At 41.9% G+C, this 144179-nt stretch overlaps 1 protein-coding gene across 1 annotated transcript; it reads right to left on the bottom strand.

The window, feature by feature from the left end:
* Window positions 1–56249: 56249 nt before the first annotated feature.
* Window positions 56250–129229, bottom strand: FER1L6 (fer-1 like family member 6; the record flags this gene model as incomplete). The annotated part of the gene is made up of 41 exons (XM_082755330.1): window positions 56250–56479; window positions 60441–60541; window positions 61690–61853; window positions 62197–62438; window positions 64164–64262; window positions 66260–66348; window positions 66906–67048; window positions 69842–70002; window positions 70994–71164; window positions 73002–73129; window positions 74562–74687; window positions 75848–75979; window positions 77343–77458; window positions 79287–79326; window positions 79473–79595; window positions 81104–81288; window positions 81508–81691; window positions 82854–83015; window positions 83530–83640; window positions 87709–87858; window positions 88324–88458; window positions 89851–89975; window positions 90484–90670; window positions 92018–92170; window positions 93274–93390; window positions 94696–94786; window positions 95464–95564; window positions 96143–96263; window positions 99757–99937; window positions 101712–101820; window positions 104920–105269; window positions 106362–106554; window positions 108139–108325; window positions 109273–109429; window positions 110557–110635; window positions 114153–114215; window positions 114883–115014; window positions 115110–115164; window positions 115882–116008; window positions 119748–119830; window positions 129195–129229. The coding sequence occupies 41 exons, from the start codon at window positions 129227–129229 to the stop codon at window positions 56299–56301; spliced, it is 5589 nt and encodes a 1862-aa protein (XP_082611456.1). The 3' UTR covers window positions 56250–56298.
* Between the last annotated feature and the right edge of the window lie 14950 nt (window positions 129230–144179).

Here is a 144179-nt window from a genome sequence, read left to right as displayed (position 1 = left end):
AATTTTACTTGGGATTTTACATGGGACAAGTGATTTTGTGAAGATGCCCAGCTTACTCCACTAGATTTTCTGGATCAGAAACAACAATCATCGCTTTCTTTACCTGGAGTCTGGTGGGATGAGCTGAGAACACTACTGGAGTATCATCAGTATCATCCCTTGTCTCCAGCATCCCAAGAGACCCCTCACCCTGCCATTCCCACTGCAGACACATCCCAGGAGTACGGGCTGCCCACACAACAGGGAACCAAACATGAAGCACTCCATAGGCCAAAAAAAAAAAAAAAAAAAAAAAAAAAAAAAAAGGATGATATTGGGAGTATTTCACCAGTTTACTCTAGGTGAGCTTTTTGGTCGGACTGTGCCTGCTGCTGTCAATATCAAAGGGAGTGCTGACTCCTGAATTTGGTCCACATTTTTTTCTGAGTGTCCTGAGCCTTGTACTTAGGAGTTTTACTCCATGCCTCACTAAGAAAGGTTAGATTGTGTGGTTATTATTAGCATGCATCCAGGCTCTTAGCAGTGGTAGGACACAAGCAGCAGCACAACATGTAAGGACATCTGGTAATGTGACCTTTTGTTTGTGCCAGGGTATGGGCATGAGTTCACAGATACAGAAAGTACCTTAGACCTTTCTTCCCTCTCTTATTCTATTTACAACCTGAGTGTATTTAGGATATGGGGAAGTAAATCAAAGCTGGCTTTATTTAGTGCTGTAGCCACAGTTCTTATTTTGACCCCATCAAAATTTGTCTTTGTATCTGGATTCCCTTGGTTCATTGATTGATCATTTGATGCTAGAATTATGCAATCATCTTATTGATTTATTGACTTTTTTTTTGCCTCTACAGTTACTTTCATGAAGTGATTCTTCAAATCAGGAGATGAATGGTCAGTATTCAGCATTCAATCTTACAGAGCCATTTTATGGTGTTACCATAAAATTCTGTGAGTGAACCCAGTATGTGTAACATGTGAGCTCAGCTTGCTCATTAAGCGTAGTTTTCATGCTTTTTCTTTTTTAAATACAAAACGATGATATAAAAATGTTCATCCAATAATAGAAAAGTAAGCAAACCAGTAGTAACATTTAGTAAGCCTATACCATCTTTCACCTCAAGGTTTAAAAGTGCTTTATCAACTACTAATTAAGACAAAACCAGCAGGGTGTTACTGTAATGAGTACTGAGACATCCTGCTTCATGCTGAGCTGAAAATAGTCTTGAGCATGCTAATAAGTTTCTATTGTGGATCTCCCTGTGGTCACTATTAACAGGGGCTGAAATGTTATGAACAGGATGCGCAGCCAAACATTAATGTCAAGGTAAAAACTGTGGTTTACAAAGGTAACTACAGTAGCTTATTTTCAAATGCATCTGAGGAAAACAAAATTTTTGATCAATTTCTGTTAATACAGAAGTTTATTTACCCAGCTGGGGAAAGGATCCTCTCTTTAAAATATTTGATGTAGTTCATTTTCCAAACCCCATCATATTAACTTTTACAATGTTCTCTTCTACAATCAGGTGGGAGAAGCTTTTCTTTAAAGCATGTTTACATCACCAAGTGATTTCAGAAGTTCGTGTTTTAGGTAAAACACCAAATATTTAAGATATTTATTATAACATGAAGAAGACTAGCAAAAATTAGGGGAAAATTATTTATTAAACCCTAAAGCAGGTTTTGCTCAATATTTTCTTCATGGATCGATAGGGACATGAATTGCTATAAAATAACTTGAGCAAAGGGGTAATAAAGGTGATACTAAATCCTTATGCAGAGATGAATGAAACCCATAGAGAAGAGCTGGTTTCTGGGTGGGGTGAGACACTATGCTATAAAGAGCAAAGGTGCCACAGATATGTTTTAAAGAAAGTTTGTGTTTCTACTTTCACTGTGAGCGATGTTTTGGAGTTTCTCTTGTTGCTGTAAGTATCCTGTCCCAGTGGCATTAAACTTCAGCACCAACAACTGATAGCACGAATAAGGTCACAGATTTATGCTTTTGTGAGTATTCACTCATAAACTAGGAAGGAGCATGAAACTTTCAGAAAAGAGATTTTAAAAGCCTTTAGTTATCACATGCTGGCAACCTTTTGGAGTTTACCCAGATCCAAGTAAGTATAGCTCAATACTTGCTGTATTCATCACAAATTAAACTAGTCATAGCCCATCAAACATGCCATTTCGGTCTAAATTGCAAATAGCTGCTAATGATTTCTGTTAATGAGCTTGTTCTACAATTATTAGATACTGTTTCCAAATTGTTCTACAATTATTAGATACTGTTTCCAAAATACTTGATAGTTTTTTTTACCCATCTGCTCAGGCAAGGCTATATTTTGATTTGGAGCTTCTTATATGCAAACCACGGCCCTTCCACCCATAAAAGCTCAAGAGGTTGTTTCTTTAGCCCAAGGGTGTTTCTTTAGCTAGGCTTGATATATCGTTCTGGCTTGGTCTAATCATACAACATTTTTGCCATCCCTTTTACATAACAAATACATTAACCAATGACTTTCAAAATGGTGAAAAATCCCTTCTGTCTCCTGATTCAACAGCAAAAGTAGACAGCTTAAGAAACCTGGAGACTGATGCCTGCTATTTTATTTTCTGCTTTCTGTTCAACTGGGAACATTTCTCTTCTTTTGTCACTTGACAAAACAAATATGCTCCCCTCAGTAGTCAGCCTCGCCTGCTTTATGTGTGTGTAGGCAGCTCCCCTTGGAGCGAACACTTCACTGTCCGTTTTTGGTAAACTTTGTCTCATCCTTGCAAATACTGAAAACTCACAAAAATGATTTGTGCTTCCTTTGCACTTGATGACATTCCTGCATATTTTGCTTATGTTCATCCCATCTCTTACTTCTGTAGCATTGCTGGGGCAAAACTTGTGTATGAAATCACTACAAACAGCACATTTAAACCAGGGCAGCCAGGCATGCGGCACTGACCGTAGGGCTGAATGATGAAATGAACTGTTTAAACTTGGAGTAAAACATTCAATATTATTAACATTTTTTTGTGTGTGTGTTTATGCAGGGTGAGACAGGCAATGGACATCTAAGGCACTGCTTTCTGCATCTCCAGATATGTATCAGTGACGAGAAGGTCTCCATTCAACAGTTTCCTCTTCCCTTCCAGATCCTGTGGCATAAGTTCATGGTGCTGGATGACAAATATATGGACAGACACAGTATCCCCATAAAGAGGGGACAGAACCTCTTGGTTCAGCTCTTAAATTCCATGCATTTCATATGGAAAAAATAAAAATAAAAATAAATAAAAAACCAACCAACCAAACAAACAAACAAATAAAAACCAAACAAACAAACGAACAAAAAAAAAAACCAATAAGAACAACCCCAGTGTTCCTGTTTGTAAAGGCTGATTGAACCCATTGCACTTTAAGACAAATCCATTAAGGACAAAGCCATTGATACAGGGGACAGCTGAAGAGGAACCACAGTTAGAAACAACCACAAGAAGTGGCCTTGGTACACTGACCTACAGGTTAGATTCTGGCTGTATAATTACGGAAGAGTCATGTTCACTTCTTAAAATGCTCCTCACAGCACACAGCGTTTGCTGGCTTAGCAATCTGCCATCTGTCAGGGAAAGTCCTGATGCATTTGCCTCTCCTGATACCTTTGGAGAGGCATTTTCCATGGAAGGCACGACGAGCTGGTGAACATGCAGACTGTGAGCATGCTGGCAGTACAGCTCCATCACTTTTGGCTAGAAAGGACAAGAGTCATTTAGAGATAAGGACTCCCTCTGAGATTCAGGGGTAATACAGCCTGGGACATCTAGGAATCATAGCATCATGAAAAGCATCAAAGCATCTAGGAATCATAGCATCATGAAAAATCATTCCTAAAGGCTTGTCCCTGTACATTTGGCTCAGTTTTTCTTTAAATGTACTGCTTCTTAGGAAGACAAACGAGCCTCTTGCTGTTTGCAAGAATATGGTGGCCTTAGGAGATAAAGCAGGGTTGGGAAGGTTTTCCTTCGATGTACAATAAATATCTTAGACTGCATGAGTCTGAGCCAGCAACCTGAATCTCTGCTGCTTACTAATAAGATAATGTTAGTCCACTGTAACTGTTTTTGCAATCAGTTTTCTTTGATCAGTAATAGTAATATTTTCTTATCATCAATGTAGGAATCATGAGATTATTCACATCTATTTATGTTTACATATGTCTATGTTTGTGTGCACATGTGCATGTTTGTAGATACACTTTTGCAAAGCCTACATGTACATTATTTAAACTAATTTTAATATTTAAGTAAATATTAAAATAGAAGGTTTATTTTCTTTTTCTCATACATAAACTCTCTGATTTCTCCCAGTCAGGACACTGAGATATTTAACATCCACCTCTATTCTACCCAGGCAAGATCTCCACTTGCAGCTGCCCACTCTTTACCTAGGGCTCACCTCCTGGCCTGAAGGAGCAGGAATCTGTCTTGAGCATGACTGAGTGCAGTGAGGCTACAGGCAGCCCCACTTTGTGTGAGCTGTGGCTTTAGCATTATTTCCAGAGCAGATGCTGTTTAATCACCTTTCAGTCAATATTCGAAGGTTGCTCTCTGCTTAAGCTAGGCACATACTTCAGAAGAGATATACAGAGCCATTATTTTAAAGCCAGTTGGTCACTTTTCCTTGCACAGACAAAAAGTCAGGAACAAAATGTGCTTAGCTGTTTTTGTAGATATATTTTTGAAGAGTGTAACTCAAATGCTGTGGAAACTTAAGGCACCTGGCTGGAAAACAGAGCAACTCTGTGCTGCCTTCAAAATCCCTGTGCTTTTAACTCTTGTATTAACTTTTCTGCTTCCCCAGCATATATTGATTCTGTCAATTCTCATTTCAACAAGGCTGCACATGGGAGTAAGGTAAGGTCTGAGCAGATGGCTGACATGAAATGAACAGCAAATTATTGCACAACTGTAGGAAATTCAGTGCATTCTGCAAAGCCCTAAGTCAACATTCATTACAGATGCCAGAGCAACCAGACTCGAGCAACCCTTGAACATGTAAGAAAAGACATAAAAGTATACAGCCTGAAGACTGAAATCCTTATTTCTACGAACAGAAATACTTCAGCAAGATTTCTATAGCTTGAACTTCTTGTTTCTCTTGTGAGAAAGAAATATTGTCAGCATATGTAGAGGGACCATGGAGAAATCCAAATTCTGCCTATTCCCTAGCGAAGCTAGGGCAAGATTAGGCACCTGCCTTGATAACAGGAATACCTGCAATCAGCATAGACAGTGTAAAAACATTTGTGCATACATAAAGGGATTTCTAGTCTTATAGTTTTGGCTCACAAGCTAATTAATAGCTGACAGGGGGTGGAAAGAAGCCTTCTTTCTGGGCAAATCATTGCATGACTACCCCGGGGGACAGTTCTTCAACTATCTGTCTCCTCCAGAGACGGCTTTTCTCAGAGATGGAGGACTCGACTGTGAATACAGTCCCCATACTGGACTATATGGGGTGAAACTGACATAGCAGTCCCTTGCTTCCTTTATGACCTGCATAAATAATGGCTCCAATGAAAAAAAAAATCAGTAAAAACTGTGGTCTGCTCATCAGGAGACTCGATTGTGGTTGGCATCTAGCTCAAGTGGCTATATCCCACCTGTGTAACACCCCTTTGCTCTTCTGGGTAGGAAGAGAGAGGGAGAGCATCTTTTCTGGTTGTGTTTTTTACATCTCTATATAACACGCTGCCTGATTTCAGTGGTGACTGAAGTCTTGCCTGAGCCAGAATTTGCCTAGCAGTTGCTGAGTTTGCAACACTTTGAAAGCAAAAGGGTGAAAAGTGATGAATGGGGAGCAAGACACATTTTTTTCATTAACAGGAAAATTAAGAAGTTGTTGAATGGTCTGGTAGTGCAAAATCCAAATGACAGGTGTTCTGACCTGAAGTCTTCCCTGTGCAGAAAAGGATAACTCAATATTGCAGCCATGGGTATTTTACTAAGGTGGACTAATGGACTACACTGAGTCTTTACCTCTTCCCCAACAATACAGTGTCAGATACCATTAGTCAGTAATTATTAGCACTCTTGGCCTACATTCATGCTTAGCTGTCTATGTATATTCTGTAAAACTATATCTTCTCCACTTTCAGCCTGATGAAAGATGCTTTCATTTGCAGGCAGAGCTGGATCACAGGCTGAGTCATCACACTTCAAACAGAGAATGAAAGTGCCTGGGCTCAACACGGAGATCACTGCCTGTTTCCTCTAAACCTTCCTAGCCAAATAGGCACCAGAGCATCCCGTACCCATTGCAGGCTTTTAAGAGACAGGCAGAGTGATCAGGGCATGAAAAGCTGGATGGCAGCTTTAACCCTCCCTATAGGTTTGCAGTCCTAGGGACTGGCATGGTTCTCAGCCTGTTGGCACTGCTATTTACCATAGTAGTTGTCAGAGAAGTCCAGGATGTGGGCATATGTCATACCAGCATTTCAAACAGCTACATGGATTTCTTCCCAGAGGGGAAATGAGATGGAATAGAGGATTTCCTGAGATGGAACCAGGTCTGCAAAATAGCCACACACCTACTAGCGAACTTCCACTTTCATAGCATATGTAACAGCCCATGCTCTGGAGGAAAAAAAAAATGGGCCAAACTGTACATGTGCCATTTAGAAAAAAAAAATAAAGTGAGGAGCCAGCTTACTCAGTGCTGATCTTCACGATAATTCACCTTTTCACACACTGCATCTTCAAAAAGTGGGGAAGGCATGGGATAAATTTCCATGGCTCCTTGACTCTGACGTTTCCTTCCCTTCTGAAGGCCCTACAGGGACCACTAAGTTTTCAGCAGTGGTTGGGGAGAAGATGAAGTGGGGTATCTGGAAAATATTGGAGGTTTTAGCAGGAGGAGAATTTGTTTCTTTGTTGGGTTGCTCATTTTGGAAGAGATTTACACTCACTATTCTTGTACTTTAAAGGAATGAACAAATAAATACAGTCCATGTGATCCCACAGGGTGATCAGGTTTTATGAGGAAGGAGGTGCTCTCCAGCACTCCCACTTCTGTTACCAGGGACGTTGTTCAGATATGTTCGAAAGGTTGAAGTACATCATCCAGGACTGCTCTGGCACACAACGAACTCCAAAGATAATCACTCAAATGCTTGTAAATATGAAGATGATTTACTGTGAGGTCAAAAAGAAAAGTTTAAAATAAGAGCTTAGAGATAGGCCTTCTATGAATACATTGCCATTATTAAAATCCACGGCTGGCTGTTAGAGTTGGGAGCAGTTAAATTTTGACACTTTGGAAGGAGAGCTGGTACACCTTGGAATGGCACTCCCACTGCTCAGCACCAGGAAGAGTTGTGCTCTGCCAGCTCTTGGGAGTGGAGCCTAGACCTCCTGACAAATAATTTTTCATGCAAACTGGACAGACTTTGGGTTATTTGAAATACAGGGGTAAACTCCCATTTTAACTTCTTCTAAGCAGCAGCCGCTTTGGGTTTATCTTTAATTCTTAGATTGCTTTGAAATGATCTTTTGCATAACAGAGTAGTAGAGAGGATTTTTAGGCCTTTATTTCCCCAGAGACAAAATTTATGTGATTGTATTCCCTCTCATTGTCAGTCTTTTCCTCCCGGTACTTCTCAAATTCATCTTTTTGATGAGTCTTGACAAAGACTCAAAGACTTACCAGGGGAACCTGTTAAGTGTCAGTAAGTTTCAGACAAGCAAAGAAGAGAGAGGCCAGTCCATTTCACCACCTTCATCACTTCTCACAGTCCTGGTTTCCTTCAAAACTCGAGGAAACTAAAAAGTGACATTTATATCTTGTGTTCTAGAAAGGAATCAAGTTCAGAGGAGCAGTTCCTTGTGCATTCAAGACACCATAAAAGAAGGATATTTCAGGCTTTTACTGCACCCAGAGAGGTGACTTCTTGTTCCACAAGCAAGAAATGGTGCGTAAGGTTAATTCGTTTTTAGCTGCAATGCTGACTGCTCCCAAGCTTTTATTGCCATCATTCTGCCCACAGAACGATGATTTAACATGACTCAAACAGCAACACGATTGAGCCAGACTCATGGCCACATCTTCAGCAGTGCTGCCTCCTTTGGGTTCATCATCTGGGTGACACTGGACTACACCGAGCACCCCGTCAGCTCCCTACTCACCTTCCCAGGTCCTCCTTCACTAAGTCCAAGGAGACCCTGTACCCCAGGAGCTTGCTATCAACAAAAAACACACCAAAAAGACCATGATGTGGTACTTAAGTATCTCCAAGCTGGTACCAAGAAGTACCAAGAATAAATTTTGTCCATCTCTTGGTCCAAAACGTTTGCAGGCTGAGTTGTCTGCAGCATTGCAAGGTCTCCAGGATATGTCTGTGCAAAGGAGTTTGGGTCCCACAGCCACAGCTGTCACCATGTCATTCAACTGAGTCCAGTTTTGGCAACCTGCTGAGGGTACCAGGAGTCACCTCCCAGCAGGGCTCATTGCAGGGAAGGAGCTCTGCATTCCCTTGTCCCTTTGGTCCTCCTCCAGCCCCAGAAGTTTTTCTCCAAGGAGGCAGGGGAGTCACAAGAAGGTCCTCTCTAAAGCAATGCTCTGCTACAGTGATGGTGTTTTTCCTTGCCAGGGCATCATGCCCAGACAAGGGGTCCCCTCGAGTGGATTCAGGTGCCTTGCACAGCTGAGGCATTTGTGATTCACTTATATATCTCTCCAAGGGTGATTGTAACAATGCTAAATTCACTCCCTGCCCTCCTCTTCTAGCATTGTGTGTTGTGATGTGCACCCTGCAATTAGGACCCACCACAATCGCTCCTGGCCCTATGCATCATGTGTGGAGCAGAGCTGGAAATAATAACGCCAGCGCAGGAAAGCTGAAGTCAGCAGAAACATTTCAGGGAGCAGAAATTTCCCCTTGCCTTTCTGCCCTCAGACTCGGGTCCTGCTTGGGACCGCAGGGCACCCAGGCAGGCAGCCAGCACCGCTGCCAGCTCTGCAGCTTTGCTCCCCACCCCAGGCATAGCAGGAAACCTGCCCTGAGCTCAGGAGCTCACAGCTGACACACAGAGCTGAAAGGAGCTTGGAAAGCAGAGATTAATCCCTGGCACAGGCGTGTTTGACATTCCAGTGCTATTAAATCTGTCAGATATAAAAAGCACTGGGTTGTTTGGTTATTCTGCGGGTGAGCCCAGCGAGCTGGGCTTCTTCGTCGTGGGAACTGGAATGCTGTTGCTTTCTGATGCCATGACTCACTGTTTTATAACTCTGTTTAATCATCATTTCTTTGCTTATATCCTCACTGCATGTGCTTGGGTCAGAGCTGGGCAGCGTGAACGTGATTTTATTCCTCGTCTGGATTCCGTCATCAGGAACAGAGATATTTTTAGCCTGAGCTGCACTGCTGCTATTCTTAGCTGCTCGACTGGAGCCTCTTCTGCACTCTCCTGTCTTCTCCCCCTTGTGACTCCTGAGGCTTTTTACTTTCTCTCTCCCAGAGCTTGCTAATGAGGATATTGGGAATATATCACTGCTAGCAGGGGAGGGAGTGTCTTGGCATTGCAGGCATAAAAAGGCATAAAGAATTTTATTTTTTTTTTTCACACAATGCCCTAGGCCCCAGATTTTATAAAAATGAGTATGCTCAAGATGTTATGTAGGAAACCATCATCAATGAATTACTGTTGGGGAGGGTGTTTACTTTGAAAATAAATCTGTCCCCCTTTTCTGTTGTCGTTCTCTGTAGCCATGTAGGATCTGGTCTGGACTTGCTTTGATTAAGAATAAAAAGGGGAAATACATACAGCTCCTGACCTCTTGCACTTGGATGGCAGAAGATGAAACAAAGCACAGGTGAAACGATGAGAGATCCCTCAAGGCATCAGCACCACCATCAAACCCAGGGCTTCTCAGCTGGGGATGAGGCTGCCTTTGCACTGTGGCTACAGTTCTTGCTGAGAGAAATTCTCCCATTTTCCCTCATTCTGTGCAGCCCTCTGAGAGAGCTGCTGGTCTGAGATTGTGCTGCAGGGGGGAAAAAAAGAAAATGAGCTGATAACGCTCCTTATTTTCCATTCTCTTCCAACAAAAGATATTAAACTAATGCCAGAAGTTGCAATTTGAAGCCTTAATTAATTGTAAGAGGTTGACTTCCCTCATTTAAATCACCTAATGATTCAGCATCAGGGCAATATATAGAATCATAGAACCATAAGATGGCTCAGGTTGGAAGGGGCCCTAAAGATGATCTGGTTCCAACCCCCTCCTATGGGCAGGGACACCTCCCACCAGACCAGGCTGCCCAAAGCCCCATCCAGCCTGGCCGTGAACACCTCCAGAGATGAGGCATCCACAGCTTCTCTGGGCAACCTGTGCCAGTGCCTCACCACTCCCAGAGTGAAGAATTTCCTCCTAATCTCTAATCTGAATCTCCCCTCTTAGTTTAAAACCATTCCCCCTTGTCCTTTCATTGTCTGCGCAAGCAAAATATTGCTCTCCATCTTTTTCCTTTAAAAAGCCACAATGAGGTCACCCCTGAGCCTCCTCTTGAAGTTGTTGATGAGATTTCAGTGTCTCTGTAGGCTTGCTTCCCACTGTGACCCTTGCTAGCCTGTGATCCCCTCCATCAGCTGTATTATTTCAATGTTTGAAGCATCACAAAAATCACTGATTTTCAGCTAGTGTTTGGCTATCCAGCCACTTACATGAGAAAGAGGCAGGAGAAGAGAGATAAGCCCAAGGGCTTTTGGGGCTGAGCTGTGACATGACAGATTTCGGTCACTTACGCACAGGCACAGCATCCTGACGTTAGTCTCAGCTGGATGTGGCACGGGAAACGGGCTTCTCCTGGGGCTGCGGCATGGAAATAAAAGAAGAGATGCTTTCCGTGCTGAGTGAGTGCTGAGCCCATGTCCTGGCACACAGCTGGGGAAAGCAGGCTTAATGAGCTGTCTCAAAAACTCAGTTTCCACTTGGAAAAACAATTAACAGAAAAATTGCAGCCAGCCTTAAAGAGAAAATGCATATTAGTGCTGCTACCCTCTACTCCTACTTTCCTCCCACGGAGCCAGTGAAAGCAGTGGGCGTTTGTAACTACTGAGGGTGGCCTCAAGTGGCCCCATTCTGGAGCTCTGCACTCTCTTATGGTTAAATGACCAAATTAAACATAGCTGGGGACATACCACATCCCAGCTGTGCTCTAGAACATGCACTGGCTGATCTCCAAGCACAGGTTCATCTTTACTGTCCTTGCTTTTATTGTTATCCCGCTCTGACCTTATCAGCCATACCCAGTGTGCTTCATACACAGACCACGCAGCACTGGCAAGAGTTGCAAATGCAGGTGAGAATTTGGAAAGATAGAGATTCATTCGGAGGAGTTTGGAAAGTATTCAGCAAGCAATATGTAGTCCCTCAGGAAGTTCTGATGAATGATAATTATTTTTAGCTGTGAAACGGCACTTCAGCACTAGAGCTGCAATGGCTGTAATTTTAATCTTAATTAAAAGGTACACATAGACTTTTCTTTATACTTAGCCTCATGTAAAAACTTCTGAAGCAGCTTCAGGGTGCTCTTGATAATGCTTGAAAACACGTTTCTCCATTGTAAAGCAAGAAGGGTGAGTTACTTGGGACAGAGCAGGAGAAAGCATGGAAATCCATTTTGGCCATTTCTTATGGCTGAATTATTAACTCCTATTCCATAAAAAACTGGAATTGGAAAGCATGCTCAGGAAACTACTTCTTTCTCTCATTTCTTGAATGCAATGATAAAGTTCCCTATAAAGGGGTAGAATTGTGCACTTTACGAAAATACACCAGTTTGGAAAAATCATTTCTCTGGTCTGTCCACCAGTATAATATTCTTGCTGAGGCAGCATGCTGCTGTAAATCATGTCAGTTTACTTCTTTCCTTCTCCAACAGAGAATTGAGCATTTCAGAACAGAGACTTGCCCTACATGTTATTTTATGTGAATTGAAAGCTTGTTCTCCCCCCCCTTTTTTTTTCTAATCAATAAACAAATTTGGTTGCTTGCAACTTTGGCCTTCAGTTGTCACTCAAATTGGGATGATTCCTCAAAGACTGCAAATTCAACACTTTGCCTTCCAACCCTTTTGTGGCTTTCAGCCTAACTCATTTAATCTATCATCAGATGATACAGACGGTCCTTTTCTGCCTCTACCTCTTTCCCACTTCAAATTTTGAGTCCTTTTCCCTCAGAATTATTTTGAAATCCAACTTCAAAGTGTCATGGTGCTGCCAGAGTTATCAGGGCAGCGAATAAACACTGAGTGAGGTGTTCTCCAAAAGGACTGATGGGTTAAATATACTCACCTGCAATACACCAATATGTGGGATAGTGTATGCAGGTCAGGTCACCCAGTCTCCAAAAGGATACAGTACAACTTGAAACAGAACTGAGGAAGGCAACAAGCATGATTTCACAGCTCTGGTATGAGGAAAGGCTTTAATAGGGACCTCGGTCTGGAATTAAAACAACAGAGAAGGGATGTGACAGAGGTCTGTAAAAACATATATATATAGGAGAAGGTGGAAAGGAAAGAGCATTCGTTATTTCTCATAGTATAAGCAATTCATTATTTTTCATTATACATAGGGAGAATCCAGATAATTTAGTAGGTAATGTGTTTAAAACAAAGGAAGGGATATACTGGTTAACAGCAAGTACAACTTCACAGTTGGGCTTCTTAGAGGAGGTCAAATGTTAAAAACAGGCTCTGAAAGGGAACAGATAAATTCAGGTAGTAGTGGGCTATCCGTAGCCATTAATCACTGTTATCTGGATGAAGTTTTTGTCAAAGAGATGATGAAAATACTAATTAAAACAGATTACAATTATTTCAGGGGGTTACTATGGACTGGCCAGTCTGGCTCTGAGGACTGAACACCCATCAGCACCAGGAGATGCTCCTGGAGCACAACTCGCATTTTGTTTCAGCTGAAGGAAGCCCAAGTCCTGTCCAGCAATGCTCTGAGACACAGACTGAAGCACAGAAAGCCAAGAGGATTGAGGGATTTGTTTCTAAAGTGCACTCCTGATCTGAGCTGCAATGCACGTGAAGAGTTCCTTGACTTCAGTGGATTAATTTTCTTTCGAGGGGGAAGGTGGGAGCTAGATTATCCTGTTCTTATTACTATGCAGATGGGATAGAGGCACAAAATCCATTTGGTGATATAAATATAGGAAACGGCCAAAAAATACAGTGACACCATGAAGCATCCGTAGAGGTGAGCTAAAGGTGACCACGTAGGAAATAAGTTTGGGGTGGAAAGTAAGTTTGGCTCTCAAGGGTAGAAAATGGATTTTCTTCTCATGGCTAACACAATGGTTTGAAATTTTGTTGCTGCAGGGACCTGTTTTCACATTATATGCCCTTTCCTCCTGATCAAACAGCAGAAATCCTAAGGGTTGTATATGAGTGTTCACCAGTTCACAGTGACTGAGGATTAGACTCGAGGTCTGCATTTCCTTGCTTTCAAGCAATGCAGCGCATGAAAGCTGCCTTGCTTTGATATACCAGAAAAAGGGAAATGAGGAATGTGGAAATTATGAGGTTTGATCCTTTTTGATGCAAAAGTATACCGCTGTTTTCACAACTGTCCTACCCTTCATGTCCTAGGAGCATATAAAAAAAAAATGATGATGATGAACATTTATTTCTCTTCAGCTTCTCTTTTTTTTTCTGGAAAAGGTAAAGCTCATGGTTTAAGATGCAGAGAATTTGCTGATTCTTATGGTGGTCATCCTGGTTCCCAGGTGGTGTTGTTTAGGGAATTTTATTTCCAGACGATATTTATAATAATTTCATCCTTTCTGTTTTTAGAAGTCTCTCTCTTCCCTTATTGCATGACAAATTGAAAACACATCAGAACAAGCTGTACAGGCTCAAGCAGCAGAAAGCTGAAAGAAAAATATGTTAAAATATTTATTAAAGCCTTAACAGGATTACATCAGTGACCGAATTTTTTGGCATGAGCAAGGATTTTAACTGCAGTTGCTCATTTCCACCTCACCTGGGAATGCTTTGTGGCATCATGCATTTGTACAAAACACGAATTCTCATTGGCATCTTATTGAATTAGCTGTTAATTAACTGATCACTTAACATGGAAATCATATACTAAAAGCATGATAGTATTATTCAGTTGAGTACTACACATAATTTTGTGTTACGCTGATGATTTTCCTAGAGAAATATTAGGACACAGGTACAATGTACGAGCAACATATTAGAAAGCAACAACAACAAAGCAATCAGAATTATAACTTAAGAAGCTACTTTGGAGTAATAGAAAGGTAAAGAAAAGCAAAGGAAAAACAGACCACAAGGCAGACCTGTTAGACTCATAGCTGCTTCTCAGCAGGCAATCAGTCGGCACTGGGTTTATGTGGGAAGGGTTTGGTAGCAGGGAGCTCAAGGGGTGGCTCGAGCAGAGCCCAGCAGCTGCCCCATGTCAGATCAGAGCCAGCTCCAGCTGCTCCAAAAGGGACCTGCTGCTGGCCAAAGTGTTTTTAGTTTGCTTTTAGTTTCTCACTGTTCTAGTCCACTAGTGATAGGCAATAAATTATATTAATCTCCCTATGATGAGTCTGTTTTGCCTATGATGATAATAGTTGAGCGATATCTCTGCCCTTATCTCAACAAGTGAGCCTGTTTTTTTCCTTTCCAGCATACTTTCTTCACTCCCCTATCCCCTCTTTTTTTGAGAAAGGGGAGAACAGAGCAGTTGTGGTGGTGTTTAGCCACCCAGCAGGGTAAAACCACCACACAGTCAAAAAAGAAAATGTGAGATTGTTTATGAGATACAGTATTCAGGAAAAAAATAAAATAAATAAAATCTCTGTTCCAAAACCAGATTTCAGTCTTATGTCAAAACTAGCCACAAATCTTATTGTGGTATGCAAGGAAGGAAAGCATCAGCATTAATTTCACTGGGGTAGAGATGTTCAGATCCACGGGTCATTCCAAGTTCATGTTAACCTCTAGAAGTCAGCAATGTCAGAATTTTACAGCTCTTTACCAGAGGGAGACTGATACCAAGCTCAGCACACATCCTGACTGAATTCTGTAATAACTCCTTCAAAGCATCACGTATGTTTTGAGGTTCTTATGAACTTGTTTTTACAAGCCCCTACCAGGGAAAAAACTATTATCATTGCCATTTTGCAGGGGGGTGTCTGTGACATAGGCAGATGAAGGACTTAACCACACAAGTGGCTACTGTTTTAGCAGAGCCATGCTCCTTTTTCATACTTGGCACCTGTAGTAAACACGATGCAGTTTTTCCTTTGATCCTGAGATGCTTCACTGGAATAAGTATCGTGCAAAGTTACATTATTACACATAAAGAAACAAAGACAAAATAGTTCAGCAAATAATGCTATTTTTTTCCCGTTAAATTCAGAATTGCCTTAGCCAAAACAACTGGAAAGTATCTGAAGGGGGAACTGTTACTTCCAGTGCACTGAGTTACTGGTGGCTGAGGACCACTCCCAGTATGACAGGCCAGGGGTGACAGCTCAGCCTTACAAGAGTTTCTCTGCAAACTGAATTGGCCCTGGGGGCCTTCTAGACATCAGTGAGAGTTACATGCCTCAGACCCTTGAAAATAGGGGTCCTGACTTTTTCCAGCAGTGAGAGTTAAATAAAAAAAAAGTACATCTAATTGAATTCTGCCTTTTCTCTGTCTTTTCTTCCATTTGCCTTACACGTATTGTCATGCCTTGTTGGGTTGTGAACCAGAGTTCACGTGATGCACAGGGCAAAACTGAATATAAAAGAATCCTTCGCTGCTTTCTGTAAGTTCATTTATGCATTATTTTCAAAAGTTAAGGGAGGGATTCATCTAGCTTCAGTCTCCATAACTTCAGTTGCTTCTCTAAGGCAATCATATAGCTCCTTCTATGCCCAAAGGAGAGAGAAAGGAGATCCAGAGGCTGAGACTTGTCATACCAAGCCTTCTGTCTGAGCCACGCAGAGTGACTTCACCTTTGAAGAGGTGGATGGATGGATCTCAGCTGCCCCTTCTGGCCTCTGTTCTGCCCCTCAGCTGCTCATCCATCCTCCCTTCTCATCATGCAATCACGCCCTGAAGTTCAAATGAGAAAAATGGTTATGAAAAGCAGGAAATATTTCAAAGGCTCATTGAATGTTTGATGGAACTGCTTTGTCTCAACAGTCTATTCAAAGTGGGTTGTTTTCTGAGTCACGATGTCTGCTGAGACATATCAAGAACTTCAAACTATTAATTTCTAAAGAATCAACCAAGTTGATAACTGAAGCCTTTACAAGACAGACAGCTAAAAGAAAATAGTAAGAGGAGCAGTACATCCTCAGATGGCAGATGTGTTTGAAAGAAAGATGTGAATGGCTTTTATTTTAAGACTAGTCAGAAATTTCAGTCACTTGATTTCATGTCAGATCAGTGAAATCTCTCTGGCTTTGACAATATTGCTTTTTTTTTTTTTTTTTTTTTTTTCAATTGTGTGAGTACGTGATGCCCTACAAATACGCAAAGCTCATCCATATAGGAGGAAGCAGGAGGAAGATCCTGTCTTTCTACCATTTTGACTTCATGTAAAAGAAAAGGCCCTTTTCCAGCCTATTGGCATGCTGTTGTAATTCATTGTCTGCATAAATACAGCCTCTGCTGGATGTTCAGTGTTTCTAAGAAAGAACCAAGGAAAATCATTTTTACCAAGGTCAAAGGATTCTGAAATGTTATCTAGCATCCATTCCCATGGTTACTGAAAAAGTGTTTCAGCTTGCTAGGCAGATTGTAAAGCCTTATTAGCTGAGCAGCTCAAGCAAAGGGGTTTGAAGATCCATAGTAAAATTACATGAGAAGGAATTACATTTTTAATGCAAAAAAAGTGACTGTAAAAACCAGCAAAAATTATAAAAAACACCAATCTTCAAAATCTGGACTGAGTGCAATGTAAAAACTTGCTAAGTGTCAGAGATCAATAAAACCTTCCTCTCCCACCCTGCACCTCTGATCTGAAGCACAGACATATTTTTGGGTTCTCATAAAATTTTTTATGAATCTGATTCTGAAATGTAGTTTCTAGAAACACTCCAGGGACTGACTTTGGAGGTTCCTGGGACAGTTTAGTCTCTCTCAGCAAAGATTCCTGCACACCTTAATGCCTACAAGTCTCTCACTCTTACTAGCACAGGACAGCTTGAAACTCAGCATGCCTACAAGAGGACATTAATTTTCATAAGTTACTCCTGAACTGAACCCAATAAATTGTGTTTGAATGAAGTGGTAACATCACTAAAACCACCACTCCATATGCCATTTCATAGCAGTTATAAAACACGGAGCTAAAGTTTACAGATCTGATAATTTAGGACTTGTTAGACTTTCACATTTCTTGGGAAATGCAAATCATCACTTCCCAGTATGATAAAATTCAAATTCTTGCCCTTTTTAGGTTGTGTGCTATTAAACTTTTCATTTTCTGGCAGTCTACCATTGGTTGTTAACAAGATTTAGGCAATATGGTTAAAATGCAGGAATAAGGTAACCTAATATTAACTTATTTTAATTCACCCACTATCTGTTTTCAATCATTTTTATCTATAACAAATGGTGTCTAGAAGCCCAAAGCAATGTTCTCACCCTGTTGTGCTGAGTCCTGAACAGATATTTAGCAAATCTCTGCAGAAACTTAAGACCTAACAAATAAAACAGATAAAAGGAATATTGTTGCCCCATTTACAGATGCACAATGAATGTATCGTAGTAGATTGTTAAAGATATTGGAGTTATCTTTACATGACTGCAAGTGGTTGTGTTAACAAGTACTTTAGACCATAGTGATACTCACCCAGAACCTCCTTGCAATGAGGTCTAACTAATCCCACCTGGTTTAAGGTAACACCAGGAGAAGAGTGCGAGGTGCTGGTTGTTGGGCTGGCCACAACTGCAAAACAGCAATATCCATATCACTCACAGAATATGTTCCCAAAGGAATCTCCAGCTCTACCCAGAAAGCCTGTAGGCAGAGTACCTACTCCAGTGCTTTAACTTCAGAAAGGGTTGTTTTTTTTTCCTTCAGCTCATTCTACAAAGAGGTTGAAGACAATGAAGTCAAAGGAGGAGTGTATCTACTGCACTGCAGAATAGTCCATTTAGTTTCTGTTCTTATTTGGAAAGAAGTCTGAAAAAAAAAAAAAAAAAAAAAGACTATTTATTTCTAACTCATCTTCTGCTGGCTATTTTCACATACTTCTACTATCTGACTTGGATGTTCTTATTTGACACAGTCAGAGCTCATAGCTCCTAGTCCTTGCAGAAAAACTGAAAAATAAATGGACTCAAAAAGCAAACAGAAGGCAAATTAAAAGTTTTTTATTATTATTTTTAGATAGATAGATTGATCAATTGATCAATCAATTGATCTAGTAGCTTTAAAGACGCTGAAATTGAAAAATCACTGATTTTTGTTTTTTGAACTTCTAGGTTTAGCAGTTCAGAAAGATGCTTCAGAAGAGTTAATATGGAAACAGTTCAGCTGGCAACCCTTCACCCAGAGACTGGCATATCTTGTACTTATCAATTCCAAGAAAATTTCATTCCATGGAGAATTCCTCATACTGCCTAGAAAATCGCAGAACTGCAGAGCACAGCTGCACAGCTCTAATGGTAAGGCCCGATCCTGTCCGTGCAGGATTGGTTTCATGCTTTCATTTCCAGTCTTCTGGCAGCTCCGGGGTGCTCCTGCAGGCAGCCCCAAGGATAGGACTGAGTTATCAGTGCTGTGATGCACTGCGCAGTCCTATCTGTGATCCTGTGTTCTGCTGCATCCTGCTGGAGGAGGACGCATAAACGGGAAGATGACAGCAAGGCATCAGGGCCTGGGAAGACACTTGTGCTACTTTTGTAATCAGCTTCTGGCAAAGGAAAAGCTTTGTCTCGGTTTACAGCCTGGCTTCTTTCCACAGTGAAACCGAACCCCCTCCAAAGCAAAGACACGAGCTGTTTATGCAAAGGCCGTATGGGATATTTTTGTGTAAAGGGTAACGTCTTAATGAAGCAAGGCAGGAGCACTGGCAATAACAGTTTGTTTCCACATGCAAAGCCCTACACGGGTGGAGGCAGCAAGGAAGTGACTTGCTCCCAACATTGGCACAACACACGCTCACAGCAGGGCAAAAGTTTCCAGGATTGCTCTCCTTTGGCAGCTTGGAGAAATACAGGCAATGGAGTCATGAGGTCCAGGGGACCGTAGGGTCATGGAATGGTTTGGGTTGGATGGGGACTCTAAGGATCATCTAGCCCCAACCCTCCTGCCACGTGCAGGGACACTTTCCGATAGATCAGGTTACTCAAGGCCCCATCCAATAGGACTTTGGACCAGATGGAAACTCATAAATTTGCCCCCCTGCCAGACACATACAATGCAGAGGAAAAGGCCTCAGCACCAAATGCTGTGATGTACCAAATTGCTTGCTAGCACAGACATTGCCAACATGGGCTGCAATGACTGCAAAGGCCTTTATTTTTAAAACAACATCAAATTCCAACTCTAGAAAAGACAGAATGACCATAGTGATGATGTGTAACCTGATAGTATCTTTTTTTTTTTTTTTTCTTATCTGTAAACCCAAAATAGTAACACCGAGCCTAACTTCAGATCATGTGAGGATAAGTGAGTTTCTAAGGCTTGCCTCTCAGCAAAGATATGGCTTCGAGCTGTGGTCTTTGAGGATGCTACTCTTATCCTCATCACTGGATCTTATTCCAGTTACTGCTTTATCTGATCTCTTTCCACTGTAGTAGTTCTAGGGTTTAGATATAAAAGAAATGAAAAAACATTTCAGGTTGAGGAGTGAAGTCAGCTTAATGTTGCCAAGCATTCCATAACCAGGGAAGTGATAAAAATCCCCAAGACGATAAAATAAGCAACAAAAGCCAGTGGAATTATTTTCATTTGCCACCTGTTTTTTGTAATTTAATAGCATAAATATTAAAGCCAGCAAAGCTGGTGGTTAAAGGCTGTTAAATAATTTGTTGTGACATTCTGAGTGGTGGAAGCTTAGACTTTCACCTTGGGGTACTTGGACTAAGCCTAACAGCGTGTTTTTGAGTAAAACAAGGCTTCCAGAAGTGCATCTGGTTATGTTAAGATTTCAAGAGAGACAGAAGAGTCTCAGCTCCACACTAAGTGTTAGAATAGAAACACTTTGGAGAAAAAAATTGAGATGCCTTCATTGCCAAATATGACCTACCTCAGGGGCTTTCAAAAATACATTATAAAGCCATGAGAGCTGGCGGCTACATGAATTTTAAATGACTGCTAGTCACTTCTAGGTTGCTTGTGACTTGCTAAGCGGATGTCTGCGTCTCTAGTTTTATTCAAGCTCTTCAGTTTTGCTCCTTAACTTTTCACACGTGTGCTCTCGCTAACTGGGAGTGCTCAACCCAGAGACAGACCTCTGAGACAGCACGCTTGGAGCAACACCACGAACTCAACCCTCAGTACTCTCTAGTTCTGTTTACAAACATTGTTTATATCTTTTCCCTCCTTTAATGCAAAAACTTCTATCCTCAACGTGTGGTGTGGATAAAAGTGGGGTGTGGATAAAAGAAGTTTAGGTTGGATATTAGGAAAAACTTCTTTACTGAAAGAGTTGTTAGGCATTGGAATAGGCTGCCTGGGGAAATGATTGAGTCACCATCCCTAGAGGCCTTTAAAAGATGTTTAGATGTAGAACTTAGTGATATGGTTTAGTGGAGGACTTGCTAGTGTTAGGTCAGAGGTTGGTCTAGGTGATCTTGGAGGTTTCTTCCAACCCAGATGATTCTGTGATTCTGTGAAGAGGTGATTAAAATAGGCCTTGGGAACAAAAATTACTGCTATATCCTAACAGACATTAGTGTTCTGTACTAACAGATCAGTGTAGCTGTATATTTTTTGATTTACCAACTTCACTGTTTAATCCAGCTGGCTGAACTTGGCTTTGTGAACAGGACACCACAAGCTACTGCATGGTTGGCTCTCCCCTAGCACTTGAGAGTGGAGAATGAGATGTATCTACACACTTTTCCCCTCCAGACTGGCATGACTGCAGTGTTCAGTCTTGGCCATGGACCGATATGCTGTGTGACAGACAGGTTCCATGCAAAGAGACTGAAAAGACGGCAGTGTGCATCTAATGCATTGTAAATACTGTCAGTGGTGCAGAGTGCAATCAGGTCCGTGTGAGGAACTCACTTCAGCCAGTACTGAAACCACATTTAGTTGTTACCTTGGTATTTAGTGGCCTGGCTTGGACCACACACACATTACAAAGTGCAGTGTGTCACGTGGCTGCTGCTGCTGATTGATCTTTGGTTTACCAATCCCACAGACTCTCTCCCTAACCACCTTCTGCTGATCTATGGCATGGAGGAACAGGCTGAAGGCATGTTCTCATTGGGAAATAAATTCTCTTGTTATTCAAGTAGATTTTCAATCAGTCTTCCACATCTTGCAAGGTCAGGAATGGCATGTTTTTTTAAATATGCATATTTGTCTCTGGCCAAGCCACCCCTTAGGGCTCCACGTAGTAGTGCAATCAATCAAAACCCATGCTAGAAGCAGAATTTTAAATGGGTCTTTTATGTAAAGTTGCATAATTAATAACAGGTTTGCAATGCTGAGGGGGGGGGGAAGGAAAAATGAATGTAAGCCTGTTTAGAAATCTATCTTCATTACAGACTGCCACATTTTCTGAATGTGGAGTAAATCATTCCCGTCCATAGATACAGAAAAAAATGACCTTATGATCAAATGGCTGTTGCAGAAAAAGGCTGGAGTTGTCAGAAGCACCTTCAGCTCCAACAATAACCAAACAGCTGAGACATAACAAGGCAGCTCTGTTCACTATCTGCCTGAGTCAGTACAGTAAGAGGCAATGCCCCAGAGAGGTGGTAGGAGGTCAAAATTCAGTGAAAAGCTGTACAGACCAACTTTAATCATGAGATGTAACAGCTTAAGTCACATAACCTTCCAACAGGGAAGAGCTAATAGCTTGCCCATAGTCGGTTATTAATAGCCAAGTATTATGCATGGTTGTTAAAATCGTTTAACTTTGTGTGCCCACAGAGCATCCTCACATCTCAGTCTCTCTTGGTAGTCAGTGAAGACAGGGGCTTGTAGGGAGTGATTTATCCTGCCTATTTTAAACACCATTGTAAAATGATTTTCCAATGCCACAAAATTTCTCCCTAACCACCTTCTGCTGATCTATAGCATGGAAGAACAGGCTGAAGGCATATTCTCACTGGGAAATGAATTCTCATTTTGTCATCATATGACACAAAAGTCAGGCATATTAAACCTGCCCAGTCCTTTCTGCTGACTCCAAGGGGTCAGTGCTCTAGATGAGCAGTTCAAGTGAAGACATGGATAATGCAGGTGCCTCTATTTACTCAGATGAATTCTGGCCAGGCTACCTTGTTAAAGCTCCTTAACTCCATAAATACCTGAATCCTCAGTTGCTTTGGAGTATCTGCTTCATTTCAGATCAACTCATTTGCAAAACAAAACAAACAAACAAAACAAAACAAAAAAGGGTATTTTTCCAAGACCTGTGCACAGACTGGAGAGCTGAATGCAGATACACACTATAACTCACACACACTCCAAATGCTAGAGTTAAAACCTATAAAACTATTCACACAAATTCATGCTGATTTTCAGCAGTACTCTTTATACTCTTTATTAGGTTGAAAGGTACCTAGAGGATAGAAGTCATTTAGTAGTAATCATGCTCTGAAACAGAATTCAATTACTCAAGGACTTTATGAGCTTTCCTTTAAGCTGGATTCTTCTTCCAGATTATGCACTTTACTTTTATTTTCAGAAATTCACAAACACTGCACGCACAAAACATGTTCTACTTAGCCCTGATTCAACTGCACAGCCAATGCACACACGCAGGACATGTTTTTTGTGCTCCTGATGCCTGATCTTGCAACCACTGAATGTGAATAAAAGGAGCTATTACCTCCAGAGGTTCAAGATCGCATTCAAAGGTGTTTAAGAATGTGGGTTGTGTCATTTCTGATTTTCCCCCTGTCACTGTCACCTTGCAGAATATGGCTACACCATTTTTTCCCATACTAGGAGCTTAAATGAATCAGTCAAGTCTCACCTTATGGTCGATATGTCCTTAGGGTCTGTCCCCTTGCACATTGCTGAAACCAAGGTGTTTGATATCACCCACCACGAAACATGATCAATATTGAGCTGCGCCACCCTTCCAGCTCCTGAATTAACAACTGCTCCCTAATTCAGCCCGAGACTGTCGTCTTCCCTTCAGTTTGTGTTTGAAACTCCAGAACTTTCTGAAGCATGAAAGTTAATATGTTAAAAAAAAGCCTTTTTCAACAAATAGATCAAATACCATTGTTGCCCTGTCTCTTGCTGCAGCTCATTATGTCCTCTGCTTACTCTAAGAGTTAGAGATGTTTCTATTGTGTTATTTTAAATGGCTGCTCCACATGACCTCACCATTCATTAAAGAAAGTAAAGCAGCAAGCAAACAGACTACAAGTTGGGTTTCAGGTTTTGAAGATACGTCAGGAGAATTCAAGCAGGCTGAAAAAAAACTTTGTAAAAAATCGTTACCTTCCACTTACGATCTCTGTACAGAATAGCTAACCATTTAGAGATGTGCGGAAACTATTATAATCAAATAACTCAGTAGGGAGGATTGCTCCATCCTCATTTTCCTCATTTCAGAAGGGCTCCTGGTGTTGGTAGACTTAAGAAGGTTGCACCTGCCATGGGAGGAAAGGACCTGAGCACCCCACGTCGATGCAGGATGAAGTGCCATGGATCCTGACCAACTAATTGGATGTGTGCCCCTCCTGTCACTGCCGCAGGATCTGCCATTTCTCCCCGTGCTGTGTTAGCAGAAAGCACTATATGTCTGGTTGTCCTTGAACTGTCTCCCAACACATTGCACAGCCATCACGTTGCTGCAAGCCAGGAGGTACGTGACCTCTGCACGTCTTGGGGAAACATTTGATACTGCCCGCACACCCTCACTGGCACGGGTAGCGCTGCCGATGCGCAGTCCAAGAGCACTTCCAGCCTTCACAAGGGAGCAGTGCAGTGACGTGGAGTGCCAAGGAGGGGACTGTGCTGCTTTTCAAGCCTTCTGCACCCCTCTGGGTTCAGTCTTGAGGGAATTAGCTGGCATGTGGCAGCCTCCAGGGAAGCCCCTGAAGAGGAGCCAGTTCAGATGCAGAGGCTGGGCAATCCCCCTTGTAGCCCATGGACTTCTCTCAAGCCAAGTAAGACCACGCTGGGCTATGAAAGTCTAAATCAAAGGATTATACAGTAAATGCATGTTTTCTGCTCTGGACTGCCCCAGTTGGAATGGGTCTGATAGAGTCTCTGTGGCTGGGCTTGGCCTGCCATGGGGACAAAGATGCCCAATGCCTTTGTGAAACCAAGACCTCTGTATGCAAATTGATAGCATTATATCTTTTTTTTTTTTCAAGATGTAGTAAGTCTTTGTTTTCTAATATGCAAAACGTATGCCACGTCACAAATGATATGATGGGTTAAACAGCCTGTAAGGAAGCTCATTCTCAAGGACTATTTAAGGAATAGCATTTAAATGGCATAAATGCCTTTGAGTAAAGGCCAACAAAAGCTCATGGCTGGAGCCATAAAAGCTGTTATGAGATTAAAAAGCTTTTTATGAGCCCCTGTTCATCTACTACCTGATTTTGCTACATTTGCTGGCTTTCTGGACCATGCTTCAGGACACCAGCACTGCCCACCTGCTGTACAAAGGGGACTTGGGGCCTCATTTTACTGTTGCAAATTCTGGGTGGTTTGGTGCCGAAACTGCTGGTGCCATGGAGTGGCTGTGGGCCTAACCCAGCATTCAAACGCTGCAGGACCAGTCCTTGAGGATGTCAGTGTTGGATTATGACAGCAAGTACCACTACCAATTAATTTCCTATCTGTAGGCATATATATTCCTTTTAATGGCTTGCAGGGCTTCTGTATCTAAAATATGGAATTGTGCTGGACAGGTTTTATAATAAGGGATTCTTTATTTCCCAATTAATGCCTGCTTAAAAGACTATTCATACGGTGGGAGACATTTTGCTTTTAACAGGGACTGAGCAGTAATGAGGGACTTAAAAAGACTTGAATACTGAGCATTAATTTCTTTCTTCTATTCTTTATTACAGACTATAGGTATGCATGTAATCAGGCATAAGGATAAAGAAACCTCAGAGTTTGGGGGAATGAATGATTAGGGCTTGGTTTGACCTGAACCCACCTGAAAAACTCATTTTCAACATTTATTGCTTGTCTTGGAACACCAAGATTAGACTGTGTGAAGCACTGGGAGAAGGAAATAAACAAAATCACTCCCTGTATGAGTTTACCATCTGGAGATAAGTAAGACAGAGCGCAGGTCACAAGCAGGCACCCTCATGTCTGTGTTCAGAACTGAGATTTTGTTCCTGACCTATCTACATTCAGGTTTTGGTTTGGATTTCAAAAAGGATTTTCTCTCACCCCATTTTGTGGCTTGATTCTGTAAACTGGGTCACAAATGTTCAGCTGTGGAGGATGCATTAGAAAACGTAGAAGTACTACAAAGCCAGGTTTTAAATGCCTCAGAAAAACAAAGGAAGTAGTTTTTCTTGGGAGATATATACACTCGTAACAGGACACTGTACACAATGCGTCCAAAGCTCACGAAGCTCCTTGAGCTGGTTTGAGTGCTGTGTGATGGAGAACATGACACAGGAGATCCACAGCAGAGCATGGTCCTGTGTCCTGGGGCCAGTCCTGGCTGCTTGTTCCCTCAGGCATTGAGAGGAAAACTGTATGCTCACGGAGAGCAATTAGAGGAAAATAAAATGACTAAAAATGTTCTGAGAAGTAAATCAGCTGTTGACATGTGCTAGAAACATTTGTGTGCTTTCATGATTAACATGCAGCACCATGAGACGCTGGGTCACATCTAGTGTCCTGTAAGTGGATGAGTGATAACACTCACGTAACCTTTTCCCAGTGTGTTAGGGAAGCATTGCTAAAGGTATAAATCACTTCAAAAGCTACCAGAATTTGCAAGCTACACACCAAACAGCTGTGCTTTTTCCCCTGTTAAGTTGGGAGCAATTACAAATGCTTTGGATTGTACTTTCCATGATGATCAAATATGAAGATAATATTTAAAATAAGAACAGAGATAAGAAGTGAGGGGGAAAAAAAAATAGCAAGCAGCAAAATACAGTGTGCTCTATAGCCTAGAGACACAAAGGAAGATGAGGACACGTTTCTCCTTTCACTTCCTCATGCCAGTCACTTCCACACAGCCAAGGAACTGGAGGAACACCCCACCAAAAGTCATAAAATAGCACCAAGAGCACAGCATAGGAGGAAACGTAACCCAGAGCAGGGTGGGACCGGAGGGGTGATGGTAGCTGTGGTAGTTCCTGACAGAGCAACTCAGCCAGTTTAAAAATAGAAGTTGTCAGGAAAAACAGAAAATCCTGGAGACAAGCAGGTGGCTGCAGCAGATTTTTGTTTGAAATGCTAAGGTGGAGGGGAATTACCATCTCCTTCCAGCCTTTCTGTTTCTCAAGACTCAGAAGAAGCCAGGAAAGCATATAGAAACCTCATCTTCCCACAGAGCATCCCCTTCCATGGGAAACTAGCTGATGTGCAATATGAGCTACTGCCTCTTCTCTGAGTAGTGCGTTGATGCTCTCCTTGATCCCACAGTTCAAGAGGTTACTTAGAGGACAGATACATATATAAATACCATATGCTGTCTATGTCAAAGCAAACCTTTTCTCTTTAGTTTCTCCAGAGTTATGAAATACTCCACCTGCATCCCTAGTATTGCTTGCAGCCAGATGCCCCTGGCAGGGAAGAAAGGGATATATTCCTAAAGTAACCGGGTTATGTCGGAGATGGGAAGAGGCAGAAGCAGACAAACCACAGCCAGAAAGATCAGTCATTCTCAAGAGGTCCTTAGCAAACAGCCTTGATGCACTCTCATTGCTGAGATTTACTGTCAGTGTTACCAAATAAAGCTCAGGGCATTGCAAGAGGAACAAAACATCTTCATTGATTATATGCTACGTGCAAACCAATAAGCAAGTCATCACAGTACATGCTTTTGCAGATAATTAATTTTAAACAAAGTGGGCATAGACTTTTGTGCCAAAAGTACCTCTGCTGTGGTTTGATAGGGAAAGACAGGAAAAGATTTAGCAAAAGGAGGCTGTAGTGCACATATCTCCACCCCATCTTCTCATCCTAAGCTCCTCTCTCTGACAATGGGAACAAAAAATAAACAATTTAAAATGTGATTTATGTAGTGTATTTTAGATACAGCCCTTAGAGTGAGATATGGACACCCTGATATGCCTCGTTCTCACCACTATTAAGCTCAGCCAGCTGAATGTCTCTGATGTACTCTTTTCTACCTTTGACCACATGAATCCCACCAAAGGAGTCATTCATCCTAAGAGAGCTTGGTCTGTGGAGACTCCTAGTATGCAAAAAAAAAAAAAAAGAAAAAAAAAAAAGAAATTGCATTAAAAAGTAATAATAATAATTCCCTAAACCAAAATCAGCATAACATCATCACTACACCAACAAAGTGGCCAATTTACACACAATCCACCCTTTGTCCCTTTACCACATTAAGACAACACATATTTTTCTCAATTATATAGTAAATTCTTCACAACTGTTACATTGTTAGGCAATGTCCAGTCCATGTTTTTTTCCAGTTACTTCTCTCTCTTATCATTTTTATCTCAAATTCCTTGAGCCCCATGTTGGGCACCAGAAGGGACTGTGGTAGTTTTACCCAGCTGGCCAGCTGAGCTCCACCACAATCCCTCTCTCACTTCCGCTCCTCAAAGGAAGAAGGGGAGAAAATAAGAGGGAAAGGGCTCAAGAGGTGAGATAAAGACAGGGAGATTGCTCACCAGTTATTGTCATGGGCAAAATAGAGACAACGTAGGGAGTTTCATATAATTTATTGCCTGTTAGTAACAGACTAGAGCACTGAGAACTAAAAGCAGACTAAAAACACCTAAACTCTGGCCAGCAGTGGGTCCTTTTTGGAGCTGGCTCTGATCGGACAGGGTGCAGCTGCTGGGCTCTGCTCACAGAGGCCACCTCTGCAGCCCCCCACTACCAAACCCTTGCCACATAAACCCAATAAGATGTTCCCATTCATTTCTGTCCATTGAGCTCCTCATGCAGTCTCCGTTGCTGGGAAAATCTAGCATTTTTGACTTTTTATTCCGAACTGGAAAGAAAAATTGTAAATCTGAAATTTTCTGCCAGTACAGGTGTTTTCATTTGTAGCTGTATGTCAACAAATTAGGAGGGAGCATCTGAATTCTGAAAAACAAATATTTTTCAAAGGAATGCTCCTAGTCTGGATATTTTTAGCCAAAACTTAATTAAAATTGTCTATCTCGTTCAGTTCTGACTTTCTTCACTGAACTTACTTGAGGGGATACTGGGTTAAGAAATATTGTTTTGACAGCAACCTGTTCTGTACCATTTGCTAATTTTACCCAAATAGCTCTCCCCCAGATTGCCCATGGGTAGCTGGTATAAACAGTAGCATATACACTGTGACTATCCTTTCAATTTCAAAGCAAGTTCAAGTTTATTTTCTGTTATGATGTCTGTTTGGCAAATGGTTCCTGGTCATAAGCTATGCAGTAAAAGATGGAATTGCCTTCTGTTTTTGTGCAATTAAAAAGTAATTGTAAGTCTTAAAAAGTCATGTTGTAATGCCAGTAATGACCTTATGTGCATATTCAGGTGATGAGTATTTTCCCCGTGTTTCTTCTTATTCTAATTAAGTGTTTTTGTTCTTGTTACTGCCCTTTCTGTGGCAAACGTAAGGAATGCAAGATGCATCTCTGGTGTAAACAAATTTATGTAAATAAGGGATAAAGTTGAAGAGCTTTTCAACAGCTAATAGAAAATATGGAGATGAAGCAGCACAATGGAGCAGAAAGGGATTTAGTTCTGTGCATACGCTAAGTAATATGAGTGCACTTTTCTGTATGCTCAGGAAACGAGAGGGAGGGGATTTTGTATTGTGGGCAATTGAGCATGAACTTCAGTATTTTCTGACTCCTAGCTACCATGAGCTGAGTGCTGCTTGGGGCTCTGAGTGAGCCAGCCCCATGGGGACGGTACAACCATCACCTCGCTTCACCTCTGTCCTGGCCTTCTAATGTTTCCTGAGTGAGCAACAGCTGCATGTCAGAGCAAACTCTGCCCATGCCAAGGCTCGACTGGCATCCTCTTCCCACAGCACCCTATTGAGGGACCTCACTGACAAAACACCTCCAACCTCTCCTTCTCCTCCCTTCCTTTCTTTCCTAGTCTGCTCTCTGTACCTTCAGTCCTCAGGGGAGAAAGTCGTTATGATGTCCATAAGTGAAATGAATTATAAAACCTTATAGCTCATGTCTTTCAAGTTCCTCAAAACACTTCAAGAATGTTTATAAGTAGGCATCTCATTTATCTGAAGCAGAGGTCTTTGTGGAAGAAGGGGAAAATAAGGACTGTAGGGCAGTATCTGTTCCAGGCTTTCAACACCTAGAAGTTTACATTTAGCCTTAACTGGTTGCATGTTCCTCCTCTGTAGCCAGAGAGAGCAATTCTTATCAAAGACTGGGATAGGAATCATTTCAGCCAAATTCACACATTTCCATTTGAACTAATAACCCTGTGTTTCTATTGAGTCAGCAGAGAGATGTAGGACACAATTCATCATGGCTACTGTAGGATGTGATAAACTGCACCTACTCTTCTCCTGAGATCGTAAAGATAATTTAGTGACAACTGGCTTGGCAATTGATGTCTATATTTTAGAAGCTGATGTTCATTGAGTTGAATTTCATCCATTGTGATGAATGTCACTGTTCCCTGAGATTGGTTTTGGTATACCACCGAGTCTGCTTGCTGCCCTGTGATGTACATCATGTTCTGACTTAGCTCCAAGGTACAAATGAGACTGTCTGATATTGCTTGGTCTTGGGTGTAACTTATAGTTCTTATCTCATGTGTTCAGCTAACTTCGTAACTAAAAAGTTCCACAAAGATGTTGACTACACAGTCCATTTGTCAGCCAGAACTTGTGTAAGAAGATGAGAAAGCAAGATGAAAGGACCATTTTTGTGGTCCTGACATCCTTCACCTTTATTGTATTAGAACCTATTAGCCTTGGCTAAGAAGGAAAAATAATAGGAAAAATGAACAACTGGACAATAAATTGCCTTGTAGACTGCTGTGACTACTGAAAGCCACATCTTCCCACCCACCACATTATGGTGTGCATCTCTGAAGAGACACAGGCTTTTCCAAACTTGGGCCATCACCAATCTCAAATAAGAAATGTCCTGTTCTGCACTGATACAGACTATGACATTTATTCAGTGTTACCTGCATCACCAGAACCTGCCTTCAGTCCTGCTGCCTGTTTTGGAAAATGGCATTTGTAGGAATAGCACTGTGCAGAGCCAAGTTCTCTCATAGTATGACCTTGATGTATTCTTTCTCTATGTATTTTATATTTTAGTGTGATAAAATTGAGTACTTTTTGCTTATTATATTTTTCAGCAAATAAGACCCAAGCTATGTCTCCTGAGTAAGCAGTGCAGAAAGTGGCTTGTGACTCCATGAGACACCTCATTTCAGCAGAGCCAGCTGTCTTGGGCTAGGATGAATTACAGCAATTCCATCCTTGTCCATGCTGACACTGGGATACACATCTTCTTATGGCAGTTAACCTCAAATCCCATTTGAGCCCTTCCTGATAGCCCTAGTGCCACTGAAAACGTCATTTAGTCCTGCCTCAAAGGGCCATTTTGATTTAACTAGAGGGAACAGGGAGATAAAATATTATGATTTCTTCCTGATTAAAGGGGGAAAAAAAGACCCCTCAGACATAATTTTTAATGGAGTGGGTATTTAATGGAGAACGAGTATTATTGAAGAAAATATCCATTTGTCTGAATTAATTATTGAGATAAAAAGACCTTATATAATCAGCCAGGAAAGATGAAATCATATCAAAGGGCAAATACTGTATTCAGAAACCAAGACATTAAATTGTGTACAAGCCATGACAGAAAGACACAGGGCAGACAGCTTTTTGATCATTGTTTCAGTTTTCATCTACATCTTTCAAATTATAAGGACTCAATTTCTTCTGGGTTGTCTTTACATAAATGTCAGCTTTAAAGGCCAGCACAGCAAAACTAAAGCAGCAAACTGAAATGTAAAGTAGGAATATATTTGCTGTTTACAGCATTCTTACGACTGTCATATAATTCTTTTTAAAATCATTGCCTTTTGTCTATCATTTAGGAAGTATTCTTTCCTTACTGGCTTCTCCTTATGGAAAAGTAGGTGAGTTATTGGCTCCAATGAGATCTGTGGGGGTTTACCAGTGATTTCATTAGATTTTCATCCTTTGGTGCCTTTTACACAAGGGCAATATATGTTTCTTATATTTTTTCAATAAGCCAAAATCCAAAACCTCTTCAATCTGTGACAAGACACTCACTGGATTTGATTAACTTGGATGAGGCCTTAGTCTTTTGGTCTTGCAGTGGGAAAACAGTACGGAAAGCTACTGTGCTGCTTCTCCAAAGTTAGAAAACTGCCTCAGGGCTGTTCTCCATCATGTGGCTGTTTCCTGCCGTGAATCTCATACAACACTACAGCCAGGCCTCTAACACGGTATCACTTTAGAGGGTCTCAAAGATCCCTGTGCTTCCTGCCAGCAAAAGAAACATCCCACATTTCAAACATATCACCCTCTTCTACAACATGAGCACACTACAGGGATCAGAACAAATGTGGTTGTTTTATTGTCTACAAAATGAGAAAAACATCCACAGAAGAGTATCCAATACAGAACCAATTCATGTAGGCTTAGAGCAGAGCTCAAGAGGTTGTGTGCTCCATCCCCTCTCCTCTTGTGCAGGGCAGAATCAGCTCTACCTGAGCCATGATGGGCATGAAATCATATCCATTTCCAAGGGACTTTTTATATGAGCATATTTTCTTGTTATTCAATCTCTTATTCTTCTCTTAAGTTAAGCTGATTGAATTCATATTTGAACATATTTGAACTTAAAAACCCTATTTTCTGGACAAACCCTATTTCCTCACAAAAGTGAAAGTAAGAAGCCCTGAAAAAAATCTTAAGTTTTCTGTGCCACCGAGTCTGAAAGTCCTTGTTGAAATCTTTCTGTCAAGTGTCGCAGTGGACTGACATATCCCAACAAGTCACGTAGACCTTGTTTAGTAGGAGTAGCTCAAAACTGACACACTACTAGCTCTCTCATCTCACAGAGCTCATTAACTGACATAGCTGTCTTAGTACTGAATCATGCTCGCTCTACCTACAGGCATGAACAGAACAAGAAATTTCAGATTTCAAACTATACTTGTCCAAATGTCATCTAGCTTGTTGATTTAATTGATTCCTTTGTTATCCAGAAGAAGAGAACTTCTCTAGATCTTGACTGCTGACCACAACTGGAAGGAAAGATGGGCCACGTTGTGTCTGGAAGCAGCTGAAATATCTGTATTGGCTATTTTCAGAAACAGGTTCCTGAAAAGATGGACTTAGAGTCTCTCCAATCCCACTGAGAAGTCCTTGTGGAGACATGTCATCTTCAGTAGTAGCTGGATTGTGCCTCATTTCCCCACAGAATTCTGATGGAGGATTCAAACTGTAATGTAAAATATACTTAGGTATAGTCCTCCAGTGCACTAAACAATTTACTAGTGTAATTTTTGAGGGGAAGTTGTGTTTTCCTCAAGCAGTGTTTGACAGTGCCTTTGAAATATTCTTTGAACTTCATTAGATATGAGGCATTAAGCCATATCTGCTTCCAAAACACCTAGAAACAGCCAGTGCTGAGAGCAAAAAAAAGACAAGACAAGATTTCTTTATGATGCTTGTTTACTTACATATGTGACTTCTTCATTCAGGTCTGTTATCATTCAAAAATTGAGAATATTAAAAAAGACAGGGCTGGTCTGTGCTAGTACACCCAGTCGCTGTGCCTCCGTGGAGAGGGGAGAGCACTGAAACAAAGCAGTGTGTGGGAGCATGTTGGTTGATTCAATGTTGGAGCAAGAGCCTGCAGAGATAGAAGAATCTCCATTCTTGGAGATTTCCAAAATTCAGCTGCACAATGCCTTGAGCCTCCAATCTAATTCTGAAGCTAATCATTCTCTGAGTAGGAGGCTGGCCTGAATGATCTCCAGAGGTCCCTTCCAACCTAAAAGTAGCCAGAGCAGAAGACTAGGTGAAGCTGCTGAGATTTTGGAGATTCCAGGAAGAACAGAAGAAACCTACTTGGTGGTCTGAGAAGAAACAGAGAGAAGAAAGGAAAAACCAAAACCAAAACCAAACAACCACCACCAACAACAAAACAACCCTACAGCTACAAACCTACAGTCTTCTTGCAAACTATTTAATTGCTATGGTATCTAAGTCCATAATACTAACCGAAAAAAAAATCAGTCATCTTTTCTTCTCATATGTTGTCCTACTACTATGATAGAGAAAAAGGTTTTGTTTTGTTTTGTTTTGTTTTGTTTTCATTTTACAGCTTCCTTTTCTTCTCCTGATTTTTGTCCCAACATTGTACATTAGATGTTTTAATTGAACTTCATACATTAATTAAGTACTTCAAGCTAATAAAAAAGATAAAAAGATTTTAAAGTGAAGTGAAAGGTTTGCTGGTGACAAGTCCCCAGGGAAACACAAGTGGTGTCAGGCTTGTCAGACTGCGACCCCCCAATGTGCCAGAAGCATTTGCAAGTCAGTAAGGAAGATTTATACTGGGGACTCTCTTCTTTTCTTGTACTGATGTGAACGTAACTCAATGTGAATCATGATGTGCTTGATAGCCTATGATTTAGAGGAAGCGTGCATTGGGCACTGGGCTTGTTACAACGAGGCACTGCAATCAGGGACGAAAACCAGGTATGAGCAGTTGCTGGTATTCAGCAAGGTGCTGCTGAGAGAGAAATCATCTTTATATGCTCAGAATTGGAATCTAAATAAGGCCTGAAAAAGTTCTGTGCTGGGATGATTTGGGAAGGTCGCAGAGATTTTGTGGCTTTCCTTGACGTGTCATTGCTGTTGAAACTATTTTCTCAGGCTGCCTCCGCAACTTTGCAGGACATTCACAAAGGCTGAAGTCACGTGTGAGAAAATGATGGTGTCTGAGAGACCCTTGGCTACTGTTTCTTTGCATACAATCTCTGTTTCATACATAAAAACAGGGAAGTCCTTTACATCTATTAATATTTCCCATGCAGTGTTCCCTGAGCACATGAGACAACTCCAACAGAGGGATCTGATCCTTCTCCAGCAGTGAACACCAAATAGCAGCTCTAGTCCTTGTGCTAATTGACAAGGGTTTGCTACACTGATCTGTGAAGCCAACAGCCCAGTCTGAGCGAAGTGATGGTCTCTTCACCCTAGGAATGAGCCTTCCAAGTCAGGTGCAGTTGCAGTCAAGTGATGCTGCATCATTAGCTATGTAACGACCTGTGATTGATTAGTGAAGGAGAGCAGCTTCCAAGGCTGGCAGGCTGCTCCCTTTCCTGGACACCACGTTTTCATGCTGTTCTGAATGAAGGACCTGGAAAAAGCCACAGTTGCATCTCCTTACCTCACCTTTTGGAGTAAGTGCGCAAGTGCAAACCTACCCAGCCTTCAGGACCATCTGGCTTGTCTGGTTATTAAAATTGTTCTCAACACTGAAGCTATAGTAATTACATTCAAGTCCACACTGCAATTTTGAGCCATCCTCCGACTGATATAATGCCCTAAATCCAATTAATTATGATTCCTCTCCTAGAGACAGCATTAGCCTATTCTTGGCCAGTTTGACAAAAGCAGCTTAAAGAGATTGACACCACCACAGTCCCTGGCAGACAGACCCAGAGGCAATGGTCTTGGAAGCTGATTTATGGCAGCTAACGATAGCTGAGGTCTGGTACCCAGTACCTGAAATACAAATGTATGGAGATGCACTTCTCTGCTGTCTAAAGAAAATTTCATGGAAATGCTGTAACATAGCCGACAGTCCTTCAGTCTTTAGATCCCAAATTTTACAGCTGTGATGCATTGTCTCTTGTTAGTTGCAGTAACACATCTTTTATTTTGCCTTACCTCACACATATTTGCTTACAATGTTCCAGAAACAGCAATCAGGGGCTGACTGAATTTCCATCAATTTCTATTGTCATGGGGAGGGCTAGAAAAAGAGTGAGACAACATAATACATTGCCTGCTCATTTAAACATAATGGAGTCTGCATATGCAAAATGGCATTTTAAAGCTGCACTCAAGCCTACAGAAGCAGCTTATTCTTATGAGCCAAATGAGAGATTGCTTTATAATTGAGAAGTTGAGCAAAAGCAAAAACTCAGATTTGACGTCTGGCTGCAGAAAGGAAAGAAACAGGATTTATACCTCAGCTTTCCCCAGCTGAAGTGGTGCCATAGCAGGATTATTGCTCCATTTAGTGAGTAATGGGACACCAGAGAAGACAACGAGAAATGACAGTCCAGAATGAAGCATTAATTCCAGGAAAGAATAAGGTGCCTTTAACTTGTCTTCTCCTCCCTGTCCCATGCCCTGCAGTGGGTTAAGGGACTGCACCACTCTAATTTACCACTCTGGCATTTCTGTAATATGATTCATGCATCGCACTAAGAATTGGGGTGTTGAGCTCAGGACTAGGGATTTGGTGATGGGGTAGGCATCTTGATGCATGGTGCTGGGATGCTGCATGCTGCTTGTCCTCTTCATGGACCTCACTCACTCATCTTCAAGACACTTCTATGCTGGGTCACTTTGAAGATCTGCTTGATGCAATATCCCATGGTTTCCTTAAAAATCCTGTTTCTAATCATTTGCTATGCAGCTATATCCTTTTAATATCCACTTTAAATTTCCTTCTAGAATACATTCTATCCATTTTACATGCAGAAAGTTCCTGTCTTCCAGCTAGCAGAAAACAGCTCCTGTTGCACATTTCCTCTCTTCTAGCCCCTGGAATGTTTTGTGCTGCATTGACACAAACAAAGAAACTGCAGTACTCTGTAGAAAACATGGCAAAGGACTAATCTTATTAAACAAAAGAATACATTAAAATGAAAGTTCAAAAAGCTTCATTACGTCAAGGTACAACCCCACAGTGGAATACCAGTATGGTTCTCCTGTCTCTATAGCTGATTTACCTTGGATTGTTGTATTACAAAAATAAAAATAACTGAGTGGAATTTTAAATGTATTCAGCAATCTTCTATCCAGCAATTTTTGAGCTAGAACTGCTCTTAACTAAGTCCTTCATTTCTTCTCATTCGCTGCTCTTTGGATAGCTGAATCACCGCCTTTCATTGCACCAGAAGAGGGATCATAAAATAGTGGATAGGAATAATCAGTCTGCTGCCTATTCTGTGGCAGCTAATCCTCTATTGACAGAAGTGGGAGGCTGAGTTTGCTTCGGGAACTTTGGGGCATACTGTTACATGGGACATTTTGTGTCTTATCTACAATCTTATTTACTTGATTATTGCAGTCTGATCTGAGGTCAGTATACGACACAGAATTTAGATGACATGCAGATAAGTCACACGTCTGCCCTTCACTTAGTTTTTGAAGTGTTCATGTCTCTGAATCCTTGCAGGAGCTTTTCTCTTGCCACCTCTTCTGCTTGGATTCAGCATGTAGTAGTCCCTAAGTCTACTCTGGGTATAATGTAGTGTTGTGTTCAGCTCTGGGGCCACCAGCACAAGGACATTCACCTGTTGGAGCTGGTCCAGAGGAGAGCCATGAAGATGATCAGATGGCTGGACCCCACTTTGAAGACAGGCTGAGGGAGTTGGGGTTGTTCAGCCTGGAGAAGAGAAGGCTCTGGGGAGACCTTACAGAGGCCTTCCAGTACCTAAAAGGTCCTACAGAAAAGCTCTCTGTCAGCGTGTGTAGCAATAGGACAAGGAATAAAGGCTTTAAAGCAAAAAAAAAAAAAAAAAAAAAAAGGTAGATTTTGATTAGATATAAGAAAAAAAGTACTGAGTATTAGGGTGGTGGGGCACTGGCACAGGCTGCCCAGAGAAGCTGTGGGTGCCCCATCCCTGGAGGTGTTCAAGGCCAGGCTGGATGGGGCTTTGGGCAACCTGGACTTGTGGGAGGTGTCCCTGCCCATGGCAGGGGGTTGGAACTGGGTGGACTTTAAGGTTCCTTCCAACCCAAACCTTTTTATATATTATTCTATATAATGGTGTAGTGGAGTTAAAATATTTAGAAGTGCCCTGATTCTATGTGTTATGCACATCTGTTTTATGCTTTTATACTCCCAAGCACCTTTCAGTGGACAGGTTTTAAAAAGAGCTTTATAAATCCACTGAGATTAATGACAGGGAATGTTTTCTTTGACCATTTACTTCTTTCTCCAAGGCTGGCTGCAGAATATGCCTCAGAAACATAGAAAACAGAAGTGGCTGGATCTGCCTGACTCCCCCACCCTTACCAAAACAGTACAGCTTGGCTGATCACACCAGGCTAATTACTAAGGTGACTTTTGTTATTAGTCTGCAAAATCCTTGATGTTTCCCTGCTGCTGTGTTCAGTATGGATGAGGTCTTGGCTGGAGCACTTGAGTCTGTTCAGAGGCAGTAAATGAGAAGCATGAAAAAGGTCTTCAAATAAGTGGCAGGTTCTTGTGAGAGAGAAGGGAATAGTCCTCATTTCCATACCATGATGAACAAGATAAGAAGCAGTCAAGGAAATTTTGAAGAAGGTACAAACTGAAGAGCTGGAAAGACTTTGAACAGTTAAACACATGAGGAATGACCCACCTGCCTGCTCTGAAGGCAAGAGCCCTTCCATCCCTTAAAAGCATGGCTCCTCTCACTTGTAATTTTGCTCAGCTGTAACTGTTTGAGCTGAAATTTCCCAGCCTGGAGAATCTCCCTGGACCTGAGGTACAGCAAAACTTCCAGCCCAAACAGTGACGAAGTTTAATTCTCTACCACTTCTCTTTGCTCCATTGCTGACTTGGACTGGAAGGATTGAGTTTGGGAAAACTTTGCTGCTCTTGATCCTCTGACCCAAACTGCAGAAGCTACTTAAATTAAAAACAAAAACAAATAATGATAATAATAATAAAAAAAAAAAAAAAAAAAAAACAGCTCTGTACAAACCCAGTGGAGACAGTTGCATTTTGTGTGTGTCAAACTCTGCATTCAGGGAATGGACCTTAGTCCCTAATGGCTCTTGAAAAAAAAAAAAAAAAAGTGATGATTGATCAACCACTGAAAATGTTCCTTTTTTTGCTACTGTTTGGCGGATGTGAAAGTCTCACAAGATGCTACTAAGGGTTTGCATGCGGCTCACCATCACCACCACCCTCCACCCCTTCCCCCAAATAAGCGAAAAAGTGATGAAAGTGTTATTCCCTCTCCAAGAACTGGTATGGTATCTATCTCAGCCCCTTATCTCTGCTAACTTTAAAAACTCTCCTTGAATTTGGAGACCAAGATGAAGCACAAGCCTTTGGCAGTGTCACTAGATCAGCTGTTTCTGTTGCCATAGTGCAATACAAAGCTCCTGCACCTCCTTCTGTACCTTGATGATACTACCAGGGCATAGGGCCATTCGGACACTATTAGGATTTCTGAACAGGATCTGCTCCCTGCTGCTGTTCCTGGGACCAGCATCCAGTTTCTGGGCTGGTTTCATGATGAAATGGGCTTCATTTCAGTCAGAAACCTATTTGCAGCACAATTTAATTCCTCAGCTAGTTAGCTTTAATAATAGTAATTAGCAGATTGGAAGAGCATACTTGATTTCTGAAGTCTCTGCTGTGATTTTCCTGCTGATTACTTGAAGAACAGCAATGCCCTGAACTCCAGGCAGGAGTTTTGGGGTAGCAATGATGTCATCATTTGAAGAACAATGAACAGATATCTTACATTTAACAAAAAAATATTGATGAATAGATGTTGTGATGATAGAAAGCAGTATTTTCACTTGGTCAGTTGTGGAGGTGAGCTAATTCCCTCTTTCTTCATGGTTATCTCAGACAACATCACGCCTCTGCTGCTGGAGAGGCACTTCTGTTGGCACCAGGGGAAGCCACCTCACGAACCACCTCTGAAGCTCTGCAGGAGGCCTGCCAACACTTCAGTCTCCAAGCTCATGCTGGGTGACAGGTCCCAGCAGTGCTGCCTATGCACATCACTAATTCGCTTTGTTGCTGTTGAAGAGGCTTCTCAGCTTCCCTGGGGTTTTAACAGTAGGGATGGCAATGGGACAGGTTTATTTAAACCAAGCCAAGGGGCAGGTTGCTGTACCTCAAGTAGGGGAAATGATTGCAGAAGAGAAAGGCAGAATAAAAGAACCCAACCTCAGACCCTACCTGCTCAGAAATGTTCCTCCCTGGTGGTTTCTCCAGCGCCTTGGCCAGCCTTGTTCCCACGTCTCCCAAGGCAGCTGGGCCTAAACTCTTTTTTTATCAGGATGGACCTTCTTTCCCAGCTGTATTTGAATTCCACTTGCTGGTCCTTCCCTGTGAATAAGAAGGGAACTTCAGTGACTCAGACTGTTATTATACAGGGCCATCTGCTCTAACATCTTCCACTGTGTGTCTTTTGGAGGTAGGCTTGGAAGTAAAACATACAAATCTAACAGGAGCTCCCTGGTCCTCCCATGTTTTGTCTGGGCCAAAAAATTCCTTCAGCTTTACTAAATCACGCCTAGTAAGGTTCATTTATTGCACATAGGCTGCATTACCCACAGTCCTACAAGCTTTATCCCTCCGCAGAGACAAAGAGCTACATGACTAACGCAGAAGATGGAGCTGTCCACGCTGTGCACTCCCACACCTGCCCACACTCGTCTCACAGGGGGCTTGCTGGTGGGTTATTTATTGTCCAGTGGGGAAGCAGCCGAATGGGTTTTCACTGCTTTGGTCACTACCTGGGAACAGAACTTTTTCCTTGATGTAAATACTAATGAATGACTTTATTGTTGCACTTTCTGAGTGCTTCAAACTTTTTAAAGTTTCTTTACCTCCCTGATGCGCCAACAGATTTTACAGGATGGCAACAGAAGTACTCAGCACAAGGGTTAGGAAGGCCAACAGCATCCTGAGCTCTGCTGGAAGAAGCTTTGCCAGATGTTGGAGGGAGCTGGTCCTTCCCCTCTGCTGTCAGCCCCACCTGAGTGCTATATCCAGTGCCAGGTCCCAGTGCAAGAAAGATATGGGCAGACTGGAGTGAGTCCAGCAAAGGGCCACAAAGACAATTATGGGACTGGAGCAACTCTCTGGAGCTGGGAGGGTTCAGCCTGGAGAAGACAAGGTCTGAGGGGATCTTATCCAAGTGTATAAACACCTGGTGGGGAGGGAATAATTAAATGGAGCCAGGCTGTTCTCAATTGGCACTCAGTAACAGGAAAAGAGGCAAAGGGCACAATTCAAAATACAGGAACAGTTTCTTCATTTTATAAGATTTCTCATTTTATAAGACCTTTTGCCATTGCAAAAGGGAACATCTGCATTATTTTGTCTTAATAGAGCACGTCAGTCAGGTCTCCTGCACTAATTACCTGACATCTGTGTGAAGGGGGGTGCCGTGGGAGTTTGGAAAAGCCCATGGGGGTCAAGGCCAAAGAACAACCCTCAGATAGTGCTGTGGATCCAGCCATGCTGAGCATCTGTTCAGGAGAGGAACATACTGAAAACACTGTATTTTTTTTCCACAATACAAAAGAAATCTTTACATTTTTCAGAAATACTGTATTTTTTTTGGAGAGATTCGCAGCTGCAGTACTTTGGCTGTGAAGATTTTTTATTTAAAAGTGCTCATTTGCAGACACATCAGGGGGAAGTACAAGGAAATTTTAGCTCTAATTATATATTTTGAAAATAGCAAAGTGATTCCCAAGACCAGCACAATATAGTGGGCTGCTTCAGACCTCCTATTGCTTCACTGGGCTTTGAGTAGACCAGACGCCTTATTATTGCTGCTGATGGATCAGATGTGGGGTTTCTGAGCTGGGAAAGACTATGGGGCTTGGTGGCCCTGCAGAAATCTCTGACACAAATGAGGGAGGAAAATCAAGCTGCATCACTTTGCAGGGTGATCAGTGCAGGGAAAAAGAGCTTGAGGGGTCCTGAGGATGATATTCAGAGCATATCAAGAGCATTTAAGCAGCAGGGTAGTGTCAAAGCCACAGAACTCACTTGTCTTTAATGGGGACAACCCAGTACATGCCCATTTTCAGGCACACCACCCAGGGATGGCCAGACACACACTGACTTTTGGTTGATTGCCACATTTGCACTAAAAATAAGGATGCTCAGTCTGCAGCCCCACTGCTCTGCACTGCCACGTCCCAGCCCCTGCAAAAAGGAGAGGGCTGGCTTTTACACAGCCCCTGCTCCTCTCCTTACTGAGTGAGGTCTGGCAGCTCCTCTGTAGCAGGGACCTGAGAAACAAACTTGCAGCTTGGAAGGGTCAGAAGAGTTATCAGAAAACCTTCAGAAAAAAAAAAAAATAATCAGCTTTTACAAACCATTTAAAAGTGCGTCAGATTTCACAACTCATTTTCCTTCTGACAGCCCATTTGCTGAGCTTCCACCTCCAGCACATTTCCCTGGAACAGATAAAAATGGATGCAAATCAAACCAAAGGATCAGGGCTGCTAAAGACGGTAAATTTGTTTATGCAGGTTGCGATTTACTCTTTCTCAAGAGGCAACCTTCTGCCAGCCAGCGACAGAAGGGACTGGATACCCCCTACCACAGCTACTACAGCTCTCTCAGAGCTGCCTTTGTGCTCGGCTACGAGTCCTATCTGAGTGCCCAATTTCACAGCACTCAGCCTCTCCTCAGGATGCTGCAAGGCTACACAAATGTTTTTCTGTAAGAAAGAGGCTGTGAAGAGGAAGTTAAACCCTATTTAGCAGCATGGTTCTGGAAAGGAAAGGAAAGGAAAGGAAAGGAAAGGAAAGGAAAGGAAAGGAAAGGAAAGGAAAGGAAAGGAAAGGAAAGGAAAGGAAAGGAAAGGAAAGGAAAGGAAAGGAAAGGAAAGGAAAGGAAAGGAAAGGAAAGGAAAGGAAAGGAAAGGAAAGGAAAGGAAAGGAAAGGAAAGGAAAGGAAAGGAAAGGAAAGGAAAGATAAACATTTGTGGGCTATCAGAGGATTTGTCCTTGCTGGTCTTTAGGAGACAAGCTTGCTCTGGATGGGACTCAGCACACCTTCACTGCCCCGAGGGGTCAGATGTGTCTGTCTGTGCCTCCCCTCTCCTCCTGCTGTCAGGAGTGGGGCTCAGTGTCTCTCAGACCTCCCCTTAGTCCTCTTTGCCATCTCAGGCTCCTTTAAATACTGTAAAAGTAGATTTATCTCAAGCTTACTTTCATTAGAAACCTAGATGGGAGGCAGCATGCCCCCGAATGAGCCCATTGCCATGCAGGCAGTCAGGAGAGGCCTTCAGTGATCGGAGGCAGCACTCCGTGATGGCAGTCTGCAAGAGTTCAGATTAATTCTCCCAGAAAGCTTCCAACCTGTCTGTGTTTAATAGAGAAGGCAGCAGCAGAGATGTCATATTGAACGAAGACCTGTTCTAAAGCCTGATTTCCACCCCGTCTAACACTGATTACTGCGAGTATGCAGAATAAATGGGGAAGCTGAGAGGAGAGGTGAAGAGAGCAGCTTCTGAGCCGTTGGAAAGCTCAGGTGGAGGTTTCAGATGCTGAACTCTGCTCACACCAGTGTCCATGAGGCTCCCTGACAGCCACCATTCAATTTTATTTTGTACTCTATAAGAAAAGAAAGTGTCAGCATTAGCATAAGGGCGAGCTACAGCCCTTCAGCTGTGCTAGGGGTGGCTGAGTGTCCTCCAGGCTTCCCGAGTCTCCCTCAACTAGTAAATGCTTTATTTCCCCCCCACCCCCCCACCCCCCCCACCCCCGTGGGCTCTAAGAGTAAGTTGCACTGACTTTTCCCAGCTTTTTCTTGTTCTCAGTGCAACTTGCTGCTGAACTGCAGTCGTGGTTGTCTTCGTGTAAGTGCTCACAAAACACAGGACATCGAACTCCTTCTGCATGCAGCCTTTCCTCCTGTGCTCAGGAGCAACCCAGCAGTTAGAGAACATTCATCCTTGGAAAACCTCTGTCCCACCATTAATTTTTTTCCTTTTCCTGAAAAATTAGTTAGAGCATGGGAAATAAACTTCATGAAGTTATTGCATACCAAAGTACAGTGGCTCTGTAGTACTGCTTTTATGGCATATCATTTCCCTTCTCCCTGATAAACTCTCCGTGTCCCCCTTTTTCTACGCTATATCGCCTTCTCTCTCCTCAGGAGATAACCTCTGCACCTTTCTCTCCATCCTATTAACATCTTTCCACTTGATAGGTACCAGCCTCCCTTCATTCAGAGATGGTCTGATGCACAGACATCAAACCGGCAGCTTTTCTCTCCCGTTATCTGCCTTTGAAGATTCCTGCTTCTATCGCAGAGCTGAAGAAGCAATATGTCCATAAACTTGCTTCATTCCACCTTTTTGTGATGACTGTCCTAAGAAAAAAAGAAGATGCCTTTACTTATATACCTTGTCTTGAATTAGTAATTTTAATAGTATTTATTTTTGAAAGAAATGTTTGCATAGGCATTTTAGGATGCCGGAACGACTGAGCTCACTGCAGCAGTTTGTCTACAGCGTATGGAGTGATGCATTTGCATTACCAACACCCTCATTAGGCTGGGTGGATTTAGAGGCCCCTGCAGCCTGGTAAGTACACTGGCATAACAGCTCTGATTCTAAAGGACTTACCCAAAAAATATAACTGCAGATAACTACGAATTACTTGTTTTACAAACAGGAAATGAAGAAAAAGGAACAGATGGTAATAGTATGGGTAGATGAGTCAAACTTTGCTATTTAATGAAGCAGTCTCTTCGTGTTTTCCCCTTTGGGTCATGGCAAGCCATATATAAACTTTCAGAGTGGTGATGAGATAAGAGACTTCTGGCATTGCTGCTCCATTGCAGTCAACAACAGGAGGTGAAAGCAGAGCATACATTATGGTTAAAATTCATCGTTCCCATAAAAATATAATGAAAAAAGGTAAATGTGTTGGAAAGCATCAAATGGTGTGCTAGAATCTTCACCACATTATTCATTTGGTCGTATTTTCCATTATTGCTCTTTTTCATACTGAAATGTTACTCATTCTTTGGCCATTGCTGAGATACGATTTAATTAGAACTTCCATGGGCTCCTTTCAAGCTTTTGCAATAAAAAGATTGAAATCAGCAAAGTAGGAAGCCGGGAGATCTCCCTATCAGCCCAGCCTTACTCCGCTGAACACTCCAATTGTTAACCCAGCACTGTCTCATAACCATGAGGTTATGGCTGGGTTTGGTTAAACAACTTTTTTCTGGGTCCCTGCTGCAAAGCAATCTGAATGCAGGAAACCCCTTTATTTTATTTTATTATTTTATTTTATTTTCCACTGTTGAGTTGTTCTTTGCTAGGAGGGGCCAATTCTGCATCCAATGATCCTGGGTGAGGGGAATCAGTCTCTGGGGCTGCAGTCTAGCAGTTCAGAGTCGAGAGAGGCTAATATTTTTGGAAAGTGTTGTGTTTTTTTATTTTATTTTATTTTATTTTATTTTATTTTATTTTATTTTATTTATTTTTTTCCCAGCCCTCATCTTGAGCCCTAAGTAACAAAATTGAAACCCTGGAGCTCCTAGCAGCTTTCTTATAATGGAACATTCGATCACAGTGGCTCCTTTTCACAGTGTGTTAAGCGTCCTTCAACACACACAACTATCAGAAGCCCATATTTTTCTACGAGAGGCAACAGGGGGATTTTTCCAAAGCCTCCAGCAGCAAAGTTACTTACTCTCAACCTGCAGTTTGAAGTCAATCAATCTCAGGCCTGGCACACAGGAGAAACAAACCTCCCAGCGCATTGAGTGAGAGCAGAATTGCTTCCCCATGTAGTGCTCTGCTACACCAGGGGCTGAGCACGGGCAGAGGGTTTGCATTTCCAATTAATATTTAAGCTGTGCCAGGGATGACGACCACGCAAACTGGATCACCTGATCGGTATTTAGTGCAGCGTGGATGCTCTGGCATACCAATGCTTCAAGAGCTCTGCTCCGATGGCAGGTCTCACTGGGAGAGCACTGCAAGGTGTGAGCAGGATGTGTGCTGGCTGCTGGCAGCCCAGCAGGTGCCCAGCAGCTATGCACAGGGTACTGGGACAAGCTCAGTATGCCTTCATCCAGAAGGTATGGGTGGGGCAGCAAGGAAAACCACCCCGCGAGGGCTCCTAAGACCCTGCAATGAAAGGCGTGTTGGTGGAGTAAGAAAGAGATCACAGGCGTGCATACTGATAAGTCAAGAGCCTGGTTAAGGCTCCAAGTTAATGTAATTATGAGCAATGCAATCAAAGAGCTCTCATGTATAAAGCACTCACAGACTGCCCCAGGTTAAAATAGCATTTTTAACTGACAAATTTGCCTCGCCTCCTCAAAAGCGCTGACAAAACGATACTGCCTGTTTTTATGATTTATTTAACTCAGCTCCAAGGGAAACGTGGCTTCCCTTGGATTTGACTCAACCATCACCTGTGAGAAACTTGTACAAAAGAGCTGCAAACAGTGCTGAAATGTCATTGCACCCACAGAGCTCAGATGAGACCAGAGCGCATGGGGGTGGGCTTGTGCTGTCAAATGCTGATGTTGATCAGTGCTGAGGGGTCTCAGCAGCATTGGGTCCCATCCTCCACCACACATCCCACAGGGCACCTCGGTCCAGCTGCTACATCCACCCCTGTCTTGCCCAGGCCACTCTGAAGCCCAGAGGCAGCAGGATCCTGCTGCAAGCTCCTGCTGTGGGTTGGGATGTGCAGGAACTGGATTCACATCCTGGTTCCCATCTGTGCTTCCAAACCGTCTCATAAAAAGCACTGTTATGTAGCTCGTTGTCATTTATTTCCGAGCAGGCTGCACGTTTCCCAGTCCCAATGACTGCAAAGATGTGATCCACCTGCTTTTATTCTCTAATTTATAGCCAATAATTGAGCCAAAGCCAGTAATACAGGCTCGATAAGGTGTGCTGCTGGCTCTTTACACCACACAAAGCAACGATGAGCCAAGTTACACCAGGTGTGCTCCTGCTTTTTGTTGCTGGTGTTCGATGAGCTTGCTGCATCGGTATTTAAAATGAAGTAACATGCAAGGCTGCTCTCTTCCAAAGGGGAGGAAATTCTCTGTCTATTTTTGCAGCATAGGGAAAGGGTTGCACAGGGGAAAGGAGACGGGGTTTTTAATAGATCGCTTGGCAGCAGTGAATGTTTAATTTTAGCAGCGAGTGGAAGCTGATTTAGAAACCTTGTTGTCTGGTGGCAAGGGACTCACAGGAAGCCCTGGTGCCATCTCAGAGGGGAGGGCAGAGAGCAGGGAGTGACCCAAAAGCAATCAGTGGGTGAGATTCATATTGCACGATCCATTCATCCTTCAGCTTTGCTGTTAGGGGTCAATTCACAAAACCAGAAATAATCATCCTGGCTTGTTAAATACTAAGGCTTTTCCAAGACCAGACTCAATCAGCACACCAGTATTTCTCTACCCACATATTGGTCCCCCAGTATGAACAGGAATAAATTCAGAATCAAAACTCTCTCTCTGCGCAAAGCTGCTGCAATGCAAGAGAGGGCAGCATCAGGGCTTTTTGTGCAGCAAGATCACTTTCCTGCACTGAATAAATTAGCATAGTTGAATGCTAACCAAGTGAAACAACCTTTTCTATTCTCCATAACCCAAAAAAAGGTTTTGTCCCTGGCAGAAGCGATTGAGTGTCTGGGGTCTGGCATATGCCCAGAAGTCCCAGCAAATTCAGTCTGCACCCAGTGATTAGAGGTGCAGGTGGTTTATAAGTGCCACCCACCCCTTTGGCTCAATAGAAAGAGACCCTTGGATAACCAAACACTTGCTGGGAAACTATTTGCCTTGTGTGGTAAAATTTCAGCCCCCAAATCAGAGGTAATTCTGGGGAAAGTGATGTACTTGGAAATAAAGAAGTTTTGGGATATGCCTGAGGACCTGGGCTCTGCAGTCACTGGAAATTTAGGGGCTGCAATGGGATTTGGACCAAAAACAGAGTTACTCCCAAACTTCATAGGACATATCCCTTTTTAGTTATCTGCACAATCTTTGTTCTTACAAATCCCAAGGGCCATGATCAAAACCTGTGGAGTAGGGTTTCAGTCTTTCCACCTTTTCTCTCTCCATCGCAGACATTGCAGAAATGAAAATACAGTGCTGACAAAGCATCCCACTTTTCAGGGTGGAAACTTTACAGGCATGTCCAAAGCTCAAGCAAGAGGAGGGACAAACAAATTCCTATATCTTGAGTTGGCCTCACCCTGCAAAGGTCGCTCCAGGTGGGCAGTGAGCACCACCTGTGAGAGGTGCTGCAGCTCTGCTCCACAGCTCCACAACAACCTCCGAGGCTCCAAAACAGCCTCCGAGGCTGCTGTGGCACAGATCTTGTGCAGGAGCTGTGTGTATCTGGCTGCAGTGAGGGGGTCAGCTCTGGGGAGCCATCAGATAAAGATCAGATAACCTGATGGAGAGCCATCAGGTGCTGCTCTCCTGGGGGGACCTATGGACACACCACGAGCCAGGAGCATAGTGATGGTGTCAACAAGTTTCAAGATTTTGAAAAAGTGTTTTGGGAGGTTTTTATTGCAATGGCTAATTAAAAGTTTATCATGTGCACCAAACACAGCCAGCATTTCTTTGTTGTACAGTAATATTGACAGGCAAATGCTTTGTCAGTGTATTAGAGCTGCGTGCTTGCTTCTGGAGTACATTAACTATTGCTTATCTGTCAGGAAAAAGAAACATCACTAACAAATAGGTAAACAGCCAAACAAAATCCCTGTCTCTCACAATGTGCCAACAGTCTTTAGAGTTCCACTTACATCTGGCACTTCAGCTGAAATCTGAAATTACTTTTTCCTGAAATCTGGCACGTAAGTGCAGAGCTGCAGCACCTTCAACCAGCGTGCTGTGGGCACAGCAAACATCCCTGGGCTTCCTTAGGACAGAGAGCACATCTGTCCCCTATCCAGCAGGGAACAGCAGCTGGAACCGCTGCTGTGTGGGTGCTTTGGCCAGGGAGGAAGGTTGGAGAGGCAGGGCCTCCCGTGGAGGCAGCTGGACCAGCCAAAGACATTTCAGCTGTGGGTAGTGAAAGTGGGTGAAGAAATCCTGCCTGTGATACCCAACAGGGGTGAGCGCCCAGGTTCAGGGAGCGAGGGCACACAGAGAGCCTGCAGGATGAGGACTTAATGCAAATGGAAGCAAGTGGTGAGGCCGTGCCTCAAGTGCTGTGATCAGCTCTGGGCCCCTCAGTGCCAGAAGGACATCGAGGCCCTGGAGTGTGCCCAGAGCAGGGCTACGAGGCTGGGGAAGGGCCTGGGGCACAAGTCCTGTGAGGAGCGGCTGAGGGAGCTGGGGGTGGTTGGTGTGGGGAAGAGGAGGCTCAGGGGAGGCCTCATTGCTCTCTGCAACTGCCTGAAAGGAAGGGGTGGGGAGCTGGGGGTCGGCCTCTGCTCACAGGTAACCAGTGATAGGACCAGAGGGAATGGCCTCAAGTTGCCCCAGGGGAGGTTCAGGGTAGAAATGAGGAGACATTTCTGCTCAGAAAGAGCAGTCAGGCACTGGGACGGGTTGCCCAGGGAGGTGATGGAGTCCCCGTCCCTGGGGTGTTCAAGGAGAGGTTGGACGTGGTGCTTGGGGACATGGCTTAGTGGTGACATTGGTGGTAGGGGGTGGTTGGACCAGGTGATCTTGGAGGGCTTTTCCAACCTTAATGATTCTGTGACTCTAAATGGCAAAGAACTGGGGCAAAAAGGAAAGCACTGGTGAAGGTGGCAGCAGTTTAACAGTTCTGTTCAACCATCCCACACAGTAATGTGGATATCTGAAGAGTTCTTGGTCTTTATTCTTAATATTTTCTTTATTGCAGTGGCTCCCAATGCCCAGTGACTCTCAGTTTTGCCTATACATGGATGTGAAATTTTTGTACGTGCCTTTCTCAAAAGCCTTTTGGGGAAGGTGTCCTAACACTGCGGATAGCCCTGCAAACCTGCCATGCTTGCAGTGCCCAGTAGTCAAGAGAAAATGCAGGCTGGGGGCAAACATGGAAACAGGTGGTAGCAGCATTATCCTGCACCAACAGGCCAAGCACAGCCCTGTCAAGGAGCTGCAATATAGAAAAGGTCTGTGCTGCGGTGAGCAGGTGACTCCAAAGGAGCAGGTGCTGGAATTAGCTGGTTAATTGGCTGTCAGGGCCGTCACAGAGAGCTCAGCCAGGGCTAGCTGAACAGCGGGAGGAAGGGGAATAGCCTGAGACCTTTCCACGTTGCTCTTAATGAAGGTGGCCGCTGTTGCAGCTGCAGAGTCTCAGGGCCACAGCAGAGAGTCGCGCGGGAAGCACATGCACAGTCCCACTAATTACTGTAGCTCCGACAGGCCTCCATACCTGCTTGCCCAAGTCCTTGAAAAAGACACAGCCTGGAAGACTATTATAGACCGTGTTTTCTCCAGCAGAAAGATGTGAAAAGTTGCTGTTTGCTTGCTTTTGAGGTGGGTACTTAATTAGAAAGTGGGAGGGAGAGGTGGTTGTCGTACACCAAATGTCTGGGAGTCTGGAATCAGATCTTGGGTTGAGCTTTTCCCCAGTCAAAAATAACTGATAGAAAATGTATAAATTTGTCTGGAAGGAGACAGCACCCCGCCCTTTGGAGCTGAAGGCAAAATAGGCTGCTCAGCCAAAGTCATAAATATCCCTTTTGGAGCTCGGAGCTAGCACACGGCACAATGAGCAGCTTCTCCTGCCAATTGAGAGTTGCTTCTGTGACTAACGTGTGGATGAAACAATTTTTTATGCCATCTCATCAAGGGATTTGTTTCTTCCAAATGTAAAAGTCGTTTTAATGTAGTCATTACTCACTACAGAGACTAATGTGCCTGGTGCGGTGCACTGGTGGAAACACTCAGAGTATTCTGCAGAATGCAGAGCAGGACAAACCCTCTGCAAGCTCCCTCTGATCCCATTGGCTTCATGACCCCAGATGTACCACCCTTCCAACAGCCTCTCGCTGGCACTCCGCAGAAACAGCAGCAACTGCAATATGGCAAAGATATCTCTGGGCTTTATGGAAAAAATTGTGGCTACAAACCATGGGATTGAGATTGGATTTAAAATATTCCTTGCAGGAGGGATCCAGCTGTCTCTTATCTATTGGGAAGGAAGAGTGGTGATAGTTAGACATGAAAGGCCTGTAGGGTACCTTTTGGTGTGGAATGAGATTTGAAGGTCTGGGTAACATTGTCCCATTTTCCATATGTCCTTAACATCCTGGGAGGTGGCGACCATCTTTAGTGAAAGATGAGTGGAAGTGGAAGATGTTTTGAACATGCTGCAAGGTGCCAGGGCTGGCCTGAGCCAATGTAATACAGGGAGTGTAAAATGGTGTGAGACCTCCAGGGAGCTGGTGTAATACTAGGGCAATGCCCACGTGTTGAGCCTGCAGATAAACTGGCCTCTGGAGCTACGGCCACATGAGCACCAAGCATAGTGCCTTTAAACCTCTTCTGAGTAGGAAAGAAATTCCCTTACCAGAGACAATTCTTTCCAATTTGTTCAGAATGTCAGCTTTCAGGGCAGTTCAGGCAAGAAAAAATAAATCCAAAAAGTAAAGAAAAAACACCTGCCCCCAAATTCAGGAGGTCTTGAGTTCTCAGGCTATTTCATGTTGGACTTAAAAACCGTGAAACATCAGCCCTGCCAAGAGGAACGAGAGCTTTTGAATTTGTCGCAGAAGAATGACAACTGTGGGATAAAGATGTATACGGTCTGTTTGGGAGCTTAGTTTTTACCCTCTGCATTACTTTGTAGGATAAATTGTTCTGCCAAACTACAAATTCAATATTCATTACATTAATGAAGCCTAGCTATGAATGGCCACTCTCAGAATGGTAATCCTACCAAAGTTAATCAAGTAAGCTATTCATATTTTTGCCAGTTGCACTGTGATCTGGTTTTTCTAAAATGATTGCAAGAAGAAAATAAAAACACCAGGCTTTCAGAAAAGACTCTGCCTTACAGACTGAAATATGTAGGAAAATTGGAGGAGGCATTTTCAGAAGTTCTCTTTTTACCTTTCTCATAATTTCATCGATAGTTAGGTGTCTCTAACATGGGGATTTTGCAGATTTAATCAGTTCTTGATGCTTTTCATGGCTGGCATAAAAACCTGACTCTGCCCTCTCAAAAGGCAGAGAGGGAGGCAGGAACTGGTGGCAGATCCATTTGTGCTGCTTTTATGCACAGAGAATTCAAACTCCAGTGACTGGCCTGAGACATGGCTATATCATGTCCTGCCGAACTGTCTGCTTTGCCACATTTCTGGCATTTTGGAGGTGCTACTCTCAGCCACGGCTGTGCAACCACAGCTGCTGAGAGGTGCACTGGAGAGAGCTGTGGTTCGACACGAGCAACTGCAGCACCAGCAGCAAATTAGATGCTAGGTGCTAATAGGATGGGGCAGCCAGCAAACGCATGCATTTCTGTAGCTGCAGATACTCTTTTGAGATGCCTGGTGTTGGTGTGGGGGAAGAGATGAGCACACACCTTGCTCAGGACCTGGAGATGCCTGTCCAGCAGCTGGGTTGTCAGAAGAGTCCCCCCACACTCCATTTATTTGGGAACGGAGGTAGATGGGCTGCCCTATTCACAAACAGAAGCAAATCAGCCCTTGGCCAAGGTCACACGGAGATGGTACAGGGACATACGTGCTGCCAAGGGGCCAGCAGGACAAAGAAAGGAAAAAAGATCTCCAGAGCAGAGCACATGAGAGAGCGCTAAGCTGCAGGGGTGAGTTTAGCCCGTGTGGACAACACGTGTCCCAGCCTGCACATCCTTGCTAGCTGCTTTTCTTTGCTCTTACAGTTAAAAATCAGGCAAGATTGTGGCACGCCATGCAGTACTGCTGGTAACTCCATGCTTTTAGTGGCCAAGCTCAAAACTTCCGCTTCTTATGTGCTTCAGGCGCTTGCTTACCTGTAGCATCACCATGCCACCGTCTGTTCCCAAACTGAGGCAACAGGAGTGACAGAGGTGTAAAGGAATTAATATTTCCCTTGAGGCCTCACAGTTCAGCAGGCAGTTGAGGTTTCTTCTTCAGTATTGCTCCCTCTTATGCGAGGCCCTGATGGCAAAGATCTGATAGCGATTTTCTATCACTTTCCTCCTGCTCTGCTAAAGTGAGTGGTTCCACGTCTCTGCTCTGCGATGGCAGCAATGCGTCTTCCTTCTGCCTCAGGTAATAATGATGTTTCATAAAGATTTCATTTTAGTGTATGCCTGTGATGAACACACCTCAAGCTGAGCTGCTTTTTTACTTTTATTTTTTATTTTTTTTCCCCCAGACAGAACCATTCATCTTTTAGTGCTTTGCATTATATCCTGATTAGGTTCCGCTTTGTTTTTCCCTCTTAAAATTAGACTTTCTATTTCCTTTCCTTGGATGCTTCCAGCTGTATTGCCAGCACAAATGATCCATCCAGAGGTCTGTCTTCCCCTCTTGTTCTGTTTCTGTCGCTGTGCTGTTGGACACCCGATGGTACCGTTTGTAAACCTGTACGGTTTCTTTTGATGTAAAGATTTGATTGCTTTTAGACTGGAGCCTAGAGCCAAAAGACTTGAACCAGTAGCCAGCTTGCTCCCCAAATACTTAATCGTGGGACTCTGCTCCTACTCTGCTTCTCAAATGCCAGCAGGAAGTGAGCTTGTGTCTAAAAATCAGACTCAAGTACCTGAAATTGGGCACTCAAAAATGATTACACCCAAATTTGAAACTGTCTTCAGCAGTACAGGCACAGCTCTCTCCATCTTTCAGGTTTGCCTGCCAGAAAGGCAACATCTGCTCCTACCTGAGAAAATGTCTGGAGGCAAAAAGCAGGGTTTATTGCTGCAAGCCAGATGTCTCCAAGCAAGATGTGCATGTTTAGACCAGCAGCATGAAGCTATTATTTCCAAATAATTTTAGGATTCAATCTAGGAGCACGATCTTGTATTTGCCAACGGTAGCACTCAGCTATTTAATGAGCTATTTCTGGTCAGAAACCAGTTGATAAAGCTCCAAGCTGTACCAGTTGGCCTCAAAATTAAGCCAGCATAACTGCACACCAGTGTTGAAGTAACTGCTTGGGACAAGGATCTCTTCTTTCCAGGAGGATAGGAGCCCTTGACAATAACAGCATCCTCGGTACAAACCTCACTGCCTGTTAACCACAAAGCCATGTCACCATAAAGTCATTTAAGATGCAAAACTGCTAACATCTGGCTTCTGTACGAGCAGTCCAGCGTTGAGCACTGCTGGATTTTGTTTCTTTAATACTTACTGACAGCCCTGCTTCTGCAGCTTCTTCGCAGCCATCTGGAAGATCATGAAAAGGTAGTTGATTTTGCTTTGTCCCCTGGGACAGCATTTTCTGGCTCAGCCTACATGCGTTGAGTGTAATGATAGGCCTGAGCAGTTTAAGAGTTGTGGAGGAGTCAGCTTGCTTGCATTTTGGGTGAGTGATGCTGCTTTTAGCCCAGACTGCAGGGCTCTGCAGGGGTAGGGGGATGTTAATGTTCAGCAGTACAAGGGGTCAGGAATGGCCACGCTGCAGGGAGAGGAAGACCCAAGGGGCAGAAGGGGTGAAGCAGCTGGCTTTTAGGCACGGGATGTGAGGGAAGAGGGGCAGAGGGTACGTGCACAGTCACTGCTCGTCCAGAATCACACCGGGACTTGGAGGGAGATGTCACTTCAGCGATCTTATAACAGCACTGCCAGTGTGCTCGCTGCTGGGGTCCAGAGCTGAGGCTTGGTCCTGGAGCCATGCAGCAGGACCCTCTGCCAAGGACAGGGCATTCCAGCCACAGCCCAGAGCTTTGCCCAGTCCACGGCAGTCAGGGCAAACAAGCAGAGTAAGGAGAGAGGGACCCAGCAGCTGCCGTGCAGGATCAGGCCTGCTTTTACACGGGAAAAAAGATGAGCAGCACTGCCTGCATGGCTGTCACGATATATTCCAGTTGCTGTGATTCATCTTCCGCATTTTGCATCAAAGTAATTTTATTTGCTCTTATCAGAGCTTTCAAATTGCAATTGCAAAATTCATAGCATGGTGAGACGCACTGGGAGAAATAAGATTTCCCTTTCTGATTCGCACACAGTCAAGTGCAAAATAGCACAAAAGGGAAAAACGAGTGGTTTCAGAGGAATGTGCCACATACACAGGGGAACTGGAGGCTGTACCAGACAAGGGTCCTGTGCGGAGGGATATGAGGTGAAGAGAGACTCAAGGGTGCCCAGCACATCTCACCATCACCATCTTGAATCGTTACGTTTAGCTAGTGCAGCCTCAACTAACTGCATTTTAATTTGTTGGTCACATTAAATACACACCTAAAGCAAAATAGCCCAATGGTAAAACCCATCCAGTGTCCTTACACTGCAATTAGACATGTGTCCTTTCCCACATGTCTAATTGCAGTGTAATTGCTCACCTAAATAATTCAGTTATATTTACTGTATACATAAGCATGAGATTTAGAAGGAACACTGAGGGCCACAATCTGCTGGATGGAGTGGGGTGGGATGCTTTCAGCCTGCACTGAGCCATCTGCCTCTGTCATCACTGGAAAGAGGAAGAGGCACTTTTAGAGCAATTCAATCCATCCAAAATAAGCCACTAAACTGCACTTTGTAAAATATTTTCTCTGTGGAAGTTTCTTAGGCATTTGTTTCTCTGAATAATGCAGTTACCTGTTGTTGGCCAGGGAACACAGAGGCTCTTTGCACAGCCTTAATCCAGCCTCGGTGCAAACAGTGCCACACAAACTTCCCACAGAAGTGGCTTTTGAGAACGATGCTGAACGTCTCATTTTCATTTCTACACCCTCAGTTTGGTAGAATGATCAGCATTTCTGGGATTTCTTTCTCTTCTCTTTTGATGCTTTAAAATTTGCTAACGGTGAAGTCCTTCCAAAGAGCTCACGCTTTGTATGAGTGCAGCATGATGGAAGGCATTTCTCAAAGGCCATCTGTACAAGGTCTGACCATGGATGGGACAGGAGATTTTTGCACCTACTTCAAAATCATATTTGCTTATTTAAGGCCACGCAGACCTAAAGTTTTCAGGCCTTTCCTTGTGCATGACAGGCTGCAGCATTTTCTGTATTTCTAAGTAGGATGAGGATCTTCATAATGACTGTTGTGTAAGGTTTTATCCCTTGTTTTCTTTAATCCCTCACAACATGTTCCACTCTGCACTGTTTGTCTTTTCCATTCCTTGTTCCCTCTGTTCAGGCAGCAGGATCCTCCCTGTTCCCTCTCCTTTACAAGGATCATTTGCTACCACGGTACCTGCAGCTGAGTCTTCATCTTCCTGATCCCTCCCCTCCAGCAACCTCCAGCACTTTCAAACTGCAGCTGAAAAAAGTTCTTTCTGTCTGTGCTTCTACTTCCCCCCGTCACCACCCCTTACCTCACAAGTGTTTACAGAGCACCTACTGGGAGGCGCAGGATGAATTCTGCTTACAGCATCAAACAAGGCAATTGAACTTCTGATTTTTTTAATAAACCTTTTATCTCAAAATAATAATACCATTGTAAAATCATTGAAAACAAATCAAATAATTAATTGCAAAACTATGCAACAGCTGAACTGTACATTTGATTGTGTATAGATTTTGCTCTCAACATTTCATTACTTGTTTATAATAATAAATACTTGATTGAAAAATCACTTTCTGCACAGCATTAAGGAATTTACTTTTACATGCAGTTTTAGGTGTAGAATCAAGCTGTCATTGCCACTAAAGCTATATCAGGATGGTGCTGAGAATACGCAGTAAGGCAGGGTCTGAATGAACAGCCAAAGAAGTAAGACATTAAAATATTCTAAGACAGCTCCTATTTCTCATAGGAATAGTAATGCTTTTTATTTACAACAAATGAGATGTGTTTCAGGTTCATTAATTTTGTGTGCCTGACTTTTATTTTTAACTGAAGTGTTTGTGTATGATTGGTTACAATGAGAGCCATGATCTTATGCTCATCCTACAATTATCTTATTACTGATTGCACCTGGCATTGTGTAGATGAAGAGCACCAAGAAGACAATAAGAATAAGCAGAATTATGCCAATGATGATGTACTTCTTGTAATTTCTCCAGATCAGATGATACAAACACTTGAAAGGATTTACAAACCAGGAGAAGGATGTGTCTGGTCGGCTAAGGAGGAAGAAAGAAGAAAAGAAATAAAAACTTTTGTAAAGGCAGATCCATCTATTTCCAAAGCTACCCCACTGCAAAATATATATTTGAGTCTAAAAATGACCTTTAACTCGTGGGAGCCCACTAAAAGATTTGGAGAGAACTTCTGTGAGTTTTACCTACTCTCGGGTCATCCATCTTGTCTCCAGGCCCTAGCTCCACACACAGCTACGAATGAAATTCCAGTTCATATTTCATAATTACTCCAATTTAGGGCAAGATGAGGGGTTCAAAAATATAGAAAAGATGGTGAAAAATCCTAAAGAAGAAATGCAAGCATCTTAAATTTGAGTACAAAAGCTTTCTATTCATTGCAAAGAATTTAGCATTGCAAAAGGAGTAATTGAGTCACTACCAAATGTGATTGCTTGGTGATAGTCACTGTGCCATAACAGGCAGTCAGCTCAGGCCCAGCATACAGCCCAAAATGAGATATTGTCAGAAGGGGTTTTAAAACAGGCCTCCTGAAAACTGGAGATGAGAGGAACCTCAAAATCTAGGTAGATTGCCTGGGTACATGAAAGGAAGAAGGGCCACCTTCTGGTGGGGCATATCTGCACTCCACAACCCTGTATTTCTTCCAAATATTGTCCCATGTCATAATCTTTTCCGTAATCAGTTTCTTCACACTGTACAGCAAAGCTGCACATGGAGAGGAAAGCAACATTCCCCTTAGGAAAAATGTTGTGGTAATCTCTCCTCCGGCATTGTGCCTCTGACTTCAACAGCCCTACCTCTGCGATGAGCTGAGCCAACAGCTGTCAGCAGTGTGTGAAGGGATGACCTGCAGAGTGCAGTGATGTCAAGCAACAATATCAGCAAAATTGGGTACAGGCTTTCTTTGTTATCAAATATCACTGTAATTGTGCAGATGGTACAGTGGTAAGGAGAATTAAGACTGAGGGTCACAAAAAGTAATGTTTTACTCCAGCAAGCTGTTTAAGTAATTTAAATGATGTCTTAGTTATCTGGAGAATTCAGTATTCAGCACATGATGGGGAATGCCAATCTGACAGACACGGGAAATCTAAAGGTCAAACGAATATTTTTTTTAATTAAAGACCATATTATAGTAAGGATAGAAATGGCTTGGAAATAAATAAAAGAAAATAAGCCCTCCAGGTTAAAAGGAATTGTAAAAAAGTGGATGTGATAAAGAGCAAAGCTGACTGAATCACAGACTTGAGTAACAAAAACATCATTCCATGTGTTCCACCTAAAGGGCTTTTCATAACTTTAAGGACAGGGGGGAAAAAAAGCCAGACTCCGGCTTATTTAATTTGTTTTCTGTGCAATATAGGCAACAGAATTCAGTACCAGCTATAACAGTGTATTTGTTACAACAGAGAGCATCTACCAGAAAAGCATCCTGTCTTGACTGGCTGAGATGAAGAGATGGATAACCTCACGGTGGCTTTACCAGTATGAAATTACACTCACTGCTAACAACCATGCACCTTATTTCTCATTTGTTTTAGTCCTCAGACATTTAATCTTTGTCAACCTTTTCTTTGGTACATTAAAGAGTGCCATTTCCTAGTAGCTCCTGGAATATAATTTAGTTTTTCAAAATATTTTGTTTTGCATGATTCAGTTTTAAAATGAACAATCTGGAAATGTATTGTCAACAAATGTGCAAACCTAGAGTACTGGCACAGAGATATAGAGACTCTCTTCTTCCTGAAGAGAGCTTATTTGAAGTGCAGAAACAGTTGTCTGCCATCTCTCAATTGATTTTGACTGTTGTGTATGTGTGAACCACTTAGTCCATACTACACATGGTGGCACTGAGTTGGTAAACTTTAATGCCAGCTTTATGGAACCGAGGCATACAATGTCTTCAGCTATTATTTTATTTTCTTTCCAGTATTTGGTCTTGATGTACTTACTATCTGCATGCTGATAGCACCTTTTTAACCTTAGGATTTGTTCTGCCTAACATTCAAAGTCAGGTGTCCAGTCTGGTGCAGTCAGCGTGGAGAGGAAGGACCTTGCAGAAGACCTCTCTCCCCAGTTTCCTGATGGTCACTGCTCCCATCCTAAGATATGTGCTGAGTAAATAGGATGACTCCTCCATCTGTATGTGGGTAACTACAACAGGAGCCCAAATTACTTGCTTCTGAGATGGATAATGTCAGGTAGGACTAGTCCCACCCTGAATTTAATTGAAGCTTACATTCCAATTAAGCACAGATCTGGGTCAAGCCATGTGTTTCCTGTGTACTTCAACATAAAAATCTGGATGTGAAGCCCCCCTGGTTATTCAGCATAAGATCTGAAGACCCTGTTTTTGCTGCATCTGGGTTGAAACACCTCCAGGCTGGTTGTGCACCAGTGAAGGGGCCACCAGGCTAGTGACCACATTCTGGCACCACAGCACATTACCCACAAAAATGTCCTTGAGGTGAAAATTCAAGGTGCCCTGGAGCCCCAGGCTGCCTGGCTGCGTGGGCTGGGCTTGATGACTTGAGCTTGAAAATGAGCGTGGCTTTGTGCATCCTTTTGACATCCTTGGGGCAAGTAATCGTTCTGTTATTACACCCTATGATCCCTCTTAAAACTGCCTAGGTTGGTTGCTTCTCACACGTACATGTATTTCAGATCTGTCTCAGTCATCCCTCCTATGTAATAAAAATGCTGCAGTTCCCATTACTGGGCATTTTTTAGACATCTGTCACGTATAGCTCATCCTGCCCTTGGGTAAAGAAAGATGTTCAATGATACAATTGATTAAAGTTTTTCTAAGGCTAATTCTCAATAAGTCTCTGTTAACTCTAATTTTCAGACAAAATTCATATCCTTTATATGGCTATTGGCAATTCTACCTTCATGCTGTTTTCTCTTCTTTCATATTTATTCTGCAACATTTGTTTGTATATGAAACAAATGAAGAATAAACAATGTGCAATGATTACCTTTAGGATTTGCGATTTATTTTTAGAAGCTTTGGTAGCAGGAAATATAATACCAATTTCTTTTTTTTTTTTTTTTTTTCAGTCTAACTCCTTACTTTAGTAGAACAAATTACTTGAACCAAAATAGATTAGAAGTACATTTTTTTCTGAATGCAAAAGTCTCAATTGATAATATATTTTTTTAATGTGGTAAATACTGAAAGATAAAATGCTCCTTTTAGATCGTCTGCCTTTGTTAAACCACTTAAAATGTCCTATTTAAAGAGCATTATGATGAAAAACAAGCATCTTCATTCTTTGATTATGAAATACAAAGAAATTAGAGACATATGTTAAAGTCATATGGTTCCTGTATGGCATGATTTTCACGTTTTATGTGCCTTTATCCGCATGTGATTAATTTATCCAAGAAGAACCAGATGCATGCAGAGGTCAGCTTTTCAGTGATAAGTAGCAATTAAGATACCTCCAAATTTCTGTGGATAATCCTTATTTCCTATAACTAAGACTCTGCCTCCTAACGGTCAGATTAATAACAACCCAATTAAAAAAAATAAAAGACACAAACATGGCATACAATAATTTTAAAGCACTTAAATGTTAATGGCTTACATATATCCTCCTAATATAGTAAATATCATCTCTCTGATATTTACTTGTGGCCAAAATAAAGTGTCAGGTATGTGCATAAATCACGGTGGTTAAAGAGGTTATCATGGACCAGGTCAGCTATGGAATGAGCCTGTGTGTGAAGCCTTACTGAGGACAAATGGGCAGCAAAGTGCTTTGTTTTGCCTTCCACAGGAAGATGTTTCAGCTCACCTGCAAGGTGCTGCCAGCTGAGTGCCATCAACCAGCTCTGTCACAAGGAGGCCTGGAATTGCCAAAATGGCCAAACAGCTCGCTCAAGCTTATAGCAGGAATGAGAAGAGCAAGGAGAGCTCTTCCCTGACTGCTGCTGAACACCCCTGCCCCAGCTTTTTAATGAATATGCTCCTACTCACTTGGGTTTTTCCAAGGGCTCGGGCTCCTTTCGAGCTTTGCCTACTGGATTCTTCTCAGCTTCTTCTGCTGTGACTAAGTGAAATTCAGCTTCCACTTTGCCCTGGATCAGAGAGATCATACGTAAGCATCCATTACTTGGTTATTATAATTAAATCACAGCAGGAATTGGCTTGTGGAGAAATTATGGAACCAGCTGAGGGCAAATGAAATTGATTAGAGAAAACAAGAGAAAGTATTTGCAGTTACAGAAAAAGCACAAAGGAAAACCTAGGCACCAAATCCCTGACCTACACCCAGAGACCATAAAGAAAGAGAGGTTTTCCTCCAGAAATATATTTTCTGCTTCCTAAATCATAGTGTAATTCATCTGATAAGGCCTGTTGCATTTTTTTTTCCTGTTCACTCCAACTATCACATGTCCCTGCAGAGCTGAATGGCTAAGCTGGGGGATGGGTGGCTGGGCTGGACAAAGTGCAGTCCAGCAACAGGGTGAAATTCAGCCCATCACAAGTGATTGTGCACTGGGGTCATACCTCACAAAAGCAGATGCCTAGAAATGAGATCTGTGTGCAGAAAGTGTCATGAAGTCCTAGAGCTCCGTTTTTTTTTTGCTAATAATTTTTGTAATATTTTATTACCAATTATTTACCAATAATTTCCAGAATTCTTCTGTTCCAGTGCTTGTTTCCATTGGAACAAGCCATTAAAATTTTTTAAGTAATCCACAAAATATTAGCACCAGTAAAAGATCATGTTTGCTACACCATGCAGAAGAAATACATAAGTTGAGTTAACTTGTATCCTTAGTATCAGCCATAACTTCAGCTACAGAAGTTAGAGCTTCCTAAATATGAGTTAAATCTATTCCCCTTGCACTCATGGAAGCACTTGATTTTCCATTCTGCCCATCCAGTGTAATGGAAGATGAGCAGTAGAAGAAAGAAAAGAAAAAATACAAAGTTGTAGTGATTTAATCCAGCATGCAGCTAAGTCCCACACAGCCCTTTGCTCACGGCCTGCCTCTGGGGGTGGGGCAGAGAACTGGAAAAAAAGGTAAAACTGTCTGTCTGGGATTATCTGAATGAAATTTATGGGAGTACCACTGAAGCACATGCAGAAGTCATGTGGATTGCCAGTGGTGGCCCATCTTCAGGTAACATATTCAAAATTAGCATTTGTCTCTGTCAGGATCATAGCAGAGCGTATTAGCCCCTGCAAAAATCTGTTCATCTCTAGTAAGCCGCCTACCGTGAGCTCCCCAGCCTTGATGAAAGGCCACCAGCCTCTGACACGCTTCTGCTGAAATATGGAGATCTTGTTTTCTTCACTCATCGCCACAGCCATGCCTAGGTCACAGCTCTTGGCTGTCTTTGCTGCTCGATGGAAGCCGTTCAGGTTCAGTTCGAGAGTGCCTGGAGAGAGAAGTGATGTGACAGCACTCAGAGACCAGAAAGACACAAAGGCATTCAAACAGCAGTTTCTAGGTAAGACACATGGAGCAATGCAGCATTTTGGCCCAAGCTTCATAGCTAAGCATCTTCCTGTACCCTCAGCAATTCATTTATATTGCCTTGGCATTGCTGCATTCAAGTCCCTAATTATTCACTCTGCAAGAAATGGATAAGGTGGCAATCTGGTGCCTCAGAGAAAGACATGAAAGACTATGGTCTCAGACTCTTCCATGTACACCCCTTGATAAAATACAGGTATAGAGAGACCTCACATGAAGCTCAGACAGTTTCACTGCATACTTACCCAAGAAATCATCTGAAGAGAGTCTTTCAAAGTCCCACACCTGAAGCACCAGCTCAGCAGGTATTTTGCGCTCTGTCTTTTCCAAGGAAAATATGTTTTCTCTTTTACTAACCACCATTTGTTTCTCTGCTGGGAGGTAGTGGAATGGGAACACAAAGCGCCAGTTGAAGTTGCCCTCTCCTGTCAAGGAGTTGTAATGTACGTCTGTCTCCTGTTTGTCCTCTTCCAGGCCCTTTATCCACCTATGGCAAGCACATGGTGGGACACACTGCCATCACCAGGGGAGTTTGAACTGAAGGTGTTGTCATTCAGTAACGATAAGATAAGCAAACAGAGCATCATTCCTTTAACATTTACTAATCACCCTGTAGTCATGTTGTGCCATGCTAACAGATTCCACATCAATGTCCCAAAACTGGCTCAAGTGGTTAGTCCTAGAGTCTGTAGTGTTTGCAGTTGCAGTCTGTGGGTACAAACATGGCATAAATATGGCTGGAGAAGTCTTCCCACCTTTCCTTGTCTTTTTCTCTTGGTTTCTGCTATAGTGTGCATATCATCTGAAGTTCAATGCTATGTTACAGTAGGACTATGCTTTCCTAAACATAATTTTATCTTCTGAAGAGCTCCACCAAGGTAATGATCCAGCATTATGCATTTTAGTTCTGAAGATGATCTCAGGTTGAGTAAAGGTTACCATTTTTGCATTGCACCCAAAGAGTGGTGTTTTTCCTGCTAGCCCCATTAATTCAACAAGAAATGGGGAAAACTAGCAACAATTCCAGTGCAAATCCTGGTGACACATTCAGTGCTGAGTGCACTATCTGAACATAACAAGATATGTGCCTTTGTCATTAAAGCACAGAAACAAACAGATATCCACTCCGGCCTTTCTCTGTCAGGCAGTTCTGGCAGTGATAGCGATGTCCTCACATTATCACACAGCTCAGCACAGAGGCTGGCTCCCTACTTACTTCCTTGGTTTCTAGCTTGTACTGAATCTTATGTTCTCAGAGTTACTCTGCTACTCCTCTGAACACATTAAGTTTGTTGCTAAGGTGCTATGTGTGAACACCAGGGATTTCAGAGTAGCACCTCTCAGGGAACCGCAAGGGAAGGTTTATTCAGCCAGCGTGTGCAATAACTGCTACTGCTCACTGGGGACCATTTGGCTGTGTTGGTGTACAATTATCTAGGCTAATGTCACATTCTCCAAGGGACTGATACCACACAATAGTCAGAACTAACTCAAGTTTCTCTGGTAAAATCAGAGAATCACAGAATGGTTTGGGTTGGAAGGGACCTTAAGGATCATCTAGTTCCACCTCCTCCTTCTCCACTATGGGCAGGGACACCTTCCAACAGCCCAGGTTGCTCAAAGCTGCATCCATCCTGGCCTTGAACACTTCCAGGGATGGGGCATCCACATTTTCTCAGGGCAACCTGTTCCAGTGCCTCACCACCCTCACAGTCAAGAATTTCTTCCTTATATCTAATCTAAACCTAAATTAATTTTTCTATATCCTTAGTGCCCTAGATTCTCAGATTTTTCCAGGACTTCATTCACACATGCGTACTCCCACATGAGGTTAGAAAATATTTCCCATTGAAATAGTCTGGCATACGCCAGCTTTTTGTCTATGTTGTGCTCATAATTCCTTTTTCTGTAGTTATTTCATAGCTCTCTACTTCCATGTGAGCCCTTACAGTTCAAATTTTGTGTTTTGTCTCTGTTTGCTGAATTGTGAGTTTGGTTCTCTTCTTATGCCATCTCTGCCTCAGCCATTTTTTAGTTACTTGATTTTAAGTGAGAAAAATGGTGAAGCAGTATTCAATACACATGACTAACTAGGACAGGCATTTACAGTCAAGTACCAAGGTCACAGAAATACCTCCTCAGATATTCCCACAAAATCATTTTTGTGACTGAATATAATTTTCCTTTTGAAGACAAGTACTGAAGAACTTACCCTTTGACATAGATATCACTTGATTTTTGCCCTGTAAAGATATTTTCATCTTCTAGAATTACATCCTCTGTGTTCCAGATAATTACCCTCAGTTCATAGCTGAAAAAGAAAAGAAACATTTTGTGTAGTTATGATCATGCTAACAAATGGTCTTTTTTTTAGTAGGTGTGTGTATACTCAGGCTCAGGTCAGACACTAATGTAAACCTCTTCCAAATCATGCTTTTATAAAGTAAGAAATGTTGTATTTGTGCAAAACTCTTAAAATAGCACCAGCCTCAGGCCCCTTCTGTTTACAAGAGGATGTAGCAATGGAACGGGGATGGTGGTTCCTCTGCGCTCTTGGAGCATGCCGAATGACAGCAGGGTCATGGCCAGCTTCAGAGAGATGGAAAATTCCTTGCTTTTTATGTGCTTGTTCCTTTTCAGTTCACTTCACAAAAATGCTGCAGTGTAACAAGGCGACGTCGATATAAGCAGCATCATCAGAGCAGCCTCCAAAACTGAAAGAAAGCAGCTTGCTAATAAAAATCAGAGCTCCCTGGGAGGCGATTTTCTGAAGAAATGCCTAAAACCATTTTCTTTGGTGCAATCCAATGGTTTAAAAGGAAAAAAAAAAAACTGTTTAGAGATATTTTCATTGAAGCAAGTACAATCACCATCTTCAGAAACAACAATAAAGAGAAATAAATCTTTCCTATCCTTTCCATTATCTATATACAAATATTTACTAGAAGTTTGAACTGAAATACAGATATTGTAGGTGACATAAATACTTGGTATTAAAAAAATTGAGTTGTATTAACTGCAAAAATTTTTTAAAAGTATATTTGGGAAATTCAACAAATGATTTTTCTATCATGACATGCTGTCTTGGAAATAATATCAATCTCGGGTGTGAAATCCTTTGACCCTGAAGTTACCAGGTACCCTAGGTCATGGAGCTCTTCAGGACATGTGGACCCTGAAAACCACACCTCTGCACTAGACAAAGAAATTTTCCTCTACAAATCTCCATCAAACCCTGGTTCACTCAAAGATCACCAAAAATAAAAGTTTTCACAACGTGCTTGTGGTTTTATGGAGCCTGGAGTCTCTTTTGCTGCATTAAATAGGCGTTTCCAGGCAAAATGTTTGACTCCATTTGTATGTTGACTTTCTTTCTCATAATTAATGATTTGTAAATATTTTTCCCTGGTTTTGTAGACTACAAAATGGCATCTACATTTTGCTTTTGTGTATATTATTAGTTTTAAATATTTTTGCTGGGGAAATACTTGTCATTAAGGAAAATTACAGAAATTCATGGTCTGAGAAAAGTATTAGTTACATGGACTCTTGTTTTTGTCAAATCTTGGCTTTTATAAAAAGAAATGAAAATAAACAAGTCTGCATTACATCGCTCCTTGTTCAAACGTAAATAAAGCAGGAATGGTATCTAATGCTGCTTCAGATGTAAAATTCCAAAGAAGGGCCTTGCTAAAATATTGGAATAAAGCTGATTAAGGATGACCTGAGAACTCTGTTTGTCTCATTTGACTTTTTTATTAACAAACATTACATAAACTTGAATAGCTATGTCTAGCATTGCATAGAAAGCAGAAGGATCCATCTGAAATTTGAGAGACTGCTATTCCAAACATATCTCTTTGTGCTGCTACTTCATGTGTTTCTGATCTTGTCTTTGAGCCAAGTATGGGAAATCCATAGGTACACCATTGCATCCGATTAAAGATCTCACCCAGTGATTAAGCGCATTATGTAGCAGAAGAAGGGTTTGAAAACAGAATTATTTCTTTCAGCTCAACAAATGGATGATAATATCAGAACTGTTATGGGACTCTTACATCTAGCCAACTGCAATCTCTTTCTGAAAAAGCAGTATCTTTCTAGAAGATGTGAAAGCTCTTGATGCAAAAATCACTAACGGTTCTTGTACTTTTTTTAATGAAAGAAACTAGATGCTTTGCTTTGACTTAGATTTATGTGTATCAGAAAAACAGAAGTTTGCTATGATACTTGTTTTAATAGTTCTTTCCAGACTCAGTCTGGAAGATTTACACCACTGTACTGGGAGGAAGCATACAGTATTATTACCCTTTGGGTTTTCTTGGTGAAATGTCCACCGGGGGTCCTGGTAGAGGCATATCTTTAGGAAATATGTCAACCCACATCTGTACACGACCCTTGAAAAAAAGAAATAAACATCACTGTAACCCTAATTTAGACTTAAAAAGGTTTTAAATGTAGTTTTGTCTTCCAAAAACACAGCTTCCCCTCTGAGCACCAACCAGTTCATTAGTCTGTAACACATGAATCTATAAGCAAACTACACAATATATTTTTTTCATACACATATTTATCAATCTCTCAGCAGTTTGGAATTGAGCTCAAACACTGGAAACTTCCAAGTGAAAATCCATATAAAAATAGTACATGATGAAAACTGAAAAGAGCCAAAGTCCACATGCAAATAGGGTTTGTGTTAGCTTAATAAACAAGAGCATTTAAAGGAATGAAAATATGCACTTATAGCTTAAGTGGCTACTGTGTGTTTAGGTAACTCCCTGTATACACATGCGTGACAATTTGCAGGCTGATACTGTACAAAGTCTTGTGTATGGTACACCACCTGGGCACTGTCTCTGTAAGTTTGCAGATACAATTAGAAAGCACTGTAACTAGAAGAAAGGAAAACTTCTCTTGGGTCTACCATCAGTACACCATCACTGAGCTGCCTTACCTGTTCCATGCCTGGCTTATCCTTATGGTAGAGAGGCCGAGTCTCAATGTGCTCTGGGACCAGCTTGAATCCAACCCCAGGGATTTCTTCCCAAGCACGTAAAACCTTTAAGGAGAGATGTTCGTATGACTCAACTGGCTCCTCTATAGGAAAGATTAAAACAAAAGAAGAAACAGAGCAAAATTAGAATGCTAACCCCCTTGGTAACATGTTCCATAAAATATATAAGATGGTCATTGAAAACCTGCTTGAGTTAAAAGGAATGATTTTATGTACCCCAGCTAAGAAGAGAAGGGTCTTAAAGTGCGTTGCAAATAAGGGTACCCACAGGGATAAATAGAAAAGTAGAACTTACACAGCAGTTCATCTATATTTACAGTGAATCATTTTATTATTAGAGTAGCTGTTTCTAACAGAAAGATGGAAGCAATGTGCGAACTACACTTGTTACAGAAAATTGCAAATGTAAGGTTTTTGTGGCCAATGAAACACAAGGAGACAAGATTTTGATGGTGCTAACAGCAAATAGGCACTAGAAATTACATCTACAGCCTTGTTTTGCCTTGTGATGGCAACAGCAAAAATTGCCCTGGAGAAGAAAATCACACCTTAGGGGAAGAACAGTAATGTGAGGGCTGAAGTCTATGGGCAAGAACATGTCTTCTGAGCAGCCCAGTTTGCCAATAGAGGAAAAAGTAAGGGAGACCCTGGAGGAGGGAGGAATATTCTAAGGAAGGAACAGTGCTAATAGTGCAGGTGATGTGGATACTGAAAAGCAGAGGAAGCCTTTTGAGCACTTGAGTTTCTCTTTCTTCCCTTTTTGTGTCAGTTCACACAAAAGGAACCCAGAGATTTGAAGAGGGTTATCTCCTAGATTAGGAGAGAAGTATCCAAGTGAAAAGAAAGGTAAAACTTTTTTTGTCAGCAGTTATAACTTTTCCTAGAGTGCTGCTATCTCAGAGTTGCTGGTAAATTATAAAAGGTTTCATTTGGGTTTAATCAGTAGGTGTTGAACACTTCTTAATGGCACAGATAGGAAGGAAGAATGACGCTGTGGTCCCGAGTCCTGGCTCTCTTTTGTGTGCTGCCATGTTTTTAAGATGCAATACATTTCATCTAATTTTATCCAGCTAAAGGCAAGGTTTTTAGTCTGACCTACTCAGTCAAGTAGCCTCAATGGTAAGCAGGACAGATTGTCCCTTGATAACCCATCCCCTCTGTCTCAGGCACCTTTCTAAAGACAAGTTGCACACCTTCTGAAGATGCCTGTTTGTTCCTACTGGCTGCAAATAGTCTTACGGTACCTTGGAGTAGATATATAACTTCTATACTCTTGGAGCAAAGTTAAACTATTCTTTCCCTTGTTATTTAAAGCTGTATGTATGGCCTTCAAGTACAAGTTTCACCACCTGTAAAGTAGAAATATTACTGTTGCCCATTTTCAGTACTCCTCTAGAACTCAAATCTGTGGCCTTTGTTAGTTTTACAGACTCAAACGATGAACAGCACAGGAACTCACCAGGAAATAAGGACCAGATTGCCTTGTCAGAACAGCAGTCTGGAAAAGGAGCATGCAAAAGACTGCATGCTGTAAACTTTTTCTACAACGTGCCAAAAAAAGTTGTGTGAGTAAGCTTTTCAGGAGATGGACTTTGCCATCTGGTTCTGTATTTCCTTCCTTTTAGTTTTCATCATCTTGTCTGACATTGGTTGTCTGAAGCTCATTTTACTGGACCAGAATTTTGATCTACATCTGTCAGCCACATTTGCTTGTGTGCTGGTGAAGAAAACAAGCAGCAACACTGAAAACATAAATCTCTCTCAGGCCAACAAGCCAAAATGGATCAATTCTTCTCCCTCCAACAATGCTATCTCAGTAGCCTTCCAGTGGAGGGGAGACCTATATTTTGTAACTGCCAAAGGGAATTTGCTCAAAGATGAACGTTCTGAAATACAAAGAGGTGGATAGAGGTTTCCCTGCTCCACAGTGTCCATTGTCTCCAAAACCAACTCCTTTTATTCCTCCTTGTCTCCATCCTCACTTCTCTCTTCCTTACTCAAATGGTAGTAGTGAATCACTGATAGCTCTGTCCCACTCCCCCACTCCACCCTTATACGATATGGACACAACTTCCTGGTAGTTTTGCCCTCTTTTAATTTGGGACCCCTGAAAACAAGTTCTGTCCTGCCCTCTGGATTCATGAACTTCCCAGATACCTGGATTTACAGAGCATTGTGTTAGTGCTTCAGAAGAGCAGTCAAAGTAGTAATAATCAAGAGGTGGCGAGAAAAAAAACAATGGAGAGGAGGAAAGCCAAGCAGGTCAGGTAGGACTGGCAGGTAAGTGGCCTGGAACCTAACTGGGATTGAACAAGGACTTGCCTGACCTTGAATAACTCACTTCACATATGTACATATGTACTTCTTTTTCGTTTTCTCCCTGCTTGGTTCTGTGTACACTATGTGTCTTCCTTTAGGTGGGGAATACATTTTTTTAAGACTGATGGTTATTCTGACTTTCTCATGTCTTGGTTTGCTGTGTGGACGGGCCTCAGATCATGCACGCTGCTCTAATTTCAGATGAAACTAAGCCAGAAGACATGTTCAAAAAGCATCACCTGCACTCTAACTGCTCCTGCGCACCCCATCCTTGGAATAAGGAAGGGGCTAGCCCGAAGTACACCTTAACACCTACCATGGGGATGTTAGGTTCTCATCAACGGCTGTTTTGCCCTACAGATTCTCTCCAATTAAGATACAGTACTAGGTAATAGAGACACAGCCCTCATCACCACAGTTACATGAATATTTCATAGCAGAGACAGGTTCCATAATCTGATCCTAGAGAACACTGCACAACAGGACCCCAGCTGCAGGTGGGGCAGCCTCTTGGTATTGCTATAACACAGTCAAAGAATGATGAACTGCTGCATTACCATTCTCATCTTCAGTGAAGACCGTCTGTCCCTTAAAGACTTTTGTTCCTACTTGTATCTCCCCTGGCCGCATGAAGGGCCCATTTATCCTGTAGTCCTTACACAGCTTAGTGAGGATCTCACTTGGCTTCGTTGCATCTCGCCATGCGTTGTACCCTTCTCTGCAAGGAGGGAAGAGAGTGGAGAGAAATGGATGAAGTTTTCCTCCAGCAAAGTGTGCTGTCAAACAGGATTTCCCACACAGAGATTCACTTCATGGCCAGTGGCCACAGTGTCTGCTAAGCCCAATTGTTCCTTTGAACTTTCCAGCACTGAGGAGACACCTCCTCTCAGGTGCTCAGACCCTGGGGCCAATCACTCTTTTCTCTTAAAACACAAGAGAAGCTGATGCAGCCTAACCCACAGCTTAGATAAAGTGGCCCAGGCATTGACATACTTCCCAAGAGGAGAAGGACCACAGCTCATTCCCTGTTCTAACTTAAGGATTCAAGTCTACACATTCTGCCTCCAGAAGGATGTTTAAGGAAGAAGTACTCTGCTGCTCCCACATGCAGAGGAGAAGCTGAGATTGTCCAGGACCTGGAACAAGGGCATAAAGAAATACTTCATACTGGAGCTGGTGAGGGAAGAGTCTTGGGTCTTGGTCCACGCTACTGGATCACTTTTTTACTTTATCCATCCTTTGTTTGTAGATAAAATATCAAAACAATTGTAGGACAAGAATCCCAAATCCTCACCTCCCAGGAAAATTCTCCACCCCAGGGCAAAGAGTTATTTTTGTTTGGCTTTCTCCATACTTTCTCCAGTTCAATAATGGGGAGCAGGGCTAAGCCCTATTGTAAGTGGCCTAACAGACCATTTTCCATTTGCCCTTTATGTCTGTCCAAAGACAGTTTATCAAGCAGATATGCTATACATATAAGCTGTTTACTATTTAGAACAATTGGTGAACAAACAATGTTGTTAATTTTAAAATATCCACTTCCTATTTGGCAGCTACCCAAAGCTACTGCTAAGCTCTATGGTAAATTTAATTAAAATACCTCCTGTGACTTCTGTGCTGGCTTAATATTTGGCCACATCTGGAATTTCTCCTTCAAAACCTTCATTCACAGTGTGCTGCTCTCTGTGGCTGTCTGAAGAGGTACTTACATTTCGTATTGACTTTGTAACCCACAGGTAGCTCGATGCCTGCTGTAGAAACGGTTTTCCAAATCAATTTTAGTTTCCCCGATCAGATCATCGGTTCCCACGAAGTCATGGTCATAGATCAGGACCGTGAGCAAGGAATCCTTGGGAAATGTAGCCTGGATTTCAAATGACCTACAGCAAAAATTGGGAAGTATGTGCAGTCAAATCAGTTTTGAAGCCTAAAAGATTAAGTTAATGAATACCATGCAGACAATGTGTGGAACTTTTTTTGCTTGTGTTTTTTATTTAAATAAAATGAACATATTAGAAGCACATCGTGCAAAAATAATTTCTTCCTCCTGCTTCTGTATCACCTCCCCTACAGTTCTAAAGCTATTCCAACCTATAGCAGACAAAGCAATGGGAAGGAGTGGATCAGCTGCAATGATTTATCCTGAACCCAACAGAGGTGAACATATGGAAATTATGAAGCTAAGGAAACTGTATGTATGAGAGTTTTTGTGCACTTTTCAGAACCTCCAAAACAGACTTTTCTGTTTTCTTCTAAAGGCTCCAGATTAAATATTGAATATAGGAATTTGGAGGCACCCAGTAAAATCATCAGGTAAAAGCTTTAAAAAATGTTAAAAAAAAAACAAAAACAAAACAAAACAAAAAAAAAAACACCACACACACACACAGAGTAGGACTACTTTTTCACTCAGTACATATTTTCAGGGATAAAAATCATTGTCATGAGATGTTTAGGGAAGCTGAAAATCTGAGAGTGACCTTAAAAGAGCTTTGATAAATTGATGAAAGAGAGAACATCCTCATCAGCACATAACTGGCTCCAGATTTTTCCAAAGCACAGGCAAAACTGATCTTCATCTTCTGAAGGATGAGTTTTGTCCTTCTTCTCAAAATGGCCAAAGTCTAATTTTGTAGCAAGAGCAAAGCAGGTTTCAGACAAGAGAGCAATTTGGGAAAGCTGGGACTGCTGTGGTGTTGGTGGTACTGTGCTGACCAGGGCTGCAAGGATGGGGAAAGGTGGTTGCCATGACTGATGCTAAACTGGAAAAGAGTTGCTGGGTCAGTCACCCCACTGTTGCCATTGGCAGCAACTGCAAGGACTATCCAAATGAACAGCCAGTTCCTACCTTATCTAAATCAAATATAGTAGCAATTTCCCATTCTATCTATATGCATCTGTAATCTTCAGGGTTTATCACAATGATAGCTCAGTTGCAACCTCTACTAAAGAGCTTCAATCACACTGAGATGGTGTGCTATGGAGGGACCACTCTACTCTTGTCTTTTCTCCCCACACTGTTTTAAGTCTCTGCTGTTGCAGACAGGATTCTTGCCTAATGGGTTTTCAGTCCAATATAGTATACTTTCTCTGTCTTTCTGTTCTGCTAGATCTACTCCATCCCAATTCAAAACACTTTCATATGTCTTAAAACAGAGGAAAATACTGTAAGAAAATCATAGTTATTAGAATTAACAACATTAAACAAGTTTAACACCTTAATAACACAAATGTGATGTTTTCTGAGAGCTTGCATCTGTCTCCCACATTCAAAAGACTGGGGGGGCATTAAATTTTTTTTGGCTTAATCCTATAACCATGAGATTTATTTGGCATTCTGTTCAACCTGAAATGGAAACAGATTTTGAAATAACACTTTACTGTGCTAATGTTTATTTCACTTTAAACTTGACAGTTGTACTAATTTGCACAGACAAGATCATTTATTGCTTCATTTCCTCTCATGCATCATTCCATAAAGCCTCTCACAGATTGCATTTCAGGATGTGTTTTGACTGGTATGAAAATTAAATAATTTGTAGTCATACAGGGTGATAACAATTTTTAACATTTTAATCAACAGAATCATACAACATCCGGGCAGGCAGACATCAGCCTGTATAACAAACACTTTGCAATAGTAACAGCAAAAGTGGTGGCAAGGGACAAAGCAGGAAAAAAAAACAACACTGAAAACAAAAAGAAGACATTACTGACCTTCCAAATACTGGGTTTAGCTGCTTGGGGATGTAGTTTTCCCTGTCTTTAATTTCTGTGTTGCCCAGTCTCAGTACAATGTAGGGATCTGACTTGCCATCTGGATCAGCTGGGCTGAGGTTAAATGCCTGTTAGGAAGAAAGATTTCTGTGTCCTCAGGAAGCCTGCTTAAATGTAGTATGGTCACAGCACAGGTCTGTGGGTTCCCTGCCTGGTCCTGGGTGTTCTGGAAGTGAGGGGCTTTGTTTGCCTTAAGTAATACAAAATGTGACATTTGGCTTCACAGGCTGTTGGGAAAAGACTGTCTGGAGGAGAGAAGGATTTCCAAAGGTGAAGCAGATGGAAGCACCATCCCACCACTGCTAAGATGGGAAAAGAGATAAGCAGAAGAGTGATAAACATCACGGAATCATACTGGTTTGGGTTGGAAGGGACCTTAAAGATCACCCAGTTCCAACCCTCATGCCATGGGCAGGGACGCCTCCCACCAGACCAGGCTGCCCAAAGCCCCATCTCACCCGGCCTTAAATACCTCCAGGGATGGGGCACCCACAGCTTCTCTGGGCAACATGTGCTAATGCCTCACCACCCTCAAAGTCAAGAATTTCTTCCTTATATCTAATCTAAATCTACCGTATTTTAGCTTAAAGCCATTACCCCTTGCCCTGTCACTTCACTCCATGACAAAGAGTCCCTCCCCAGCTTTCCTGTTGGCCCTTTTAAGTAATGGAAGACTGCCAAAAGGTTTCTCCAGATCCTTCTCTTCTCCAGGCTGAACAACCTCAACGCTCTCAGCCTGTTCAATGCAGAGGAAGAAGCTATCTGCACTAGTACATGCTGGATTCAGGAAACGTTTCCATAAAAAAAACTGGACCAGGTCCTTGGACAACGCAAATCAGATCCTCAGATTACATTTAGAAGAAATGGAAGCTTTTATAGTCAGGAAATAAAGTAACCTCCTCCTACTCTTGTCTTCAGTTTTGTTTGTCATTATCTCTTCGTATGACATTCTTTCCTTCTTAGATCTCCTGCAACTCTGAAATACCTGCTTCATGTATCTCTTTCACTTCTCACATTGCATTCCCTCATTATTTTGTCCTCTGTATTTCTATCTCTTTTTCAACCCCATACCTTATCCACAACATCTACGGCTTTGATCACATCCAATTCACAGCCCTCACAAAATATTCTCCCAGTTCTCCCTCAGTGTGAAGTCTGTGTTGGTGTGTAATTTTGAAAGAACTCTACTGATTAAAACTTACTGCATTTGCATATGACTGGAAGAGGTTGTCTGTGGTGTATTAGTTATATTTCTAGCCCCTTCAGTCCTAAGAAGTAAAGTGATTATCCTGTCTTGTGGCTTATCATGAGGAATGTGTAATGTTTTCTCTTCAGAGCACACTTTTCTACAACATGAAATGCTAACTGAAATACAAAAAAAAAAATTTACTATGTGGATGAGGATTTCCAGAAGCTTCGCTGAAAAGATACTGGAAGTAAACCAAGTTGAAAAGCAGTGTCCCACTTATTTCAAGGTTAAAAAGTCAGCTTTCTACTTACTGCCACAATATAAACCCTGATGAGGACATTGACGGAGTGGTTCGGTGGTATCCCTTGCAGGATGCGGGGCTGCCCTCCGTCCAGCAAGCCGCCACCCTCAGGACATGGGTATATGCAGAAGGACCCCTGGTAAAATACTGTCTTTTATTTCCCTCAAAAATAGATCAAGTACAGTATAGAAACAAACCTCTGAATGCAAGCAAAGCATCACTCATACAGCTTGCACTGCAGGACATACATATATACAACACATTTTGTGGTACCACTCAAAGGAAACACAGGAGTCAGCATGATAAACATCACCTGTTAAAATGGTTTTGGTCTGTCACATGGTACCATAGAACCACAGAATCACAGAACCTTCTAGGTTGGAAAGACCTTGAAGATCATCACGTCCAACCATCAACCTGACCTACTGAGTCCCATGAGTAGGCCATGTCCCTTAGTGCCACATCCACTTGTCTCTTAAATACCTCCAGGGACAGCATCTAGATGGTTGCAAGAAATATTCACATGCTGTTGGCTATCCATTTTATTATTTAAAGACAAAGACTTGCAGGTACTCTAATTCTAGTTTTATTGGTATTAATATTCTAAAAACAGTATTTTGCTCTTAACTACATATTTGTAAAATGATAATTTCAGGGAGCTAGTTTCACAGCAGTGTGGCTGGGACCCATCTTGCTGTATGTTTTTGAAGCCACTGCACTACTCATATAAACCAATATTGATTCATGCTGCTGAGTAGCTCATGCTGCCTGAAAGCAATCGGCAAGTCATTTGAACAGAAATTTGCATTGCAAACTAACAGAAGTATCAATGAGTTTAATCAGTTTTTCTGAAGTACAAAGTGTTTGAAATCCTACTAATATTATTCAGGCTTTGAACTTCATTTTCAGATTGCCTAACGGTACATTTTTTTCCAAAAGGAAAGGCCTCCAGTTAAACTACTCAAAATTACATATAAGTTGGTGTAACTGATAGTGTAGCAATAGAAGTTGCATTAGTGGAATCTGACCAACATAATATAGCTCTTATTCCCCTTCTGTGATTTAATTTTTTTTTTTTTTGAAATTCCTTGTTTCAAATCAACAGTGAACAGCTGGTGCTGGATGCTGCTTTCATCTATTGGGTAAGGGGAAAAGAAAAATATGACTGGATCCGATAAGAGATAATTCTATTTACAACAAACTGTTAGTGTCTTTTTCTTTCATCTTTAGTATACCTGAAATATGCATGAAAAGTGGGTAATAATTTAGAGACTGTATGTTAATATTAGAGCTCACCTTAAATTTTCCTATTATTCTGTCTTCAGAGTCACCATGAACTTCGTCATTAGATTTTCCTCTTAAGAGATGGAAAGTTTTCACCCAGTCCTCAAAGTTATTAAATTCACTCTCCAAGTCTCCTTCATAAATCTTTGAAAATAGGAGAATGCTTATTTTTTTGTAGTGCAGTGAATATATTTATAGCAACTTTTTTATTACAGGATGACTTGAAATCCACTGACTCAAAATACAGATTTTAATAAAACTAAGGTTTTGCAAAACTCCTTGAGGGGGAAAAAAGTTAATTCCCAACTCAAAACAGGAACAGCTTTGTTCTTAACAAAAGTCCTTCCCAAGGACTGGAACAGTTCGTTAATGCAATGGGTAAAAGAGGCTCTTGAAGATCCAGAATGAACATTTATAAGCACTAGTGTGGGAGAAAAACTGTGTGGATGTGCTGCTCTTTACAACTGCTTCCTCTCTGCAACATGCCTTTGATGTATTGATGCATTTTAACAGCTATGTTAATGTATCAAAGCATGACAGCAAAGCAGACAACAGTGAACTGCTTTGGGGACAGAGCTTTAGGATAGGTAAAAAGACCAAAGCATTTTTAAAAGGACATTTTTTCCCCATGAACTCTTCACCTGTAATTTATGAAGTGCTATTCAGCGTGAAAGAAAAGGGTCTAGTTTAATGCCATCTCTTAAAAATTGGAAATAGCAGTTTCAAATTCCCCTTTATCCAGCTACAACGTTATCCAAATAGTCCTAATCTTTTCACACTTCCTCATCTCTCCTGTCTTTTTGGCATGACCCATTATGTTTTCTCTGAATTCCTTCTAACCTTACCCAGCCAAATCTAACACAAGCTGAATATTACCTCCCTAGCTGGTAGGATGCACTGACAATTACAGTAATGTTTTCCATGCTCTTTTTGAACTAATTTTTAATAGGATTTAACATTACCGATATGATATTAATTCCCCCCCCCCCCCCCCGCCCCTTATCATTCACTTTTTTGTGCTTGTATCATTTCACAAAAGATATTCTTAAGCCAAACTATTAAAAGAGTTAACTGAATTGGCTAGTTAAAGTGTCCTTATGTTGTAGAGATACATTTGATTAACTAAACTCCAACAAAATAAAACCACTAAAACAGAGAAGAGAGGGAAAGAAAGGAGTTTGATATTCACAATGAATTACTTCAGGGTAGCAATTCAATGACGCACAGGTGAGCACCAAAACTGAATTTTCACTTAAGGCTCTCTATGTGCATTTATATTGGTATCTGAAGGTCTAAGGGCAAGTGGGCCACATCCATCCTACAAGACCCTGGGTGTTCTCTGGGCCCTCCATGCTTATGTTCAGAATCACTATTATTGTGTGTGTGATATCAATTTCAAAGTGTTTAAAATAAATAGAAGGAGGGTATTGCTAAACTCAGCCCCTGAGGTTAAGCTTTGAGTAGACTGAACAACTGAATTACCTCTTAGACTTAACTTCTTTCTTACCTGCAGTGTTGCTAGGTTTGGAGTCGTTTCTTGCAGTTTCCTTTTAAATGTCTTATCCTTCCTTTTGTCTGGCTCCTCTTCTATGATCAATGCAATGTGGCCAGAAGTCTGCTTATCTGCAGAGATTTCACAACATCATGTAGGTTTTTGGTCAGCAATGCATATCAAATGTTTCAGATAAGGATGCAAAATACGTTGTAAAGATTACCACTTGCTCTTTCTCCATTCATGCTTCTGCTACCAAGCATAGGGTCCCCTCTTTTCCCACCATTCCTCCCAGACAGTGAGGTGGCATTTCATCCTGTCAGTGTCTGATAGTCTTCATGACGATCTTGGTGGACCAGGTGTGATGGCATCCTCTATCACTCTTTCCCTGCTTGTCACCTCCCCAAATGTCCTTTTGCTTTCTCTCTCACTCCTCCCAGATGTGAACCAACAGGTCTTAACACCTTTCACGTAACATTTAAAACTGAAGTTGCTATTTAGGCTGACTGGTACTTCAGATAACAAGTGATCCAAGCCTTTCTCTGCTTAAAGGCATCACAAAATAGCATATCTCACCTTGGGAAGGCCCAGAAGTATGAAAAATGGCAGAAGGCATCTGCCCAACATTGAGCTGGACTCCAAATAACAAGAGGGAATATCTGAACAAAGAGAGGATGAGCCCTCAAATCTGGCACTGATATAGTTCAGTTCTTGGGCTGAAGTCTGGATTTTGAGTTCACTTTACTTTCAGTTTTGGAGTCATTCATATGTGCCTGATACCACTGCTACTCAATAGTGAGAACTGCATATATATGTACATATTATTTGAGTGCTTTCCTATATGTATAATGCTTTTCATCACAGGTTAAAATTTGTAACAAGAACTATCAAAAGAGAATCTATATGGTCTTGAGCCATCAGTCAAAAAACAATATGCCACACAACTGCCTGGACAGCAGATAGATGCACGTCAACATATCAAGTAAAAATCTAATTGTAAGTGAACATCACATCTTTGTGGAATGTTTTCTATCCAAATATTTCTTCCATCTGGAAAAGTGAATTCCACTTCGAAACTGATCTCTGCCTCATCTCTCAGCTGCACTGATGATCATTGAAACACTGTCAGCTGCTATTTCAAGAATGATAGCATCTGACATTTAGGCCATGTCATCAATCTTGAGCAATCTGGATTGCTGTAAAAAAAATACCCTCTTAAAAACAGAAATCACTTCAATCACTGGTGAATTGCAGTCAGGCCTGGCATGGCAAGATGGTGTAGTTTAATTTTGAATAACAGCTCTGTGCAAACAGTGAGCATTTGTTTTCTTTGTCAGTCTGCTCAAGCAGCCACATTTGTCAAAAATAATTTCTAGAGCTGTTTGACTAAGGGGGAACTTATTAAGCCGTGGACTGTTTTCTTTGTGCTGTATATATATATATAAATATAAATATAAATATAAATATATATATATATATAAATACACACTGCCTGCTTATGGCTAGTTCTTTTAGGATTTTTTTTTTTAGAAAATATTTTCCCCTTGAACCTAATCAAGGACCAAAGCTTAACAGCTATGTAAGAAACACAGGATTATGGACTCTTCCAGCAGAATCTGTTCCTATGTCATTGATCCTGAACTGGGTTCAAAATTGAAAGAAGCTCCTTCTTCTGAACCTGTTACAAATGTAACATGAGATGAGGATAATCTTTACTTTCTATCATTATTATTTTGACATTAAAAATCCTTGTGCATGAGACTGGAATGACAAAAAAAAATCACACTAACCCAAAAGTGCCTGTGAAATTTTAACCTACCCAACATCTGAACAGCTGTAGAGGTAAGAACTCCCTGTGCCAGCAGAATTATGTTCAGATATTAATGTTTAAAAGTAAAATAGTAGAGAAGAAAAGTATTAGTAACACAAAATAATAAAAAATGCAAATAATTTACTTACGGTCTTCAGTTTTTCCATCACTGGGAAAAATATCTTTCACCTTTAAAAAAAAAAAAGGGAGGGGGGAATAATTGACAAACTCTTCAGTATGGTATGAATGTAATACCAAAAAATAATCATTCAGAAGTACATACAGCTTTACAACATTTCTTATTAACGTGAGTTTGGGGCTACTGGGTGACTTACTTTTTGCATTTTGAGCACAGAAGCATAATATTTTGACCACCAGTCAATAACATTCTCAGCTGATTCATCTGCAATCGTTCTTTTTCTCCTCTTTGTTGACCGTTGGACGGATTTTTTCCTATCCTACCAAAGCATGAAGAAAACACTTTTGAGCTCTAGCACTGATTCAAATTAATCACCTTACTCATGACATCAAGCATGACCAGATGTATATGGACAAAATCTCAACCTCCAAAAGATAAATAAATTGCAAGACAAATTACTGTCTCTGTCTTTTATTCCAAGACACTTCATCAACCATGAAGCAACCACGAAGCAATAGGTAAAACATTATTACCTATTTCTTTGTGTAGATTTAAGGGATATAAGCATCCAGGTACAAATGGATTTCTCCCATTCAAGTTCATACGTATTTTTTTAGAACTCCCGTTATTATTTATTGCCTTTTGGAAGAAGGAAGAGTTGCTGCAATTCAGCAGTTTTCTTCATTAAACAAACAAGCAAAAGAAAACAAAAACATAAACTAAAATCTGAACCCAAAAATGACCTGCTCATGCAGCAAATGTAGCTTTATTCTTGTTTAAGAAGACTGGGCCCTTGTTAAATAGTATGTTTCATCCTACACCCTCACACTGTTTGGCTGGGGAGACAGGAACACAGACAGAAATAGGGAGTGGGGATGATAATTAATATGAAACACACAGTTAAATTACAAGGTTCTCTCTAGGAATCTTTTCTTACTATCCTTTGCAGTCATATATTTAAATTGTTCCATAACCAATCAAAGATCCAAATGGGTGTGTACATCTAGGCGTAAGACATCCCTGCATTTTCCTTGACCCCCCAATTAAGAAGGATGCTGGAATCATCTAACTGTTGAAACATCAAGGGTTAAAGAAACCTGCTTTATGCGACTGCAGAAAGAACTTCTGAAATGAATTTCAGTGCTGTGTCCTCCTTTATGTTTACTGTTGTTAATAAAACAGTGATCATGATGGCAGAAACCACAGAGAAAGGAAGAATGTGTGCACCCAAAAAAAAATAATGTGCATATTCTAGAGTATGTACTGTACAGTAAGTGCCATGCTGACCAGTTTTGCCTTGTTTTGTGCTTTTCTCTCTTTATACTCACACATAGACACCAGTTTAATACTTCAACCGTAAGATATTTTGAAAACAGACTTTTTGCTCAATGTTTATAAAGCATCTAACACAATGTGACTTTCATCCATGCCTAAATGCCACGAACTTTGAAACAGTCATACATAGTAATTATTTTGTAATTAAGTAGATCATTCAAAGCCAAGAGGAGCAAAAATTCTACTACATCAGTAGTGCTTGTCCATGGGATGAACATCAAGCACAGAAGGAAAAAAACAGCAGTGTCTATTAATGGAATTAATGACATTATGTGGGGTCAAAGCAGTATTGCTAACAAGCCCTCTAAAGGGCCAGTGAGGGTGTGGGTATTACCACCAGTACCCAGAACCTTCAGTAAGCTGTTATCTGGAAAATAGCCCTCTTACTGCTACAACATCTAACATGCAAATAAGAGATTACCATTTATAAGGAAGGGCTACAGTCTACAAGACTGCAACAGACAGTTAGCTGGCAGTTTCAGCTATGCCCACCTTCTGTTTTCCATCTTTCACTGGTTCAGAGGTGGAGTGCTCTGGTTCAGCAGCAGGAAGTGTTGTGGGAACTGGTTCTGGCTCTATCACGGTACATCTACCCTGCTCCACCTCAGCGTAGATGTGATCAGCTAAAATAGGTTCTTCCTGGGATAAGTCTGCAGGCTGGGATGGCTCAGGCGAAGCTGAAATTAAAACTTTGCAACTTAGGTAGATTTTACCAGAAATGCTGTCATCCATCACATTTGGTGACAATCATATCACTAAGGGTTTGACCCTATGCTCAACACTATAAAACAGATCTTCTAATCATGTACCTAGTGTGAAGCCTCTGAGCAGTTGCTTCACTGTTTTCACAAAACAGTGCTTTATCTTTCTATTTGGGGTCAGGATTCCCCAATTACCTTTCTCTGATTCTACAATGTCTACTCTTCTTGGTGTAGCTTGAGGACCCAGCTGTTCCTTACATAGGAATTGCTTAAGGCAATTGATGGTGTGTGTTCCAACAAGAGTGCTCCTCCCAAATGCTCTCCAGTCAACTACACAGATGCTTAGTGGTGGATGCAGGAGTTCATTTTCAGGCAGTTCCTAGTGCAGGAGGACAGACAGCAGCATGAGAATTGCTAGAGAATTTAGATCACATTTTGAATTTTTGTCATGCACAGCAATGAGACCGATAACTTTCCCTCCCTTCCCCTCCCCGGCTATTTACAGACTCAAATGCAAAATGAATACACAGGCAACGCAGTTCTGGCCACAAGTTTCCAAAAAGTCTGGAAAAAGCCTTTTCTTTAAGAATACAGAATGGACCATAGGGACAGTGTAGCTGAGTTCAGTCCCACGCTGACATAGGCAAGCCCATCTTATTAGGGCAAACTGGGAGAATCAGGAACATTCAGAGGGAATGAACACAGTGCTGGAGGCTGTGAGCATTAGTGCCACCACTGCTTTACCCAAGGCTATTAATCCTACCTGCCTCAGTTTGTCCAACCATGGGACATGAATACTGGGTGGTTTCATGTTTATAGAATGAGTTTAAAGAGTAAAACTTCCCTTTGGACATGTAGCATACAACGGAACTTTAAAATGCTCTAGTTATTGTGATTCAGTATCCAGGTTAAGGTTTCGATATTCTTTTGACTTAAAAATGAAATTTCACCTCTGTTAATGTTGCCAAGTAGAGCAAATCAGATGGATTCTTTTTTTCTGATGTTGGCCTTTGTCCAGTGAAACTAATAGCCCTCATAACCCAGGAAACAGGTAATAATTAAATTACCAGTCCATAACAGCAAGGGTTACAATGTGAAAAGGTCCAGACCTCATGAGCCAGAAATAATCGATCTTCTTAATAGCCCAGTAACACTCTAGGGGAAATTCAGAGAATTGAAAGAAAATAAAGGAAACCGAACCTTACCTTACAAAATGAGACATGAGGAAAAAAAATAATCTAAAAACAGCCCTGTTATTTGGCAACCAGTTCCAGCCTATTGGTAAAAACCTGGTTGCAACATATTTCTTTGCCTACTTGGGACATGGCATGAGGAACGTCACCTTCTTTTATCATACATCTGTAACAGAAGTCTTTTAAAACATCTTCAGACCATTAGCTTTTCAAATAAGAATTGATGTCCCATAGTATTTACTCAAGACACAGGAGAAATTTTTTGACAGGAAGAAGGAAATTAGTAATTAACACCTTGCCTAGCCTAAACAGAGAATGGGTAGGCAAGAAGTAGCATACTGTACACACCACTTCAAACCAATCTGCAAGGACGTTGAAATTGGGATTTTTCTTGTAGCTCTGGATGACAGAGGATTTCACTCCTTTCCCTGCACATTCAATGAAAACTTGGGGGCGATCTACAGAAAGAAGCTGGACTTTCTTCAGCTCTCGAACACCCCAGAACAGGACCTGTGGTGGGCAGAGAAACATCAGTTGCACAAAGTGGGCAGAGAAAGTGCAGCCGTTTGCAAGCAGACAGGAGACATTGGTTGGCTGAAATTTGGGACCCTCCAAAAAAACATCTGGGAGACAGACAATGCTGAACATCGCCTCCAGTGAGGTCAGCTACAAGGGGAAGGTATCCATCTCCTGCAGCCATCTCCCTGGGCTGCACTGAGAACACATGAACGGAGGCAGGTCCCTCAACCTCACTCTGCCATGGGGGCAGGCCCTTCCCTGAAGGCCAGGACTGACACGTAGCCTCTGCTGGTCTCAGGTGGAAGCACTGCCTCACTTGCCCAACCTTAGAGAATCACTTTGATCTGAGCTTATCACATATATTTTAGGATCCAAATGTTATATTTACATGATTCCTATGGATTAGAATTTTAAGATTATCATCACACATAATTAAAACTTTATAGTCCAGTAACAGAATAAAATAAGCAGAGATTTGGAAATGGAAATACTCTAGGTAGCTCACCTCCACTCTATACTTGCTTAAAACAGGTCGTATGTTGGCTGGGACTGGGTAAATCTGGGAAACATCTGGTGGATCCACTGGGGGAAGTCTGTCTGGATCAGAATCAGGAATCTGAAAAATTTAACAGTCAAGGGTCAGGACAGTTTTTGGAAGAATAAAAACTGTATCAGAAGTATCTGTGAATGGTGTATTGAACATCAATTTAATGCAGTTTTGCAAGACACATTATGGAGCAGACAGGTGTAATGTGACTTGGACCGTGGTCTGTCCTGCTGTGATGCTAATACACTTGGCAGGAAGTGTGTGTTTTTGTGTTCAATAGATTGGGGTTATGTACCTTACTGAAAAAATAGTCCCTGTTGCCCCAGCAGGACATAGTCTGCCCTACAGACATGCACGTATTGAAGCATGGTAATTTAATTTACAAAGAACAGAAAGCATGGTAATTCTATTTAATAAAAATCCTGAACAAAACGGCTTGGAAGACTTTCACAAACAAATTCTAGATCTGATTCTAGTTAAATAAGGCTGGTGAACAGATAGTACACATGAGTTAAATAGTACATTTGCCAGCCAGACATGCCAGAGCTCTTCAGTTGCATTATATTTGGGAATAGCAGTCCTGCACCACTGGATGCTGTCAGCAGTTGAGAACTTGTGAATCACATCTCCAGCATCAGGGATGTATCTTCTCTGTCCAGCTACTAAAATCTTGCTTCAGGCTGCACTTATGCTCTTCATGTGTGACTGCATATAAGCCTGCCCCATATTCAGGAGCTTACTCAGGTGTATACAAGCTCCTCGTGCAGGTGGGTGGGAGCAGAACATGCTCCACCACAGCTCTGAGGTTTCACCATCTCACTGCTCTTTGCCTCTTGCCATGCTCCAGGCTCTGCTGCAGTTTGGTTCACCTTCTGTTGGAGAGCTCCCTGCTTTCATTTCCCAGTCCCTTCCTAATTCTCTTCAGTACATTTATGACCTTCTCATCCCATGCAGGGCAGATCTGATGCCTGACCTGATTTAATGCATTTCTATATACAGCAGTTAAAGTCAGGGCCTGATGACCATTCCTACCAGAAGCTCAGGCCGTGCTAGCAGACAGCAATAGGAAGGTTGGCTTCAGCCTGCAGGCAGAGCTCTCCTTGGCTTTCTCACAAAACAGAGCACCTAAAGTGCACTGCACATACGGTTCTGGGAAAAGGAAACACACCTTCTGGAAAGCTTCATCGCTCCTGAGCTAACTTGTCACTGCTGAAAGGTGAAGCATTGAGAGACAGCTCTCAATGGACCTGTAAACTTGAACTCTTCCACTTCTCTTAACTAGGCCATCTGCCTTTACAGCTGTGTACTGTTGTGTGGGAGTTTCATTAGCATTAGGGAGAAGGGATTTGTTCTGAGGATTTTGTAGGTGAATGAGGAGATGGGTGGAAAACGTGTCTTCTAGCATAGCACCTGCAGCATATGCTAGTAATAACATAATTAACAGCAATAAATCACAGGAACATGTTTATGGCCCCTTATCAGTAAGAATCTGAAACAATTCTGTGAATAGACTTCGTGGAACTTAAGGCCAGAAATTCAGGTCTAGTTTTGTTGTTCCCCAATGTATCTGGTTTCTATCAGCCACCTCTGTGATGCTGTTTAAAAAGCCAAACAGAAACACATAACTATGTGAACGATACCAGCCTGTCTAAAAATCCAGCTGTTTGGATTTAATTATACACATTCACATTTTCTCCCTCTGTATTAATTGACATTAAACACTCCAAAAATGTACACCATAATAGATTAACTAGTATGAAAGAACTTTAACCAGTAATGAGCGAGAGGCACAGATCATCTGAACCAGATCACATACAAGATATCACATCCCCACGTATAATTTGACTCTCATGGTACCCAATGTTATTGTGCTATCTGACTTGGGGACTGATGACAGATGACCAACCAAAGTATGTTTATCTGCATGCTACAGTGACTTTTGAAAATAATTTCTAAACTGCTCCACTAGCTATGAGAAAAACTTTACTTTCCAAAGACACAATTTAGGAGAGGAAGACTGGAGAGATCTCACATTTGAGGATAAAACTGCCTCATGAAGAGTTTTATTAAACTGATGAAACAGTCCCCTGCACTCAAGGACAGCAAAACCTGAACAGACCATGAAATATGGTGAAGACCAATATCAGATCAAGAGTTCCTGGATCTTCTTTTGTTCTTTCTAGATATTGCAATTAAATGAATCATTCTGCAATATCTTGCAATGTATTGGTTTCCAACATTTAACAACTTCTAACGAAATTGAGTGTTTCTGTATGAAACAGTGAAATTCCACTAATTTCAGTGGAATTAGATTGGTGTAACTCAGCAAGGATTTTGCTTCATGGCCACAGTGAAACTACACAGAACAAATGGTGAAGAATGATCTAATGTTATTATACGGAAGCACAGGAGAATACCGACAAGGTATATTTTCAAAGGGACTTTTCTCTTTTGATTAAAAAAAGAAAAAGAAAGAAAAAAGAAAAAAGAAAAAAGAAAAAAGAAAAAAGAAAAAAGAAAAAAGAAAAAGGAAAAAAGAAAAAGGAAAAAAGAAAAAAGAAAAAAGAAAAAGGAAAAAAGAAAAAGGAAAAAGGAAAAAAGAAAAAAGAAAAAAGAAAAAAGAAAAAAGAAAAAAGAAAAAAGAAAAAAGAAAAAAGAAAAAAGAAAAAAGAAAAAAGAAAAAAGAAAAAAGAAAAAAGAAAAAAGAAAAGAAAGTAAATCTTGAGCCCACCTTGAGCAAAATCAGGACTTCTAGTATCTACTAGTCTGTATGACTGTAGTCTAATATTTTTCTAAATTCCAGGATTCTACATTATAAGAATGGGTTAGCCCTCTAGCACTGACCCAGCATATCAGCATTCATTTTGAGAAAGGAGTGCTCAATTTTCACACACAGCTTCTTCAACTGTACCAAATGGTACCTGCAGATCAGAGTTATTGAGCGCAGTTTGTCACAGGAAGGGTTATAGGCTTAGAAGAAGAGAATGAATTAGTGATTAGAGGTATTCATTTCCACCCTCACAAATTCCCTGTTTTTGGAAGGAAGCACTGGCACAACAGCTCCAGAAGCGCTTTGAAACCCTACAGATGTTTATATGCATTTTTTCCTGAAAACTTCTTTCACGTTCACATTGCTAAGATCTTCCATGTGAGATGCTCTGGAGTGTTGTCACTGTAAAGAATAACATACAGGATGAACAGGAGGACTACAGGGTCTTTACTTACAATTCTTTTCAACTCTCTGGAGAAGTCTTAGGGGTATATTTGGATATAGCCCAATAGTAGTGCTGCTTCCCTAGTCCCATAAGACAGCAAAACAAAATACACTACTCCCTTTGTTCACAAAGATTTCAATAAAAAAGAGGGAAAATTATGGTTAAGGTAGTAGACTCTACCCCTAGGTATCCACCCTAATGAGGTCCCCTATGTGTCCCTGTCCCCAGGCTGTCATATTGCAGGGTCTCATCAAGAACATAATTATTGTATCATGCTTAAAAACCCATTTTATCCTCAGAATATATGTAAAATGTATCACAGAGCTCCACATTTTTACCAATTCTGATTTCAGAACAAATTGTCATAGTTTTTTTTTAGCACAGAGAAGTTTCCTGTAAGTAGTGGCTCTGCAAATACTGCTGAGGCCTGAAAGCTCTACTCATGCATCTGCTGGGCTAGCCCCAGAGGTATGCCAAATTTGCCTTTTGTCTCACAGTGGGAAACCAGTGTAACATTTCTCCTAATATGTTATAGGTATCTAAAAACTGGGTTTTTCTTATCCAGTTATTGTTAGACACAGCTCTCTTCTTCTGAGGGACAGAGAAATATTGAGAGAGTTTTGAAGTTGTTTAAGTCCAAAGAGTAGGTCATTGCAACGGCAATGGTAGTTTCATCACTGTTTCTTAAAACAGAGACGAATTTAGAGCAGGGCAAATGAAGGGCAAATGACACACAGAGGATGTGAGAGGCTGGATGTTGTTTGCACATCGGCAGTGTCTCTTCCCCTGGCAGGATATAGACTAGGAGTGATGCAGACTGCATGGTGACTACAAGGTACAACAGCAGAACGATCCTGCTCCAGTTGCAGTTCACACTAATTCCCATGGTGTAAAGACTAATGGTCCAGAAGGTCTAGTTTACCTCCAAAAGCTCAAATGCAGCAAGAAGATCTCCTCCAGAAAGATTTCCACAATACACTGGGTGGTAAGAGAGTTTAGGTGTTTCATATTTTTGGTCAGCAAGCCTCACCACAGGGGCAGCCACTGTAGACCCAATATATTCTGCTTTACCCTAAATAAAGAAAAACACAAGTGTCAAATGCATTTGAAGCCAAGACAATGCAAAGTCTAGAATATTTGTGGGGGAAAAACAACAACAACAAAATTTCCTGAGGTAAACAGCAAAGAAAAATGCAAAGCCAGAGATAAATCCATGCCTCTACAGACATAGATACAATATTTACAGTTGTGTGCAATGAAGGTGGGGGAGAAGATGCTTCTAATTGCTCTAAGTCAGTCTTTGGGAGTAGTATTCACTTGAGAAAAACAGGGCCACAGTTTTTCAAGGACAAAAGGTGGAGTCTCAGGACTGTTTTCAGACATTAAACTCCAAATCCTTGTAGCACTGAGCTCCATTCATCAAGGTTATCCATGTTGCTTGGCAATTTTCCTTTTGATGCCTACTAAGTGACACAGCTTTGCCTTTAAACTGACAGACAGATGCAACAGCCTTTACTAAGAAGGATTTCAAGTTTACCACTGCATCATCATCATACAGCTCGATGACAATCTCTGGGGGGAACTGTGCGATTTCCTTTCCATCCCCATGAAGCACAATGCCATTGAAGAGCAGCATCTGGTTCCAGGTGGGGGACAATGTCTGAGAAATGATCTAACGAAAGAGAGGAAATGTTTAATAACTTAAAAATTGCTTGATTGGGAGTGCTTCATCAGGAAGTGTGGAGGTGCTGGTGACATCCCAAATGATGTTTTGCTTGTGTCCAATGTTTCAGAACCCTAAGCCCCTCTAAGATAGTTGTAGAAGGCTCAAATCCTCTGAAAATCAGTTTTCACGTTACAGGTAAAAGTTCCCCTTTCTCTTTATAGGCTCCATCAATGCCCACAGACAACCATTTGCCTCCAAAAATATCTGAGGGAAATGTGTATTGGGTTTACATGGCAAGGTTTTAGTAGTGGTGGGCTGCAGCAGTGGCCTCTGTCAGCAGCACCCAGCAGCTGCCCCATGTTAGATAAGAGCCAGCTCTGTCTGGCTCCAAAGGGACCTGCTGCTGGCCAGAGCTGAGCCAATAAGCGATGTTTGTCCCTCTGGGAGAGCAGAGTTCAGAAATGGGGAAAAAAAAAAACTGCTGCACAACAGCAGGCGAGAGAGTGAGAAGTGAAAACCATCACTGCAGCCCCCCGTTCCCCTGCTCCACTCAGGGGGAGGAGGTGGAAGAGGGTGGATAGGTGGAAGGTGTTTTAAGTTTTTTTGGATTCTCGCTGTTCTAGTCTGTTAGTAATAGGTAACAAATTTATCCCTGTGCTGAGTCTGTTTCGCCTGTGACGATAATTGTTGAGTGATATCCCTGTCCTTATATCAACCCTTGAGCCCTTTTCATCATATTTTCACCCCTTTTAGGAGGGGGAGTGAGAGAGCGGTTGTGGTAGAGCTCAGCTGCCTAGCTGGGTAAAACCACCACAGGATTTGGGACCACTTCCTATGGGCACATTTTTGCAGTGTGCAAAGGGGTGCAGAAAGTCTCACATCTCTGTTTTCTGCTTATTTCAACTTTGCCATTCTGAAGTGATCCTTGAGACCTGAATCCCACTGCAAAGAGCTGTGCTGACTCGCATGGCTACAGAAGCCACATAAACGTGGTCTTCAGTCTTTGCTCAGTCACTGCACTCAGCCTATAAGAAAAGAGAACTGCAGGGTTCATCCTCACACCAAGCAATGAAAATGGCCCAAACTGAAAATATATAGAAAAAGAAGTAGAGAAAGGTAATTCACTTGCTGCAAAGACTCAGAAGCCCCAGAGAATCTGATGTCTGAAAGACCTAGAATAAACAAGTACTGCACCTCATGCTGAGTAGTGGGCTACACCAACACTTTTGCTTTGCTTGAAGTGGACTGTCAAGAGTTGCCTTTTAACAGCAGGTGGCCAACTTTTTATGCTAGGCAGCTCCTTACAAAAACAATATTTTTCCTTTTCATGGCTTAATTCACCAAAAAACAACCAACCAAACTGTGTTTCCAGTTACTGCAAGGGATTTTGCAACTTACCTTTGTAGTCTGGCAGTATGATGTGAAAGTAACTTTTGCAAAAGGATCGGAAAGTCCAGTGCTGTCAGCTGCAATGAGCCCCCTTGCCTGATACATGTGGGCTCTCAGCTGGAAGAGGTGCGTGGCTACATCATTGCAAAGAAAACAGTAATGTCAGCCTCACAGAAATGATGCAGCACATAGGCAGGAGGGGAAGATCCACCACCTGCCGTCCAACTGAGATCTGACAAAGGGAACTGTTCCTAGTGCTGTCTCACTACCGAAACACCTGAAACACTCAGAAGTTTGTGTAAGATTTCTGGATTCACTTAAAATCAATGTCTTTACTTCAAGGTTGTTAACTGGGAGTTTTTCTCTCTCCTCATCACAAGGAGACAGACCCATGGCACAGGGAAGAGAAAGTGTAAGAAAATAGGTGCCTCCTGTCCCTGACACCTGCAAAGTGGCAGCAGCAGGACTGAGGACTTGACAACAAAATGAACTTTTTCTATTCAAAATTTGCTGAGTTGTGATTCTCTTATAGCAACTACTTTAAACAGAGTTCTTGCAACCCTCTGAATTAGAGCTTTTGGGGCTAACTGGCTCTTAAAAGCCCTCTTACATTGCTACTATGGAGAAGAAAGAGTGCCTTACTTTTATACCGCAGGCAGGCAGGTGAGGGCACTATGCTGTGCTCTGAGCCGGTGTTGGATGGCACTTCAGTTTCATACCCTACAGGCAAATTCTCCATGATGCTGTGGGCATAGTTGGCAGGTCCAAGCCACAAGTAGACGTCCACCTTTGCCTGCACGGTCCAGCCCAATGGGCGCTTGCCTGGTAGCTGAAGAAAAAAAAATCACCCATTACCAACAATCTCTAGAAAGAGGGGTGGCTGGAAGCTGAGTCCTATGAAGGCAGAGAAGACTAAAAAAATAAAGAAGCATTCACTGAATTGATATACTAATATCAATATACCAATATCTCCACAGAGAGTGGCCCTGAGGCCCATTCAGCAAAAGAAACTTGAATTTCTTAGGAGGGAGACAAGTAATTAGTTGAAATTCTGCATAAATGGCATAGTGATTATTATACATGTGTTGTTGCAGACTGGCTGATAGCTGCAAGCATACCAGTGCTAGCTGATATCCTACTTTTTCCAGACTTCAGCCCACTTCACATTTCATGCAGTTTTGCTGGTCTCCACTAGCTAGTCCCATATACTCCTAAAATATTACCTCATCAGGTAGGTCAGAAAGCATATTCCGGTATAAAATGTTACTGGTCTTGACAAACAATACTAATATTTCCTTACTCTCCTCTCCCACTACATCTAGTTCCAGTTAGCTCAGTGTTTAGCAATACCTGTTCATAAAGTAATTCTTGATATTGTAGGGGCTGCAGGATGAATTATGTTTGTTTTGTTGGTTTATGTAGGCAGATAGCACCATGCTTAACAAACACCTATAGCAACTATCAGAAGCTCAGATATTTCTGCCCGCTCTTTATGCTTTATGGGAGTGCTCCCAACCACTCCAGGTGAAAAACCACTAAAAAGTCATTAAACAGCATTGCTATTGCCTGGTGTGTTCAGACTTTTCTTTTTGGCCATAGTAACAATTCCACTGTGTAATATTCCACTGCTGGTCACTCTGCCTTTGTAGGCATGTAATATTCACAAAGATGTTCCTTCAAGATGAATAACACCATAACAAATTTTTAGATTAATATTACACAAACCTAGGCACATTTTAAATAGCAAACATAATCAGTTGCTATGTTAGCTCTGAATATCTAGGTTCCTTTCCTATCTGAGTTGCATGCATGCTGAGCTCTTACCAGTCTCCTCCCAGTCCAACATGTGCTGCATTCTGACGTCTTTGCCAGCAAAGAGGCTGCACCTCTGCTATCTGTTTAGTTACATAGCTATAGATAAACAATGCTATAATCTTGCTCTAACAAGTAGTAGAGGAATGAATCACTCAGACACCAAAAGCCTGGCAATAATACAGTACTTAAAGAAGGACAAGCATAAATAGGAGAAGTAAGTATTACCAGATGGCATATATAAACATGTACACATTTTTAGTAGATTACAAAGATAAACTTGTAAAATGCAATCCTTGTGTGAAACTTCAATAACAAGGGCTCCTCAGTCATTACCTGTGTTCACAGAATGCCCCAAACTTACTTTCAGGAAATGGGTTTTAATCTTCCCACAGTCCTTGCCTCTCTGCTCTTCCTCTGGGGAGTAGAGTATGTGTTTTGCCGGGACTCTTGCATATGCAACTCTCTTGTTGTTGCTGAGCATCCAGATGAACACATCAGGCACTGTATTCTGCGGCTTTAAACAGCAAGGAATACTGAACTAAAACTGGATTCTTTCTGTGAGCCACCACCATAATTTTTTGTTAAAACACCCCACCAAGAGTTGATTCCCCACCTCTCTTGTGAAGTGGCAGATATATACCCTGAATAAAAGAGGCTGTCATTTCATGCTTTGCAATCCTAACTTCCATTCCCAAGCACAGCTGAAAGTAAAGAGCTTTGTGTGGTGATTAAGGAGTGCCCACTCTGTAGATCATCTCAGGGGAAATTACAACTAAAAATCCAGGTAAGACCACCTCAGGAAGCCACTTACCCACAAACTGTGTAAGCTGAAAGTACCCACCGTGGAAATGTTATCAACTTCACCTTTACAAGAAAAACAAAAAGGACCAGGGCCAAACTCAAGCACTGGTATCCCATCATCTATTCTGCTTGTGATGATGCTCCATGGAGCCTTGCCCTGCCTTGAAGGGAAGAGCATTTCCCCAAGCAAAGCCTAAGCGTGGTTCAAAGCAAAGAACAGCTCAGAGACTGTTCTCAGAATGCATTAGGAGCCTAGGATGTACTAGGTTCTGAGAAGGAAGACAATTTGGCTGTAAGATGCAAACCATGCCAGTCTGTGCCACTCACTCCCTGAGCCCGGGAATATCCATAGCCCTGTTTGGTTTGCTAGCACAGACAGCTTGCAGAAAGAACACTTGATTGGATTTTGGCCTGACCAAGTACTGTTGTTCTTCTGTTATTCTCAGGCTTAATAGTATGTCTAAACAGTGTCTGCACAGTCAAGTATAATAAAGAGACCCTTGAGCTCAAACTAGTCCAAATCACTATGCCCATACAAGCAGAAATACGAATTCAGATCAGAAAGCAGGCTGTCTCCAAACCACCAGGGCAGGACTTTTTTTTTTAAAAACAACAACCAACACTCTGTACCACATCCTCTCCATACCACTAAGCCCGCTGTTTCCTACCCTAATGTGTTAAAAGCTCCACGAATTGCAAAACAATTGGGGCCAGATATACAAAGGAGAACTCTTGATAACCAAGTCAGAACTTATTAATCACACTGTATTATGAAAAATCAAGTTATGAATTTATCTGAATTTCTGTATGGATTACCTCATCAACCAAGAATCTAATTTTATCTATAAATATCTGAGTCTCACGTATCATTTCATCCAGTGACATCTTTTTCTGCTGCTGAACAATCCCCTTGGCATCATTGGACAATGCTTCCTGCAATCAGGAAAGACAACATGTATTTTGTATGCATTATCAAGCAGTTTGAACTGGACACAGAAGACAGAAAGAGGGTCTTAGATGCAAGTTAAAAAAAAAAAAAAAAAAAAAAAAAAAAAAAAAGAAGAAACAGAAATAGATTAACTCTTTGGGGCTGAAAAACAGAATTGTGAATGTACCCCACCTTCTCTCTATCTGGATATGTACTGTATGTATATGCGTATGTATACCTAAAAATATAATGCTTTGGTTCTGAAAGAAGGCACCACCTAATTCTGTGCTACAAACTATAAATAAAGCTAATGAACATTTCAATGAGCTGCACCCTTTTTTTTTTTTTTTTCCTCACTGGTTCCCATGAGGAGGTGAATAAGGCCTCACTGCCCACTGAGGAGTTAGGTGCTTAAACACAACTGAATCCTACAGTGCATCCTATATACCTGGCTTTTCTCACTGGGAACAGGTCTTCTGTTTACTTTTAAACCCCAGCAATGTAGGATTTCAAAGCTTGTTCTATATACAATAGGAAGAAAAAAAATGTTTTTAAGGAGTGACTCATCTGGCCTATTTTATATATCTAGTTTGCCAAAAGATGGTCATAAACACCTCCTCATAGATACTAGACAGACAATCTTAAAAAAAAAAAAAAAAAAAAACACACACACAAAAAAACACTAACAAAAACAAACAAACAAACAAACAAAAAAAAAACAGTGCAAATGATTCTTGTGCTCTGTTCAGCCTAATCCAGATGCTCTCTTATACTAACATCCCTCTAGCACTTGAGGGAACGTAAATGTAAAGGAAACTTTAAAATGCAGAAATCTAGAATAAACACAAACTAGAATACATGAGACCACACTGATTCTGGTGTTTAAGTGTCCAAGAATATCAAGTGCCAGACTCTACTAGTGTTGAAGTTCAGCCCCACCACAGTAATTAAATTGCAATTTCAATTGTATATTATTCTACTGAACAGCAATGTTAATTGGGTATTATTCTACAGTTCTCAGCATCATCACATTTTAGGATGCATGGAAAAGAAAAATCAGTTCATTATTATAATGTATTATTTTTATTTCAAAACAGTATGTTCTGAATGATTTCAAGATATCTTACAACTCTTTACTAAGCACAGCAGGCTTTATTAAAAAAAAAAAAAAAGTGTTCATGGATATTATATTCATATTAATTATAAAGCATGCCACTGTGGTTGAAATCGAATATAAATTAATATGTATACAACCCGTGTGTTTTCAGTTAAGATCATTGCATTAATGCTTAAAGAAAAAATACACATACCAGCTCTTGCCTGAACAGCAGAAGTCTTTTTTTGTCCAAAGTAGTGTAGTTCAACCCTTTCGGCTTCTTTTCAGCAACAGTAATGAAGGCCCTAGGACAAAACAATAACTTTTTTTTTGAATATGTGTTTGTTTGGTATGGTTTGTTTTTTATGCCAGTTGCTAAAATGCATTGAAATGAAATGCTCCCTGTCTGCTGCAGTACATGAACCAGAAGACAGAGAGGCTGAAATTCTCTGTCTAAAATAAATACTGAGCACCTAGAGGAGTCAAAGAATAGAGTCCAGAATCTCTGCACCACACCTCACAAAAACAGGATTAATAATTTAGGGTTTATATCTATTTTGAGCCAAATCATGTTGTCTGACATGGAGCCCATTGGAGCATTTATCCTAGCACGTGGGTTCCTTTGCTTTATGTTAACCTTGCATATTTCTACAGTATGCCTATCTCACACTGTATTAAATCCTATTTATTTCCACATATGTTCTATTCTTAGAGTCCAGAAAGCCAAAGCAATATGGAAATGATTGGCAGCAGTCTCCTGTCAATATTGAACGTTGAAAGTAGCAATAAAATATTTTCTTTGTGTAAATAGAAACTGCAATTTGGGAAGCCCTTTGTTTTTATAGCAAAATAAATATATATATCCCAGTAAGTTTACTGTACTTTTTATTATTATTTTTATCACCAGTTTCCTTGTCTAGTCTTGAATTTGTGGCCAACATATAAAGTTGATTTTCTGTATTCCTTTAGTAAATGTAGTTACCTGCTCTGATTGATAAAATCACTTAGAGTCGTCCTCATTTTCTCCTCAGATTCAATTTCTGAAACCTTGATCAAATCCTTTACTTGCTCTAATGATTCCTCCTAAGAAAAACACATGAAAAAGCTATTATGCAGAGAAGGGTGCTCTGTCACACTGCCAATGCTGTAATGCCATTATTCACCACATGACTAGCAAGAATGAGGCAGGTGGGTTTGCAACGTGACAAAACAGGACCTTTGATGTACCACTAATCTTGATGTGCACAGAGAGAAGGCTCCAGCAGCATGATTTGTTTTGACCTTTCCACAGTCTCTCCAACATGTTTATTCTGCTTGGAGCTGCTTTGTTTTCTCACTTTGGTGAAGACCAGTCAGCAGGAAACATTCTCCACTAGCTGAAAGGAAAAGCTATATAATTTAACTTGGTTCTTTGTGCGGCCTGCTGCTCACATTTAGCAAGCTGCTGGAGTTAACTTCTCAAACCTCAGCAGGCAAAGAAGGCGTAGCCCAACACCTACAGTCACCATTGGGAAGTGGAGTCTGTTCTCACGAGCTAAGATAAAGGGCTAAATGGCAAGAAATAGAGCTGGGGAGACTGTGGGGGCCTGTTCCAGGGAACCTTACCTTTCCCTGCCACGATCTGCTGAATGCCGGAGCCTGGGAGCATGGTTGCCACTTACCAGGTGGTCTGCCATTTTCTCAAGAGTGTTGGAGGAGTACAAGCGAAAGGTCTGGTTGCCCCAGTAGCTCTTGACACAGATGCAGGGCTTCCTCTCATCGTACGGCAGGTACTGATAGTTCCTAGGAAAACAGCGTGCACAGCAGATCATAAAAGTAAGAAAGGAATTCAGGGGAGGCAATAGGAAGAAAAGCTGTTTGGTGCTCTCTCATAGCATAAAAACTGAAGACACCACAGGATGTGTTCATATGTGCTATCCAGTAAATACATGGTAAGAAAAAACAGAAGCATCACTTACAAGATCACATGCTTTCTATGAGAACCATGAAAATAAAAGTCTTGAAGTCAGTGGATCTAATTCCAATGTTTTTCAGGGTAGGAGAAAAGCCACGCAAAGAGGCATGCAGAGAAGCTCTGAAATACTCTGTTAATGATGGTAAGCAATAGGAGTGCAACATATAGCAGAAAACTGAGCAAAGATTAAAATCTGATCATGTCTTTAAGAGCAATGGCTCTGTGCACTGCGTGGCAGGACAAGTTTGGCAGAGTCTCACTGCCACTTTCATTTCATGGGACACTTTTTTCAAAAACAATGGCTGGTGGAGATTGACATGTCTTGGTAGAAGCTGATTTGCAGGACCTTGCTTAGTAAAAGTGACACCTAACTCATAACAACTCTGCAATAAAATGCATCTGCTCAGCTCTCAGGGCCAAGTTGTCATATTGACTTTTTTTGCAGAGCTACTTTCTTCTGGTGTTTACTTAAAAGAGGGTCTTGTACTGAAAAAATGAGCAAGACACCAGCACAACCAGAGGCTCTGCAAACTTTAATGCACACTTGGCACAGAGCCTGGTGTTTTCATTAGAGTTGTGGCAGCCACGACATCAAAAGCATGTACCTGATGAGCACCTGATGTCCTCCCTTTATATAACACTACAATGCTATGATACACCACATTTAGCCATACTGGATTTAACAGTAGAAACTGCATCATTTTAGCTAACAACAGCAGGACAGTGGAGGGCTTTTTAATGGAAACAAAGCTCTATAAACTGCTTTACATTCTTCTGGGAATGGCTCCAACTGAATGCCACGAATTCATGCTCTGCAGCTGAGCAGAGGCTGTACCAAAGAACTCTTTTCTGGTGTGTACTCATCTTGTGACTGTTCAGTATTTCTCCACTGAAACTGATTCTCTAGATAATAAAGAATAAAAGTCCTGGAGCCTCCTACTCTTCACAGTATCCCACAACTGGAAGGAAAAATCGTTGCATTTTCCATGTCCTCTCCTCTGGGAGAGGCTGTGGTACTTCAGCTCTGGTGCCTGAAACACCTCCTGCCCTCCTTCTGCACTGACCTTGGGGTCTGTAGGGCTGGTTCTCACTCCTCACTCTACCAGCTGCTGTTGTGCAGCAGTTTTCTTCCATTTTTTAAATCTGGTCTCACAGAGGTGCAAACAGCATCACTCACTGGCTCAGCTCTGGCCAGCAGCAGGTCCCTTTTGGAGCAGCTGAAGCTGGCTCTGATCTGACATGGGGCAGCTGCTGGACCATGCTCACAGAGGCCACCCCTGCAGCCCCCCCACTACCAAGTCCTCACCACAAAAACCCAGAACACCCAAATAGTTTTTTAGAAAAGTTTTACTGTTCAAAAATAGATGAAAATCATCTCTACAAGTACATTTGACTGTCCTATGGAATATCATAAGACAAGCAGAATTTCCAATATATTTGCCCCACCATAACCTACAGCAAGTTAAGCATTACACATCAAATTTGGTGAGCAGCAGAGCTACACAGGTCTTGGACAGTCAAACATGTGGTGCTTTCATAAGAGGGAGGAACAATCTCTCAACTATCTCTCAATGCCAGAACTTCTTGACCTGAAATTCACAGAGCACATTAGTTCTTTCATGGGATTTACTAAGAAAATTATATGGCCATGAAATAACTCAAATGGAAGACTGAGCTCTGAAGTTTATTACTCCTTCTATGAGAATTTGCGGGAACCACTTTTTCCATTTTAGCTTATGCATGCCATATATTTTGATATAAATGTGGAAAATTCCTGGCAATTTCATGGTCCCTACATGAGAGGTCTCATTGCTCTGCCTGCTTTTTTAATTAGCCAGTGGTTTAATCTCCAAAATGGACTCTTATTTTTTGCTGCTGTTCGTTTATGATTCAAAAACACAGAGTTTATTTAAAATATTGGTATCACATTACGTACTGATTAATACTGAAAATAACCAGCAGTGATACTGATAAGATTCCAATATGAGGTGACAGCCCTAAAGTCACTATTTGGTATCTGTGGCTGGCCAAACTGTTTTAGATAGCACAGAAGGGGAAAAAAAAAAAAAAAAAAAAATGAAATGCAGCATGTTACATAAATTTGAGGAACAAGGACACATAATGAGAGCAAACTTGGCTAATATTGGAGAGAGTCAAGAAGCAAGTAGTAGATTTGAAGAATGATTCATTCTTTTACAACAGTTCTTTAAATCTGAATTTTTGTTAAGGGAAAAACTAAAAATCTCAAAGTCTCTCATGAAGGATAATAACCCAGCATGTACCCAAATATGCAATCCTGGTAATGAGGAGAGGCAACTATCTTTCTGATAAAGATTGTTTTTCCTCTTTTATTTATTTATTAGCTATAGAAAAAAAGTAATCTGCTATGGTATTTTCATTTTTGTTTTGTTCCACTGCCTCTTATTTAATCTGGCTGAATCACCAATTACAGGGAAGGATGAAAGTACTTCTTAACTTTAGGGAGGCCCAGAAACCAAACAGATCCAGGTTCCAATTTCCCACCTGGCCCTTATATCTGTAAACTGCTTGGCAGTGCCTGGCCTTCTACAGAAAGAGATACCATCTAGTCTTGGCAGTTGGCTATACTAGGGATTGTTCTACCTAACAAAGCAACAAAGAAAATATTTATTTTCTTTGAAAATATTTATATTGGTATCTTTGAAATTAATTAAAGCTTTACACTTTGTTTATAAGCAAGGCCATTTAGAAGTCTTCTGCATGTATTCATTCTTTGCCCCATCCTTTATTTTAAGAGGACTATTTCCTCTTACTTTTGTTACTACTTGCTTTTTAAGTCTACATCTATAATTATTAGCTCTGGAAAGTGTTCAGGGAAATTGTCTCTTGCCTTGACCAGATGTCAATATTTTGATGTGTTACTCTGCTTCTGGAGCTGATCACTGGATGGATGCTACTTGTGATCAGGGTATAGGTCCCTCAGCCAGGGACAGCACTGAAGGAGTTGTACTCTTTCTTACAGCTTTCCAAATGTTAATTAGCATAACGCAGCCCTTTTAAAAACATCAGAACAAGAAGTTCAATGAAGCCAATGAAGCCAAAATCAGCAGGCAGTGAAAATCAGCAGGCAGTGAAAAATGGCATGTAGCCCATCCACTTCAGTGGAGCCTGGAAAATTTACTGTTGTGAAAGACATGATAGAAGATGCACAACATCCTCTTTTGAAAGCCTTAAATCCACACAATTGGTTTAATGCTGCCAGGGTTAATTAATGAGTCCCACAGGATTATAAAACAGTAACCAGAGTTGCGCATGATAAGGCTTTAAAACATAGATCCTCACCTGTTCCCACCTGTGATAAGTGGCTTCTCAGGGTGCGTGGTGGATATCAAGGGTACTCCAAGGTCAAGAGAAATTTCATCCTCCCTCTCATGTAGCAGACTTTCTTCCACTTCTCCACCACGTGCCTTCTTTTTCCCTCCAGCTCCCACTGACACTCCATCAGTAACTCTACCAAAGTTGCCTAGAGACACAGGATTACAAGTGAAGAGATGGCTACCTTGGAGGTGGCAAATTGGAATGGAGGTTTAAAAAGAGGAAGAATATTCATAGTAAAAAAATCTTTGTCCCCCCATGTTCATTAGTTGTTCTGCATATAAAGGTCCTAATAATTTAAATCTATTACCATGTCTTTTCAGACTCCAGGACAGGGCTTTCTTGCCAGCCCTTCCCAATAGGTACCTAGGGTATCACAGAGTGGTGTGATTTTCTGTTTTCTGGCCCCTAGGAAAACAAAAGGAACTTCTGCTTTTGATAAAGAAATTCAGAAGCAAAACCAATACTGTTGTTGATATTTCTACACCCAGGAGTCTCTATGTGTGTTTGATTTAAATAGCAACTCTATGTCTTCTTTACAACATGTGGATGATCATCACAAAGTCTGATCTCAGAAGTGCTAAAGCTCATTTTCAGCCAAGAAAATTTTGCGAAGTAGGGTTGCAGAGGGACCTTCAGCAATAACAATAATTTGAGGCCCCAACTTCATGCCTGAATCCACACAACTCTGCTAACAATACAGCTGTCTTCTCTGATATGATTTTGCCTTAAAGGGCAGTTATCAGCACTGGGGAAAAGGTGCATCCATCAGAGTGGTAATTACAGGTTTTATAAGAGACAGACAGAAAACATTCACTGCGGGAAAGGGGTGTGCTGAGTCACCTCATACAACATCACATTCTGGATTTTAGGTTCTGCTCATCATGTAAATAATGGATATTTACCAAATTTGGATCTGAATTTCAACTGCACAGATAACTGACAGATGTTCAGGTCCAGAGTTCAGAGTCGGACTCTTCTTTAGTATTACTGCCAACAAGACTCAGTATCATTTCTTACCCAACTATGTACATAGTTTCTTGTTATTCCTAGCTCTGCTTCCTGAGAAGTTTCAGCATGAATCAATATCACTCATTGATTTCTCTATTTGTCAGAGTAACTCTCCCTGCACACATACCCTTACAATTGAGTGTACCAACTTATGTAAGCACGAAGATGGCAAGTGTCAGGGTGTTACTCTGCCTTGGGACTCTAACACAGAGATAAGCATACCCCTGCAAGGGAAATAAGACCATTTCTGGCTCCTCTCTCAGGGGAAATTTCTTCTGGTTTGAAAATATCCAGTCAACATTCATGAAAATTTCTTATTTTTTTCTTTAGTTTGCTCCTGGGGACAACTCAGCTCCAACATGAGGATGCTGCTCATGCAGTTTTGCCCTGCTTTACCCAGAAAGAGAACAGGACTTATTGGGAGGATTCCACAGGGTGAGCTGGTGCATTCATTTTGAGGCTTGGCTATACAATAACCCCTGTGCCACACTCACAAACCCACATGTAGTTCAGCGGGGTTGGCCAAGAGGGTCCACACAGATCCTCCCTGCAAAGAGGCTCCATCACAGCCAGGGACAAGTTGCAATGAGTGCTACAGAATGAGCACCATGCTGAGATAAACTTTTTCAGTTGGATCTCCCAGGAGATTTGGAGGCTAAACACTGGGTGAGTCGCTGTGTATTGAGTGAGAGGATTTGTATTAATACAGAGCACCTGGGAGTAGAGACAGCTAAGTGACTAGAATAAACATGATGCTACCCAGGGAAACGATGATCAGAGTTTAATACAAACCTGTAATCCCTGCTCCGAAGGTGATGCCTGAACCCTGAGACAGAGCTGTCAATAGCACATAGTGTCCACTTGCAGTCAAGACCTCCACTCTGCTTTGGAGAAGAGCTTAATATACTTACCAACAGAAACCTCAAAGGTTATTGGCTTGTCCCCAACCTTCCTATCAATCATTGTGGCTTCAAAAAACGTCCCAAAGAGGAGGAAATCCTCAATTTTCTCTTCATAGATCTATTGGAAAAGAAGGAGGCAGAAAAAAAAGCATGGCATTTATTTTATCTTCTACTCTTTTTTATAGCACGGAGCCTTTACAAGTCTCTAGCAGCTGTGTTACTGTGTATATCTATCAGTCTGAAGTGCTCAGTGAGACAATATGTAGGGAGAAGTAATAACACTCTAACAATCTTCTCTGATTGGAAAAAGGAAAAGGGAAAGGGAAAAAGGGAAAAAGGGAAAGAATCTGTATGACTTTGGTCTTATCAATAGTGTCCAGCTATATCAGATGGTCACATAGAAGTCATTACCTCTCACTTCATATTCCTCCTCACCAGTAGTCCCTATTAAATGGTTTCAGTATATCCACCTATTCCTATACCATCATTCAACCTACGGCAGTTCAAGGGCTTGACATGTCACCATCCTGAGATAAGTTATTTTGCAGTAAGTGTAGCAGTACTCATTTGCATTGTGATAGTAAATGCTACCACGCTAATGCGTCCAGGCAGAGGAGTGCTTGTCCAGCTCTACTTCTCCAGGGATGACTTTTACCTACTGCCCTTGTGTTTGTACTGCCAAGACATTGGCCTTGTAAGTAAGACTCAAAGATCTCTGGCATCCACATTTTATTAAATGCCAGCCCTGTGCAAAAGCCCAGTGAAACCAAGCAGCCATTGATTTATTTTTATTCTTCTGTGCTTTAAACCACAGGCACAAAGGTGGGCTCTCCATGTGTGGGGAGTAGTCCTCTGCTGTTTACCTTCCCTGGCATCACAGCACAGAGACTGGTAACCCTGTTTGCAGCTTTTCACAGAATGTGGAAGCACAGGAACCAGAGTCTCAACACAGAAGCACACCCTGCAAAGGGTAATGACCTTTTGTGGAGTTTTGAGACTCAGTTTGGCTCTTTATAAACCTATTGGAGACACATCCAAGGGAAGCTAGCTGAGACCTCCAGTGCTCTCAGGTTATTAACAAAACAAGCTATTAGTCCCAAGACAAGACTAAGCTCAAGCAAGCTGAATTTTTTCCTTTGAGTTCTCCTCAAACTCACATCCTGACTGCCACAATCTACCTGATGCAAATACTACTGATTTCACAGCATGAACACCCGTCTCCTGAAGCCCATTAGGCAAGATCAGAAGTAGTGTCTTTTGCAACAGTGAGGCAATGAATAAAACATCAGCTGTACATGAATATTTGTTTCCCTGCCTTTTTCAAAGCAGAAACTGCCTTTGACATAGCCCATGACCTCTTCATTTTGAATAAAAAAACAAAGCCCTTTGCTATACACAGCAAAGGAGCATAGGTCTTCAGCGAAAGGATTAGCAGCATCTCAAATCAAAGTTAACACCACAAGCAGACTGCAGCTCCAGAGTAGCGTTGGCTTCTCTGCATCTTGATTATTTTCAGCATGAACCCAGAGCGTGGTGTGCCTAGTAAAGCTGAGGCTCAGAGCTTACGACCAACACATCCACCACCCATTATAAAGAAAGCAAATTACAAATGTTTAATATCTTTTCGCTGTTGGACTCGGTCAATAAAGTTGAGCTTTGGGGCCAGGTAATTTGCCTCTGTTGTCTCAGAGGCACTATGTGACATTTTTTGCCTTATTTGTAATGGCTCCCGTTCCTGCTTTTCTTTTCAGAGAGTCGTAATACAATTACTGTGTCTACTGTAGTGTGAAATATTGCTGAACGTCAAAAACAAAAGAATACCAAGCAGCATTGCATTATGTTGTTGCCTTTTACTCATTCTGTATTTGAAACTGAGGCAAAGTTATCAGAAATAAATCCTTATTACTATTATTAATATTTATTGGTGTTTCAGCAGGGTTTGTTTCCCTACCTGGAGTATTTAGCTAGTACCTAAAACCATATTGTCTGAAGCCCTCATAAAAATAGATCTCTTCTATATAAAGGAAAATCTATATGAAAATAAATTTCTTTTCATGTCACGTCTATTACAATCTTCAGAGAAGACCTGAGGGAAGAAGGCAATTTGCAGCTATATAAGTATATAAAGCAAGACCAGGGCACAGGCTTGCACACTGGCGTACAATTACCCATACCATTTCTCTGCTAACACACTCCTTGACCTGTTCCAGCTAGCACTCATGCAGGCAATGATGAGGCAGAGTCTAAGAACAAGCACTTGTCAAGGCTAGACCTCAAGACCAGAGAACCATTTCTCATGTTTTATTTACTTGTAGAGATGGAGTCAAAAGACCAGGAATCAGATCTACCAAAGGACACAATTACCTTAGGCACTAAGGTGAGACTCCCATTACAAAAGCCAAAATGTGGCATGCTGTACTGAAGGGGGAAGAAAACTGGTTAAAAATATTTTTTCTTCCCAATTATTGGGTAAAAAATAGAGCTTTTGTATGTACCCATGTGCTGTTGCTCCCAGACTGTGATGTGATGGAGCAAGGAATCAGAGAGTGGTTCAGCATCTGAGCCCATGTCTTGCCACATCTACACAACCTTCTCAAAGCACCATAGCACAGATCCTCCAAGGTTGCAAATCCGTACAGCAGGTGAAGGCAGTAAATTTACATGGGTTAACTTCAGCTGAGGCTAAGCCAATCTAAAGCTGCACTGACAATGCAGGGCTAAAGGAAGAAAGTTAGATGCAGCCATCTAGGCTGCACTTGAATCTCTCTGCACTTGCAGAAATTTTACATCAGTGTTTCCCTACTGACTTCAATTGACAACTACCAATTTTCTCAAATGAGTGCAGGAAAACAGACTTATTGCAATCTATTCCCTTGGCTCTCTACCATTTAGCAGGTACTACATCCTGTAAGGTTCTAGTAGAAACACATGGATGCAGCTAGCGCAGAAAGGGCAATAGGGCAGAAGAATTAAGTTTTATGGAAACCGAGTCCTAAGCGATACTTCCTGTCAGTTACAGATACATATTAATGCTTTATTTTATATTAATGCTTTTTTAATGCTAATATTAATGTGTTGCATTATTATGGGAAGATACCAAGACTATGGAAGCAAGACATAAAAGCAGTATGCATGATCCGAAACCAAATACACAAGTCAGAGCCATCCTCAGAGGTACAGGGACACATGTTAATCAATCTCTTAATATTATACTGACCTCTGAAGGCACATCAAATGGCTCGACTTCCACTTCAGTTGAGTTTGTCTTATCTGAAGGAGAAGCTGACTTTCCATCCTCTCCTGCTTTGTCAGTTTTGTCTTTTCCTTTGGATGCTTTGGAGTCTTTATCTTTAGATGGCAATTTGATATCCTTGATAATCCTGGAAAACTTTGACTCACGGGCTCCTCCTGAAAGTATCTCCACAGCAATCTCTATGAAGAGACGTCCCCTGAAGGAGGCCCCTTCTCCAAAACCTTCATTAAGCTCCTGGTGGTCATCCATGAGGCTGTTATTCCTGGCTGAGCCATAGAGATTGATCCAGGCAGGCCCAAAGGTAGGCAAGAACCCTGGAGATAAAGCACATTTTATGGCATTTCCATTTGGCATTAGTGCACTCTCCCGACAGTCTGCTCAAACAAAGCTTGCCTCTTGTGCACCAAAAGCCAAACCTGGACCCATTTCTATACCGGTGGTGACCAATTCACTGTTTTTCAGGGTAATTCTTAGGCACCAAGGAGCCTCTGTCAACACACAGCCAGGGACTCTGCCAACCTGAAGCTCTTTCTCAGAAGCTGTTCATACTACATATGCTGGGTGCATGGAACCTGTTGCACCTCTTGGAGAAAAAAAAAAAAAAAAAAAAAAAAAAAGATCTTGCTACCACAGACTGAAGACTGGGGCACAGTGGGAAAGGCTTTCTTACCTTGTCAAGACAGTTCACAGTCCCATGCCACTACCCACCTTATATGATTTATCTTTTTTTTGTTGTTGTTTAATGCCTCAGCTAGAGATTTAAATTGCCAAGTTTAAGGAGGTACCATGGCTTTGCTGAGCTGTAATAGCTGACCGTATTCCACACTAGGATAATACAGCATAAATAAGGCTATAGGTGTATGCTCAAACATCAGTGAAATGACTCCAGGTAGTGAACTTCGCATACATGAGGGCTTACGCTTTATTCTGTGCTGCCTCCTTGAGCTCTGATGTCACCCAGTTGAGCTCTAACAAAACCCTTTGCTCTTCCTGGATAGATCAGAAACATAAGCCCGCTATGGCTGTAATTTGCACTTTGTGCTTTCATTGGCAGACAAACTAGCACAAACTACAAACTTATATCAGTCATTCCTAATGAGCTAGAGCAAGTTATTGCCACAGTCATAGAGAAGGTACCAAATTACGTAGCAGCCCTGTAACAAGAAAAGCAGTGGCACACCACCATACACAAAGCACAAGGAGAATAACTGAATAACTTCAGATTAAGCAAGAGTAATTAAGCAATAGCTCTCAGAACCCCCCCCCCCCAAAAAAAAAAAAAAAAAAAAAAAAAGGATTTATTTGAGCTCTGGGAATCCCTGAAATGGGCTTAGTCAATGCCCAGGTCTCAAACAAGTAGATTTTACTGTAGGGACATGTTTTGGAACAGGCATTGTTCCATTTACCTTTGTCACCATCTTGTTCATTTGATATTTTCTTCAAATCAATGAAGTGGGTGGCTAAGGCCACGTCATTCATGCTGCCTTCATCCCAGACCTGGATTTTGACTCTTCGGCAGAGTGGAGGGAACATTTCCTTGAAGATAATCTGTTCGTGCCATACAGGATCTGCACAGTTCTTTTGCACTGTTGTCCGACCCTGAAATGAAAGTCCAGGATATTTAACCCTAGAGGGATCAGACTCTGGAGAACAGCAGTGAGTATAGCAAAAATTGCACTCAGTAACATCTTTCCAGTCAATTTTTAAGCACAAATATCCTATCTTGAAAGTACATCTGTTTCTCTGTTAGATTGTTTATTTTCCCCTCTGTATCTAATAAAAGACCACATTATGGCTTAAGAATTCTCACCTGCATATAGCGGAGCTCGGAATAAAATATAATTCTTCAGGGCCCTTATGCACAAAACATGTCTAGGAAGCCAGACTTTGGTGTTTCTGCTACAAACTGCACATCTTTAAATGGCTTTTGAAATACCTTGGTAGTAGTAATGCAGTGCAATTTGTCTCGTAAGATGAAATTCATTATAGCTGCCAGGCTGTAGGTACCAATGGAATTACCTTAATCGAGGCAATTTATCTAGTATAAAATATGATTACTGTGGCTCGTGTTCTGGGCACACGCCTGTGTGCTAGGGAGGTAGGCTGGAGCTCCTCCTAGCCTGGCGGAGAGGGCAGGACCATAAAACAATCAGTGCAGCCGCGGGCCGTCTGCTTTCACATTTGGTGAAGAGAAATGAGTAAAAAAACCTGCCAACAATATCTCTAAACCCATATTTTACATGCCAGTCTGCAAACTCACATCAGTCACCCATTCTTGTGTCTTCTTCATATCTCTATTAAGCCTGAAGAAGCTGCACACATTTAACGAATCATTTTAACCCATACTAGTTTCAGATGTAACACTTTGCAATTTGGGTTCACAATAAATGATGAAATCAGCACCACAGGCATCGTTCTCATGCCCAAAACATCTGTAAAAGATGAACTAGAGTTCACCTCAGGGCTTCCATGCACACAGAAAGCATTGCTGGTTTAAAACCTTTTCTAGTTAGATTCTTTCCTTGTGAGGTCCATAATGAAGACAAGCTCCCTGACACAGTGCTTCCTGGACTTAACAGGGGAACTAAATCCCTGGGTCCTTTTCCACCATCAAGTCAGAAGGCAGCTCTCTGTAGAACCATGTTAAATTTTGCAGGAGCTGCAGGAGTAATGAATCCAGGCATCGCTGAGAGTCTACTTGAATGCTTCTTCTCTTGCTACCCCCAGAAAACCTGCAAGGTTTTCTGCTGAATTACAGCAGAATAGTTCCCTAGTGAATACACATCCCTAAAATCCAGATTGAACCTATTTTAGTGATTTCAGTCCTGTTTTATTCACTTTAATGAGACCAGAATATAGGACTGATGTAATACTACACTGGGTGATTCACTGTCTTGTAACTGGACGTTTTAGTAACTTCTGCAGAATTCACTTTCCCATCCTGCTGCCTGACTCTAACCTATAGCTGTGAGGCTGATACCAGTTCTTCCACTGGCATTAAGTATTTCCTTCACTTTGTTCCTGCATAATTTAAGAACTGAAAATTTTCCTTCTGATGAAAGAAATATGTCTTCCCTGTTTTACATAACAATAAGTTACGTAAAACATCATCTCTATTGCCTGCCTATAACATAGCTAGCAGGAAAGAAAGCCTACATTTGTGATCAAGAGGATCCCAATTACCATTTGACCTGCAAACATGACCACCACATAGGGATCCACAAGGTCCTTACTGTCGCCTATGAATGCTTTGGTGACATTGGCCATGATGCTAGAGTTCATCTTCGGAAGCCCTTCTGCTTTGTAAATTCTCACATAAAATCTGGCCCATGGTCTTTCAGATGGAAATCCTTTGGGGATCAAGAGGTTCCTGAAAGTAGAAAGAAGCCAAATCCTTAAAACAGAAGGCTCAGACAACGAAGTGATGTTTTTCTCCAAAATCGTCACCTCAAGTTAGCTTGTGTTCTGAGGGGATATGAATTTGTTTCTGCTTCTAAACTAAAATTTTTTCTGGTTACCATGAGAAAGTGGTACCACATTATTCAGGAGCCATGTCTATGTGATAGACAACTAACTACGAAAGCACAGAAAACGCAGTTTGGAGGTGACCTCTGGATGTCATCTGGCCCAACCCCCTGCTCAAAGCAAGTTCAGTCCAGCTCTGCCGTCTTCATTTGACAGTTGAAGACACCAGTAAGATGCTCCTTAACCTGTTTTTCTTAAGGCTCAAGTAACCAACCCACTCCCCCTCTTGTAGGCCATAGGTTCCAGCCCCCTGTCATCTTGGTGGCCCTCCTTGGACTTGGTTCTGTACGGTAGTACTGACCAGAAACATTGCTCTTGTAAAATGTGAAGTATGCTGGCAGCTCATTGAATTTCTGTATTTTACATGGAGAATGCACTTGAGTTTACCTAAGGATATAGAAAATATTTATGTGCACACATCTGATGGATGAGAAAGAATAGCATCTCCTCATGCTTTTTCTTCTTACCTCACTGCTTCTCAGAAATATTTCAGCTGGTTTCAGATCAATGAACCTTCTGTCATGGATAATCTGGCACTTAGCCACAGGGCATGGTCAACTCTATCAGCTACAGGGAAGTGACCCTAACCTGCCTTTCAATTTAGATGAGAGGATTATAAAAAAACTCTCTTTGAGCACATCAGAACAGCCAGGTATATGGCGACTTCTGCTATTAACCCTGTGTTAGCAAGGCCAGGACTGAAAATAGAGCAGAGGACTTTTGAGGTAGTTAGTAAAGAAGAATGCAGTAAAACAAACAAACAAACAAACAAACAAAAATCTATAGCAATACTTTTCAATCTGCTCCTCAGTATCAGCTGTTTTCTGTGTGGCTTGTATCGTGTCGCCTTTGCCAGTCACACTGATGTCACACTTCAGGTATCCCTTGGCTCCCGTCCTAATGTCAGCAGGGTCTGTGAGAAGCGCCCACTTGTCACAAAAATGATGACCTGTAAAATGGACAAACTTAAACACACAGCTAGAGGTGGGTGCAAAACATGCAAATGTTCATGTGAATTCACCCACAACAGCCCTTGCTGCAGCCCTGCTTGATCAACCCTCCTCATGCAAGGTCCTAAAACTTTACATTAAGTTGTTGACCATCATGTTGGGTCAAAAAAAAAGAGTGTGAGAGAGAGAAAAGAGTGTGCTAGGATGCTCTGGGATCCCAGGGCTATGATCAATCCACAGACACAGCTATCCCATAAAGCTATGAGTAAGAAATACAGGGTAAAATTCAGACAGTAAGGCAGTCTGACTAGTGACATAGACTGCTCACTTCAGCCAGGCTATTTTTCTTCATTCATTAACTCAGGAGCCCTGAAGTGAGGGTGGCCTGAATGATTCTGCTCTTTTGTCTTTAGATGCCATAGCTGGGTGATATCTATAGCAAGTGGCCTAAATACAGCCACTCCTAGAGACAAGATCTGATTCTTGAGTAACTGTGGAGGAAAGGAAAATACACATTCTGTGGATGGTTGTAAAAACAGACCAAAAAAAATAAAAAAATAAAAAAATAAAAAAGGAAAAAAGGATAAATAATTTTCTCTTAGCTTCAAATTTCAGAAAGCACTAGAAATCTCTGAAGATGGAAAGTCAGGTGGAGCCATGGCCATCTTTTCATCACTTCCTTCTCTCCCCTTCCTGCTCAGACTCTGTTCTCACCTTCAGCTCTCCTCACAATTTCTTCTATGCTCCCTTCTCTCTCCCTACCTCCACCCATTCTACCCCAACACATGTGGTGGACCTTCAGCTGCTCTGCAACAAGCCATTGGATTCAGGTTTTGTAAGCATTCAGCTGCCCACTCTGACTGAAAAGAAAAGCTGGCTCTGATAAGTGCATCCACCAATGAGCAGATTGTTAAGATATTTTCAAGGTTGAACTTTTTTTCCTGAAGCTTCAGCTGGTTCACTGGTACCCAAATAGGAAAACGAGTTTTCCAAAAAAGAAAAAAAAAGGGGCTAAATTTATCCCTTGGCATATAACTCAAACACCTAGGTGAAAAAGCAATGCACCTCCCTCTTCCCTCTTCTTACCTTATTTAACATACAAAAAGACAGAAAATGTACCACTTACCTGGCTGACTATACACTGTCCCAAGATCTACTTTAAAGGAGCCTATCAGCACACTCCCAATCAGTTTATGGTGCATAACCTGTTAGAAAAAAAAGAGAGATTAAAGAATGTCATTATCTCTCTTCTCAGCATAAGAAAGAGCAATCCAAAGATCACATTTGGTTCAGAGGTAATAAGCGGTGAGGTTCAGCACCACCTGAAGATGCTGCACATAGCTGCAGACACAGTCAGAGAGCATTTGAAATCTCTTCTCCCCCTGTGCCTTGTGCCAATTTAGAAACCAATGCAGTCACATCCAGGTGGAATCACCGAGGTTCATCCCAGCTCCCAGGATTAAATAGGTCGGGAATCAGATGGATGCATCTTCACAGCAGATGCATTTATATTACTTATCCTGTCAGTTTAAAATAAATCATAATAAATATAAACACATGGGGCACAGCTGGTTCCGCATTAGGCTGCAGAAATTGTATCACTTTCTGTGAAAGAGTTGAATTGCCGCATGAACTGAGTACACCCACAGGAGAAAGAATTAAAGTCTTTCTTTGCAACATTTCAATGTGAACAAAACCAAGAGACTCAATTCTGCTTCACCCCCCCCAATATTAATGAAGTCAGAGAAGTGATATAGATGTAAATGAGATGGCAGGCAGGCCCCAGTGAGTCTGTCTCCTTATCCTTCCTGCCAAGTAATGAACTTAATTTAATTCAATTTAATTCAAATTTAATTAATAATATTCCTTTGTCAGATGATTTCTGAATCTATGTGCTTGTGTGTCTGGTTTTCAAATATGTGTCTGTGCTCTGTCTTTTAGACAAGGCAGATGCTAGCAACATATTCCGAAGGAAGATTGGCTCTGGAACTGCATTTGTGAAACAATATGACTCTCACCTTGACTCTGAACAGTTTAAGAGGTTGAATGAAACCCATTCCTTGCTTGGGGAAACATTTCTGAAGGCAGTCTGATTTATCTGGGAAACCTTGGCCGAACTGCAAAGAGAAACTAAACCCCTGGGTCCACAGAAGCTAAATCTAAAGGCTGGGGCTAAATATCCATGCACCTGAGAGCATTTTAGGGATGTAGAAGACTTCATACCCTGGCTTTGGACCTGTACATCCTTGATAGAGAGAGATAAAGGTCTTTTGCAATTTTTCATTTGATATTTCATGTGACTTCATTTTGTGGATTATTCTCCACTGTGCCTCTGTGATTTAGGGATCATACTCACTTGTCCTTGGTAAAAACTCACTTCAAACATGGAAGGTGTTGAAGTAGAGTGGACAAATAAGCACTTTTAATTCAACCCTGTGTTTAAAGTTTAAAAATTAAGGAACCTTTGTGTGGGAGCCAGTGCACTGGCGCTGCTTTCTCTCAGTCCCTGCTGACACCAGGTCCCATGATAGCACTGGAGCCTTACTCTCATGAAGCTGGACTAGGGCACGTGTGTGGGAAGAAGCCATGAAAGCTGAAGGGTTTCAAAATTACACTTTTGTAGGAACTACATGAAAACAGGAGCTTGTCCAAATTGACTGTTTCCATCACAGAATGTGTGGAAGGGGCAAGTTGGCTGTAGGCTTTCTGTGGCCAAAAAAAAAAAAAAAAGTTCTTTTTTTTATGATGCAGAAATGAGGATATGTGGTAAATTCATATGGTCTTGTCTCAATGCTCTTTTATTTTCTCTCCAGGGCATGACAAGATGTTCAGACAGTGTTGGATGTGTAACCCTCAGTACTCTATGCTTTAGGAGATTTGCTGTGTGAACTGTGATGTCCTTGAGTAAATGCCTCCTATTCCTACTGAAACAATGAGGATTTCCACTCCTTGTAGTGCACGTGGCACTTTTAACTGCTGAGGAAATACCTCACTGCTTCTATTAAGTGCTCTGCATCTTTCCTGGTACTTTTTCAAGCATATTTTTTCTAATGCAGCAAATAAGGTGAGCATGAAGTTTCTAGTGAATGCCTCCGTCTTCTCTAAGAGGGAGTATTGTACCTAATCTACGTTGTACCTCATAAAGGGTTTGTGGCTTCCCAAACTTGATTGACTCTATAGATGACTGAATGTTTTTCTTTGGATTTTCTGAGTGTGAACAAGAATGAACAGCGTTCACATAGGAAGCATTTCACTACTGAAGATATAGGCTTAGCATGGAAGGGGCATCTAAGTTTTACTATGGCATTACTACAAGGTTGCTGGAATGCACTGGGAGATATTAATTAAGAAAAATATCTATTCCTTAGCAGGTGCTAAGAAACAGCTAATCTCATTTTTTCCTCAAGTGTAGAGTTTTAATGTAGCTAGAATAACTGCTGAACTGATGAGCAATAGCACTAATCTTTTTTGATTTCCTTGAGCTTCCAGATGCAGATGAGTTCATTTTCACAGATTAAACGAATTCAGTGCATGAATGATTGCTAATAATGGAGGCTGCCAATCTTTGCTTTTCCTCAGGTGAGTTTCACGCTAAGCAAGTGCTGTGAAGTTTTCTGTGCCCCAGGGTTTCCTCCTCTCCCAAAATGTTTTTCCTCTCTTACTTATTTCTATACCTCTGATACACTGCCTTCTCCAAAACTGTATTGCAAGGTAGTGATTTTCTGTTTTCAGTAGCATACATGAGCATTGCACTAGGTTAGTATTTCCTTTTAAAATGTCATTTTTATCTAAAAGGCATTCTTTAATTTCTTGGTCTTGCACCTTCAGCAGGTGTAAATCAAAATGTTCTTAGAGGCTGATGAAACTATGCAGATTGATACCAGTAAATGCTGACACATTCTCCCACACACCCCAACACCCTCAGAAAGCTGGCAATGTCCCCTCCTCCATGGGATATATGAAAGCATTATCTAAAGAATGATAGATCCAAAAGACTGGTCATACCTTGGAGAAAAATAAGCATACATCCCCAAGCAGCAATAGTTCAAAAAGTTGACCTGTCAGTACTATCCTGATACTAACCATATCGTATGGGGGCCATACATTGTGATGTTAAGTCATAACAGTGAGACAGTTTCTATTCCCATGCAGAAAATGAGCCAGTGTCAGCCTGTAGTAAACTCTGTGCTCATGGATACATGAAGGTCAGGTGTGCAGATACCCTGCATAGCTGTAAGTTTCATGTATTTGAGCTGTGGACAGCCCAAGAGCTGCTGCTGAAGATAAGGTACCTGAATATTTTAGTTAGAAACAGCTATAGCTGAGGAACTGAGATAAGCCAGAAGTTTCAACTTAGTCACTTGATACAAGGTGAAGCTTAAAAAAATAAAAAGACAAAGACAATGCTGACAGCTGTTAACTAAGGTGAAGTTTCTCCTTCTACCTCACAGACTGACAAGACAGCAACACATGTCCCTGAAAATGCACACCTAATCTTCCCTTACATCTAGCCTTACATTCCTTCAAATCACTGCAAACTGCCTTTCTTCCTTTTCCTCTCCCTCTCCTTCCTCCTTCCTACTCTTCATGCTGGCTTCATAGCACTCTTGGTACCTAAAATTATTTATCCTTTTAATTGCACTAACAAGAAACATTTAGAGCCAAAATGACATAAAAAACAATGACATTTACTTACTGTACTGGGCTTTCTTAGGTACTTACAGAGATGTTGATTATTTTGTCGAACAGAAACACCTGTGGTCCAACGAAATCAAACACAAAGTACTGTGGGGAAAAAAAAAGGACAGCAGATCAGAATCATCCTTGTGCTGGTAGCAGCACTGTCAGCAATGTGTCCTGGTGGGACACTGAGGGTGTGGGGAGGTGGTGGTGGGCACAGCAAAGCCCTTCTGCTCCCTGGATCATGACTTCTGTAGATCAGACCCATTTGCTACTGTTGGCCCTCGCTCCTTGCATGGCTGCATAGAACTGCCCGTGGCACTCACTCTGCATCAGAGGTTATTGTCAGAAGGGACAAGAGGAATGAGGAAACCCAAAGCAGTTTTTTTTGTGGGAGTTGTTTTCATGTGATTTGTTACCAGCTGGGAAAAACACATTTCCCAGCTGGAAGGGTTAAAGCAGGGAAATGGTAGGCAATGGAGATTGGTGGTAGTTTCGACAAAGCTCCCAGATGGATCATTTGGAAAAATGATGAGGCAGCAGTAGTGGGGTGAGGCAGGATGTGATGGGAGGACCAGGGTGGACAGACCTTGAGAAGAGAAAGGGCAGAGAGATAAACTCAAGAGAGCTTGAAACTCAGACAGCTCCTGGACAGACATCCCTGCTCAGACAGGCAGATGCTACCAACTTTGTACATTCCTGTTCAAGCTACCAAACCAGTGGACACCCAGAGACACTGAAGAAAGTGCCTTCCCCAGGAGAAAGCACCGACCTCATTGTAGAAGGGGGCATTTGTGCCTTCCTTCACTGTTGTTTGCTTCTTTTCATCACCAATCTCGATGATCACCACCGGGTCAATGTTCTCACCCACCAGCTGCCTGGCCTCGATGATGGTGATGGCAATCTGTGGGGTGCAAGGACACCATGTACTCTCCCAGGCTCACATCCAGCCCAGCCCAGGATTTCACAGGCACATAAGCGCTGTCACCCCCTGCTCACCTGGTAGTTCTGGGATTTCATCTCGTCTTCATGAATTCTGGGCACCAGCTTTGCCCTGTGTCAATCACAAAATAGTTCATTAGGCATCCCTAGGAGCTTAGAGCACACTCAAGGACAGTTACTCAGCTTTGTAACAGGCAATTTGGTAAGCGCCACAGTTTGTACCTGAGCAATCCCACCTCCCATGCAGAACGGTGCCCAGTTAGTCTTTTACCTTTTCCTATTGCTTCTCATGAAACATGAAGAGGTTCACATGGTAGAATTCAGTGTAATCATTCCTTGGCTACTATAGAATTTCATACCTGGATATGTATGGCCTGTCTCTGTCTGTTATGTGTCTGCTAATAGGGAAATGCTTTGCATCCGCACAACGCAGAGCAGCTACCTGCCATGCATTGGAATGATTTCACCCATTGATCCTGTCAACCCTGAGTCCGTTCCTCCCCCATATGAAAAACTACTACACAAACGCTTGGTTATAGATGCTGCTGTCCCTTTAGGCTCATTTTCATTAGCAGCAGAGTTCAGACCCTCTCGGCATCAATTTCAATCTCTCCCTACACTGGATAGCACCTGGTGACAATCTGTCTTGAGCTGATAATATTTTGCCGAGAAGTACATCCCACTCTGTCATGTGGAAGGACTGAAGGGATCACTGCTGTCACCAAATGGATTTTCTGTCAGCAGGTGTACTGCTGTATGGCAATGCCATTCCCGAGCAGGATGGAAAAAGTATTCTGGGGGATGTTAGATAAGATATGCCAAGGACAACCTTTTCCTCTTTGGGCTTAAGGATGCAAAAACACTGGACAATGCATTGCTGTTCATCAGGTCTTCCTCTTCCTCTTCTTGTCTTCCAAGAGTATCATGGTAAAGAATCTCACTTCCATCATGAACACCTGGTGAGCAAAACACAACAATCTTTATGCCTCTGATATTTGCGAGCAAAAGATGACTTGGAGCAGTTAGCAGCAATGAATTCATCAGCATGAGCTGAATATTTTGTTTATTTGGATATCACAATTAGAGATCAAAATTAGGACTTGTATGGACCAGCACAGATGAGCAGCTGCTCTCCTTCTGTGCAAAACCATATACTGCATGTAAATGCCCCTCTCTTCACCCCATGTTCGTTCGCAACAGGCACATATGCACCAGTGGCATCTGATTGCCTCATCTTTCATCTGCTAGAAAGATGGCAGGACAGATTGTTAGTTTTTTGCATGTATTTTCAGCAGTGAGCCTGCCATTCCTGTTTTGTTATAATAGTGTGGCACCCTCCAGTTCCTTCCAAGTGACTGAAGTGGAGCCTAAATTTGAAATAATTTCTCACTTTTCCCCATTGCAGGGATGATGAACTGGAGATCAAGAACAGAAAAAAAAAGAGTTGAAGAACACAATTCATGGGATCTCTTGTAGACAGCTATGCTCAGATGAGACAAATTGCTTCCAGCAGTGCCTATTTTAGTTCCTCACCAAAGAGAGTCTAAGCCAGTAGCTCAGAGGTACACATCTACGTTCGGACAGAGAAGCCCTTCCTTCTCTGCTTTGTCCTCCTAGTCCAAAGAAAGCCCTGCCAGCATCTCTGCCCCTTGTTGAGTACATTTATGTTCAATGCCTGCCTTGGGAAGGGACTTGTGTGGTTGGGGTGAAAGTTTAGAAATTGGTTGCCTGTAATTAATTCTGATACATACATCTAGGCACAAAATGTTCATTGACTCTGGACTTGAGCTATTTCTGGTCTAGAAGCAGCCAAGCGGCACCCATAAAAGTATAGATGAGGTGCTCAGCAATACCCAGTGGCTTACATGACTTTATGGAGACAGCTCTACATCAAATGAAAGGAAATACGTTCAAATGCAATTTCTCCAAGTGCTCTATGGCACTGTGTTCCAACTAGAAAACTGGACAAAGGGTTTTAATAGTGCTTTCCTGACTCTTTGCAATGGTATGGTTCCTTGAGGAGTACTTAGAAACTGCTGATGGTAGCAAAGGACCATCCAGTAAATCTTACTTGGATTTCTAATTTTAGTACTCATCAGGTTTGAATGCAGATTTGGCAGCTGACTTCCACAAGCCCCTCCTCCAAGCAAGCCACCAGCCAGGTAAAGACAGATGGGACTTTTGCTATTGCTGCAAAGCAGCCAGGCATGAGCCAGTTCCAGCCTGGGTGCCCTACTGCCCTGTTAAGGCAGCTTCCATAACTCTTAATGAAGGTTCCTCCACTATAAATCTTGTATAACATACATGCTCTCTGTCTGCCCCTTTGGTTCTCACCTGATGTCCCCAGAACACAGGGAGGGGGAATTGTCTCTGTGTAGACACAGCTTGATTTGCATCCCTTGAGGGAAAGGCGTCTGTTAAGTTTTGCACCTGTATCACTAAGCTCCCATGACAACCCCCATATCCTATTTACTCTAGAGCATGTTGTTTGATTATGGGCTTGTAGTACTCTGTACTGTTTGCTGTGTAAGCTAAAACAGATAAAACTTCCCTCTCCTCAACTTGGAACAGCCATGTGCCAGTGTGACGTCCTGCCTGGACCACCCTTTACAAGGTTTTTACATGTTGTTTCTGTTATGATGTAAACTCTTCGCAATGCTTCCTTTGTTTTATGGATCCATTCTCCTGACATTTTAATATCTGAATCAATATCCTTTTTTTACTCGATAACCATGTGTATGCTGCACATAACCGATCAGCAGGAGTTATTCCCTAATGTGGATCCATCAAATGGTTCAAAGACGGACCACGCTCCCTCACCGCACACTTCCTTGATAAGTCTCCTAAACCCAAATCCCCAGTCAACTGAGAGAGAGTAGGTAATTTCTGTATCTTTACAAGTTCAGACCCCTCAGCAAGAAGGCACTGATGAAATGTGTGAAGATCACAGAATCACAGAATATCTGAGTTGGAAGGGACCCACAAGAATCATTGAGTCCAACTCCTGGGTCCCCAAAGGATGACCCAATAAATAGATAGAAAGATAGATAGATAGATAGATAGATAGATAGATAGATAGATAGATAGATAGATAGATAAAGCAGACCCTGTGTCTGAGAGCATTGTCAAACACTTCTTGAACTCCAGCAGGCTCGGTGCTGTGACCACTGCCCTGGGGAGCCTGTCCCAGTGCCCGACGACCTCTGGGTGCAGAACCTTTCCCTAACCCCCAGCCTGACCCTCCCCTGTCCCAGCTCCATGCCGTTCCCGTGGGTCCTGTCGCTGTCCCCAGAGAGCAGAGCTCAGTGCCTGCCCCTCCGCTCCCCTCGTGAGGGAGCTGCAGGCTGCCATGAGGCCTCCCCTCAGCCTGCTCTGCTCCGGGCTGAGCAAACCAAGGGACGTCAGCTGCTCCTTTTAAGTCTTTCCCTCTAGGCCTTTCACCATCCTTGTATCCCCACTTTGGACTTTGTCTAACAGCTTTATGACTTTCTTATACTGTGGTGCCCAGAACTGCACACAGTACTTGAGGTGAGGCCGCACAGTGCAGAGCAGCATAAGATGCACCGTGGACCCCAATGCATGCAAAGACTCAAAGACAGTATTTGAAAACTCAGTTACAGAGAACTGAATGCTTACATGGGAAACAGAAGCAAATTATAGCGTGGTATTTCTTGCAGAGCATGATATATTTATAAAGCATAAATAAAGATAAATAAGATAAATAAACTCTAACATAACTGTAATTACTACGAAGCTCAATAGTGTTTGGTTTTCTCTTTCTCTAAAAGCCAAGATCCCTTGCTGTAAGGACCAGAGGAAAATCTTTTTGTTTAAAGTAGTGACCTTTAGCTAATTAGTGTTTGTGACACAAAATAAGTATTCCTGTTTCTACCCAACAGTGAGTCAAGATACACATGGCTGCTTTATTGCAGCACTGTAATTCACGGGCTGCACTAAACCCTTAGGAGTCCATGTTTTAAAGATCCAATTAAATTTCAAGCATGAGACTGAAAAAAAGCACAAAAAAGCAAACAATTTGTTGTGGCTGAAATACGAGTTTTGGTGAAGGTGAATGGGAGGTCTGTGGGGATAGGAGGAAAATGGCAGTGGTAGGCCGTGCTAGAAAATGTCTCCTTAGCTTGAGAACCAACAGCATGTTAGGGGGTAAGAAATAAAAGACTCTGCGTGTCTTACAGATGTACCTACATCTGTTAAAAATTTAAAAAAAAAACACTCTGCTATACATTTAAGAGGAGAACTGCTACTAGATAAAGCTCCCAGCTTTCTTTTGCCAGTCTATCCAGCCATCATAGGCTACTCAGGTTATGTTCTGCAGTTTCTAGAACAAGCAGATCCGGAAGAATTACACAATAATATATCTACCTCTAGAGAATAAAAATAAAAATATTAATAATAAAAAGACCAACCATGCCATCTGTCTACGGAAAGAATCAGGCTAACATTTTTGTTTACTCTATCAGATACAGCAGTCTGAACTTGCAGGATCTGAAGGTGGATTTAACAAAACACGTAGTATAAAAAGAATAATCTCACTGTTTACTTAAGAGTTATAAAGAGTTTCCTGCCCATTTTATCAATATTAAGACACAATTCAAATGAGTTCACATGAAATTAGGTATAGTATAATCCCCAACTTGCTCTCGTCAGTTGCAGTATTGATTTATGGGGCCTTACCTAGTGCGTCTTTGTTTGCAATAGTCAACCCTTTCTCGCCTTTTTTCTTCTTCTTCAGCTTCATGCCAGCAAACAGCCCCTTTCTGAAAAATTAAGGAAAAGCAATCATTGTAATAGCTTCCAGCCCTTCTCTGTGCTGGACTCTGATTTAAGGACCTGTTGAGAGAGAGATCTGATTTCCATGTGAGATCATTATATTATGATTTCCCTTCTATTGAAATAAAACAAGGGAATGCTCTGGATTATTGCTTCATCTAATTGTGTTTATTTTTTAAATTTGGCAGTGTACAGACAAACACGCCGAGAGAAGAGACAGAGATTATTTTCAAACCAAGGCAGCACAAAGAGGCAAAAAAGGAAATTCAAGTTTCCAGTTCTACTGACTTCTCCACACATAATTCTTATGCCTGTGATGAGACCAGAGATAAAAACTACTTACAGATTATAGGTTCCAGGTCAAAAGCAGTTTCCCAGTGAATTAAGATAAACATAAAAGCATTTGTTTAAACTTTATTGGTGAAGATGTGCACTGTGCTGGTGGCACATTCATCCCAACAGCTTTTGCCATTTATTTATTTAATTCTCACTCCCTTCCAGCAGCAAAGCCACAAGCAAAGCTGGACAAGAGTTTCTCCTCAAGCTGTGTTACAGGGATGGTTCAGAACAGCATCAAGCCCAGCTACCACTGCATGTGGCTTTTCTGCCTCCACTCCTTCCTATTCTGAACTAGGGAATTAATCTGGTTTAAAACTAAGCCTGCTAGAGCTCAGTAGGGTTTTAGGCAGATCATTTCTCAGATCATGCCTGGTTAAAGTCACTCTACGGCCCCAGTAAGGCTTTCGTATTTCTCGCATTCATTCTGTTTTAGCCACAGTCCCTTGCCAGGAGCCTACCATTGTCATTCAGTAGTGGCAGGTGTTCACAGGGTGAGGTCCTGCATGGCCCTGGGCTGGCTGCCATCACATATAAAACATGACAAGACACTCATCAGGGACCTACACAGTCCTGCCTCCTGAGAAACCAATGGCAAAACTCCCTGCAGCAGCTGGCAGTTCAATGCTGAGCTAAGCTAAAGCATCTCTCCCAGAGACAGCACAGAGCCAGACCGGCTATTCAGAGCTCTGTTTTGCCTTTTCCAATTTTACTCTCCCACTGGTCCTTCAGTTCTTTTGTGAGTAGAGAGAAAGAGCAGTCATGTTTTGTAGAGCTGGTTTTACAGAGGGGGGCAAAAGGAAACATCTCTGTAAGTCATACAGTATTTTGCCTTCAACAGTCTTATTTTTCCTTCCATAGCCCAGTCCAAAGAAGGCAAAAGAAGGGCCATGAGTCCCTCCTCCTTGGCTCCAGCATCATCCCACCAAACCCTTTCTTTACCCTCTGATGAGGCCCAGCAGCAGCGGTCCTGGAACAGGACATCGATGCTGTTCTGACATTTCACAAGAGCAGAACAAAGTATGAGTATAAGACTAATAAAATTATCAGTCTTCAGTTAGACATGACCTGCTGCTCCAAATTCTGCTCCTCCGTGTCCCAGAACCAAGGCAGGAGTTGATGTCCTGCAAGGAAAAGCCATGGGGGGGGAAGATGTGACTTCTCCCCGCTGTCCCTGAGGAGGGCTCAGCATAGCATCTCTTCTCAGCAACATGAAAGGAAAATACCATTTTTGCATTAAAGCTGCGCCCAGACTTCCCCTTTCAACTCAAGATTTTGAACAGGGGTTGGGAAGCAGCTGCTGTCCTGCAATTGCATCCCTGAGATATTAAAGTGAGGAAATTTAGCACAGCTGTACTTTGGGAAAGGACTGGCTGGTTTTTGTTTATCTTCATAGTTTTCTTATCTCTTCTTCCTTTAACAAAGTGTGTTTTTAAGCTGCATGATTCATCATTTGAGAGGAGACTGGGGAGTGGAAATCGAATCACTGAGCACTGGAGTGTGTAGTTTAATTTTTCCAGGTTTCTGAAGGATTGAAACAGCGGTTAATAATGATCCTTAAAGTCTGCATGTGTCATCTCTTGCTGCCAAACTAGGCTTGGCAAAACAATTACAATACCATAGGAGACATACACAGAAGTTTCTCCTTAATGATAAACTGGGCAGTACTTGGAACAGGGGTGGGCATTAATGACCTCTTGGTCTTGAATGCCTGAACTAAGACCAAAAATAAAATAAAATAAAATAAAATAAAATAAAATAAAATAAAATAAAATAAAATAAAATAAAATAAAATAAAATAATAAAAAAAAAAAAAAATTGAGAGAACAGTAGTAGAGAAACTACTTTGGAAATTATTTTCATTAGATAAAACATCATGGACTTATTTTGAATTAACCAGATCACCCTGACCTACACTCAGAAATCCAAAGTCATTGCAAATGATGCATTTTGCTTTACTTCATGGTGAAAAATTCACGTTGTTGCAGACATTGCTTGATTGTTGTCAGCATAGTTCAGATTTCACATTCTGTATGCACTGCAGTGAAATAAATGGTTGTTTGCAGGCAATTTGGTCCTCTTCAATTTGAAATGTCACAAAAACTTATATCAGCATAGCTGAAACATTTCATTTTGAAATGTTGAAATTACATACTTTTATATTTTGAAAATAGACTTCTTTAGAACTTATTTTTGAAGCTGAGACATTCACTGAAACCCACACAAATTTGTGAGCAGTGGTGGATTTCAACCCACCTAGAACTTCCCTTGTATTAGGGTACTGCTCTCTGTCATTTTCCCAATTGTTGGTAGCATTAATTCAAGAGGAGATCTCTGTGGGCAGGATTTCATACTACGGTTTTTCCAAGGAAACAAATGTACCTCACATTTCAGAGAGGGAAACAATCTGTAGTGCTTGCGACTGTTGTGCTAGTAACTCCAATGACAAAAAATACAGGTGGGAAAAGCGAAAACAAAACATTTAGGATAATGGCAATTTTTTTTCAGGATTTCCATTGGCCACAAGCATGCAGTGGTAAATAGTCAGCACGTTTTTCCGTCTTGTCATCAGAGAAGTTGTTCACCTGAATTGGTGTAGCAATAAAAATAAGTTTTCTGGCAAAGTGCACAGTCCAGCCAGCCAATCAAGCATGTGTCCATTGAGCAAACCTGATAGCAATCAATGCTCAAACACCTGAAATCACCTGCAAAGTCAAGGTGCATTTACTTGTGAAGGAAAAGTTGCTGCAAAACAGAAAGGGAAGCTGATATTTCTAATTCATATTCAAAGCAAGCACGTTAAGCTTACTGGCCAGGCCCAAGAGGAACATCAGCAATTCTGAGCACAATCACAGAAAACTCACAAGTTCCATCTCCCAAATAGTGCCAAAACCCGCTCAGTATTGGTGGAATACATTTAGAAAGGTTTTGTTTGTTTGTTTTTTAAATGACCCAAGCAAACCAGGAGTTAGAGGGCAACTGCAGGCAATGTCCATTAATAAAGCCCAATGTGCAAACTGGGACATCTTCTATGGTTTTTATTTTTATGTAACACCAAGACAGATTAAAGACAGTATGATTATGGAATCATAGAATCATTTAGGTTGGAAAAGACCTTCAAGATCATCAAATCCAACTGCTAGCCTCACCTACTGAGTCCCACTGCTACACCACGTCCCTTAGTCTCAGAGAGCAACAGAAAGAGCCAAGCTTGAGATAGCTCCACAGCAAGATTTGCCTTTGAAGCAAACCAGATTTCAGTCCCAGCCTGGCCCCACCTTGTCCAAAAGCAACTGGGGCCATGCAGAGAAACATCCTTCAAAAATATCTGAGAGGCAGCCAGCACAAGGCATTTGCAGGGCTCAGCTATGGGGAAGGAGAAGAGCACAGGGATATTTCCCAAGACGGCAGGGTAGCACTCATTACACATGGCATTTGCCAGAGAATCCCATCTGTAAAGGTCTAAGCTGAATAAATGAAACTTTCAACAAATTGAAGGTATCAATCCCTCACAATAAAGAGGCTCCATCACTTTAATATGCAAATTGTTCATCATCCAGTGATAGTGTACAAGCTCCAAAGCTTGTGCACATGGGTTGCATCCATGCTGTTTAACGAAATCATTTAGGCTCCTTAAACATATGATGATTTGCTCTTTCAGAAAGAAAAAATAAAGTAAGCTCTCCTCAAATTTCAACAAAAAGTAATGCTGCTTAACTCAACTTCAAGCCATAAATCTAATCTGCTGCTGAAAACTGGAAAATTACTCCTTCTCCTGTCCCCAAGATTGTGGAAACGTCCACAGGAAAATATTGCCAAGAAGGGAAAGTTCCAGGCTTCCATGCAGTTTCACCATTATGTTGCCAGGTGTGTTGAACAGGTATGGCACTGCAAGAATCTGGCAGATCCAGAGGTATTTGGAATGCAGACTGAGGTGCAGAAAAAGTCTTTCATCTGTCCTTGACCTGTGGTGAGGCTGGTGATAGTATTCATGAACATCAGTGGAGATTCAGTCCCCAAATACCACATGACAGATGGTTGGACCAGATGATCTTCGAGGTCATTCCCAACCTTAATGATTCTGTGATGATTCACTAAGACAGACAAGGATTTTGTGCCTTCCTGGAGCCAACAAGCTCATTTAAGAGACACTGAAACAAATTCACATCCAAAGAGGAGGTAGAGAAAAAAGCCCCTACAGACTATGGATGTGCTTACCTTAGAGGTCTCCCATTGCAATTGCTTTGATTAGAAAGAATTAGCAATCACCCACCTCAGTTTATCATGACCATTACTTATCACAAACAGGACCAAATCTCTCAGCTCTGTCTGCATGAGAATTGTAAAAAATCTGGAGTAAGGACAACCTTTTTTCTTCTGCATGTGTACAATGACGATGTGAGTCCTAGTTTGACTGCGATCCATCGAGGTTCCCCAGAAGTAAGTAGTGGATAAGAGCGGGATACCAACCACCCAGAAACATTTGGTTATACTTGGACTGTGTTGGAATTGCCTCAGAAATCTATAAGCACAAGGCTTCAAGCACAAGGCTTCATTTCCCATTATCAGTGCCACAGGTCTCTGAATTCATTATCATCCTTCCTAAAAAAGACTTACTAACTCTACTCTCCTCTCATCAAGATTTATCCCAGCTTCCAGATTTCCAGCTTGTCAATTTTCCAAAAGAGCCTTTGATGCCCTTTCTTTTTCATTTAAGCTGTCCTGTCATCACAGAGGCTTCATGATGACATCTTGCACTGCATAATGTTCTCTCAGATATCCAATAATTGCAATTTGCAGGCTAATTTAAGGGCAAGCTGACAAGAAAGCACTTCAGACCTGTCAGCATGAGAGTACAAGTGACCTTACTATGCACTGAATCTCCTTGGAGTTTTTCAACATTAAGTTTAAACTTAGTTTCTTCTCAGTCAAAAGACTTCCAGAAGTCCATGCTCTTAGAGAGTTAACATCTGGGGAGAATACCTTCTTTCTGCACGAATGGTCACACATCATGCATTCAATCTTCACTTCAGGACATGGGCAACAGACTTTGTCCCCAGCAGCAGCAGAGGCACTCATCTCACCCAAATCTGGTGTTGGCCTCCGACATCCTAGGTGCTTTTACCATCAGCAGAAACAAACGGGCACTTCTAGGGTGCAGGTTACCTAACTCACTCTAGACACTTGCTATAGGATTGAAGAAATCACTTGTTCCCTCCATTACTTACAGCCAGGAGAACAACCAGCCTGAGCTGTCTAAATGCAATGGTGCATAGCTTGAGGAGGAACCTTCTGCCCCTTCCCAAAGGCCTTCCTCTCTGTTCAGCTTTCTATCTGCTGTCCAGGCAAAACCCAGTCCTGGACTTAAACTGCATCAGACAGAGATGCTTGTCAAGACCAATATACACAGCCATGAGCCTTGGGATGGCTTTCTGTCATGCTGACACGTGAACTGTGCTCTTGGTGGGCACAGAGGAACAGAACCAGGGGGGTGGAAATGGAGGATCCTTGGAGACACAGAGGGCAGGCACAGAAACAAACCCAGTTTTACCTGTTACATCCCCAGAGACCATCCAGAAGTCCCCGCAGGGACAGGGTGAATGAGCTGCCAGCACACTATTGGCAGCAGAAAATCCTGAGTGGGGCAGCTGCCTTGCTTCCTCCCCAGAGCCCCTTCCTCCCTGGAAGCAGCAGCCTCAGCACATTTTTATGGCATCATCAAAATTATTTAGTTCAGAAATGATCAAAGGTTCTTGCAGCTCAGATCTGAGCCAGCTCCAGTGCCTAAGGACTGCAGAGCTGAGTAACTGCCTGGACTGGGAAAGTGTTACAAACTGAAGAAAGGGGAAAAAAAACACCTTTAGCCTTCTCACATATGAATATAAAGCTTCTTAGGCAGGTCTGCATCTTTGCATTTTGTTATTTGCATGTTGCATATTGTTAGGAAGTTTCCTTTTTTATTTCCTTTTTTTTTTTTTCTTTTTTTTTTTTTTTTTCCTGCAGGTCCTTAAAATTCTGTCTCTTTCAACAAAACTTAGTTTTCCAAAGAATTTTGCAGTAGATCAAACAGTATTGCATTAGGGGAATATTCATCTCCACACAAGTAGTTTCTGTTTTCCTCAAATAATTGTCTGGGTCATATATTTTCATTTCCCTTTATAAATGCCAAAATATATGAAAGACTCTCGGCCCATTTTATCACTTCCACAATATGTACTAGCCAAGGAAACTGATAGGAAAAGTAAATTATCTCATCATTTAAACCATTCATTTCAAAGAATAAAACATAATTACAACACAAAGATGGGGCTTCAGAATAAGAATGCTAATCAATCTAAAACTATAATGCAAGCATAATTGGTTAAATCAACAACGACTTTTATTAAGCTAGTATCTAATTTCTGATAATAAATGAAGTTTCTGGGAAGAAATTAATTGCACTGCATTTAATTGTCACACAGGAATGAATAAAATAACGTTTATATACTCGGTCAAACAGAAAGAAACACCTTAATGAACACTTAATGATGTATTCATTTCATGCCTTCTTTTCTCAGGATTACAGAGAAGTTAAACTAAATGAACAAACAGAAAAGATCTTCTCTTATCTCTTTTGCCAGTGCAGGATTGCTTCATACAACATATTGTCAGATACTTTATCCTGATTCAGTAGTGAGACTCCCTTTATCCCAAAATCCATTATTTCTGCTGTTGTTCTTTCACAGCCCAGCGCCCTAGCTGTCTTAACTTGTTTCCATTCTTCCTGATTTCCCACTTGACAGGTCCAAGGATTTGCAAATGAAAAACTTCAGCTTCACGAAGGTGGATACACAGTCCTGCATGACCAGCTGCTATTTAAGAATCAGCTGTGGCACACATCAGTTCTGAAACTTTTGATTCACATCAATGTGACACTATGGCATTATATGTCTTGTCTGAACTAATAATATATCATTAGCAGTTCAGAAACAAGAAAAAGCAATGCGACAATAGCATGGACTGTGTTATTTATACACTAACTCTTAACTAAGCAGTAATAGGCTCTACAGTAGCCGTTACGACTCAGGAAGGAAAATCTGCTGTCTTTATTTGTCGTTCATATTCTGCTGTTTTATATGTCCATAAATCCATAAAAAACTTTGGTTTAGTGCACTGCAGCAGTCAAAAAGTGAAATTGGTCATTAGGAACTGTAGGAAATTAGATAAAAAATATGATAAAACAACATATACCACTAAATGATTGTATTTTGGCTACTGCTTGCAGCTCCAAATGTCTCCTCTCAAAAGGGATACAAAACTCAGCAGTGGGCAGAAAACATTGCTAAGTGTGATCAGAGGGTGGCAATGGCTCCTGGAAGAGTCTGTTCAGCTGGGAAAAGAGATGATAGCCTGTGTTTTTAAGGTAGTACACCAGAGTAAAAAATAATCCCATGTGGCACTGAACACAGAACAGGCAGTCGACTTCACAGAGGTGGTCCTGGAGTCTCTGGAAGCAGCATCAGGCAGAAAAGCCAACACCACGCTGGGTGTCATCAGGACAGGCATTAGGAACAAGCCGTCAGGTGTCATTTTGCCTCTAAAGCACTGGTGAACCCACACGGAATCATAAAGACCAGACGTCACGCTGGATTTGAATCATGAATAGGTTCATTACAGCACTTCTGTCAAAATGATCAAAGCGCGCCGAACGAGCTTTTGCCAGAATTATGCCTAATCGGGCAGAAAGTCTGATAGTGAGAAACTAATCCATTCGTGGAGCACATTGGAACAGCAACGTGAGTTTATCCCCAATTAGTGCTGCCTCCTCTGACTACCGTGCTCTTGATCAGGTACGTGGATCTGCTGTACTAACTGCGGCTGAAGGGGTGTTTCAAAGAGAGCTGTGAAATAGGGAATGACATGGAGGAAATGAGCAGAGGAGTTTCTCAGCCCTCAAACCACTCAATCAGGTGACAAGTTTGAAAACAAATGATCAAAAGTGTTACTCAATAAGACACGTAAATTATACAACCCGTTGCAAGGAATGCTGTTGAGAACAAAGAATTCAAGAGGTTTCACACACATTTATGGAGTTTGCTGGTGGGGGGTCAGATGCCCTTCCAGCTCAAACTGCACGAACTGCTGAGGGCACGTCACTGGCTCATACCTGTTTCCCAGACTCATTTCCCAAATATCCACCCTCGACCCCTCTTGGGAGACAGAAACTGGAGCAAAGACTTACAGTCTGATCCAGTTGCTCCCACTTTCTTGGTGCTTTAATGAAAAAGTATTTACCTAGATGCTGTTATACGCAGAATGACTGAAAGATGTTCCAGCAGGGGAAATACCAGGTATATTTAAGCACACTCTGGACTTCAAACTTTTGAACTGTGAACACAATGTCACCACAATTTAAACCCCAGAGCTCTGAGGAGGCTTCAGAGATGGCAGCACCACAGCACAGGCCTCCTGCAAATGCCGACCATTTACCAGGCACACCAAGCCCTTGTTCTTCCCAACCCTTCCCCTTCTGCAGGAGAGCAATGACTTGCTGCTGACACGTTGATCATTCCTGTACACGGTGAGTCACAACGGCAATGAAACCACATCTTGAGCGTATGTAAATTAAGAGTCATATTCTGTAGCTGTTCTTATGTCAATGCACAAAAGCTGGCTAACAGACCTACTAAACGCAGTCATACACCCACAAAATAAAGAATGCAGGTAATACACCCAGGGAGGTTATTTCTCTCATTCCTGCACCACTTCGAGTCCGTTCCCCTCTCACAGGGAGCTTGAACCATCACCATCCAGGCTAAGAAAATCCTACCTTGACTTCATGCAGGTAGGAGTGCCTGCAGAAAGCACAAGGCAGCACGGAAGAGATAAACAGAAGCAGTAATAATAACTCCTGCCATGAGCAAGTAAACATACAGTAGAGGATTTGTGTATTTTCCTCCAGGAAGAAGTCTTCAAACATGACCAGCTGAATTTAAATCAACCCCTGGAAGAGTTCCCCGAGGGCATCAGCCATACCTGTGGGCCTGAGGTGCCACTGCCGAGGGCTCCATCCTGCTGCTTTCCTTCTAGTCGCTGCCTTTTACATTGCGAGCGGGCTCTCCAGGCTCGTATTTCCATATGCAGGTAGGAGGTAGCAAACCTGGTGCCTGGTTAGTCCACTTGGTAAACACTGAACCGGAACAAAGGCTTCTCCCTGTGCCAACATTAACTCCTCTTGCTCTGGGGAGGTCTGCAGGAGCCACGCGCTGCCCTCCTCCAGCAGCCCCGAGCTAGAAGGACACCGAGATCTTCACACCACCAAGACTTCTTGGAGGGGGTTGGCTTCCAGAGCGAGCAACCCTTCTCTAGGACATTTCACCTATTTTAAGTATTTGTGTATTTGTGCTCAGTTATTGTTAAGTTGGAATTTTGTTTCATTTTCTGCACTTTCTTTCTATTTCCACCCATAGGTTGCCTGACTCTTCTCTCTACTGCAGCCCAGGGCTCCGGGTTGTGTCTCCCCCTTCTCCTCCCATCGTCCCAGTTAATACCGCATGCCATTTTTAGCCACTAAGCTTGCAAATTATTCACAACTCGTGCCTCCTGTCTTGTATGTACAGCTACTTCTTGACATTTCCTCTTGGACATACTCCAGTTCTCGCTGAGGGCAGGTTACAGATGCACAGGACCTCTTTTGTTCTGCACCTCCCGTAAGACCTTTTTTGCACTGTTCTTAACCTTTCCTGATGCAAATAAGAGGGAGCTGGCCCACAGAGGTGAAGGACTACAGGCATGAGGCTGAAATTCTCTCCAAGGACACCTTTGGAATCATGTATTTGAATTTTGGGGCAAATCTGTTCTTCCCAAGATAAATACTTAGTTTTCCTGCTATGATGAAGTACCCGTAGCATGTCAAGCATCAGCAGTTTTATGGGAGTGAGAAGGGCAGCAGAGAAATGACAGAGCTTTATGCAGTTTAACTCAAGTGATCGGCCAGATTCAGATTTCTGAATTCTTTTGTTTCCCTTGGATGACTTCTGGGAGATGGCTGCCCCTGCAGGCCTGTTGTTTGCTCTGTTTGGGGCTTCAATGGGGCACAAGGTTGCAGCCAGGAGGCTGCCCTGCTCTACAGTGCCCCAGTCAGTCTCATTTGACTTGAGCAGATGGGCAAAGCTCTGCTAGGAGGAGAAATACTAATTAAATCAGATATCTCATACAATCCTCTACCTCTAAAAAGCACACACAAAATCCCTTTTTCTTCAGTGGAGCAGAAAATGATTTTTTTTTGTTCTTCCTTCTGAAGTTTGAATTTAGCTTAAAGTTCCCATTCTGTTTTTTTTTGTTTGTTTGTTTGTTTGTTTTTTATCAGGGTATTTTTCATCTGTACATTTTCTCACTCTTTCTCATATTCTTTCTGTTTATACCACAAACAAGCAACCATCAAGAATAAGCATGATAACAAAAATCACCAGCAGCATGTCTTAAGTTTGGGCGATGATGTGTCTATGCCCCGGGTGGCCACAGTGGCTTTAGCTGTCCCTAATTCTAAGCCTACACACACTTAATAACTTCATCAGAAAATAAATAAATAAATAAATAAATAAATAAATAAATAAATAAATAGCCATCATCTGCACTAAGGAAGAGTACAACAATGTTTGGTAGTTTCTCTAGTCCAGACAGACTTTTAATTGCATGGCTTCCAACTGCATTTCCTGAAGGCTGAATTTAGAAATGATCCATTACCAGTAGGATGGTTTCACTAACTTACCCATTTTTTTTTTTTATTTTTTATTTTTTTGAGTTGGAAGGAACCTTAAAGATCATCTACTTCCTACCCCATGCTCTGGGCAGGGTCACCTTCCACTAGACCAGGTTGCCCAGAGCCCCATCCAAGGCTGTGAGGGTGTTATCTTCTGTTCTCCCTGCCAGAGAGGACCACATCACTATGCTTCCAGCTGCAACTCCTGCTCATGTTTCCCAAATTTTACACTTCCAGAGCTACAAGTAGGGCCGAAGCAGACTCCATACATGCACATGTGTTGAAATCAACCTACATTTGCAGAGCACCTAGTGCAACTGGGAGTCCTACCCTGGGAACTATCCTTTTCTTTTATTATTGATGATAAAAAGAGTGATAGCTGCTATCCAGAAGGTAAATGCTGAATTATTTAAATCACTCTACGTGATGTTTCCTTCCTGCATGACCATTGTACTGATAATTCCTCTCCCCTCACCATTTGCCTTTCTTCCAACTTAGTAGGGTCCTAGCCCCTACCTGCCATCCTATCAAGAGCAGTGAAAAATGTCACCAGAATAAATCTAGCTATTGCTGTGTCACAGAGTAAATGTTCCCTGAGGAGCACTGTGTCCCGTGAAGGGACATCCTTCAGATTGCCAAATCTGGAGTTTTCTTCAGCAGAGGTTGGCATCGTCACACTGGAATTGGTACCAAATGAAGGGGCCTGGTTCTCGCCCTGGTGTTAGCACAGGGAAATGGTAGCAAACAGCCCCAAAGGCACCCTGCCTTCACCGAAACACCCCTACCACAAAACCCTGATCTGTTCCGTGTCAATATTGCCACCACAGCAAGCTGTAGAAAATGCTGGGTTTTTATTATTACTATTTTCTGAATCTGAGGCTGAACAGAAAACTCGCTTTTACTTACAAAGGAGGCGTTTCTCTGAGCTGCCTGAAAAATCAGCGTGGGGGCTGTGCCCAGCACCAAGCCACAGGACATTTAGGAGTGTAAATGAACAGAAAGCTTACATAAGGGCAGGTTTTTAGTAGTCAATACGTGTATGGTTTTTAAAGCATCTCAGCCTCTTTTCTCATAAACAAGCAGTACAGTCCTGGGCTAAGCCAGGCCTCCAGTGGAAGGGAAGGGCTAAGAAGAAAGTCAAGGTGTGCAGTCTATTTCCAGCCTCACTCCTGCTACATCCATTAATTTATGCAGCTTTGGGTGGTCCATTCAGCTAATGGATGTAAAAAATTTACCTGTCCCATGGGAAGAGCATCAAGAGGCTTTCATGTTGCTTGAGAAGTGATCTGAACCACAGGGTTTATAGCAAGGGTTGGTGCACCCAAAGAAAGACCCCACTGAACAAAGTGCTGGAGGCACTTGGCCATAAATATGGTTTGGTTTGGGTTGCTCTAATGGGTACAGAATGTTGCTCTCAATTGCCTTTGAAACTCTGAGGGACTCGGTGCCTTTTGCTCTGTGGGACCTGGACTGAGCCAAGCAGTCCCAAACTGGGCACATAGCTGCCAGATGCAAGGAGCTAAGAACAGGATTTGACTCCTATTGTGGCATATCAACCTGAACCATAAATCATCTGCTTCTGGGGAGTCCTCTAAGTGCTGGAACAACATTATTTGAGAGAAAGTGATACTTCATCAGAAAAAAAAAAAAAAAAAAAAAAAAACTTAAATAGGCCATCTCCTCAGCAGGTATTAACCAGGCGTGTTATCTCAGTGACTGGGTGGCCACACTGCAGATTACTGAGATTACTGCAATTTTTGATGGAGGAATCCGTGTGCTGAAATCTAGGCAGAAGCATCTAGCTTATGGTCCAGCTGAAAGTAAGTAAAGAGGTTTGATGGAGCCTGACATAAAAAGCATAACTTCACTTTTATAAGTGATGCTGCAGAGCTGATCACTGGCCAAGAGAAGCACAGACATGGAAGCATCTATTTGGGACCAGAGCAGGAGCTTTGGGGCAGCTTTGGTGTTGCAGTGCAGGTGGCCAGGGTTGGAAAGCCAGAGCCTGCTGACCCCTGCAAGTCCTGGCTGGTGCAGGGCAATGTTGTTGGGTTACCCTCAGTGAGTGCATTTCTTACTGAATATTGAACTGAAGGAAGCTTTGATGTAAAGGAAAAGATTTCAGGTTTGAAGAATAAAACAAAAGCCTTGTGAGCAGGTAAGCAGCTGCTGGCATGTGATTCTATGTCCCTGCAACCCTTTTTCCCCTCCCACCTACCTGTTTGTACAAAAGCTGCTCCTACATTGTGGTCTAACTGCCCAACTCAGACCCCTGCTAATGCTTTTCGTTCCACTTTTGTCATGCCATAAAAATCTCCTGTATTTATAAAAGTAAGGAAGCATCGGTGACAGGTTTGGGACTGCTCTGCAAAAGAAACTCCTTCAGCTGGCAAAGCGCAGAGCAGTTTTATGCCAGGTCAGCCTGGAGGGGTCTATAATCAGCCTGTAATTAGTGCTGGTACCTGACTTAGCACCCTGTGGATGTAAAACCAAGCCTGGGTCTCAGTCCTGGGCAGGAACTGATCGGGCCTTTGCTCACACGAGGCTAGGCAATACAAGCATCCCTTATCAAGCTGTTTCTCACAGACAGTGCTGGGTCTCGGCATTCAAGCTTGTGTTCTGCAGCTCAGCTGCACATCCTACTTCTCCCCTAGGGACTTGTTATTTTACAGTACTCCAAATGTATTTAATCTTCAACTTTCCAAAGACTGCTGGCAAGATTTGTCAGCAAATTACTGTGGAGCTAGCAGGGAAAAGGAATAATAAGTCCGAGAGGACTTAGTGCACAGTAAGATGTCAGCTTTGGGCATGGCTGTCGAGTCAGCCCCATGGTAGAAATCACCTCTTGACAAGGTGAGGACTAAGCCACGGCTATTTAACTCCTCTCCCTCCCTTCCCCACACACATGTTCTCAGTTGTTGAAGGCTGCCTGGGAGATGGATACAAAACATCCTTAGGGCTGGCCTGTTTTGTACCAAATGCTGTCAGTCCCAAAGGTAGAGCCATGAGCTCTGCCCCTTCTGCTCAGCACAGGGCCCTGCATCCAGCTGTTGGGACTCGTTGCCCAAAACTGCAATCCACAAACTGCTAGCTGGTTCATTCCTCTCCAGTGATGTTGCAAAATACCCTGGGAATGCCAGTTAAGCAATGACACTTGCAAAAATGCTTCTGTTTCATCAGCACTTTGTTAGCACTGGAACACAGCCTTTGGCTGTTCAGCAGAGAAGACTTAATCCCAAACAAATCCTTTCTGGCACAGGGACAAAACCAGAATGTTTGCTGCGGGAAGTGCTCAGCATCTGAACTCACTACATACATGAAGAGATTCTCTACCAAGTAGGCATGAAGTTTAAGCACCATTCAGGAGGCTGGGAAGGCTGGTTTCAAACAAAAACATGTCTGAGCACAAAGCAGCTCAGAAGTCAGCCTGTCTGGCAGACACTTTTTTTTGGTGTTAGGTTGGGTTTTTGTTCTTGTTTCCATTTTTTTCTTAGCTGCAGAGAAGTTGTAGTTCACCTTACCAAGTCCACAAGTATAAAGATCCAACATCAAAAGACTTGCTGGGCACACAGAAGGACCCTGTGCTGGGCACACAGAAGGAGGATGAGGGATGCAGGTTGCCCTCCCAGAGTTTTACCAAAAGCACCTGCCACTTCTGGAGCAAATAATTCTGCAATTGCAGCTGCACGCGCATGAGATCATAATTTTTGCACTGCCAATATGCCCACAACACTCCCTGATTTCCTATGCCCCTGCAATCCTACATCACCGACATCAAATCTCTCCTTTATAAATCTATTTTTCCATCATAAACCCATTCTTATGGTGCCTACTTCAGCCCTAGTCTGAATAATAGCAAAACAGATGAAAAGCTGCTCCTAGATAAGAGGCTAGTGGCAGGTGTTTCTGACATTTCTTGAAGTGGGACAAATATCCCACTTCTCCTAAAGCACTAAGAATTCATTTATTTCTGGTTCAGTGGGGCTGTGAAATGCTAGAGCTTAACAGTTATGCCAGAATAACCTCTTGTTTTGCACTGCTTTAATCTTTACTATGATTTTAGGGAGTTATCTTCCTAATAGACTTATATCTTTTGAAAGTCAGAGAGCAGCTGCTGCCTTCAGCCATGCTACAGATACCAAGTTTAAACTGAGCATTTTATGAAACGGCTGGTACAGTATTTCTGTCCAGGTTCAGACAACAATCATCATAGGGTGATTTGAGTTACATTCTGGATAGCTTGTACCACGACAGACTGAAAAAAATCCTTACTTGTCTAGTCCTGAATTAATTAAGGGAGAGAGAAAACTAACATCACTTTGAGCAGTTATTTGTAGAGCTTTGCCAAACCCAAATCCATGGGAAATTCCAAAAGAGACATGGGACAGCTGCCACCCAGCCCCAGGTAGCCTTCTGGACGTGCTGACCAGGGGGATAGCAATGGTCAGCCACAAGTCTGTGTCCTTCATGCTGATGCTCTCAAACCCCTTTAATCCAGAAAGTCAGTCTCCATTTGTATTGGAGCAATTCAGTTTCCATTTGCTGCCAGAAAATCCAAGCTTATAAACAGAAAGTGTTCAGGAAGAAACTGGACTTTCAAAAAAAAAAAAAAATACCCTTTCATCCAAAGCCAACTGTATCTTGCAGATAAGAGGACCTGAAGGTTTCCCAGACAAATATCTCCTCTCTTCACTTTTACCATAGCCAACAACATAACATCATTCATCAATATTGCTCTTTTATTTCACTGGAGTTGAAGGGAAGCTGTTCAAAGAAAGGCTGTACAAAATCTCTAGAGGACTAGTGCCTCAAATAAACACCTTCATATCTCCATATTTGCTTCCCATCAACATCCCTGAAAGCACTATGCCTTCTCAAGGTGCAACTCAAAGGAGCTTGCTGCTCGGGGATATGAGTCACTCCTTCGCCAAGGAGCACTTTTGGTTCCTGGGGTATTTCTCTAGCTGTTTGGAAGCAGCCAAACTCCAGCAGTTGCCTCTAGTATTGGTAGTATCTGAGGTGGAAATGGCTGGTCACAAATAGCTGCCCATGTAGTCCGGCAAAGTGCCTGTCTTAAAAAGATTTGGAATGAAGCCCTTTGCAAAGAATCGGGTCTGCAGCCCCTGTGCTTCAGATTTTACTCAAAGGCCTTGCTGAAGTCTAGGTAGACTACGTCAACAGCCTTTCCCTCATCCACCAGGTGGGTCACCCGGTCATAGAAGGAGGTGAGGATGGTCAGGCAGGACTTGCCTTTCATGAACCCATGGTTGTGTTTGGAACACAAGTCTTATGAGGAGAGACTGAGGGAGCTGGGGTTGTTTAGTCTGGGGAAGAGGAGGCTCAGGGGAAACCTCATTGCTCTCTGCAACTGCCTGAAAGGAAGCTGTGGGGAGCTGGGGGTCGGCCTCTGCTCACAGTGATAGGACCAGAGGGAATGGCCTCAAGTTGTGCCAGGAGAGGTTCAGGCTGGAAATGAGGAGACATTTCTGCTCAGAAAGAGCAGTCAGGCACTGGGACAGGTTGCCCAGGGAGGTGGTGGAGTCTCTGTCCCTGGGGGTGTTCAGGGAAAGGTTGGACGTGGTGCCTGGGGACATGGTTTGGTGGTGACATTGATGGTAGGGGATGGTTTGAGCAGATGATCCTGGAGGTCTTTTCCAATCTTAATAATTCTATGATTTTCATCACAATCAGTTCATTGTAGCAAGTCTCTTTTTTATCTCCTCGAATTCTGTTCCACCAACAAATCCCCAGTCTGAATGAACGTCAGCTGGAGCAGCATGAGATGCAGAGAGACAACACAGCCATTTGATCTTGGTGGTGAGACCATCCTCCAACATCTCTGTCCTCGAGGAAGCCATAGTGCACAGCAGAATTTTTGACCCCTTTGTTTTCATTAGGGATACACCAAGGCCTCATAGTTTTTCATATTTATAGTCCATTGCAAAAGCTGTGCCTTTTTCCACTCACTTGTATGAGGGCAGAGTTTCTGATGGTGCTGGCTAAAATTAGAAAGCCATCATTTTCATGCTAGCCAAAGCCTTGAGCTACAGCTTGGAAAAAATACAGTCCATGAGGACAGAGATCAGACACAACTGAGTTGCTTTGTATGAGAACAGACCATTAACTGCAGGAAACACCGAGTAATTTCACTTAACATAAATGTCTGTCATTGCAGGCTAAATTCAATCAAATTACCTCCTATTTTCTAAGAGTGTGCAAGCCCGGAGTTACAGCCGATCAGGCAGAGCGTGTGCATCAGCCTCAGGCTGTAAGTACAGATTGGATAAAAGAATAGCTTATATTTTCAGGCTTTTTGCATGGCTCCAGCCTGCACAGCCAGAAACACCAAATGTTAAAGGTACCCATTGTAACTGGGTATCATATGTTTCAGAAATTCTAGCAAAATGCCCAGAAATACCACCTCATCTTCTCTGAAAGCAGCAAGAGTCAAGACCTTAGAAGAAAACTACACCTGGCTTGTTTATGTTGACTTTTGCAAAGGTGCAGCTTAGAAAACAAAACAAAACAAAAAAAAAAAATCAAGCAAACAAACAAATATCCAATTCACCCCAGGAAACAAGACTTCCAGGTAACTTTCATATGAAAATAAGTTAGGAAATATGGATTACTACTGAGAAAGACATCAGGCCAGATGTTCAGCTGGTGTCAACGAGCACAGCCCCTCTGACAGCCTGCCCACTTACACTGGGTAGATGCAGCTCAGCCACCTGGCCAGCAATTTCATCACAAAGCAGGGATGACAAAGTCATAAAGACTCCATAAATTCACAGTATGGGGTTTATCTGAGTGTGATCTGTTGCCATGTATCTAGACACCAATGACAGATTCATCTCACCTGATTTCTACAGGTTGGCTGCTACATCCCAGCGAGTCAACCCAGAAGAAGTCACCCCAATCAGCATCAAGCAGATGTCAGAATTGTTTCCAAATGGATCAGGCACCAGAAGAGTCCGTTTCTCCTCATCAGCTGGAAAGGGAGTCTAGACACTTGAGACATCTACATTTGTCCCTATGAATACCACCCCTGTGTGGCAAGCACAGCCTAAGTAATAGAGTATAATGGCAACAACAAAATACATCAAATTGTGTCGGAGACAGAGGACAAATCTCCCCACCCAGCGTGAGAGTATCCACCACCCTGCCCTGACAGAGTGACATTACAAAGCCTGCCTGTGCCACTTTGGTCCTCAAATGCCACCTGGTGGCCCTTCTTCGAAATCCTGACGGGTCATTATGGGCAGCCTTGGAGGGTAAAAAGGGTTGTGTTGTGCCCTGTAAATAGGAAAGTTTTTGCAGGAATGGAGATGTCTACAATCTATTGAACATATTAATTTGATGGGCTTTTAATAGAGTTTCAGGCATGAGTACACATCCACAGAAATAGCACAAAATAGAACAGAAAGGAACAACAGGAAAAACTGCATGAGAACAGATTCAGCAAAATTTCCTTTACATGTGCACAGCATGAGTGCATTGCTAGGGGACCCTCCCCTCCCTTTGCCTCAGCAGCAGTGCAGATGATGATCCATAGCTCAGAGGGATGACAAGTCCCTGGGTGCTTACAGAGAAGCCCAACCTGGTGGGTGTCAGCATAGTCAGATGCTTCTTGCAGCCATGCAGAACTTGCCAAGGGAGGTGCAGCTTCTTCCTTGCTGTGTTTGGTGTGGTTTCTCTGAAAAAAACTCCCCGTGCCTGCCTCGATACAAAACTGCCCTCTTAATTTTATTTCCACAATGCAGCTGCATGCCAACAGCCTCGCAGCATTCTGACTATGGGGTGGCAAAGAGATACACCCAACTGGGGATGGCTGTGCTTTGTTTTCCATTATAAAGGGATTTGGAGTCTTCTTTATAATACTTGTTCAATTAAAAAAAAAAAAAAATCAGTCATTTACACCATCATAGGTAGCTGAAGTTGTTTTTTTTTTATTCTTACTGAATCACATTCTGCTGTCTAGTGTGCTGGTGCAAACCCTGGAACAATTATTTACTTTTCTAGAGTGATACCAGTCCTGTGTCTGCAATATCACTACGTAGAAAGCCAGCTATTATCCACTTTACCTACTTCCCACAGAAACTGGTTTCACTTCAGCAGTTACAATAGCAGTGCATAAGAAAACAAGACCATGAGCAGAGTAAAATACCAGATACTTCAGCATCCAGAAAGTAAACATCTCTTGATGTCAGACAGAGCAATCTAAGCACGGTGCCCCACTGTCTTGCAGCAAGCAAGAAATTGGTATTGATATTTTTGGATTGGATTCACGTCACTGTGCAATTTCACATTTTCCTGTGAACAATTCAAATGTCCAAGTGCATTAGCACTGCTTGTTTACAATGCTTTTCACTGTTGCGACCGTGGCCTCTTTAAAAATAAAAAAAAAAAAAGAATAGCTACAACACTGAAATTATATACTGTATCCATGAAAAGAAAAAGTAAAAAAAAAAAAAAAAAAAAAGTTAATAAACTGTTTAGAGTCAAATATTAAATCCCTGAAGCTGGGAACTCTGGTGCAGAGCCTAATCCAATACCCCAAGCAATTGAAAAGACTTTGTTCTCTGCAGGATCAGACCTACAGAGCAGTAAATGACTCAGGCTCCAGGACCATGTAACTCTCTCAGCAGAAAATATAAAATAAAATAAAATAAAATAAAATAAATAAAATAAAATAAATAAAATAAAATAAAATAAAATAAAATAAAATAAAATAAAATAAAATAAAATAAAATAAAATAAAATAAAATAAAATAAAATAAAATAATAAAATAAATATATATATTAAAAAAAAAACTGTTTCAACAGAAGGAATAGGAAAGTCGATATAAATGTTATTTGAGCTGTTTTGGTAATTTTTTGGGACTGCTTCAAAGAAGGGAGCAAAATAGGGAAATAAACCATACTTTTCACACACAAAATCTTGTACAGTTATCCTAAAGTTTAGGGCAGGCACAAATTAGATTTTGTCACTAGGGTAAATTTATTTAATCTTTAACTTTAATTTGCTATTTATATAATTTAATTTATGGTGAGTTCTCAAGCAAATCATCTGAGCGCATTGGCCAAGCTTTGATCTTAGTTGCACATCTCTGAACCCCTAGTGACTCTACAAAATCCATGAAAAAGTTCTGGGTTTGGTCTGCTACAGCCAGGGCAGAATTTGATTGCTAGCAACATATTCAGAAACACTGCAAAAGAAGGTAGAAACAAGAAAACACTTCATAAACAGGACATCCTATGTAAATCAGCTAACTGTGAACAGAAATACAGAAACATGCAAATAAACTTGGATATATGCACACTTACACACTCATAGGCACAGACACCCAGACATTTCTCTCTTTTCTTTCAGCAAAAAGCCAGTATCCTTTGCTTACAACAAACAAGCACTTCACAATTTAGGGCAAATCCTCAGCTCATAAATTTGATTAATTTCAGAAAACCAAGACTATTTCCAGCAGCTGACCTAAGCACGAAAAGATTAAAGTGTCAAATTTTGCCCTTATTCAATAGAATATATTATCTTATTGAAGATTTTTGAAGATAACCTGTTGAATTTTTGCCTTTATTCAATAGAAATATAAATATCCTATTACATAAGTCCCAAACCAGAGCAGTCTAAGTGATTCCTGTTCCCTAACTGGCACTGCTGGGCTGCTGCACACCACCTGTGAGCCCAAAGATATCACAGTCCTAAAAAAACAGTGGACAGGAAACAAAACTAAACTAAACAATAATTTTAAAAAAGAAAGGCACAATAAAATATGCTTGCCAGAGACGTTCATCTCTTCCCATTTGCAGTTCAGCGGAACTAATGCTCTTTCTTTAAAGACTTTTAAAGGATAAACCTGTACCAATACAAAACTTGCTGACATAAATAAAACCCTCACACAAGCAGCTGAATGTTAAAACTCTGAGTCTTTAATTATTTCTAAACATCATTCTTTTTCTTCCTGTAGGATGTCTTGCATTTTCACTGTCAAAAATAATGGAAAAAGTAGGAGAGACATTACCTTCCCTTTTTTTCCTCCATCTCTTATGCTTTAGTGTCAAGCTGGCCTTCAGCAACTCATCCAGCACCTGCAAGACATACCTCTTCTCTTCCGTTGGCTGCCATAGGGATTCTGCCTGTGTTTATGATTAACTCACCAAGATATCCACCACACCAGGGTGAGGCTGTTTAAACACTTAATTGTATTCATGACTCTTTTCTTATTCTAGATAAGGTTTCCAAAAGCACTGGAGTATGCAATGTAGTTAACTGTTTAGTGAAGCCTCTCAAAACTCAGGGATTTTGGCTCACTGAGCTTCTTTACAAGGATGGTTTTTTTCCTTCTCCTGCTGTGAGTGGGTTCTCCTTGCCACCATGGTCAGGCAGGACCAGCACGTGGCCCAGACTGCATTTTGGCTCATAAAACAGCTCCAGAAACACAACAGCCTGATGTTTTGAGGTGCTACTATGCCAAAATGGGGGATAAATTTCCATTTGCAGGGTTTCATTCAGGTCAGGTAGCTGCTGCACTGATACAATTCCTGCTCTTCATCCACAATCACAGACCCTCACCAGGCTCACCAACCCAGATCACTCTCCCCAGGGTACAAAGATCCCAACAAAATCAATGGAAGTTTAGCCAAGATGTTAGAGTTCAGGAGGTCAGTCCTTCAAGGGTTCAGAGATACTGCCTCCTGTATGTCCTGGATATAAGAAAAACAAATTTCATGACGAGGACAGTCAAACGTTAGCACAATCTGCTCAACGAGGTTGCACAGTCTCTGTTCCTGCAGGTTTTCAAAATCTGGTTGGACAAAGTCCCAAGAAACCTGGTCTGAGTTCATGGCTGACCCTGCTCTGAGCAGGAGGTTGGGCTACAGACCACCTGAGGTCCCTCCCAACCTCAGTTCTCCTGTGATCCTATTTATGATCCTATATTCTGATACTGGTAATGGTGTAGGCAGGTGTATCAGGATTTGTAGCGTGGGTTGGGGATGAAATCTGCTCCCTGTAGCGACACTGATGTTATTGTGTCCACACAAGTCATACATTCTCTCTGAACTACAACTTAACTCATCTGCAGTATGGGAATAGTTCCTTGTTTCCCTAGGGCATTTGCAAGGATAATATAAAACTTTCAGATGATTCATACAGCAAATGATGCTCTGTCACGCAATGATGCTCTATCACAGCAAATACAGCATTTCCATTAGTCCCTGGAGCAATACAGATGCAAACTTTGGGGACAAAGCATAGCCATATTTCTAGTAATAACTTGGTCAACCTAATGAGGCCAACTGAACATGCTGACCAAATGCAGAGGGTGGTAACTAGCTGATCCTTTTCTCTTTCACATCAGACATGCATACATGCTTCATTGTGCTGCAAAGTTCTGCAAAAGTAAACCTATTTCATGTATTAAAAATGCCATTTATACAAGAGTATAAACAGAGACAAGACAATTAGCACAAAAAGAAGAGACTTGGCTCACTGTGCAGTACTTTGCCTATGCAGTCATTTTGCTACTCAGTTTGGTAGCTTTGCAACACATGTTCAAGTGCTGCCGAAGAGTCATGTTGAGGAGCAAATGGGAAAGAAAAGAAAAGCCTGATCTCCTGGTGAGAAGAGCGTCTTACATCATGAAGGTTAATTTGGATCTTTTCAAACAGAAACTGCTCTCCAGCTTGGCTAAAAACAGGTTGTGTCAGAAGGACACAATGAAGAGCATCAACATTTGTTAGAATGTTTTATTATTGTGTTTTAGGTTGCATGACTGTTTTAGCACTTGGCCACTTGTATATTCTAAGGAAAACACAAAGGGACACGTTCATGCCATCTAGTCTAGACATTTTTCACTGGTGGGGTTTCACAGTGCAATCTGAGCCAATTTAACAGCTCACTGCAGCTGAAAAAGGACAGAGGCATCGGTGCCTTTACTAATCCCCTCTTCTGCTCCAAGCCGTGTCTCTCCTGCTTACGCTATGCCAACTACAGCAACACTGCTCTGAGCCACTTTAACTCTCTAAGCCACCAGAAACTAATGGACAATTTGGAACTGGTTTGTAGGATGAATGAGGGAGTCTGGAGGCAGGAGGAAAGGAGGGAGAGTCATCACACAGTGGGGAGCAAGAGGAAAGATGGAACCATCAGGTTGGCTTGGATGCTTGTGAAAAACCTGCCTTAACTATTTGTTTTAGCTCTAATCATGAAGGTACCAGGTTTTCCATTTCTTCCTTCCATCACCCAAAGACAGTTTTATCCTGATAAAGTAGCTGAGAAAGGGCTCTAGGTATGTGTAGGTGGGTGCTCAATAGGACAGCAACTGGAGACAGGAGAGGACCCTGTTTCATAAATAAGGGTGCAAAGGAAGCAATTCAACTGCCTCAACAGGGGCAATGAATGCCATCTGTGGTACTTCAGGACATCATGAGTGATCTCCCTCCACTGCTCCAGAAATGTGTGCCTGCCCCATGGATCCTGTGCTGGATCCCTGTGGGTGGCTGAGATCCCTGGCATCTCTAATGGCACTGGGTACCAGTGGATATGCAGCCCCATCTTGCACATCATGCAGCAGATTAGGGGAACTGGGAGTGACCCACTAGTTTTCAGTAGGCAGTGCTTCAGGGCAGAGTTCTGAAAATTGATTCCAATAAAACAGAGGACAAAAAGTCCATCTTGTGGAAAGTCATTCCAAGCTGTTCCGGATGAAGTTCAGTCAGTCCAGCTCCCACATTCAAGGGAGTTTGCTTCTCACAGCCCTGAGCTCTCTCACTCTGCTTTTTATCTGGAGCTCAGTTAGCTCAGTGGGTATTATAACCACCACAGATCATTACTTTGCAGAGCTGATGCAGTTTCTTTCACATTTAGGACACTGATCCATCTTCAGGAGGGAGAATCACCTCACGTGGTGCTTGCCATCCAGCAGGGTCCAGCTGCCCTCAGTTCACCACACCAGGGCACTTCCTAACTTACCATGCCAAAGGAGGCCAGCAGAGCTGTGCTTCACTGCTCTTCGTGGACAAGGAAGGGGCTTTATGAGATTAAGTGACATTAAGTTCACCTTAGGTGGTTTTATTTCTTTAATTCCCTGGAAGAGGCCAGTCTCCAGCACTGTGGGAGGCCACTGAAGGCATTACTGCACAGAGTGGCCCAGGGGAGCTAATCTGAATTAAATTTTAAAGCAGGCAAATTCAGCCACATTAATCTCTGATGCATGCTCAGAGTTTCTGTGACAGCACTTTGATTTAGT

Source organism: Aythya marila (assembly GCF_965140915.1).
Source record: "Aythya marila genome assembly, chromosome: 2".
Classification (NCBI taxonomy): Eukaryota; Metazoa; Chordata; class Aves; order Anseriformes; family Anatidae; genus Aythya; species Aythya marila.
The sequence above is the reverse complement of the archived record's forward strand: the minus strand, read 5'-3'. Positions and strand labels throughout refer to the sequence as shown.